Source organism: Rhea pennata, chromosome 15 (assembly GCF_028389875.1).
Source record: "Rhea pennata isolate bPtePen1 chromosome 15, bPtePen1.pri, whole genome shotgun sequence".
NCBI lineage: Eukaryota > Metazoa > Chordata > Aves > Rheiformes > Rheidae > Rhea > Rhea pennata.
In genome coordinates this window covers 2,988,948-3,114,403 of record NC_084677.1, presented here as the reverse complement: position 1 = coordinate 3,114,403, position 125,456 = coordinate 2,988,948, and the positions used below count along the sequence as shown (strand labels likewise).

The window sequence follows — 125,456 nt, the reverse complement described above, 5'->3', positions numbered from 1 at the left end:
CCTTCCCAAGGGCTTATCTGGCTAGATAAAGAATTACAGCTGATGTTGGTTGGGGAGGCATCTTGTAGAAGGTGCTGCACCAATTGAAAGGTTTTTCCAGGACAATATCCTGGATGCTGATTATTTAATCACATATTTTTAAAGATGTATTGTTAATGCCTGCTTGTGTAGTCTATAGTGGATATCTGAATCATTGGGCACTTACAAGCAGCCCTTAACTGCTCCAGGCACCACAGGCTCCATCTGCCAGAGGTGAGTGTCCCAGGGAAGCCTGCCAGGATACGTGAGTGCGGGAATCAACAGAGAGGAGACAGAACATGATGCTCAATATTTTCCTGGATCTTCTGCTCAAGCAAACTAGCACTTCCAGTTCAAGGCAATGAAGACTGGTGCCTCAGGATGCAGGGAGCGCTGGTTCAACCCTTGCTGCCCACCGCCTGCCTGGGATATTAATTCACAGTCATCATGTGGTGATGTGGCCAGCAGGTGACTTCCTTTGGCTGTGTCTTCCATCACACCTTAATAACTGGTGCTTTTGTGATGGCCTGCTTGGCTGGAACAGGAGAACATAGGGCTCGAAAGGTAAGATGTAAGGGCTGGATGGGTCACCTCTGCTCTCTTGTATGGCCAAGCTCTCTTTAAGGGGTGGGGAATGTCTTTTTTTTTTCTCTTAAAAGACTTGCATACAAAGCAGGATTCTGCAGTGGCACCTGTGGGTGCCCCTTCATATGGCAAAGTCATTAGAGGTGGCTGAAAAGCAATGTTTCCAGGTCACAGAAAAGGGTTTGGTGTTTTTTGATTTTGGTCCAGTTTGGGTTGAAACCAATTTTAATTTAAAAAAAGATTTCCTATGAGTGGGAAATTCTAAAATAATTGAATACTGGCAACAATGAAGCAGCTTTTTTCCTAACTGCGAATAGCAGTGACAGTGACATGAACAAGAATATCTGCTCCATGGACCTGGAAGCAGAAAGTTGCCTACTTTGAGCCAGTCCTTCAGGAACCCAAGTGTCTTCTAAGCTCTGTCTCAGAGAACAGAAACGAGTGCCAAAGCCAGAATGTTTAGAACAAAATTTGGGGCTCAGAAAGTTGCCATCTCCAGGTGGCAAGGTCTGCTTGGAAACCGTGTGAGAAGCTCTATAGCTAATACTCATGGGGCCAGAGAAAATTCCTCTGTGATTTTTGGGTAGCCGAGTCTGCTATGGCTGCCACATCAACACCCTCGCCTCTGAGTTTCATACACCTTGCACATATCCTTGCTTTGGACTAAAATAAGCGTGTTTGTGTGTGCTCCAGCTGTGTGAGGTCTTTGCCCTGCACAGGTGCTTCCTGCCCATCAGCTGAATCCAGGAGCCACTTCACATCCAGCAGCACTTGGGAAGGCTGGGGCAACCAATTTTCCCAGCTGTCCTGTTCCACCAGCTAGATCAGCATGTCCTCTGCTGCTCTCTGGTTATAACAGTGTGTCCTCCAGCACGTAGAAACGGGGGGAGCACAACAACAGGACTGGTGCTGTCTGCGATGTTGGAAAGAGCCGTGCTGGCGAGTGGCTGATCTGGGAGGGTTTGAGGTGCGCTGTCTGCGAGCAAAGCCGCATGGGTCCGTTTATCCGCAGCTGCTGATCCCCTAAGGGCAGGGACAAAAGAGGGGGGACTGGGTGGGAAGCCAGTTGGCCTTGCCTTGAGCACCCTGGCGAAATCCCCCCTCGTGCATCCCTGCCAGAAACCATCGCCTGTGCACCAAGGGGAGAAGACAACATGAGGATGAAGATTGTCACGGGGGGTTGTAAGTCACACTGTACAGCTACCAGCAAAGCTGCTCTGTGTGACACTGGGAAATGGGATGCTTGTAGAAGTGTGAATCCCACATTCCAAGGAAGTGAGTTTTGTATCTGTGATCACACATAGGTAACTTGCCGAGAGATGTGTGAGACAGGTCCGGGGTGCCAGCCCCCGGAGGAGGTGACGTTCTTAGCCACTTGCAGTGAATTGTTTGTTCAGTTCTATCCAGGATTTTCTCCTCAGCCTTTCCAGGAGGTTGGAAATGTTCTTGGAGAGCCAAACTAATCTGTTCTATCCGCACTTTGTCTTCATCCCGCAAACAGTAGTGCGCATAATGATCTGTGGGGAATGGTAGCCGACATGACCGGAGAGGCGTACGAAGAAGCCCGCAGTCCCCATCTGGCTGGGGAAGCGGTCAGTCCCACAACCGCCTCGTGTGGTGTGGGAGCACGCCTTGTACTGGCTAGGGCCCCAAATTCTCCTACCTGCCACCCTAACAAATCTGCATGCCTGAAAAATGGCCCATGCTGCAAATGCAATATCCCTGAAGACGTGGCATGTTTATGAAGCTGCTCACTTCCATCATGAGTGGACCTTAAAATCTGCTGCTCTGATTCCTTGGGACACTTGGAGCACTCAGCCCTTGCCTGGCTCCCTCCAGATTGCTCTCAGCCAAAGCCAAAGGCTCAGACTGAGCTGAAAGAGGCTGAAAATCCTCTGCATTTTCTCCTGTCCAGCTCTCCTCCTTCCTGCCTTGGCAACCAGCTCTGTGCTCACACCTGCTGGACAACACCTAGGATTTCACCATTTCCCCCTTGATTTTGGCTGATGCGGTGTTCAACCCCTTGGCAAAAGCAGCAGCAACTATGGTCTCCTCTAGCTTTTCTCCAAAGCATCCTGGGACCCAAGGACTGCCAAGGACCTGGGGTTCGGGTTCAGCTGCTTGACAAGAGGAAAACGGGCCCTGCTGCCCTCCCATTGCATGGTCTCCAAACACGTGTGGAACTGCACTGCATGGTCCCAGAGCTGAATTTCATTCAGTGCAATGTTGCTTCTCCAATGGTCCTGGATACAAAGAAAAATCTCTACGCCGTGAGGTGAGTCAAGTGTTGCGCGGGCTGCCTGGTGAGGTTATGTAGTCTTTGTCCTTCGAGATTTTCAAATTCCTGCTGGCTAAAGCCCTGAGCAGCCTGGTCTGATCTTGCAGCTGACCCTGCTTTGAGCAGGAGGTTGGATTAGAGACATCCCAGGGTCCATTCCAGCCTGAACTGTCTTATGAACCATCTGCTGTACCAAAGTTAATAATCACAGCTATGTAGCAGAAAAGCAGCTAGTCCCATCTGGTTGTCCACAGCTTGCCTGACCTGCTCAAGCAGCCTGCTTACAGACACCAGAGCAAACAAAACAGCCCTTGAGTGCAAGCCCCTCCTTTGGGGCACTCCAGACTTCTGCAGCTCAGAGGACTGCTGGCAGCCTGGCTAAGAGGCTGTCCTCGATCTCCGGACTGTTGTTTTTTAAGGGTCTCCTGGTAGGGACTGGACTTTTTTTTTTTTTTGGTCACAACTCATTTTCCTAGTCGTGGCTGGAGGAGCTCCAGGGTTAATTTTCTGACATTCGTATTCAGTGCTGTAGACGCAAATCACCCAGGCTGAACATCATACATCTCACGCCAGAACATTGCAGCCAGTTTACTTCTGCAAAGAGCCCGATAATCAATATGTTTTGCCCAAAACATACATGCATGATACTGAACCATTAAGGGAAGCAAAGATGTAAGCCTTGCCCTGAAGATCATTCATACACTTCAAACAGATCAAAACACAACCACCATGGGAGGGAATAATGTGCAAAAGGGACAGGAGGCGGCTTGCCAGGGGGGTGGTTTTGAAAGTGGGCACGGGAGATGTCCGTTTGGGTCCTGGACTGCATGGATCTGCTGTGGAGATATTTAAACATGAGAGTCAGAGGCTGGTGGCCAGCAATGTCACACAGGATCGATTGCTTGGGAAGGATGTGGCTGGAAAAAGCCTGTGGTGTTGGCCCCAAACAGGTCACTGCCTTACGCGGCACAGCATGCAGATGCGTGAGCGATCTCAAGAGCCAGAGGCAGAGCAGTCACGGGAGCACAGAGCTCGGGAAGATGATTTTAACCTCTTTGGGTGCCGCCTTAGGGTGCACACTGCCTGGTAAAGGGAGAACGGAGGCCTGGCGGTGAGCAGTCAACCCAGGAAGCTCCCTCAGGTCTTGGAAATGAAGAAGAGGTGTGGGGGGGAGGTGAGTGGTGGAAGGCAGGACTCTGGAGGGTTTTCTTAAGATAGAAGAGATTGGTCTGATCTTCCCTCCCCCCCAATAGAATAAGACTCCATGGATCCTCGGATCAGATGCCTGTGCTTCCATTGGACTTCATCATGGGCAAAATCACTGCACTGCACTTCAGAGGAGGATTTGCAGAAAAGGAGATCTGCATAAAAAGGAGATCAATAGCAGAAACGAAGGGCCCAGCCGTTAGCTGGTGTGAGCTGTAAAGTGCTTTTGAACTCAAGGTTACAGCGGATCAGCCCACCTGTAGGTAAATTTGGAGGTTGTTGGTACAGGGGTCTCTTCGCAGAGACTATTCTCTCGTCACCTTGAGGGAATTTGCTCTTCGTCTCCAAAGAGAAGGAACAAGTCCAGAGCAGCATGCTGCAACACGAGCCGGTTCCTACGGCTGCATCATCCTCGCAAGAGCGCAGCACCGCTGTCTCTTGGCCAGGCAGATGAAGAGCTCGTGCAGGAGGGGAGGCAGGCTAGTATTAAGTTCAGGTGAAGTCCCATCCAACTGTCATTATGTGAAAAAACTCTCTCCTATATGTTTAGCTCTTTTCCTTCTTCCAGTACATTTTAATTTTAAATTAAATTTAAATTCTAAAATTAAAAAGGAGATGAGATAGCTGTGCACCTGGGAATGTCATGCAGAAATCTTTTGCACTTAAACCCAACAACCAAAACCTGCCATGTAGTTCACATTAGTAATCACACAATATTGTAGCGCACTCAGGTTATTTCATTCGGTTGTTGCTTTTATAAGGCACTCGTTAGCGGGCATTTAATTACAGAATGCAAAAACTAGCTGTTCCAAAATACTAACATACGTATGCAAAAATACGCAATGAGCAATTAATACTACTAATAATAGAGGGAGTAACAGTAGTAATGGAAAAATAAAGCAACTTCACAGCAAACCTGTGAAGGTTTAACTTCCAGCTAAAACGGTATAATCTTTATCACAGACAGTTCAGGACATGGAGAAGAGCAATGGTTGAGATAGATCATCTAGCTTCAACTGAAAACGAAACATGCCTAACGGTGCAGCAGAGCAGCTTAAGCAAGTCTGTGCTCCTAACAGAGGCCGTCAGAAGGGACGCTAACAGGGTGCTGCCGCTGGTTTGATTTGGATTCTGCGTCTAGAAATGTCGGTATATAAGCGGCGTGGTTCGGCTCCTGCCTTGGGACCGTTTCTTTGCTCGCGGCCGGTCGTCGCAGCGCTGAACGTGCCGCCGCTCGGCCGGGCTGCGGGGCGGCCTCGCGGTGTCGCAGCGGGGCTCCTCACCCCCGCGTGGATGGAGGGCGGCCGCGGCAGCCCCGGCGCAGGGCCGGCTGGCGTGCCGTCCCGTGCCGAGCCGAGCCGAGCCGTGCCGGGGCAGGCTTGTCGGGGCGGCCGTCACGGCACGGGCGCGATCCCCGAGCGCGCTTTCTGCTGGTGGCGCTTCCACATTTAGTGACTCGGGGTGACTTCGCCACTTTTTCTTGGGAGCTTAAGCACCATTTATAAAGCGCCTTAGATACTTAAGTGACTAAATCGCTCTGCGTGCGGGAGCCGGAGCACCGCTCTGTTTTCCAGGGCGTCCTGCCCCACGCAGCTAGCGGCAGGAGCGTTTTCGCTCGTGTATTCCTAGTCGCCACGGGGATTTGTAAACTCAGCCCGACGGGGGAGCCCCTTGTCGCCTTGCTGCTTTCCTGGGTCTACTATTAAATTCGGTGCCTTTACGCAGGGCAGAAGTCTTCAGCTGGAAGCGCAGCTCTTCTACTACCCGCCGTTAAAAAACGGCGCAATTGTGCAGTGGTGGAAGGAAATAAGGATAAATGCATCCTCTAAGTGGCTTTAGCTTTCCAAGTACATCTGTCCTGTACCACTTCCTTTTGGGGGGGCTGGTGTGTTTTCTGTTTTCCCTCTTCCCGTGACCCCTGCATCGCTTTTCTCCTTAACCCTGTTCGCTGCTCCTGACGGCGCTGGTTGGGAGCAGGCCGAGCGCCGCGCTGCTCCGTATAGAAGAGAGGAAAGGCCGGCAGGAGCCACAGCTGCTTCTGACCAATTGCAACCTGTGGAAATTTTGTGTAAGCTGCAGCTGCAGGCTGAGCCCATGCCAAAATAAGGGCAGTGTTACGGCGCCAGCGCACTCCAGGTACGCGGTCACCTATTTAATCTGATGCTCTCTTCAGGCCTTTGCTTTCTCGTGTTAAAATTTTCTAACACTGGAGATGGGGAAACTGTCAACACAGAGAAAACAGGGAAGTAATCAAAAAAAAACCCCACTTTTTCAGTATATTTTGTCCGTGCTGTGGGCTGCAAGCTTGGTGGAGCAGGGACTTTTCTGTATTTGACTCCCACGCTCTGCCAGACCCACTGCCAGCGCTCCAGAAGTAATACGTCGTAAATAAGGCTGTGCCCCGCGGGCAGCAGGGCGCGTAAGGAGCCTCTCTAATTTCCTGCAAGAAAGACAAACTGTGCTTCAGCCGGTTTTGGGTGCCGAGGAGGCTCCCCGAGGCATGGTTGCCGGCTGTGAAGATGGACCGACTGCGCGTAAGCTATATATAAAGCTTTTGCCCGGGATGCTCTCTGCAGGATGGAGCACACGTTACCTTCCTGCTGTTCAGTGCTAGGTGAGTGCCCCGTCGTCGCTTCTCTGTGAAGCGAGCCGTGTCTTTCGAAGGCCAGGCTGTGGCTGCGGCCCGCTCCCGGCCTGCGCGCAACCCGCTTGCGGCGGGACCCTCCTCTGCCTCTGTCCCGTGACACCTGGGGCTGCAATGAGCTGGGAGGACACAGGCCCCGGTTAAAATCGCGGGAAGGCAAGGAGAGGCAGGTCGGGGTAACGGCAAGCTAACGTCCGTGTGCGGAGCGGAGGCAGGCGAGCAACAACACGAGCAACTGCCTCGCTGCTCCTTGTTCGCAGGCGACCTCGGGAGGGGTTTTCGTCGCGGCTGCGCGCGTCCGCGTGAGCGCTGCCGCCGCAGCGACGCCGAGCTGCGAAGCGGCCGATCGCCATCGATCTGCTCCAGCCGCGCCGTCCCCAGCGCAGCCGCGAGGGCTTTTTCCCTGCGGCGTTGTAACGGCCATCGACTCCAGAGACTAACGTCACACGGGAGGTTCGGGCCGTGCTCGCCCCAGCAAGGGCGCGGGCCAGGGCGAAGTCGCTGCGTGCAGAGCGACCCAGGCCTCCACGGCGAGTCGCGCGGGCTCCAGACCTGTCACCCGGCGAGTGTGAGACCGTTCACCTTGTTCCTCCAAAATCCCGGCTGAGGCTTTGTGGCTTCTGCTGGTGTCCCAGTAACCAAGTTACAGGTGCAGCGTGATGGAAAACGATCCCCTCTCTAATCTGCTAACATTGCCTCGTTGCCTTAGGAAAAGCAAAAAAAAAGATGAGAGAAGATTAAGAATGAAGAAGTTGGAGATAAAGAGGCTGAGCGTGTAAAAACAAACGCTGGAGCAAATAAGCCATCGGAGCCAGGAATAGTACCTTTAAAGTAAACAGTACATCAAGACATAGTTTAAGCGCATAAAGAGCTGATTTGGACCTTGTGTTACAAAGACGGTGTAAAACATGTCCTGAGAGCAGCAGGGAGCCAAAGCTGATGTTTTGGCCTCCCGAAGGAGGCTGGCAGCACCACGCGGATCCAGTTGTGGGAGCAGGACAGACGGGATGGGCTATGCGGGCGACCGGGTATGCCAAAATTGGGGCCGATCTGGGGCCGGGGCATCGTAGGCCCCGGTCGGGCGGGGAAAAGGTAGATGGTGAAGGCTCAGGGCCAGCAGCAGCTATGTGAGGCCGAATGCTGAATTGCTGGGACTGCTGTAGTTTCATTTAGAGCTGCATGACAAAGTCGGCAGTGCTTTCTTCCTGCACCACGCTCGGGTTTTGTGCAACACCGCTGAGCTTTGCTATTGCAGTAGAGGAACTTCACCAGAGTCGCCGGAGGGGAAAAAAGAAAGAAAAACCAATGGAGAAAGGAAAGATTTTTGCACTGCTCTCAATACCGTGGAACTACTTTTTTTTTTTTTTTTTCCATTGCTTGCAAACATTGTCATTTTGTATATAAACACAAAATGCCAAAATGTGAGTCAGCTTAATGGCAGTTTGGCTTGCGCATGGAAACAAGCTGATAAATGCTAGAACTACAGTCGCAGAGGTGATTTATTACGGTTTCAGAGCTTTTTGACATGTTGCTTCACAGCAGGTAGAATACACTCCTATCATCTAAGAAAAATTGTGAGTAATTACTTTCTGTCAGCAAAGGGGAACCTTTTAGTTTCAGCTGATGGCTAAACAAACTTTTTTTTAAGCTTTTAGCCTTGACATACTTAGGAAAGTGGAAAGAAATGCAGACAATATCCTCTTATGAACAAGAGAGTCAAACTATTTGAAGGTGGGTTTTTTAATAGCTGCTAAATAAGTCTGCTTCATTGCACAATGCTCTGACCTGATACAAAAGATCCCATTCACACAAGAGAGCATATTTCAGACTGTTTTACGAATCTTAACTCCTGAATTTCTCAGCTTGCTTTTTCTCAAGATAAAGAATCATGATGAGTCAAATTTAGAGATCTTGATGTAATGTCATTTTTTGTAACAAATGCTATGGTTAAAATGCCATTCTGTAAACACTTACGCATGCACTTAACTTTACACATGTAAATAATCCCGTTCAGGTCAGCAAAACTAACCACATGCATAAAGTTAAGCATGTGTGAAAGTGTCTGCAGGATTGAGGCCAAAGATTGCAAAACAGTTATAATCCTCCATTTTCATTAGTTCTAACTTTCTTGAAAATCTTCTACTGTGGGTTTGAAATACTTCATATTCTGTTAAGCCAAAGGTGATCTTTCTCCCCGGGAAGTCTAAGCAAAAACCTTCCAGTTGTTTTTAATTTGGTAGGCTTCAAAATTACATTTTCCCCTAAGAACATTCTGCCTTTTTAATACACAGCTAGCTTAACGCAGAAATCTGTAGTGTAAATAAAGTTAATGATTCATTTGCTATTCACAATAGCCCTTAAACACTACGGTCAGGCAGATTGGGCTGCATTTGCTAATAAATTGATGCACTTTCCAATCTATTTTGAAAACTTCTTAAACCTTTACTACTTTGCAAAGATACTTAGTATAACTTCTACAGCTTACTAAGAAGTTTCTTGAGCCCTGCTTGTATCCACTTATTTTCTGTAAAATTTAAGAGTTTTAAAAAATGACCTATTTTTGGACTGTAGTGTTTGACAGTGTAATTTTGCTCTCTGTTTAGAGGACCCAAAGCAGAAGCACACTCAGCCCAGGATGCCTCTGCGGTAATTGCATGCGCTTCAGCCTGACATTGATGCAGTATCTGTAGGGATTGCAAACGTCCTTTATTCGTATAAATAGGATGTTTGCTTTTAAGCCTAATATTTAATTTAAATGCTAGCCTTAGAGCAGATGAAGTTGCATTTCAGGTGCAGCGGGGATGCTGCATCCCAGCCTGCGGTGTTTCGGGAGATGCTCAGTTTGCATGCTTGCTTCCTGCAGCTGAAGAGCCCAGGAGTCTGGCTTTCAGGCTGTGAATGTACAGCTTGCAATCTCCCTTCCTGCCTTTCTGAAGGACTAGTGAGAGCAGAGCCCAGAAGGATTCCTGGCTTCCAGGTTAGTGGCAAGTTATTTTTTTCAACAAATTACTATTTTATGAAATCAGCTCATAGTGGTTGTTGCCAGTCCCTCACATCCTCTGTCACACGAGTCGATCCTGCTGGAGCATAGCTCTGCATGGCATGAGGATTAAGACGATTAAAACACAAGGGCAAATCTTTCAGCAAGCGTGCTAAAGCCCCACACTGCTACACTGAAAGAATTCCCTGGCTGCAAGGAAAGAGGTGCAGAAACAGGTCAGATCTTGGAGGTTTCCTGCCACAGCAGAGATCTGGACAAACATTCAGATCTCCAGATTCCAGGACTGGCTTGTCTTCAAGCCTATTCTATATGACCGGCTATGTACTGAAGCCGGATGATGAGCACCCTGAGCAAGGACTCATAGCTTTTTCTCGAGTGCCTGCCACGACTTGGCATATGTCTTGTGCTTGTTCATATATGGGACATGCGGGTTTTCTAGCTCACAGACAGGCTATCCAATGCCAAAAAGCCTCCTGAGCTCTATCATGTGGCCACTTCCATGGGTGGCTTTACAAGGGAGCAGCAAGTTGCTGAACCCCCGCTCTACCCTTGTGTTGTGGTGGGTACAGGCTACACCGCTGCAGAGGGAAGCGCAAGGCCACGTCGCTTCCTAGTGGGATCTGTTCTTATCAATTTAATGTTATGTCCCTTGCATGAGAACTCCTTTAGAAGACTTCTTGGCATTGGGAACTGTCAAGAACTCTGCATGTCAGCCTGTTAGAGCTCTCTAGGATTGGCTCTAGCAAAGGAGCAGAGCAGTGCTGGTGGGCTCCAGGTAGGGATCACCTTAAGTTCTCCTCTGTTGAAGAAAAAAGTGCTCATCTATCAGTGATGGTAAATTACTGATGCCATATGTTGTTGGGAAAGTCATGGCAGCAACAAGCTTTGGTTGCTGCCTGGTGTTGAGTTGTTTGGTTAATGAAACCCTCCTCTTTCAGAAGAAGGTTGGCTACAAGTTACTTTTCAGACTGGCTGTGGCTAGAAAGATGATTATGTTTTTGAGGGCACCGCCCACATTTCCTGCAAGGTTGATGTTATACGAAAGTGTTGAACTCTGCCTCCCAGTCTAACCAGTCTTGTGGTGCAGACAAGGCAGGAGAGCATGAAAAATCTGGTAAAAATAAACACATGTTAATCCAAAACAAACCAGCTGTAAAGTGATATGGCACTCGTACGCCTCATGCTGCAACAAAAGGAGGCAAAAGATGCAGATTAAGGACAAATCCCTAATTGGTAGCCTAAATGGTTCAGGCTATGAAATTGAAATTAGGTGGCGTGTGGCCTTCCTGTTTATGTTACTCTGCTGGCATTTTTCTCGCATGTATGATCCAGTTGTAGCCGTCATCTGCCTGCTTTTTCTTGGAAACAGTGCTTCAGTATGAGAGGATAAGAAACAGAATAGCGGGGGGAGAGGGAGCACACTTGCAGGCAGCTGTAGATGTCTTTGCCGTGTTGTCTGAGCTCCCTACTGGACACCTACGTAGAAGGGGCAAAGACAGAAGTGATGAAATGCATAGCATAATCTACATAAAAGTAAATATTTTTTGTTCTATTAACTGGGAAGTTCATGGAAACACCATTTCCTCCTTGTCCTTCTCTCCTAATGACATAACAGAAGAGAAACTCTTAACCCTAAAAATAAAACATAGAAATTGTTATGCTTTGCGCAGCTGGGATTTAATAAAATGGGATGTAATAAATGTGTGTTACCTGAAAGTGAAAAACTGCAGAAAAGGAACAAAGTTTTCACTGTTCTTCTGCAGAGCCAAAGCTGAGGAAGGAACTGAAATAAGGATAATAAAGGAGAAATCAGGAGATGGGAGAAAGCCCCTTAGCATAATAAATCTGCTTTTCTACAGGATTAGGTAACCCCCCACTCTTCTGCTTTATTGCCAGAGCCTTTTCTCTCCCAATGGATGTGTGGCTGTGTCTCCTGAAACCACTAGAGTTTTTTTATTGTAGAATGTAACACACTTTGGTACTCATATAGGACCCCCTATACTGGGAGAGCTGCCTCGGAAGAGACTGAGGTCATTACTGCTGCGGGTTGAAATATCACGTGGAAGAAGATGCAATAACTTTAGAACATTTTCAGCCAATGCTTTAACTTTGTACCTTTTTCAGGAATGTGTTCTCCAGGCCGCTGGGAATTTAATTTTAATAACTGAGCTGTTTTGCTGCACAATCTGTTTGTTTGTTTGCATTGGAGAAATACTGGGAAGCACCTTCAGCCTCTGCATGCACTTGTTCCTCGTCTGGTCTTCAGAGTGGCTTTAGGAAACAGTTTACCAAACCACTAGACAATACCTGGGACTGGTTCAGGCGTGTGGTGACAAGACAGGTCACACCTAGTAACACAGCAGGCAACGTGATCTGTACCAATTTCCTCCAGCGAATAACTCGCCTAGTTCGTGGTACCAGTTCGTGGTTAGTTCATGCATATGTTCTAGCAGCAGGGCTCCTGTTTCAGGCTTATTTTGTTCTAGCTTACCAGGTGTGGCTATCGGTGCTCCTGTTGCCCAGTTCAAGAAGATTCTCCTGTCCTAAAAAGGATGAAGGCCCCATTCCCCAGTCCTCGTAGGCTGCTGCACTGTATAATTTGTCATTCCATTTCGTTATTCCATATACTTATTTTTTGCCCTCAATTCACCTTTTTTATCAAACATTTGCTGTTTTTTCAGTACAACAGGCTTGATATTTGTCCAAGGCTGTAAAAGTACATATTTTCTCTTACCTCCATCAAGAGGTATTTAATGTATTTGTCTAGTCCAGAAATAGCTGAGCCCAGACGTGGGTGACTTCACATTTTATTTCCATAATATACTGCAGTTGTCAGGCAGCAACATAAGTAAAAATGACTAGGAGATGAGATAGCAATCTCTGTCAAAGTCCTATGCATTTGTGTTTTGAGCAACACTTTCTTCCTGTCTTGTTCCCTGGAAACAGAGCGGGGTGAGTAACAATCCTGCATTCGCACGCGGGTTTGAACAGAATTGTCTGGAAAGTATTTACTGCTCTTTGCTTTCAAGGTCCATCGATATCCCAGCAAAAATTACAAAGCTGCACAGATTACCAAGCACTCCAAGGATATTATTTGGAAAGCGAATCCTAGAATATGTTACAGGCAACTACTTGCCCCAGAAAGTGCTAGAGGCTGTTTGCAGAAAGAGAGGAAAGGGATGGAGCTCCCAGTTTTTTGCAGCCGTGATGCAAAGCCCAATTTATAACTGGGTTGTTGGTCATATTCTTTCCACATATCAGCATTTAAAAGGAGAAGAACACGGGGTTGTATTTAAGGAGAACATAGAAGCAGTTATTTACTGGTGTATTCATATATTGGCTTTTTTTTTTCTTCCTGAGGCAAGCTAAGTGTTTTCATATGTCTGAGAACATGGTATGCCTCATTTTAATTCTGTGGCTTTTTGCAATTGTTAGTAAGTGAAGGATACTAAGCTAATATTGTCAAAATGCTAAAATAATATCTTCTTTTTGTATTTTTAAGTACTTGGCTCTGAATCCCCAACAATGATCTCTCAACATAGGGTTTTATTTGTAAATAAAAACTTTAAGCCAGAATGTATAAAGTACAGCAGGGACCAGTTTAGAATGAAATAAATTAATAAATACAAATGCAAAATCTATCACACAGCAGTAGAATCAAAGTGGATTGTGTTGGGCCACTACAATTTCGATCACAATACTAACATAATAGAAGTCAGATTGCCCTGTATAACATTTTGTTCCATCAAAGTCTTAACCCTACTGTTATATCAATGCATTGAAATAAGAATTGTTCCTGTGTTTGAAGGCATCCTCTGTAGCCCTTTCTGAGCCTGTAGAACACAAGTGTGTAGAAATCCAGTTAAAGACAAACTGAAGATTGAGACAAGACTTTCTCAACCCCTTCCAGTTTACTTTTTAAAATCAGACATCATTGCTAAATTTCTCAGATCATATCTACTCAGGTTGGAGTAGAGAGCATCAGGTCATCTGTATTCCTAGGCAGCAGAGCAGTTACAGCCACTCAGGTGAAATCTCAGCTATAGCTCAGAAGAATGCTCTCTTTACCATTTATGGACAAAAATCACCAAAAATCTGATATTATAAAAGTTTTTTTTTTTTTAATGATTCTGGCATTCATGCTACAGAATAACAGATTTGTGGTTAACATTCTGTGTGATATTCTGAGGCAAGGAAAGAGAGAGTGACGCTATTAAGAGATGCACTGCAGTTAGGAACGCTCTGCTCCTCTTCAAATCTAACACTTATCTCATAGACAATAACGGCTGTTGCCATACTCGCTTCCAGCCCAGCAGTACGCAGCGTCGTCTTCCTATCACAGCTCAAACGAGACCAGGGACCAAGTCTCCAAAAAGCCACGGCAATCCTCTTGTCCTCAAAACCCAAAATTTAGAAAGGGCGTGGTACATGCATAGCAAATGTTTTACGAAGTTTTAAGTTGTGTAATTCCCTGAAGCACTTGCTGCTGTATATTACATGGCTCTACAATCCCGAAGCCAGAATTTTCTATGGATTTGCAGCAGGGCTTGCTTCAAAGCCTGTGTAGCGTACAAAAGATGATTGCATAAATCTGTGCGTAAACTCTCATTCCTCACCTCTTCTCATTTGAATAGTCTAAAAAACTAAACAGAAAATGTGTTGTAATCTGCCACTGGTCTGTTGCACAAATCACAAGATGATAAATTACGCACTGCAATGTTCACACACATTGCACAAATGTCAATTCCTTTAAATCTCTATTGATTCCTCAGTAGTTACGCTGGAAAATCCTGTACCATGCATCACCATAAGCACAAACTTGCCTGTAAGATTATATGAATAGTTCAGACAAATGTTCTGAGGGTTCCTGTAGAAGAAACTTCGCTTGTCCTTTCGGCTCTTCCCACCAAAACTGTGATATGAAGACAGGTTGTCTAAAAAAGTCAGCTACAATAACAGAAAATCGTTCTGTTTCTGTTGGCTTCATATTCCTTATTTTGCAGGATCATGCAACCTTTGATGTAACACAGGTAAAAGAGAATATGTGCAAGATCTTTAAGAGCAGAGGGGAGCAGACAGCACTGCAGCACAGGACAGTCTGTGGCATCTAACCCTTCTTTTAGGGGAGCTGGAAGTAAAAAATCCAGAGAAAGTAAAATGCATCAAGATTTTCCCCAAGTCAAAGATTTTTTTTTTTCTCTCTTAGCCCAGTATTGGTCGGACATCTCATTTGCTCAGCTTTCAAAAAGCGTTGCTGGTATTTTTGTTTGCCAGAACTGCCTGTTCTTTATGGAAGGAAAAGCCAGCTCAGAAGACTTTACCAAAGCATCTGCACCAGACATTCACTAGGACCAGAAGACTGAGATTAGCCTACAATATGTATAAAGGGAAAAACTAAGATTATTCATGGTATGTAACAGATGTTTGCTTTACAGTCTTATGACATTTTATTTTTAAGGATTGTCTGTTTGCAGTACGCTAAAATTACTGATGATATATCTGCACGGTAACTTTTGAGCCAAGCAACCTGTAAAGGTGAAAACACGTCAATTAATGCTGTCATTATTTTTCTACTTATTAGCCTGACTTCTAGCCATAGAAACTCTTACCACAATTTACATCGCATACAGACTATTTTCATATGCCTTTTCACTGTCTTCCACGTATTCATGGAAGTCCTGCTGATAACTTTACAACATGACTTCCCACTATTTGACTGCAACACTTGGTCATTTTCACCATTTTCAGCTGTTTGTGTTGTAATAGAAAGTGGAGTCATGGTATGGCAGTGAGAGCAACTTAATTCTACTTTGGGGTTCTTGGATTAACATCTTCGCAGCTGTGCAAAATATTGTTATATCTTTTCCTGTGTCACAATTCTCTTTTAGAAAGGCCCATTTCAGAATTATGGAAAGGGGAACCCTAGCTGCATTGCCAAATCAGAGTTGAGTGCTGATGTTAACTGCAAAACTTTCCAGGTAGAGTGTCATTTTTTAAATCAGTGATCATTTTACAGGAATCTTTTGCCATCCTTATAGGAAATAATGTTGCAACATTGCAGCACCGATGCGGCAACCCTCAATGCAAGACCTTACAGGAGGTGAAGACGATTTATCCTTAAACACACTTGAGACAAAAGCCACCTCATTCACACTCACAAGTGCGAAGAGATATGTATCCTAGTAGTCTGTCCAACCAGCAGGTACCGAAATGCTTGTACCAGGTGTCTGCTCAGGATCCTTGTCATGACACAGGGGACAAGGGGCACCCGTTGTGGAGTCTTCCTCACAAACATCACTGGGCTCATCTTAGATAGATGACCATATACTGATTTTGGGTTTGCCTTTTCATACCTATTTCATACCTGATTGTGATCTTTTGTCTCTCCACCATATTCCACTTACTAGGCTTTGCTCACTATTCTCGGTCTTCTTATCTGGCTGTTTCATGGCTCCTACCCTGCCCTCTGTCTTCCTGCCATCATATCTTAATGGCCGAGGTGTTTTTTTTTTTTAGTCCAATCGCAGGTTGTCCCTTCGTTAAGGCTGTCCTTTGTTTCCCTGATCTGGATGTCCTAAGATGATGCAAGGAGATGTACTGGGATCTTGATGCTTAGTGCACCCAGTGCCTGCCATTTGTGCAGTCCTTCTCCTGCTGTTCGTTCCTTGGTGCTTCCACATCAGGAAATTTCCAGCTACGCTCCATTCCGACCAATCTTAACATTTCCATTTCAAATAAGAAAATGACATTAAAAAATAAAAATAAAACAAGAGAACTGGCATCAAAGTTTCTCCACCGAGGAGTCGTAGTTATAAAAGCATATTAGATGTGGCTGTATTTGTAGGCAACGGTGATACTTCCCTTGCTCAGAAATGGAACAAGTTTCTATTTCAGTCTTTGCTGACTCAAGGGTGATGTGCCCAAGCTGATTCAGCTGCTTGGCAAGTCAAGGGAACTTCTTGTTATGAATGGAATAAGCAATACATTTTAAAGTTTGTCTTCCTCTTCCAGAAATGCATATTTGAGTGAAGCCACCTCCTGGTGGCAGACATTTTGCCAAAAAAAAGTGGCATTATCTGTATTGCTTACAGCTTAGGAGGTCACTTAAATGAGGCAACCATAAAGCCAGCAAGTAAAATACTGGTCCTGTAGGAGCCAGTGATTCCCTTTCAGGTGCACAAGGTTTCATCCTCCCTCTCGAGGCACAAATCAAATGAAAAGATCTTCTGTTGCTTTACTTGCTTATTTCCTCTGTGCATCTCACTTGGGATGTGAAATTGTGTCAGTATTATGAATTAAATCTGAAAATTCTAAATTGAACCACAATTTCAGAAGGATGGAACTGCAGAATGCAATAATAATAAAAAAAACTGCCTTGAGAAAATAAGAATACACCACTCAGTTTCCTTCACTTCACATGGAAAAGATGCCAGAGGTAATCCTTGGGCTCTTCTTGTACAGAAAAGTGAAATAAATACCACAAAATACCTATCATCATTTCTCTGAATTCAAAATGCATGGAGGAGTAACGGTCTTCCAAAATATTTTCTAATGTTTACATGTCAGTTTGAGAACGGAAGTCAGAAAAGTTGTTTTCTTAATGAAAACATGAGTTCTTTTACTTGGAGATTATCCGGATTCAGACCAAAGCTCAGGATGAATGCCAGGCCAGCCAGCAAGCATGCAGAAGTTTGTCAGAAAGGGAGATCCTGCTGCATATCAAAGTAAGGAAGAAGGGAATCAGGCATCTGCAGCATCTCTCTTAAGTCTTACTGCCTCTGGATGTATAAATAGGGTTTTTAACATATTTTCCTCCAATATTTATGCTGTATCCAGAGACAGACAGGATGAACACTCTCCGTCTGCAACATATATGCCACATTTTTCTTTCAGGTTGTAAGTTTTGCTTTGTCAACATGCAATAAAAGCCATAAACTTCTAAATAGCATTCCTCCTCCCCAGCTACACCAGATAACCAAGCATTAAAGTATTTCTCTGCTGTTCTAGGCAGCAGTTCCTGTCTTATATTCTTTAAATGGACCAAGTTCTGCCTCACGAAGGCAGCCTGCGACGTCTAAAAAAGGATCATGTGGGTTGCCGCACTTTAAGAAATCCCCCGCTAAATGGTTTCATGCAGCTCCATCAGAAAACTGAAGGGCAATGTTATGAATGTCAAACAAAAGCTAACCAGAAGAGCAGAGGAAGCTGTGCCTCCGAAAAGGCAAGCAAATGCAATTCTGTACACTAAATATTTAGCAGCATAATTTTAAATAAATGTGCAAGTAGAATATGCGTTTGCCTTAGCTATTGCGCTGTAGAGTACTTCCTGCAAGGCAGGCTCTGAGAAAGGAAACCCTTTGCAGTGTGTTTTGGAAGGGCAGCCAGGATTTGTTACGGGAGAACTACCAGATACTGAAATTCATACTGAACTCAAAATCAATACTGAGCTTCTAGCTGTATCAAATGTGCTAACTTCAGTTGCCAGGAAGAGGCTTCTTCCGTAAAGGATGCTGCAAACTTTATCCACTCAGACACTGGTTTAGAGGGACGCACTAACTATGTTGTATTCCACGGCATTAAAGTCCTCCGGGAAACAAAACAGAAAACAGATGGGAAAATAACAGATACGACTTTGAACCACTATTTGTCCTTTAAGGCAAATTTTACCCAAATACTTGAAATAAGTACAAGCATCACTGGCATTTCTTGATTCCTGCTTACATGTATTTAAGCTACTTCTGAAATCCAATAAGGAAAAATTTTCATGATAAAGTGAAGTGAAAAATGACGAAAGAACCGATTGTGAAACGCAGGTTTTTGGAATGCAGCACCAGCTTTTCCCCAGGCAGTACAGAGTTAATAAACACAGGTTCTCAGGTCTCCCCCCTGCATACGGAGCGTGCATGGCCATTATAAATAGAATTTGATAACAACAAAAGAAGCTGGGGAATGGCTGGGCTGGTGAGCAGCCACAGTGCGGCACTTTGCAGTAATGCAGTTCTTAGCGGCTCTGCTTTCACGTTTTGAACCCCAGACAGGTTTGGTTTGGGGACGTGATAGCACTAACGTACTGCCCAGAAGATCGAAAGGAGGAGCACAGTGGGAGGCGATGAGCCTGCCAGCAGCTCCCTCAGAGGAGAAAGGATCCTGAAAGGGCTAAAAGCTGGGATCTGAAGCTTGCCAAATTAAGATTTTGGCAAGTCAGATGCCTTCTTCAGCTTCATTTCAGTGTCCATTGAAGCAGTAGGCTAAGCTGGGAAAGAGGAGCCCACTTCATTCTCGGAGATCAAAAGCAGTCTCTGACTTGTAGCTAGACGATATTTGGAGTCATGCGGCTTACTCTAGTGAAAACTTGTGATGCACTTGGTAGCTTTGATGTGATCCTGTTTCGTTTGCTACACAAAGTCCTGCTTTATTGAGCATGGGGCAAACAAGACACGTTTCTCTTGCTTCCCAGCTGGTCCCACCGCTGCCTTTGCTCGTCCTCCCTTTCCTGCAACCACGTGCTGACAGCAACTGCAGGCCTGACCTGCTTCTCCTGCGATGGCGTGAACACGCAACCACGGGGGAGCTCTGCACACGCACGCGTGGGCCCGAGCCACCTCCTCCTGCTCGGTCATCCACTGCTAAACACGCACAACCGAAAGCTTGGCGGCGCCCCTTCAGCTTCATTCTGAACGAAGGCATGCCCCTGCAGCTTCGTTTTTGATATTCTGCAAAATCAACTTGAAGCCTACCCAAGTAGGTTTCAGTAATAAAGTTAAGGGGCATCTCTTTTTGCTATGTACTAGATAATCCAAGTTTTATTTATTTCCTACCTATGCATTCTGCTTGAATTTTAGTACCGCTTACACCTCAAAGTTCAACTTACTCAGTCTCTGCAATAGCATATACCTTGCAGTCTTATATAATACTAAAAAAAAATAGGTATTCCTATCCCATTTATCTTTTTCACAAAGCCAGGGAAGAAATTAAGTAGTTGCACCTTAATTCTATGCCTCTGAGCTACAAAGTGTTCTTCCCTCTTCCGCCAAATTTCTGCAACATCTTTGAAGGTGCTAGCCTCTAGCTTAAATAAATTCATCTTCTTCTCTGAAGTTAAAAATGCCTCTTGAAGCCCATATAGATGAATCAATAAAAAGGCTGCAAAGAAGTCTAAGTAAATTTGTCAATTAATAGGCCAGCCCCGGAGGCTCTCCTGCCTTCCTGTGCGGTCAGCTAAGGGAGCGTTTTCTTCCTGAGCAGCACTCCTGATAAAATATTGATCAGCCGAGCTATCAGCTGATATCAGAGGGACGGTTGTGTTACAGCAAAAACAAAGCAATTATTATTATTGATTGGGATTCTTTTATTATAGGTTATTTTGGCCACTAAGGACTTCAGAAAATGTGATTTATATTTTACTAAAACTCCCCCCACCTGTATCTTTGCAGCCCATTATCACACGGCGACTAATAACATTACAAAGGAAATGGAGAAAAAAATACAAGCTTCAGTTTCAATATCTGTGTGGCAATATATTGTTTATTAGCATTTAAAAAATGACGGCATTTTCCTCAATGACATTTTCTCTTAAGAAGACAAGAGACTCGGCGTTGGGCTAAGCAGGTTCTCCGAACCGATCGGACGTGGCGGAGGCAGACAGCGCCGGATTCGGGCAGCCAGACGCATCAGTGGGGCCTCGGCGAGGAAGGGGAGCAGGAAGGGGGGAAAAAAACAGGGGAAGAAGCTGCAGAAAGTACTGCGAGGGAGCAGGAAACCTTGTGAAGGAGGGAAAGATAGGAGCCACCTGGGAGGAAGAGATAATAAAATTCAGGGAACAAATGGCACGTGAGTGAGCATTGGCTATAAACAAGCGAAGACAGGGAAAGGGGGGGGGAAGTGTCCGCCCTCCCAGCAGACGCGGCGAGGATGTGGAAAGGCTAAATTGTTTGTCGGGCCGCATTTTGTTTGCACACGGCAAATATAAGCGTTGCCAGCCGTGGCATTTCTTTTTTTCGGGCAAACAGGGCTCTAAAAGCCGCCGAGGCGCGGCGGGCAGCGGGTGGCGGCGGCAGCCACGCCGCGACCCACGCGCGGAAGGCAGCGGGAGCGCCGCGGGGACCGCGGAGGGCCGGGGGCAGGCCCGCCGCCTCGCGCGCGGCCCCAACGGCCGCAACGGCCGCCGGCTCGCGCCGCGCGCGCTCGGCCCCAACGGCCGCCGCCCCGCGCAGCCTCGCGCCGCGCCTGAGGGAAGGGCGCCCGCCCGCCCGCCCGGGGGCCGCCGGCTCCCCCGGCCGGGGGCGGGCTCGCTCCGCGCTCCCTGCTCCCCGCTCCTGCTCCCGCCCCTCAGCCGCCGCGCTGCCGCCGCGCGGCATTGGCCGGCGCGGGCGCGGGCGGGGGCGGAGGCGCGCTCCCGCCCGGCGCGCTCCCGCCCGGCGCGCGAGCCCGCGCCTTCCAGTGACAGCCGGCGGCGGAAGATGGTGGCGGCGGCCCGCCGCGCCTGAGCGAGCGCCCCCGCCCGCCCTCCGCTGCCCTCCCGCTCGCTCACCCGCCGCGGCGCGCAGGCGGGCGGCAGCGGGCGCCGGCCGCCGCCAGGGCACGGAGCTTCCCGCCGGCGGGGGTGACTGAGGCAGCGCCGGGCCCCGCGGCGGGCGAGGAGCGGGCACCTGGCCGCAGCGGAGGGGAGCGGAGCGGAGCGGAGCGGGGGCGGCTGGGGCTGAGGGGGCGCTCGCCGGCTCCGGGGCCCGCCCGCCGCCGCCGCCTCCCCCGGCCGCTGCCCGCGGCGCCGGACGGGGCTCCGGGAAAGCGCGGCGCGGCTGCGGGGCCCAAGGCCCCGTCGGCGGGGAGCGGCCGCCGCTGCCGGGGCGCTCGGCGCGGGCCGGGGCCGGGGCCGGGAGGGGAGCGCTGCCCGTCGGGCGCCCGCGAGGCGCGGCGCTTCCTCCCCGCAGTGAGCCGCCGCCGCCATGGAGGAGCGGAGCCCCCCCGGCGGGGGCCGCCGTTCCCCCCCTCGGCGCTGAGCGGCCGCCGCCTCGGCGGGGCTGCGCGGAGCCCGGCCGCCGGCTAGCAGCGGGCGGCGGCGCCCGGCCCTGCGCGCCCCGCGGCCGACGGGACTATGCGGGGCTGCCCGCGCCCCGGCGCCGCCTCTGCCCTGCCCGGCTCGGAAGGTGCGCGGCGGAGCGCGCCAGGCCTGCCCCGCCGGGCCCCCGCGCTCTCGGCCGCTGCGGGAGCCAACTGAGAGCGACTCCGCCGCGAGGGTCGCCCCGAGAGCCAACTCCTCCAAAGCTCTTAAGGAGGACTTGACAACATGGCTTCCCCACCGCACCAGCAGCTGCTGCATCACCACAGCACCGAGGTGAGCTGCGACTCCAGCGGAGACAGCAACAGCGTGACGGTGAAAATCAACCCCAGGCAGCACCAGGGCTGCTCCTCGGCCAAGCACTGCAAGTACAGCATCTCATCCAGCTGCAGCTCGGGGGAGTCGGGTGGCACCCGCCGGGCAGCTGGAGGAGGCGGCGGCGGTGGCCTCCGCCGGCAGAAGAAGCTGCCACAGCTCTTCGAGAGGGCTTCCTCCAAATGGTGGAACCCCAAATTCGACTCCAACAACCTGGAAGAGGCTTGTATGGAGCGGTGCTTCCCACAGACCCGGCGCAGGTTTCGCTATGCCCTCTTCTATATTGGCGTGGCCTGTCTGCTCTGGGGAATCTACTTTGGCATACACATGAAAGAGAAACTGATTGTTTTCATGGTGCCAGCTCTGTGCTTCCTCTTGGTATGTGTAGTGTTTTTTATGTTCACTTTCACCAAGACTTATGCCCGCCATTATGTGTGGACTTCGCTGACGCTCACCCTCCTGGTTTTTGCATTGACTCTTGCTCCACAGTTCCAGGTTCTGACACCTATCTCAGGAAGCGGTGACATGTCCAACCAGACTCCCCCAGCAAATCCCTCAGACACTTGCCTTTCTCAAGTAGGCAGTTTTTCTATGTGTATTGAAGTGCTCTTGTTGCTTTACACAGTGATGCACTTACCCTTGTATTTAAGCTTGTTTCTGGGACTCTCTTACTCAGTCCTCTTCGAGACCTTTGGGTATCACTTCCGTGATGAAAACTGTTTTACGCCTCTTGGAGCCAGCGCAGTTTACTGGGAACTGTTGAGCAAAGCCTTCCTTCACATCTGCATCCATGCAATCGGTATTCATCTATTTATCATGTCCGAAGTCAGATCAAGAAGCACATTCCTGAAAGTGGGGCAATCAATCATGCATGGAAAAGACTTGGAAGTAGAAAAAGCCCTGAAAGAGAGGATGATTCATTCTGTTATGCCAAGAATAATAGCTGATGACTTAATGAAACAAGGGGATGATGAAAGTGAAAACTCTGTCAAACGTCACTCCACCTCAAGCCCCAAAAACAGGAAGAAGAAGCCCTCCATACAGAAAACCCCCATAATATTCCGTCCTTTTAAAATGCAGCAGATAGAACAAGTGAGCATTTTGTTTGCAGATATTGTTGGCTTCACTAAAATGAGCGCAAATAAATCTGCCCATGCTCTGGTGGGACTTCTGAATGATCTGTTTGGCCGTTTTGACCGGCTGTGTGAGGACACTAAATGCGAGAAGATAAGCACTTTGGGAGACTGTTACTACTGTGTAGCTGGTTGCCCAGAGCCTCGGGCAGATCACGCTTACTGCTGCATTGAAATGGGCTTAGGTATGATTAAAGCTATTGAGCAATTTTGCCAAGAGAAGAAAGAAATGGTGAACATGAGAGTTGGTGTTCATACTGGGACAGTTCTGTGTGGCATTTTAGGAATGAGGAGATTCAAGTTTGATGTGTGGTCCAATGATGTCAATTTGGCCAATCTAATGGAACAGCTGGGGGTGGCTGGAAAAGTCCATATTTCAGAAGCTACTGCAAAATATTTGGATGACCGTTATGAAATGGAGGATGGAAAGGTGATTGAGCGAGTTGGTCAGAGTGTGGTAGCTGATCAGTTAAAAGGTATGTGATTTTAGTTTGTACTGGTTTCTTTCTTTTTTTATTTAATGTATTTTCCCTAGTGCGTGTCTTCTGCCTGTTGGCTTCTGCAGCCTGAACATGTCTTACGTTAATCGCTATGTGCTAGCGATCAGAAACTTCATGGGGATTATAGCCTGAAAGCTGTCATGGAGAGATAAGTGTGAAAGATCTTCTGGGGTATTCGGAATATACACTGACTTCAGAACTCCTTAAAATTCCTTGTGAGAGTATCACATAGTAGGGAGGAGAAAGTTGATGTGTTTGCTGTCTCCAGAAGAGTTTTGTTTTACTGTAGTGTGTCATCTTTTAATTCAGTAAGTAAACTTGTTAATTGACTTCATGTGCCATACATAGAGCATATGTGTTTTGCAAAATTATGTGTATCTGTGAAAAGTTTTTGGCACTGAAAGAGTTGGTACTGAGAAAGCTTTGGGGGAAAAATGACAGCTGGATTCACAGAAAGAAATGAGCGCTGTGTATTTGGCAGTTTGATAGCAAGTTGTTATAGTTAGAAGTTAGGCTGGAAAAAGTTACTCAGGTGGTTCACTAAGCTAGCTGATGTTCTTATTCCTGCAGATTTAACGGTTTGGGGGTGAAACTGCAAATTTGCAATTTGGAAAAGAAAATAAAGAATTATTTGATTCCCTTTATGGCTTGGATAGAGGTCCAATTTTCATTCTTTTGTGGAGTATTCATTTTAAAATGAAACCCTTGATTGCTTTCCAGTAGAGATAGTAGTACTTCAGAAGTATATTCAGGAGGATTGTATGTGTTGAGGGTTTAATTGTCTGTCCCTGTAGACATATAAAACTATGAATGCAGACATCAGAAAAACTGTCTGTTTCTTTAGTGCTGTGCATTTGTCTCACAGAGGTTTATTTGTTCTACAGTGGCTGTAGTCCAAAGTGGGGAACAGACAAATGAAAATCAGAGTGGAATATGTTACAACCCCTTTATATTGTACATGAGTTCGTTTATTCATTTGGTTTATATATGTACGCATTTTTGTGTAGGATTTGTGGGAAACTGAGTGGAAGAAATTGAAGGAGCCATAGGACAGCGCTGTGATGGGGGAAGAGGGATTTATTTGTTGCAATAAATGTAAGAAACGAGGACAGAGTGGTTGTAGAGAGGTCAGTGAGTAAGGACAGGAGGGGAGTGTGTTGCAAAACAGTGGAAGGGTAGAAGTGGTAACGGCAGTCTGCTTGCCTGTGGCAGGAGCTTGTTTTGATATGTCACTAATACTTATTTTTGGTAAACTGTCTATCCATATGCACAAGGCAACAGGGATGAAATGAGAGGCTTATGGGGAGGAAAATACCAGTAATTACATAGATAGCTGGAAGCAATGTAGCTGAAGCAGATGTGTCCCTAGACTTCAGCTTTCTGTTTAACTTTTAAAAAATACAGATTGAATTGATTTATTTGAAAATTATTAATATTGATGTCTTTTAGATGAAACATACTTTCAAGAAAAAAGATCAGATGTGAAAACTCCCATTATTCTGAATGGAATCTTGCCTTTTTGGTAAAAATAATTTGAATACATTGCAGAGAGACAGCCCTGTGATGTTTAAGCTCTCATTGTTCATCTTCCATCCAACTTTATTGCTAGACACAGTGTGAAGGCCGTGTTGTAGTAACGGATTAAAATTAAGTATTTTCGTTAGGTTTATAGCTCCCCTCAATGTCATTAATCACAAAGTGACGTTAACCTACTTGTGGAGACTGGTGGTACTGCTCTTAACATTTATTTATTTATTTGTTTGTTTATTTATTTACTTAGATTTTTCAGAAGACCGCAAGAGCATTGTATAGAACAGCTATTCCCCAACCCAGGAGTGTTTCTTGTTTTTTCTCAGAATTCTGTTCTGTCTTATGTTTTCTGCCAGAAGACGTAGGTTGCCATTTCTTGAATAGGTTGGTGACACTTACGTTCAGATTTGCAGCTTTGAGTGCCTTTCACAGGTCTTGCTGTAGCCAGGATATTACAGGTGAACAAACTAAAATGCAATCTAGATAAGACCAGAGTGTGCTTTGTTTGCGGGTTGATGTTATAATGGTTTCTTTTTGCTCTGAAATATAGCTATGAAGGAAATTGGAAAAACTGGTAAGAATTACTTTAACAAGGAATATGGGTTCATTGTTATTTTTTTTTCCCCATCCGTATTTTGTGGTGGAACTGTAATTAGTTTGCATTCTCTTACCAGTACGGTATATAATTGTAGAAATGAAAATCTGTGTGTGTGTGTGTGCTGTCAAACCAAGCAGAGCTGTGCCACACCTTTGTATGCAGGGATGTCGAATATGTAGTCCCTTTCCCTCATGATGGCTCTGCCCGGATGGCTCATGATGCACACTGTGTGCAGCACAGTTACCCGTTTCTTCCTTTTTCCTCAATACGTTCCTTTCACAGACAAGTTACAGGGCTGATAGGTATATGAAATCAGGAACAAAACAGTGAGAAGTCAACAATACAGGCAATATAACAGCAGTACCACAGGATAGCAGAGGCTGGATTTTAAAACATGCTGCAGGGCAGGTTTTGTTACAGAGCAGCTCTGAGATTTCTGTAGTGAACTGAGATTTTACCTCCTAACTGCCCTCTGCCTAGCAGCCACTCGGTTTTGTCAACGGAGGTACTGTGTTAGGAAGCCCTCCTCACCAAGCGGGTTGTGCCTCCCTGAGAATTAGTTGTTAGTAGCGATAGAGAAGAGGAAGTTTATTGTGGTTATTTAATTATGTGATGCTAGTACTCTTTTCAAGTGTTGAAGTGCTGTCGAGATAACAGCCGTGAGCTTTATTTCCCCACTGGTACTTTACTTCTCAGCTTCCTTTCAACCTTTGGTATCTTAATGATATCCTATTTTTTGTGTTGTATGTCTAACATATTTATCTCTTAATTGTCTGAGCTGCTACAGTAGTCATAATTATCTTTCTAAGGCAAAGTCAACATTAGCGAGTGATCTGTCCTTGTTTTCTGGAAGGCAGAAGGCATAACTGTAAAAATTCTTTCCCTGTGCTGTTTTGTAGTTCTGTAGTCTGAAATTTTTAGAATGGAAAAATCCTTTCTTCCTCCTTTGATTGGCAAATGATATGATGCTTCCTTTGGCTCCTTAGGGCAAGAATAAGGGCCCAGTATTTTCCCACATGTGGTTCTGACTTAAATAGAAGATACTTAAAACGAATCGAAAAGCAAAGAGAGACATTGATGACGTTATAATATTTTTGCCTATTTCAGACCGCTGTTTGTTTAGGATCATGTTATGCTTTCTGTTTTCCCAGCAACTGTGATCCACTTGGTTGTGGGGGGAGCACAGGGGAGCAATGTCCTAAGGATTTTTGAGGCCAACACATGAAGCGTAGAGAGCTCAGTTCAAGTTTATCTCCCATAATAGGTTTTTCATAGAATTTTAGACAACTCGATTTTTCTGTTTTCTTGCTTGTTGAGTTTCCTAGGAAATAAATGTATTAAAGACTGTGAGGTGCTAACAGTCACATGGCACCTGAGATTAGGGCAGAAATGTCTCTCTTCTGGACCCTGCCGGGTCGGAGAGTTCTCTCCTTTTCAGGATATAGAAAAAATTCTGCTTGAGGAAATCTTTTTGTTTTGCTCTGCCTTTCTTGGATGTTTGCATTTCTCTTTCTTGTTACTTATGATGTCACGATATTGCTATTTACCCATCAGCCAGAAAATCTTCCAGAAATATCAGGGTCACTGACATCTTTTTTGAATGCTCAAAATATATAAGCTTGTTGGGGCAAGAATGCGTTCTCTGTGTTTATGGAGCCCAGCACAATGGAACTATAATTTCATTTGGGGCATCTGTATATATGCTGTTACTCTAATAATAGTATTTATTATTTGAGTTCTCATTAAAAAAAAAAATCTCAACCACTCTGCAGCAAGGTATCTTTTTGTTCAGTTTGTCGCAAGCAAGTTCTTTTAGAAGCCCTTGAAGATACAGAAACATTGTGTGTGTGATTGCTCTTTGCTTCATCATGGAAAAATCATAAATAGATTTTGTGTCACTCTGTCACCTGGCTAGCAAAATTGAATTATTCAAGGTTTCATGATTAAGGTCAACTTTCACAGTACTCAGTGCATGAAAACGCGCCAGTTCACATATGGCAAGAAGTGGCAGTTATTGATAAAGTATAGCAAAGATCAGTAGCTTAATTAATTACCTCTCACTCTTCTCCATGTTTCTTTTAAGGATTTTTCATAAGCCTGGTTTATCTGCTTTACTTTAAAGCCATTTTAAATAAAGTAAGTTAGTTCTGCAGATCACAGTCTCACCTAATATTGAAACATTTTCTTCCAATTCAGTAACGCTATTATTTCTCCATAAATAGCCTAGCTTTTTACATGGTGACAACCTCTGACTGACGGGGTGATTTTTCTCTTGGCAAACCATGGACTACAGCTCTGCCTGGTGACTCAATAGTCTACTTCTTTCTCAGGTTTAAGTTACAGGGAACATATTGCTGGTGCTCCTGAAAGAAAAGTTTCCGACAGAGTTATGAAAAGAGAAGTCTTTGAATTTTTCTTCCCTTCCTCCCCTCTGCTGCGGAAACAGGGGCGGGGGGACCGTGTTTACATCCTGACGGCAGGGAAGTTTTCCTGGTCTGCCCCATCTTTCTGTCTTTTACCGTGCCTGCACGTAGAGAACCTGTAGCTGTCATATGCTTCTCAAAGTTCATAGATAGATGAAAATAAGATGAAAATTTTCCTTAGCTTTTTGAGCTCTGCATGCTGGGCCCAGTGTAAATCTAGAAGGCTTGTGCTTATGCCAACAGGCCGACTCTGCAGAGAGGTCTGCGCAGATTCATCGTTAACCTGCAACGTGGCTAATAGCAGCTTTAGCCTCTAGCTAGTGAGGATTTTGGGGACTGGGGAGCAGGAGATTAGTGCGCTTGTTTGTTTTGTTCCTTCCATCCGCCGTGCAGTTCTTCCTGTTCAGCATCTAGTTTCGTCATAGTCCATAAATGCAAATCTTCCGATAGAGCCTTTTTGTATGTATTAACCTAATCTGTGACAGTAATGGTAATTTTCGATTTCATGTTTTCTGATACTAATTTGAAAGTCAGGCAGTAGCTGATATATCCAAGAAACGTCAATTATTTTTTTAAGTAATAACAGAGCAAGCATTCGTGTGTGTTTCCATTTTCCCACTAACCAAAATTCTAAGTGTTGAGTAACTGAGGAAGAAGAGTTTTAGTGAATAATCAGTTTATACATTTTACTGACTCTTATCTGTTAACTGTTATTTTTGAGATGATAGTTCACGATGATACTTTGAAGTGTGAGACTGAAAATAAAATATCATACACAGATTGACTTCTGTCCTGTATTTTAAGATAGAAAGTATTCAATGTTATCTTAAGAATGAGAAAAGCATGAATGTAAAAATAGATAAAGAATTATAATTAGAGGTAATTTGCATAAAGACATATTTCCAGGAAGAACTAGATTTACATAGATTTAACATTTTGACTTCATCTGTAGTTTCACAGTGTAATAGCAAAAAGAGAGGGAGGTAAATAGTGAATGTAGTTGCTCAACTTGTTTCTTGTCCAAGTCTTCTTTTGGTGTAGATATATTTATTTCCTAGGTAGAAATGAAAGAAATAACTGTGTGAAAACCTAGTGATTACTGAGCATTCTAAATATTTCACAAGGCATAATGACATAATGTTTTCTGAAAGTAAACCTACATATTTGCACATTTGTGTATTAATACTGATGACTGCCAAGAAAATTTTGTGCCTCTGCAGAAAGGTAAATTTCTCAGAATTTTGAGAAAGATTCACAGAGTTCCTCTTGATTTTATGGAAGGCCAAGTGGAAAAATATCTCTGTTTAAAAACATTTGCACTTGAGCTGCTTTTGTTACTTACAGGAAACTTGGAAGTTAACTTCTGAGTTTGTGAGTTTTGATAACATACTTCAGGGACAGTTTGCTTATAAACAACAACATGTTACTTGTAAGTATAGTCAGTATCTGTATAAGATTCTCCCCTCTGTAGGTTTTAGGGACAGAGACTGGCTCTAACCATTTATTTTGTTTAACAAAGTGGAATCCAGTTTCAATTTGTGCGTTACGACGTTAGCAAACAGGTAAGAACAAAGTCAACGTACCTACTTGCAGTGCGATCGTAGTATGCTGCAGCCCTGCCTGTTTCATCCTTATGTAAGCCGTACAGAGCGGAGTAACGGTTTTGATAGTTTGCAAGAACATGGGAAAGATCAGCTTTAAAATCAGAGGTCCTGTAATACTAGAATGATGCCGCGGCTTCTGCTGCATTCTCTAGTCATCATCTGCAGAGTCTATATATTTGTTTTAGATTTCTGTCTTTGGCTACCCAGAAAATAGTTATTGCAATGTAAACAGATATCCTTCCAAATGAGAAGCATGAGCTCCATTCTTCCTTCTTTCTGTCTACTTCAGTACAGTAAATCTTCAGATATCTGTGAGAGACTACTTAAATACAGGAGTGCTTCTTATGCTTTAAATAAAAGCCTTGATATTGTAGCTTTTGTGGGAAAAAGATTGATGGAAAAGACAAAACACAGTCAAAGACATATTATTTATGTTCATCTTTTGTCATGACAATGCATGATTTGAATGGGTTGTTTAAAATTTTCTGCAGTTATTTCATAATATGTACTTTTCCTTCTAACGTGCAAAGAGTATGAGAACTTAGGTTCACCACTCTAAAATACAGTACCATTTCAGTGCATGTAAAGTTGCTGTAGGTTGTCCTGAAATACTAGTAAAATTAGTAAATTTGAATTATTTTCCACATGTACAGTTTGCGATTAAGCCACATCTCTGGTCCTGAATCGCAAGCTCACTCCATTCATCCTCGTTCTGTAAGGAGAGACAGCTATTCATATTACCGTTACAGCTGACACTTGAAAATTCTGTGCTATTTTTAGACTATTTTCAATCTCATTTCTGTCCTTTGAAAAGGGGGAAAAAATCCTAACCCTTAAATTTTTACCTTCCAATAGGAGTTGCTATTGCAAAGATGCCAAGCAGTCAATATAATTACATTAACACATTTTAGCGGATTTTTATCGCAGGAGTTTGTATCGTTCACATGCCCGTTTCATTGGATTGCTAGGAAATTGATGGAATTTGATTTAAATCAGAGCCATGTGGTTTATGAAAGTGCAGTTGCTTACTTCCAAGTAATATTTTGTGAAAATGCAAAGTGACAGTTGCAAAAGAACTGCAGACTGGAGATTGTACGTTAGGGTTACCAACTTTTTCTTCTCCCAGATATCATGTTCGGTACTGGTACAAGCTTAGGCAATGGGAAAGATTTGGCTGGAGGTGAACTTCTCTTGCAAGGCATTTATCAGCGTTGGACTGTATTAAAGTCTGTGCTGCCTTTCCAAGCTGAATTGTCTGATGAGTATTCTCTTTCATTGTATTCAAAAATGTTTTAATTTAAGCATTAGACCTACTAAATATATGGCTTTAGGGATAGGATAGCTTTCATGGCTCCGAATATTTTGTGAAGGAGCAAAATATTCTAGACAGCCTTGAGCTAGCATCCCTCAGTTTTTGAAATACCCCTTACAATTGCCTGGAAACGTTTTGGAATTGTATTTATTACAGTAACTTAATGTGGAAATTGTTAGCACACCTTATAATTGACAACGATTATATATTTAAGACATTTTTTCACTGAGAGCATTTGCTGTTCCTTCTGTTGCATTTCTAATGCTGTTGTCTTCAGCTTGACTTGATAAATTTAGAAATCATGCATCTGTCATGAAGTAGCTTTGCTCATGATAAAATCCCCAAAATGGGAACACAGAAGAGGAATTAGCAGAAAAATAAAGTGCCCTAGCTTGTGGATGGGCCCTTTCTTGCTGTTTACTTCTTACTATATGCAGCAATGTGAAAAAAAAAGGAAAATGTATTTTTCTACTCCAGTAACATGTTTATTGTCTGCTAATGCAAGAGTCCTTTTTTCTTTTGCTTTTTTTCTTCAGCCATCTTCTGAAATTAACTCAAATTAACCTGTGTAAACATTACCATGGGCTGGACGGCCAGGTACTCCTCCTGGCACTGTGTTTTTCCTTAAACTGTAGGTCCTCCTGTCGCATAGGAGGAGAGGGGACACTTGGAAAGAGAGCTGAAGAGCACCTGCAGCCAGCTGTGTATGAAATAAAAGAACGAAGATTCACTTTCCTTCTATCTTGTTAATTTATGGGTTGGTTAATTTCCTTGGTGGAAAAATTTCTGTTTTTCTTCTCTTTTCCCCCCCTTCCCCCCCCCCCCCCCCCCCCGAATAGAGAGAGAGAAAGAGGGACTGGAAAGCAAAACTAATTGATAATCAAACACCAGCAATATTAACAACTGTTCATATGTGTTTTATTGGCCAAAATGGTAATAGTTTGGTTGACTGTGCTTAAGTAAAAAGAAAAAAAAAAAAAGTCTTTAACTGAAACAAAAGCCCCGTATTTGAAATACTGATTCATCTTGCAGGAAATATAAGAGAACTTTTTCTTTTGGATGCTTAGTTTTTTGCCTTCATTAGGTTAACATGGATGTTAAAAGCAGAAGTGGAATCTTGTTATTTTTCAAAGTAACTTTGAACTTGAATGCTTATACCTAATATACTAAATAAAAGTTACTTTCTCTTTACAGTATATTAACACTGCTGACATTTCTACTCATATTTACCAGTCAAAGCCAGGATGCTTCACTGATTGTGTAGCTGTTGCTGATAGTTTTTTGAAATCAAAATCCTCCATTTAGTTTTTGTTAACCTCCGCGTAAAGGATATGTGAAGACTCTTCTGTAAGTGTCTTTAGCTTCTGACTGACTTGGATGAAAGGTAAGCAGCTGCAGAGTTAGTTGGAAATCCTCAGGCCCTGACAGGACCAGTGCTGAAGTTGGAAATCAGGAGGAAACGTTTCCTCTGTTTGGACAGTTTGATGCTTAAGAAGTATTGTCTGTGTTTCTAGGAAGTCCGCTTGGCAGTGCAGCATCGACTACAAGTGGGACACTGCTTAAAAATATCACATGAGAATAAGAAAATTCAGTATTAAGTGCTTTATAATCGCAATAAACCATTTAAGATAACCCTTCACTTCCAGTTTCTGGACTTCACACTGATCAGGAATTGAATTTCTTCTGCTGAAGGTGTTAAAACTAATGTATGTCTCAGTTTATGAAATACTGCTGTCGCTGGAATTTTCTGTGGGTACAGAGCGGTAAACAAAGGGACAACAGGGGTGCTGGGCTTTCCTGAAGCTGCATTTTCTTACCCATGGTGGAAACTTTATTTTTAAATTGGTAGTTTATGATAGTTTTTCACAAGTAGGTTTAAAAATCTTTTTTACATAAAAGTGTTGTGAGCTATTTGCTTTTATATATTTGCTTTGAATATATACATATTCATTTCATATGTTCATATATCCATTCAGTAAATACGTGCATCTTTAGGATGCTTGTTATGAGAAAATATTCCATCTGAGTTGTATTTGCCGTTCATTATTTACAAAAAACAGTCTTATATGAGTATGGCTGTTACAGTGTAGACCTTCGGGCTCACAGCAGCAGAGCTTGGATGTCCCTTCTCATTGCTCTGAGCAATCCGATCTCTGCTTTATCCGATTGGGTCATGGCAAAACTAAAGACTTGATTAAAAAATAACTTTTACCAACAGTAATACTTATGACTCTGCAATCTAATTTTCGGTGCTGTTGTAAAAAAAATTAAAACGGGGTTTTTAGGCAGCTATTTCCCAGTACTTTTTTATGAGATACAAATATATCCATAATCTTAATCATGTGACTAAGGCTTGCTGCTGTCAGAGCATAGCTGACATGTCTCGTGTGCAGCACAGGTATATTTGAGAGATGAGGCATAATGCTATAAATGTAACCTTTCAAAATTGGATTTTTCTGAAGGCACTAGCGAACCCTAGATACCCATAGCCAGTGCAAATTGCCAGAGACCATAGTGGAAATCCCAGTCTTAAGAATCCTAATAATTTATTTTACAGGGATGGTTTGTCTTTTGCGATTTATTGTCTTTAAAGCTTTAAGTTTAATTCAGATGTCTGCATATCACTGTATATGACTTTGTCCACTGAAGCAAAAAGGAATGTTTCGTTTTGACATCCTGTCCATTGAAATGACTATGAAAAATGCGTATGTCTTTTTATTAGCTTTCATCAAAGAGTAAAATGACCTATCCGTAACCTTCAGCTTAGGCCCTCAAATAAATAAAAGGCGTATTATTGGATGTATATTAGTGTTCCAGTAATCTTGCCAGTGCTGGTTTTGGTTTCTCTGATGACTTGGAACCTGATCACTTCCTTTATCTTAAGGTTTTGTGTTGTTGTGTATCATTGTAGGCATAAAAACCTTCCACGTAATTAATGCCAATAATTATATGATTAGTGTGTTTCCTGGGGGAGTCCGTGTCTTGCTTTTGAGAACAAAAAACAAACAGTGGTTTCTTTTGGGGTTTTTGACTGTATATTGCCCATTTTATGTTGTGTGTATTAGTTTGTTTTGTTTTGTTTTTTATTGAGGACATAGGAATATTTGTATAAATGTCATCTTACGTAGTAAATAATTTTTGAAGAGGATTTTTTTGGGGGGGTCTTTCCTTTAGAAAAACTTCTTTAAATCTTCATTTTATGGCTGGATCTCTTCAAGCAAGAGTATTTTCTCTCCAATTCGTAGCTAGAAATTCAGCCCTGAGTGTAGGTTGGGTTTGAAGACTGAGACCAAAACCTTAAAGTTTGTGAGCTAATTGGAGCTGATGGGTGCGATAGATCTTAAACTTGAGCAATAGATCTCACGTGGTCAGAGCATCTAGGCCACGGTAGGCTGCCACGTATTGTACCAGCTAGGGCTAGTATCTGTTTTGCAAATTCACAGATACGTGAATCATGGTTAATCAGCCTGAGGGGTGTGCTAAGTTTGTGTATGACTAATGGCCTATTCCTCATCAAATGGGTGGCATTTTAAGAAAATAGTTTTGCTTAGGCATCCACATTTAATAAGGAGCTTGAGGAAATGTGCATGTGGTTAATAGAAGGTGGGAGCAGCATCTGAGATAGTTTTTCCAAGGGTGTTTGACCTCAGCCATCATTGGACCGGTCTGATTCAGCCGGGCGTCTTTCAGGAGCGGATCTCTTGTAAAGCAGCACGGCAGCCTCGAAAGTGGACGTGTGGTCAAGTGGTACGCACGGTCGCGGTAACCGAGCCCGCGGCCTCCTGCTTTGTGAGCTGCCGTAGGTGCTGGGAGAAGGGAGCTAAGGAATGGCATTTTGTGGGTCCTGCAGGCAAAGGCTATAGGGAGGAAGGTGCTGCTGCGAGCCTCTGAGCTCCGCGCCCCGGGGACTGCTGTTGTGCCTTGACACTTAGTCTTGCTCTGCGATAGAGACGGGTTGGCCATGCCTTTTACTGTTCAACAGCCGTGGTGATTTTGTATCTGTAACCAGGTAATGCAGCTGTAGCAGACCATACAGAAAATAGTTTTGATTGACACGGTGTTTTCTAAATGTTATAAAAATGCATGCATGGTGTGACTATATTTAAAATGCAGCATGTTTGTCAAGCATTTAGCTCTTTCAGGATTTCAGGGGAAATGTTTTTGTATTCAATCGTGTCATTTGGAGAGAAGATTGGAAGTCATCTTAAAACTTAAAAATAAGTGTTCTGAATATTTGCTAGGTTTCCACATTTCACAGTGCATCTTTAAATTAGCATATCTTATAAACAGTTAGATATGCTGTGTGTGTATTTTGGGACTTAGTTTAAATGATTATTTGACTTGTATGCCACCCAATATCAGCTGTAGGCAACTACACAGGAAAGAGAGTTGTAAATCTGTGTGAGTTATTCTGCTGCTGCTGCAGCAGAGAAAGCTTTGCTGCGTTATATTATGCTGAAAGTGCATTATTTGTCTAACCCGTTCAGAGCAAAGGCTTTTGTTAATTCTCGCACTGCTTAGTCTGGGAGGTGAACCGTGCCCCACTGATGTTTTGTGCAACTTTTTAAACAGTAAATCTTCCTGATTCAAATGATACTCTTTGTTAAAATTTTCAGTTACAATTTCTTTCATTTCAAGAAGAGCCTGTTACTTTTTAATAAGAGAATGATTGATTTGTGGATGCTGTGTGATTGTGTGTGCATGCATGTGGATGACGTGACTGTCTTCAAGACACTGTGGTAATATAATAACCTGTGTAGAAAAATATGTAAAACTCAATTTAGAAACTGCATTTTATATACATTGAGTATATCCACAGTTCTAAATGCCACAAATGACTTTCACAAATATAAGTAAATCAAATAGTGTTCTAAAAGTCATTGCGGTTGTATTTAGGTGATTTGGTGTAAAATGGATGTGAAGTACGAGAGTAAAAGCTATAAACACAGACTCTGAGACTGAAAAAAGGATGGATGAGAGTATTTGTAAGACGTTTTACTGCCCCCTTGTTTTAGAAATGCACATTTTAAATTTTAACACTGCTGTCTCTTCAGAGGGTATTTCATTTTGCGATGACTAATAGAAGGTGATCTTATGGAAAATTTGCTGGTGAACTGTAGCTGATATTAAAGCTTATTAACAGGGTTAATCCTGTGATCATTATTTATCTAATGAAACCTTTCTCATATAAGAAGCAATGTTGAATTAATTAAGAAGTCTTTGCTGCTCCCGGGGCCTGGGAGGTGATGAGGAGCGGGTGGCACCGAGCCCCAGCGAGGCACGCGCTCCTGCACAGCAGCAGGCAGGGAACAGCTAGATAGTAACTTAATCCAGATGTGCTGCCGCACTGCATGCAGTGCATGGTGTATGCGCTGTGGAAACAAGGAAGGAAGGTGATGGCGACTTGAATTCAATGTTGGGCCATAATCTAGGAAAACCGACAATAATCCCATTCCTATATTTGAGCTGATGATGACTCTTTTAGAAACTTGTAGGGAATAGGAATAGTTGTCATTTTGTGAGCATAGTTGACTTTTTTTCCTGGTGTGGCTTTACCACACCTTGTAAACTGAAGAAAAGCCTCTTCAAAATCCCTTACTTCCAAGAAAGCCTAAAACAAGTCTATTGATATATATTAATTTAGATTTTTTTTTAATGCTAATATGTAGTTGGACTGTAACAGCCTGAGGATAAAATGTTGCTCTCATATATTTGCTCTTGCCCTTTGCTTGTCAAGAGGGGGAAATTCTATCTCGTAGACACAGCTCACAAAGTGTAAAGATCAGTATGGACTAGAATAACTAGTATGGATTAGAATAAGTAGTATGGACCAACTTTTTGTTCCTTCTGCATAGATACTGTGGTCTGTGGTAAGACAGAGGCAAATGCTTGGTTGAAAAGTCTGTCTAGCATCCCTATCTTTAGCTTCTTGATGAACAAACTCCTCATCTATACTTATGTAGCTCATTCCTGAAAAACAGTTGTCTAGACATTTGACTGTCTGAAGGTATTATTCTTCTGAAATACCCATTCAATCATCTTCTGGAGGAGGTAACTCTTACTCAAACGTCAGCCACATCTGTGGTCAGATGTGTTAGTGTTTGGAGTGTTCCTGTGTGCTCTAATAAAGCTGCTGGAATAGCTTCCTCCAGTTTCCTGTTCTGTGAAGTACAAGCTGTTGCTACCTCCTTTTTCTATGTGAGATTTACCAGTCTTATCCCTAAAATATGATGGTGAAGTGTTGGCTTGCTGTAAGTGAAAGTACTATGATGCTTTCTACTACCTAACTACCAAAAAAACAGGTTAAAATCCCTACCAGTGTTATGTTATGTTCACTTCTAACATGTATTCGTGATAGAACAACACAAAAAGTTTATATGTGCTGAGGTAGGGTACTGAGCTAATTTTTTTATAAAAAGCTGTACTAAAGTTTTGTTGTCAGCGATTTTCCCAACACTCTGGGTTTGAGGCTGGTCAGAAATCCAGACGTTTGCTACTGAGAATGAGCTAAATAGACTAAATATTGTGTATTTAAAATTAGTATCATTGTTCCATGGGATGTGGGGAGTGTATTAGATAATTCCATCTTGGGCACTGTTTGCTTGTAAATGCCCTTTTTGTTCTGAGATGGGAACATTTTCTCCTATGCAGTCATGTTCCCATCTTTTCTTTCTATTGCTTTTTTTCCACTCATGTCAAGGTAAGGGAGAATATAGGGAAGAACTCTACTTTCCCTTTTTAGCATGGCAATATAAATTGTTTACAAGTAATTTAAGACCTGTGTGACATTTTTATCTTCTTTCTTTTTATTATGTAATTTTTATTTGATAAAATAAATCAGTTTAACCTCCTCTAACTGTTATTCTTTGAAATGTAAATTTGTGTTCAGATGTTGGTATGTGGAGAGATCAGGGAGACTCTGGAGATAAACATCTTTGTTTCAATAACAGGATTAAGAATTGAGGGTTTGATGTGGAAGCATATAAAATCTCTTCACCAGTATAGGTAGATACAGTATTTGCAGTGAACAATGTTGACTTTCTCTCCTACTCAGATTCTCATAATTCAATCCAATATTCTTTTTGTTTTCCTGTGCTTTGGTGGCAGAGTCGCTTAGTGGCATTTCCCAAGTTACTCATCTGCCTCTTTTAATTTAGTTTTGAGCTCCCACACTCGTGTTAAGAACCTACTGTTCTGCCTCTAGACTTAGAAAGGGAAATTGTTCATGAGCTCTATTTTTTTTTCAAGGTTTTAAAGACTTCTTTTTTTTTTTTTTTTTTTTTTTTAAGAGGATTTTCAAGTGGCATTATTTGGGAGGAAGGGAGACATTTTTTAATGGTCCAGAACACTCTGGAGTCCAGCAGGAGCTTAAAGGTATGTGTCCTGAAAGAAAAGGGACCACTGTCCTGTAGCACCACTACCTACGCCTGCCTCCTTCCAGTTAGTGAAGGCTACTTGTCATGTATTTGGGGCAATTCATAATATTCATAATATTTTCTGAAACAGAATGTAGCTTTTTGAACACTGGGGATGGAAAACGCACACTGCAGCAGCAAGGGTATGGTCAAGATGCTTTTTGCTTTTTTAAATAGACTGTCCCTTAATTAAATCCCAAGACCCTTAAAAGGTTGGAGGGGGACCCTCCACTTGTCCCGTGTAAAGAAAAAATAAATGACTGCTTCATTACATTTATCTCACTAATGTTTAGCTAGTTTGATTACAGATACAGACATGTGACTGTTCGCATGAATTCTACTTCAGATGTGAACGTATTTCCATGGTGGAGGAACAGGGAGTTTTTGATTTATCTCTAATCTGAATGTTTATTGCATGAGTTGTAGGTTGCTGAGTTCCTTCATATTTACCTTTAAAAAATTCAGTACTATGAGGTTTGGAATTTAATTACTTGGTTTTAGAATACATTGCAGGGTTTCTCTTCTTTGTCAAACCCACTTAGTAACTAAGAATTTGTTGGGAAAATATATTTTAAAGGAGTCTGAAGTGAAAAGAAGACTCATTGCTGATTTTTGGTCCAATGCGAGACGGTCGGTTCCCATGGTCAGCACTACCCTCAACATGGCAATGATGGTGCTTCTCTGTTTCCAAGTTCAGATGCTGGGGTCTCTCCATGGAGACAACCTTCCCTTTTGGCTGCTCCTTTACATTCCTGGCTGTAGATATTATGGGCCACAAATGAATGGAATTTTCTCAGTGAAGCACAAGATACTAGCCATGATAACTTGGGCGCTTCTAAAGAAAGATCATGTTTGCTGGTAAAATACCCTCCCTCCCCACAAAAACCTGACAGCTGTTTTAAGAAGTTATTTTCAGGCTGGAACGCGAAACTTGGAAGAGGACCAGACTCTTGTATAAACAAACTTTGCAGTTTTCCCCCCTATTTAAAATGACTCTGTACTTTTATTTATAATTTAATACAGTTGATCATGTATGAATATTGTAGTTTATTTCCCTTTTTTATTTAGTTTAATGATCTTTAGTGTTTGCTTGCTAATGATTCAAAAGCATAAATGACTGGCGGTAGTGGTGGCAATTGTAGTGTGTTATAATTGTGTTTTCAATGTAATTTGCTAATGTGAAATACGTTATGAATTAGGAAAATCAGGATTCACAGGTATTATTATTATTATTATGGTCTCTAGCCATAGAGTTGAAGAACAAAAAGTTACTTTTTGAGCAAGATCTCACCTGCTTTGCTGCAAGTTTCCAAGATTCGGTAGAACCATTGTAGCTTTTTGCAAAATACTGTGGCTTGGGTAGATACAGTTTCAAAGTGTCTGTTTTCTTTGTCCTCTTGCAACAGAGGACAAGCCCTGTAGGCATTAGAGCAGCAAAATATTCCAGTAGGAGGGAAGCCGCTCAGGGAAAATAGTTACTCCTAAATTTTCTTTTGTGTTTCTAATTACCCATTAGATTGTATCTTCTCGGAAGTAAATTGGAGAGGAGTGTTGTGATGGTATTCAGAAAAATTGAGTGGGTAGTAGGGAAGTGGAAATCGAAGGGACATCGTAAAACAGAGCAAGGGAAGAGATGATAGGAAGTTGAAATCTTTAGAAAAACCTACCTGATAAGTTTTCTTTGGGTTTCTTGTTTAGTCAAGTTAGAGTTGATATGCCATTAATATGTCAGTTTTTCCTATGATCCTCTGAAGTCTTAAAAAAAAAAAAAAAGAAAGAAAGAAAAAAAGAAAAGAAAGAAAAAAGGAGTGTAGAAGGAGAATACAATTTTAATATTTAATCCTGCACACTAAAATCTTATTTTTTAAATACGAGTTTAACAAATAGTAGGTACGTTATTCCTCATTTACCCAAATAGTTTCAGTAACTTTTAAAAGTTACAGGAGATAACACTTGATCTTTTAGAAATCTAGCTGAGAATGTCAGATGCCCCAATTCCTAAAATATGTATTACAGGTTGTTTTTTTTTTCCACAGATGGGATGAAAAGGTTTTATTACTTGGAGTTTCTTTTCACCGCAGTGGGCACGCTTCTTAATCCTAGAGCAGTTTCAGCTGACATGCCCCCCTGATTTGGGCATGGAGAGGCATCTAGAAAAGTGCAAAGGAATTGCAATTGTTTCTGTTTGGGGGAAAAAAAAAAGTGGATGATAGGGAGAGTCTTGTCTTCAGAGGCATTGAAGGTTTTCCATGAGGAGAAAAGGAGGAAATTGTAGGCAATATATGCTGGAGATAGACTAAGAGGTCTTGTACTTAATTTGCTGCAAAAGAGATAGGCATGTGGGGGGACACCAACAACAGCTTCGCAGTGTTGAGGATGCTAAAGCACTGTAATAAATTAATCTAATAGCTTGCCCTGGGCAAGTTTCCACTACTGACAGGTTTTAAGAATAAGTCAGGGAAATATCCGTTGGGAACGTTTTGGATGTCCTGCCTTGGGGCAAGCAGAGGAGTGGACTAGATGACCCCTCAGCACTCTTCCTAGCTCTGTCCTTTCTCTCTTCTGCAGAGGTAACTTAGAACATCCTAGGAAGCATTAGAAAGATGTGAATCCTGATGGATTACTGCTAAACAGCCTAACCACGCCACTGTCAATAAAGATGCAGTAGCTCAACAAGATGGCATTAAAGGAATTTTCAGCCTCTTCTGAAAAATTTGGCATAGAACTGTTGCTGGTTTATTTGGGGATGGGGTGATTAAAAAAAAAAAAAAAGTCTTGACAACATCTGACTTGTACAGGATACAGAAGAAAATTGCTTCACTTGAAGTAGATAGAGCTGATCTTTGTTGCCATCAGAAGCAAAACAGTAGACAAGATGGAGTAATAATGTAGTAATATATTGAAGTTATACCTTTAATTTTTAAGGTGGTTTAGTACCTAACGCTCCTGGCAGCCTGATCCATTTGAACCTGGATGCAAGTTTTGCCTGCATGTGTTGCAAGATTATGACCCAGGTGCACATAGGAAGTATGTTATGTTTATATACTTACACGTCTATGCGTAGATATATATATGCATGTGTGTGTGTAAGTGCATTGTTTTTGTTAGTTCTGAAAGAATATTGTAAACTAATGTTTTGGGCTTTTTTTATTTTTTGATGAGAAAGCCTTTGGATGTTACAGCCATATAAAAAGCCTAGCTAGAAGTTAGGATATCCATGTGCATTCTAGCCATCAGGAAAGTTTTGTTTTCCATGCAGAAGCAACCTCTGTCATTGGCAGCTAGATCTGACAGTCTCAAGTTAGTTTTGCATGTACACGAGGGGAAAAACTGGTTATTATGTCTCCTGTTTCTGTACTTATCTATGTTTGCCTTGGCCAGCCTACTCAGAGTCCACAGTTAGCCAGACCTAGGTTTAAAACACCTATGATCCCTGGTCTAAAGGTGTTTTTTTTTAGTTTTGTTTTGTTTTGTTTGTTTTTTGTTTTTGTTTTTTTTTTTTGTTTTTGGTTTTTTGGTTTTAAGGGGGGAAGAGGAAAGGGGTTAAGTGGTGAGGCTTTTGGGTGCATGGAAGAAGGATTGAATAAACGTCCTCGTAGGAGAGTTGAGATTACTTATGCAATGAAGATGTGTCCTGAAACAGAAATGGCATGTTGATGTTCTGCCAGGGGCAGAGCTCAATTAGGAAAAGTTGTCCCTATATATCCTTCTCCTTTCAGTGCATTCTTTTGGATACATGATGTGATTTGAGATTACAAACTTATTTGTTAGAATTTATTCTGCTCTAAACCGCAAGATTTATCATAGTGTTTCCAGGTTCATTTAATGGGAAATTTCAGGCACACTGAAAAAACAGAGGTAATTTAGGTGAAAGTTTGAGCCAGGAATAGTAAAAAAATCCATTTCCTCTTTGGCTTTCTGTAAACAAAAGCAAATGCATATCACAAAACATTTCTCAAATATTTTCTCTTTTCATTTCTATTTTTCCTTATCTATTAGTGCAATTGCATAGGCTCTTGATAAGCAGCTAAGTATCAGAATACTCATGTCAAAGATTAGGAAAATAAACTTGATTTTTGAAGCAATATGGGTATACGGGTGTAATGGTTGCAGTGATACTATTTCAGACTTGATAATGCCTCTTTCAACTATAAGGGCAAACATCAAATAACTACTATAGTATCAAGTTAGCTGTTCTTTCCTTGTAGTTACCTGGAGGCAGACTAAATAAAAACAGCTTAGAAAAACCATGCTGCTAAAATGGAAATAACATTAGGGAGAATTACTTCAATGGGTGTTTTTTTGCTAAAACTCAAGATTGACTGTTTTTTTCCTCCATTACTACATTTACCATCATAATCAGGGAAATTGTTGCCTCAAAATACTAAATTTTTAATGCTCTCAGGAAGTTTCAGGGGTTTATATTGTTTATGCTTCATCTCTTCATACTAGGACTCTTTCCTGAGGATTTGTGTTTGCTCTTTTTTTTTCCTAATTTAACAATGCCAAATATAATTATTTAAATTTCCTGTTGTAACATTTTGTACTGCGTTGAACTTTCACAAGTCCAGAGCTTATCCAGGCTGTACCTTGCATAAAGTCTGCAATCTGAAATCATGGTGGGAGCTATGTTCCTAAGTCATTTGTATCTGTATTTCTACAGGTTGTGGAAACTAAGCTCGGTGGGGAGGGGGAAGAACTGAAGTACAAATATATTTTGCTCCCCTCTCTGAAGCTATTTTATTAGAAAGCAAAGCAGTGTCTTGTTCTTTGAAGCCCTTACTTATTTAAAAGACGACTTGACTGACTTCTAGAAGTACTGTAGCTGAAACACTTGAAAATCTCCTTGGTTGTGCTGTTGTAAAACCCTGATACTGCTGCTGTCTGTCATGTCCCTGGCAGGGAGGCTGTGCAAACCGGGCAGTCGCGTTAGCTACTTTTCTTGCTGTGATACAACGCATTCCCAAGAAATGCCAAAGAGAGCGAGCGGGCTCTTTCTCCAGCCTCCTGATAGTTCAGGATTGATGCAATTGGGATAGTCCTCAGATGCAGTCCAATAAACTAAATCACGTCTTTTGGCAGAAAGGAAACAGACCCTTTGATTTCTCCATCCTGTTGCCAAAACCAGTTAAGTTTTTACTTTTCAGGATTCCTCGAGCTGGCCGTTGTTTGCTAGAGGACAGCAGCGTGCCTCTCGGGCCGTTCCCTACTGACGAAGGCCACGCTGCCTTTCTCTCTCCAAGATTTTCCATTACATGGGATTACGTTTTTCCCTTCAGCTTTCCGCAGTTTTCCCATGTCTGCGAGCTCGTGCATATGACTAGCCAGCAAAGCCTCATCCCTAAACCGGCCTGGGGTTTTGACGCGAAGGCTCCTCAGCCTGTATTGCTCTGTTCTCCTCGGCTGCTGCAGCTCGCTCGCTGGCACTCTTTTTCCCCCACTTCCCCCTCTGCCAGCTCTCAGCTCTCCTCTCATTAGTGTAACTTTTAATTTGATTAAAAGACAGCATCCTTATAGCTGCCTGGCGTTGGCCAGCCCCCCGCTCTGCGTAGATCAGAACGTTTGAATGGTGTTGGCTTTCCAGTTGCAGTTTGAACATTTGTTTCACCTTCTTCAATAAAGTCCGAAGTTTTTCCCTCACTGCCTCCAGCTTCTTAAATTTTCCCCGTGCCCCTTCCCTTCTTTCTCGTCTTTCCTTCCAGGTTTCCACTCCCTTTGGAGTCCTTAGATTGAAGCCATAAAAAAGGGTTGATTCAGCGTTTGATACGACTGAAGAAGTGAAAAGCTAAAGCAATGGGAATAAATGAAGTAATGGGAGTGAGTAGCTCGGGCAGGGTAGCTGGAAGCTCCTGTAGCATATCTGCTGATGGGCAGCGTTGCTCTTCCGTCGGTAGCGGATACGCTGCAGGAGTTTCCCTCTTCCGCCAACCTCTTTTCTTCCTCACGTTGTCCGGTTAACATCCCACCAGGACAGCATTCCTGAAGAAATAGCCAGAAGCTTGATTTGGAAAAGTCATCATCTTCCTTTTAACTTCGTATAGGACGTGGTCTGGAAAGTGGCACAATCTGAATTTTGATGAACTGGCGGTGCGTCTAAAGGCCTTTTACTCTTCAAAATCCATTTTAGCCATTTTTAGTAACCTGAAGATTTAAAGAGGCAAGTATTTACAAGAGACAGAATAAGCGGCAGGTAACTGAGTCAGTTGGTGGTTCCTTTTAAGAAAAGGAGCCCGTCGCTGATGGGCGAAGAGGCACCCATTACCTTTTTTCATACTAGTTTGTTCTAGTTGTGATTCATGGAATTTACAATAAGCAAAACTGAAAGAGAGTAGTATAATCTATTTAGAGCATCTCTTTCACATTTGAAAATAATTGAGGTCAGTTCTTTAAATCCTCTAGGTTCCCCCCCCCCCCTTTGCAATAGTAAAGAAAGAATCTGGATAATTACACGAAGAAAGTTTTCGCAGGGGATAAGGGTGCCTTAATACGAAGCATCGGCCACCCCCCCGCCCCGCGTTGCCCAGCCGCTGACTTTGTGGTCCATAAAAGGAAACAAAACTTCTTGTCAAAATACAGCCATTTGCTTTCTGGGAAAACTGTCCAATAACTCTGCTGATACAGCTCTGTGATGTTGGACAGATTAAAAGTGCAAACATTTACTTACACTAACTAGAATTGTTAGCTCTTTAGATCCCATAGGGCAGGAGAATAATGTATTGCTGCCAACTCATGAGTGGTCACTATGTAGCGATTTAAAACCTAGATACAGGTTTAAAGTTCACAACAGGGTTTTTCTAATGTCTTTATTTTACCTTGAAGAATACAGGAAATACCAAACAAACTCAGAATATTCAAAAATCATTCATCTTTACAGCAAAGATCAGTTTGGAGTAAAAAAGCAAAAAAGTTTGTTTTTCTTTTCCTCCTTGTCATTTAATTGGATTTTTTTCTGTATTAACAGTTTTTCCTTATTGCTGACAGAATTTTAAATTTCTATAGGCTTCTCTTTAAATGCTGCAAGAAAGCGATCTGTTGGCATATAATGTAAACTAACCAAGTGGAAAAGTAAATATTTAAGCCTGACATATTGAAGTTTAAATAGTGGTTACTGTGCGTAATGCTTTAATTGTAAAAATATTTCTAGAGTCCCGTTAGTCAGCAACGTTGGTTGTCAAATGACAGTGTCTTTTACAAAGCTATATCCGTATTTTAGAAAGTATATCTAAAATTGGTCGCAAAGAAGTGCTTGACCTTCGTTGTACCTCAGGTCCCTTACGTGTTTGTCACTCATCTGGGTGACAAATTCCAATCTGCCGGTCAGCAAGCACAAATCAATGGGCAGGGAAGCTTAGCCCTGGGCTGCTTATCCACGCTGCTTTTAGGGTTGTATGTCTAATCCAAAAATTAAGAAACCGGTCAGACAGTGGGAACTGGCTTCATCAAATGCTAATACTTGAATCGACCTTAAATTCCAAGATCTGGACTTCTGCCTGGATGTTAACGGTGTTATGCTCAAATTCGGAAAGCTGCTGGTTGCATAGAAGATGTTTCTTTCGGTGGGGGATGTTTGCATTGCATCTTGCTGATACAGTTAGTTAACGTTTTTCATCTTAGGCGCCTCACCAAGGAAGTGGAGTTTGGTTTTTCTCACTCTCTTTGGAAGTTGATCTTTAGCACTCGTGTTTTGCAAGAATCAGATTTTTGTCGTACTTTGTTTCTTGAAGCACCTTGTCACCTGGTGTGAGGTGCAGGCGTAATGAGAAACTCTCCCGTTCTTGTGGATTTAAGAAAGATCCTGAATATTGTCTTAACACAGTTCTTGTGTTTAGCAGTAATTACACAAGCTTTACTGTATCATATCTGTGTCATCAAGACTGGCTGGCTTCCATACGGGCACGAAACCAGGGAGATGGAAGCTTTTAGCATGCTCTGACATTGCACAACAGCTGTACGCTACTTAAAGCTAAAGTTTAGCTCAGACTGAACCAACCTGACATTTGAACTTAATGTTTAACATTTTTTACTTTAGAAATGATGTTATAGGGAGATATACCTCTGTTGAAAAGAGTTACAATAACTGAACACTAGCATAGTCTAGAATTCCACCAACAGCTGTAGATATCTATCTGCCTTGGAAAGTTTGTTTTGCATGTGAAACCTGTATTGACTAAAAGTTTTGTAAAACAAAATAGTGTGACAGATCATCTTTCTAAATTTCAGCTTTTGTAGGTCTTAAAATACTGTTTTTGAAACACAGAAATTCTTGGATTGCATGGCAGAATGAATACACTGGAGCTTTTCAGGGTATTTTTCTAACCTTTTTGAAATGTAGCTTGCTCCGAACAGATTAATAAATATATAATTGATATGCACAACTATAATTATTATAGTCTCCATAGATGCTGCTGCTGTCTTTGTCAGCTCAAAATTTCTCATGTTTACTCTTTCTTTAATAATGCCTATTAACACTGAATCAGATTTTAAGTTGTGGTTTGGAGTCTCCCTTTCAGGACCAGGAGCTTTCTGCTGGTAAAGCACTGTACTGCATTATTTCTTTTAGTAGCAACTTCTTTTGGTGGTAGCCAAAATATATATTACATTCTGTTGGTTTCTTTCTGAAACACTTAGAAGGGTGTTTTTTAAAAACAAAACAAAACAAAAACAAGAACAGGTAGATCCGTCAAGAGTGCATGGATGATAAAGGGCAACTTCAAGGGCTTCTCTTGAAACTTTAGTCATCTGGTTATCACAGCATTGGAAAAGGTAGCTGAGAACAACATGAACATGTAACCAAGTAAGGCCTGCAGTCATACTGTTGTCTGACAAAATGATATCAGTAATTTTTATACATTGAAAAATAAATGATTATTAAAAATTTCTGTGGCCAAGAAAAGAAAAAAATCTCCAGTTTTTCTGGTAGTTATCTGTAAGTGTACGGTAAAACATAAGTTACATATTTAGAAATGAATACTTGCTCTACCAATCCTATACCCCCAATGAGGATGAGATAGCAGTACTTTTATTATTACCCTCATATCAGTAATTTATGTAGTAAATTATTGTATTTACATTTATATCATGGTAATGCCTAATAGTCTCAATAAAGATCAAAAATATTAAATGCTCTACAAAGACTAAAAAAAAGTGTCTGTTGCCAAGAGTCTTTCACTTAAGTAAATGAGATAGATGCAACAGAGATATAAGTCAGTGCAGAAATAAATCTGTAGGCAAGAAAAGATATCACAATGTTTTCTTTTATGATTAATTTTTAAAAGGACTATCTAACATACCATCTTACATATTCAAAAGTCTGAAACCTTTGTTCATAGTTATCAAATGTGCTATGCTAATAGTTCAATTCTAAGGCTGTTTAACACATACCAAAAATATGTTCTTTCAAACTTTCCTGTTACAGATTTGTCTTCTCCTGCTTTTAAGCTTCTGTTTTTCTTGCAGCCTAGTGCTACTTTCCCATCATCGATTCCGTAATTTGTTGTTTATTTGCTGTCTCTGAGAACCTCGGACCAGCATTTGCAAAGTATGTAAGAGTAAGGCTGCCCTGCAGACTACTATAAAACATGAATATTTATTACAGACTGCTCATTTGCTATGTTTTAAACATATTCATGTACTTTGTTTAATGTGACTGTTTGGAAATGAGTTATTCAAATTCATTTAGAAAGCTGTTGTAAGCTTATATCACATTTATATCACGTTTTACATTTCATTGCAATGTGTGAATACTATCAGTAACTGATTAGACATGATCTTTGTGGAGTCTAGATACAGTATGGTCAGGTCTTTTGCAGGTGCTTGCTTTATGCTCATTTCCTTTCTCTCTGTTGCCAAAAAATTAGATTTTTCTGACAAAGCTAATTTCTTCCAGATGTTTAAATGCTAGAGTGATACACATAGTAAGAATGTAACTTGCTCATGATGATCTTTATTTTGTGGCTATAATTCTCTCTTTTTTTCTGATTTTTTTTGAACAACGGTCCTGAAAGAGCATTTTTATGCGTGAAAAGTCCAAATAGTCATTGCTGTTTATAAAAGCTGCCAGTAAAACAACACCAGCACACACTCAGACTGTGTTTTCTTTGACAGCTTTTCCTCTGCTCAACATGGTCAAAAATTAAAATCAAAGAAATAATAAAGGTAATTATTGGTTAACATCTGGTACAGTTTTTGTGATGATTTTATCATAATTATATATATATATATATTTTAAATAGTAGGGCAGTATATTTTTAAAGCAACAGCTAATAAGGTTGAATAATGCATAAGCAAAGCAGTATGTATATTACTGTTCTGGCAAGAATGTCTGATAAATACTCCTGTAATTCCAGAACTCATTAAGAGCCTGTGTGCTTCATAATGTAGGAAACATTGATTTGACTTTCATGAATAATACATATTTCTGGCTATAATAGTGGTCGTAACAGTGCTTTTGTATATATTTTTAAAGCTTTAATACCAACAGGTTTTACAGGTTATGTAGTTCATTCTTATCCCCTAAATGATATCTTGAGCAAATACTTTATTTCCTGAGAAGTGTTACCTGATAATTTATGATGCAATTGCATTCAGTTTGACTCTTAATTTTCTGTGTGTGTCATTTAACAACAGATGCTTTGTGGAGTAAAGACTCCTATAATTAGATTTGGCATATGTTTTAATGGTAGGTGAAATAGTTTGCATGCTTCCAAAAATAAATATTTTCTGCGGTCTGTATTTATAATAATGACAAACAATTGACCATGTTAGCGCTCAAGTCTTGCGTGTTTAATGTAAGCCATGGCTTTTGGAATGGGTACCCTTGCGATCCAGAAATATTGAGTCCTTTCTAATGACATTTTTGTTGTTGTTGTTTTAGAACACCACAAAAGGGAAAGATCAAAGTGCAGCCTGTTCTTTCCTGCCCTTCTAGATACACAAAACAGCTGCAAAGCACAATCAGCTATTGTAGTGATATGTGCAGAGCGCTATAAATAGGCGTAAGGCTGCAAACTTGAACCGGTCTGCTAAAGAGGCCAGGGGATTTTTGCTTCTGATTACTAAAGATTCAGTCACACGCTTGTCATTTAGAACCGTAATTTCTTAGGTTGCTGTATTCCATTCGATTTGAATTTTAACTGATTTTACCACAAAAGCAAGGCTTTACAGGATTTCCTTGTTTTGTCATTACCTGGCATTTTCCAACTTTTTTTTGGTATCATGCAGAAGACTTTTGCAAGCTTCTAAAGGAAATCAAATTAAATACATGAACTAATGTTTTACCAAAAGTGTATAGATGTGATATGTGCTCTTAGTGGGAAGTCTGTGGTGGTATGTATGAAGAGTCAGAATCTAAATCACGTTTCATTAAATAGTGTTCTGGACTTTCTGTCAACCTGTAAATGTACAGATTAGTACTTAGTAAAAGAGTTTCATCTTCTTTCAAACCAGAAAATATGCAGCTGCTTCATGTACATTCAAAATGGGAAGTTTCTGCTTAACTGTGAAAAAGTGATAAAATCTGCCTGGCAAATTTTGAGCTGTGAGGTCTGTTCCCAGATTTTAAGTGCTGTGGGCTTTTTAGTCCTTATGTTAACTAGCGCTGGAAGGGTTGCTGAGAATATGAGAGCTAGGGACTTGGTAGCTGATTAGAGAAAAAATAATGTGGATTTGGTGTAAGAAAGGAGTTGGAGATGATTTAAATTTTGAGTATCCGAGTTATGGTCGAAAATGCATTTGGGAGAGGTGAAGGAGAGTCAACGTTACCTGCTTCCTTGCCTCTTTTCTCCCGAAATACTGATTCCCATTGCATTTTCAACAATATTAGTGCTGAACAGTATTAGTAGTACAGCCGTGCTTTAAAATAAAAGGGGAGGGAGCGATTAAAATGGTTACTGTAGCGTTTAAAATTGCTACTTTTAAAACTGAACCTTAATCCTTGAGTCGGGTGAACTAGTTCATCTCCTGACCGGGGAGAAGTCGGCCTCCTGCCCCTGCTTTGCCTAGCATCTGTAGTGCGTCAGGCAGGAGTTGGCTTAGCCTTACTTCAATATCCAATGTTTTTATTTATTTGCTTTTGGGACCAATAGCTATTCTGTGTCTTCCTGAAACACTAATTCCTTTTTTTTTTTTTCCATGAGATCTTGTTTGGTTTCTGGTGTTATAAGAGCCCCTCACTTGAACTCCTCAACCACCTCGTTACTCCGACCAAAGCACAGCAGCTGCCGTCGGCCTCACAGCAGTTCACCGAGTTGGCTAATCTTTGCCTGAACTTGCTGCACCCTCCAGGAGATAAAACAGTGATCTAAAAGCAACGCAGTCTTCACACCAAAGATCAAATTCAGGCTTCACTGAGCACGACTGCGTTTTTTTGTTTGTTTGTTTTTTTCACAGGCTTCTGTGCATGTGCTCTTGCCTCGCAGAGAAAGAGCAGCTACTCTGGATGTGTGCACAAGACTCAAAAGTCTATATATGCCCCATGCAACTCCAGCTAAAGAGACAAATGCTTTGCTTGTGCTTTGGTGCTAATGGGAGAGGAGGCTTAAAATAATCCATTTTCCTCCAGGAGGTAAACAACTCCTAGGCTTCTGACATAAAAGATGAAAAGTGCAACTCCTTTCAAAACCAGAGCTGACTTCTTCAGATCGTGGATGCTTCATAAATAAAAAGATTGTATATCCCTGATATGAAGAATTCTTTTTTTTGGGGGAAAAAAAAAAAAAAAAAAAAAAAGCTAGTTGAATGATCTCCATATTCTGCATATTCACTTTCTCTATGCTCTACAAACAGGACACCCACTTGTGCAAGAGCTTTGGTAGATAGATATGATTCAGTGGCTCCCTCCAGTAGCTATTAGAAAAGTATTTCCTTTCTCGGTCAAAGTTTATACACCCCTATTTGAACTTCCCAAATGGACTCTTGCAGGAAATTGTAATGGCCCAGTCAAATGAGAAATCGGGCACGGCATTTAAAAATGTCCTTTCTTGGACTGGGCAACTAACTTGGAAAAAAAAGCTTTGAATTACTGGCTAACACTAAAAGTTTGGTTTAGGTTGGATTCTGTGCTCTGCAGGAGGATAATGTTACTCATTTTAGTTTCATTTTCCTAAGACTCATCAATGGATGTTTCCTAGCTCACTGAAGTTTTGTCTCAAGTGGCACAAAAACCGCCACTCTTGCACATAAACTGTTGGGCCTTTTCTGTTCAACAGAGATCTGCAGCTCTGAACTGGAAGAGTAGTGGAACCTTTTTCATTCATGAAGATAAGTATTAACTGCATCATGCAATTCATTTTGTCCTGACCATTTTGATATGACATTTGATTTTTCTGCAGATAAAAGCAGTCATTATATATAAACTCCAGTGGAAGATTGCTGTATTAGCAATGCATATGTTTATGCTTCTACCTTAATGCACTGTTTTTCTGTTATTTGTTGTATTTTTAAGAGATCCTATGATTTATTTCTGGGGGAGAAAAATTGCTTTCCTTGACATGGTGCTCACAGCATTCTAATTCTGTATTTTTAAACTGCTTTATTTTCACAAAGTATTTGTTTAATCTTTACTAGTTTTAATGATGAAACTTCTATTAAAAGAACACTTCTGTTAGATCCCTTTTTAGCTCTAATCTTTTGGAGAGAGGGATCTTTAATTGCAGATGCAATTCTTCCATAATTTTCATATGGCTGGTTAAGAAAGAACAGTATGCAAAAGGAATAGGTGGAACGAAATGCATTAAGAAGCCCATCTAGAAGGAGCAAAAAATGCCAATAAAGTGTAGATCAGAATACTATCTACCTTGTAGATAAGAATGAGATGGAAATTGTGAGAAGTGGACTTGTGTGATTTGAGATTTTGATGTTAGTGACAGGTAAATATATATACTGAATATCTATACACTAACTTCTGTGTCCTGCATTGAGTTTAAAATCATTTTGTGGTGTCAGTAGCAGTTTTTTAATTTCAGTTGCCTTGAAGGAAGATATGCAAAATTCTATGATTTTAGAATTGTCAATTTTTCTTTTTTAAAGCTTTCTGTGCAGCTGCATGAATTTTGCAGCTGCCTTGCTATATTGTAGATAGTTATGCAAGTACTTCTTAAACTACAAGAGATAATACTGTTTATCTCAGGGGGATACTAAAAAATCTCAGTAATTGATTACAAAATGCTCCCTTTTCATAAAATAATATATACAAATGCGGAGGAAGCAGAAAGTATGCTCTTTCACATTCAAATAGGCTCATAGTATTTCTTGGATTAGTTATTCTGCAAAAAGAATTACTTGTTATCAATTAAAAAGCCCTTTTTTCTTTTCTTTTTCTTTTTTTCTTTTTTTTTTTTTTTAAGATGAGTAAGCTAAACCCACTGTGATTCATCACGTTTCTCAGAAACACTGATCCCTAACCTCAGGGAAAGAGTAATCCCACAAAATGCTTCATTCTTCATTGAGGAATTTTGTTTCTAAATACTTGTATGCTCAAAAAAATCATAAAAAACTTAATTAAGAAAGTGATTCAGTAGAAGTACAAGGAAGGAGTATCAGGGAGATGTCACTTCCAATTCTAATACCATTCTAGCAGTAAATAGCAACAGCAGCACAGAAGCGAAAGCAGCAGTGGGGGAAGCTTTTAGACTTTCAGTTTTTGTTTCATTCTGCAAGGTTGGGCCAAGAGCCTTTTTTAGGTGCTAGTGGAGGAGGAATTGCTTCTGTTTGTTTTTTCTTTTGTTTGATTTTTAGGTTGTTTTGCAGTTTTTATCACAGGTATGGTTACATTAAATCACTAGGTTTTATGATAATCTTCTTCTAGAGACTGGAAATGCGATCTTTTGTCTTCTGCATGTCCTTTACACCTTGCTCCAAAGAGGCTGAATGATGGAGAGGCTCCTAAAAGCTCCACGTGGAAATGAGAAGGGATTTAAGCTCTGCAGGTACAGCACCACCCCAACCAAAAGCTGTCCTAACGCTGCCTGGGAGCTCATACCATAACTTCCCTAGCTACCTGGGCCTATTTATATAGTGAACTCACAGGGCTACTTTTGTTGCTGTTTCTTGACATGTGCTGTAATTTCGATTGCAGAGAGGCTGGAGAAAGAGAACAGACTTTGTATATGTGTATATATTCTATGTATATTCATTTCAGTTTAATACTCTTCTTGAAGATGCCCAGGCATTACAAGGTGGAGGGTGATGCAGGATTTTACATGCACAACAATAAACTTGTGCAATAAAAACTTTCTGTGAATAAACCTGTTGCGCAGTAGTGTTCAACCATCAAGAAAGCTTCTCAAGAGTTATTCCGCATGAGCACTTTCCTGTTTAAAGACTGGTTTTTGTTGAACCAATTTTTTAAATCAAGACTTACTTGTGTGGAACACTTGTCTCTTACAAAATCATATCAAAACTTTTAAATACAGTAAAAAGCAATCATTTAAATCTTGAAACTAGCTGACCTTGCAAAATGACAACATGTTTAAATGTTAGGAGTGCAGGTTAAGATTAAAGAATATACTGCTGAGTTTTTTGTGTATTTATTGAAAGTACCCAGCTTTACAGATAAAAGGTTCCTAGATTTGAGTATGGTGAAGAAAGTCAGGTTAAGTTTGCTTTAACTATAATGAATCACTCTGAATAAGTGTATGTCTTTCCAAAATACAAAGTATTCAGTGTGTCCTGATGCTTCCATCTCTTGCATCAATTTATCAACAGTTACTCAGGGTAGTTGGCTATCTAGCATGTTAGTATAGTATAAACATTGTTTAGGATATGTTTTTGTAGAATAGAGAAGCTTCTTCTAAAGAGTTGATCAGGACTAGATTGGTTCACCAGTGTGTTAAATAGGGGAGGTAGTGGGCAACTTCTTTGTGGTTTTGAGAGGAGATGAGCTTCAGTAGTCCACTATCTTTCTTACGCCAGCTCGGAGCCCACGGATTTTCGCTCAAGTTGTTTTTGCTTTCCAGACACATTCCTGTACTCTCCAATAATAACTTTTAGCCCAGGGGAAGTTTGAAGTGTAATCATCTGGTTATTAGCACAAACTCTGAATGTTTTTTCAAAAGATGAAGAAATCCAATATGAGACGTGAGCTGTCTGAGGAGCTGGTCGTTGGGGGCTTGACTCGGTACGCAGCAGGCTGACAGCCAGGCTTGGCTGGTTTGTGAAACCCTCAAGCCTTGGCCCAGCAGAAGAGCTTATTTCACCCAAGTCCATTTTATGCCCCTCGAAGTTTTCTGTTTGCTTGGCTGAGCAGTGGTGGTATCTCCTTCAGTCTAAAGACTGGGTTTGAGTATCGGCACCGGGCAAAGGCTTGTAGCTCTTAGTATGAGGATGAACTCATTTCAAACACAGTAACAAGCCAAAGTAACTTGTCAACAAACTTATATTTGGGGAATGCTTACTTAACTGTATTTTATGTAACCGCTCGCCCTAGGTGGATTTAGCGACTTACGTAATGTTAGAGAATTCATTTGAGCAACGAGTGACAAGTCTTGAATGAGATCGGTTTTATCAGGCAGTTTGCTATTTGGATACATGAATGAATTTATTATGTATGTACTATTATTTTATGGGCATGTTTAGCCTAAATAATAATCATGAGTAATCTAGCATGCGTATCGTTCGGTGTAGTATAGGTTACTAAACAGAGTAGCAATAAAACATTTGAAATGAATGTGCCAGACCAGGTTTAACAGACTTTTAAATCTTTGTGCAAGGTGCCTGTATTTGCTCTGATCTCCCCTGACTCAGCTATTTGGCTCTTGTGCATTTGAAGCTTTCGCTAAGGGGCTTAAAACCCTCGACGGCCACACGTGTGACAGTAAGTTCGTTCTCTGCCCCCAGAGCTGGGGGGAGTGCGAGGTATCGTCGTCCCTCTTGCCTGTGGTGTCGTCTTCTAGGAATAAGAAATGTAGTTGATGCCACAGGACACTGGTGTAGCTGGAGAGGGTGGTAGAAAATGTCCTAGATTTTTTTTTTTTTTTTTTTTTTTTTTTTTTTTTTTGTGCGTGTGTGTTACATTGCCAGGTGGTTTTCAACCTCTTCTGGCTTGCAGACTCCTGTCAGTGTAGGTGTTTTGCCGTGCTTGAGGAATAGAAGTCTGTTCTCGCAGGCTTGTTTTTCTTAGTTACCTTGCATACATCCTAACAAATCCTTTGCCAGTTCCTTGAGTCTGAGGATCACAGGCTGAAAACATCTGGTCTATAGAAGTCAAATCAGGAGCTGGATGAGACTCTAGTTCTGTGTTCTAATTGCTGCTGCTATTATTTCTGCACTCGTGATAGTCTTTATTTTAGAGGAGGTAACGAATACCTTCATATAATATTGGGACAGGGAAGAACAAACAACTGATGTTTACACATTTTATAGAGAAGATGATTGAGGAGCTGCAGTTTAGGGAGAATAAGGAATAGATCTGAGGCTGCGGGTAGTGTGAAGTTATTTCTTTTCCGGTGTCGCCAGTTATGGTCTCCCAAGCAGATGCGTATCCAGTGATCGCAGAATCAGTTGCATCCTTGAGGGTCTGTCCGATGTGTAGCAGAAGCATGTCTTCGCTCTTGGTTTAGCTGTGCAAGAGGAGGGGATCTGCGCTGTGGATCGGACATGAAATTGTAGATAGTGCAAAGAGCTGGGGAGACTCTGAACGTGCGGTGGTACGATTAGAGAATGCCTAAACCTGCAAGCGCCAGGGAAATGGGAGGGATTTTGGAAAGGCTTTGACTGTGCAAATAAACATAATTCTGGAAATTTTTCTTTTTAGCTCTGTTTTGCAACTTTTGAATTCTTTTATTTTGGGAGGGGTTGCTTAGTTATATGTTTTTATTAAGGAGATGAAACACACAGGCTGAAAAGGTAGAGGGGTAATTAATACTTTTTAATTAAAGATACAACTGTATAGTAATGCGTACTCACATGCTGGATGCATTCAGGGATTTGCTCCTTACCATCTCACCAGCGTTTGTGCTACTACCATATAATGTTATTCTGAAGTGCCACTTGCAGCAGTTTTATTTTCATTAGTTTTATTTTTTCAGTACTGAATTAGTAACCATTTAAAACTGTCAACTATGTGTAAACAAGCATTACATACGTTATTAATAACTTAACAACTTACCTTGAATTACAAATATCTGTTTGTATTTCACAATACACAAGGCATAACATTGGGGGAGTTGTGAAACTACTGAAATTCGGTAGTGCAACATCATTTCTATTTGTCTAGTCCCTTGTAGCCCTTTTGAATAAATATGTTGATGCTAGCAGAATTTCCACAGCAGGCAATATTGATAGTTATATTGCTGTATTGTTGTTTTGTCGAAATACGCTGGCTCTTCTCCAATCCATCTGTCACGTGGTAGAGCAACCTCTTTACAGTCTTGCTAGAAACTCACTCACTTGCTAAGTAGCTTTTGAGTTTGGACTGGAGAGCAGCAGAGTTTGATTTTTTTTTTCCTTTGGGGGGAGAAAAATAATAAATAATCCTTATTAACCAGTTTCATGAGACGCACTCAAACGTATTTAACAAACGCTTGATCCGAATATTAATTCTTCAGATGGTAAACTATGATGACAGGTGAGAAAGTGATGATCTTTTTCTTTGCTTTGAAAACTGTGCAGAGATGTAGTTCAAAAACATTTGGTAGCCTCTTGTTTTTAATGTGGGAATTATCTGTAATATACACTTTTATTTATTCTGATTTGATTCTTTAAGAATAAAACTTTTTTTTGAGTTGTGATTTTTTTTTTCAGGCTAATCAAGTTAATGAAGTTTTGCATGAGCGAACTTGAATGAATACACTTCAGTAAAATCTCACAAAGATTCTCTTTTTCTGGAGAGTATTTTTGTCTTTACCCTTTTTGAATCAACTTTTTTAAAAGTTACTTGCGGAGTGCAGGTCTCATCTTTCCATAGATACCCCAGTGCCAATAAACAAGCATGGAGAAAAGCTGGTAGGTTTGTAACAGACTTTAAGTAACTAGCAGAATCAATAGCGTACATTTCTTAAAACACTACTTTATCTTCTCAAATAATTAGTTTATATTTTGTTATTGTTTTCTGTAATATGAAGACGTGACAGATTATACAAGTAGATACCCAATACTGAGGAAAGTTAAATGAGAAAGGTTGTTCTTACCAGTATGTGATTGATGTTTAGAAATTCGTGAGTTAGAGATCTCTTATATGTTGTCACAAAGATGCCTGGGATATTCCCATTCTGACCTAGGTGAAAATGTTGATGTTTGCTGGGTGTTTTCAATATTACTTTATCCATTATTTTTAAAAAAAAATGTATTCAAAAATGATGATGACAGAATGGCATCTTTTTACTTGAACTTTGGAAAGTCAAATTGCAAATTTTTAACAATTAGCAACCAAAAAAAGTTACACATGCAGAGCCAACCATCTCTCCCAGTATGTTTGCACCCACTTCTTATGATTTAGGTTTAATTCTCTACAAGTCCATAGAGAGCAATGAAGTTACAAGGCTTTTAGAGAGGGCACAGTTAGCCTGTAGGATTGCCTTGGTTTAAATAAAACGCTGATTTAGCATGTAGGATCCTGACTACCTGCATTATGCAAGAGGGAAAGAATTTGCCCAATTGTAGTTCTGTCAACACAAGGAGATTGCACCAGTAGAGCAACACAGACTTCTAAAATCTTGTTTAAATTGGTGCGTGCTCTTGTCTGGATTCCATTAAAAAAATATTAGTACCAAGAGCCACAATAGCTCACTTTGTTACCAGATGCCTAAGTAGGCTCAAGTTGCAGCAGACTATTGTTTTTTATTGGAATCCTTTCATGCATCGTGCATGCTTGCTATTTGTCATTTCTAAAATACCAGTCCGAAAGATAGGTGAAATCTCCCAGTGCCATGTGAAATACTGCAGGTTGGAATTTCTAGTGCACTTCTAATTGCATTCGGTCTGGCCCTGTCTTTTTAGTTTAAGATAAAAAGTTCCCATCCCTGACAGCCTTGAGCTGACCAAACTTGCACGTGGAGTCTATCTCCGTTCCCCATATTAAATTGCATCTGTGTTTTGCGGCGGCTGGTACTGGTCCTCTGCAGTTCCTAGGGCATGACATCCGTTAGGTGGGCAGGAGAAAATTTAATACCTAAGCTCTAGCTGTTTCTGGAGTGTTTGTGGCTTTATGTAATTGTCCCATCTAGAAGGGTGAAATTTTCTTGAAAAATCCTTGTCTGTTGGTACAGCTTTGGTTTATAAAACAGATTGTTTGAAGTCCTTGCCTTAGATATATCCTCTATATAATTTTCTGATTGCTTACTTCTCTCCCAGAATAAAATACAGTTCTAAGTTAGAAGCAACTTTTTGTGTGATCATACCCAAAGGAAGGTTTGGAAGTATACACAATTTACACCACCACCCCCCCCAGCAACTCCTACGCTCTTAGAGCAATCTGGAAAGTCAGAAGTTTCTGTGTGTGCAATGATTTTGGCATGGAAATATTTGTGTCCCAGAGGCCAAACTGAACTGTCCAAAAGCCTCTAAGGGAACCTGCCCCCGGTGACTTCCTCCATCATCTTTAATAGTTAATCCTGGATAACCTTGGACTGGATTTAAGCCCTCTTCGTGCCTTAAATACTGGAGCATCATGCTCCAGTTTTGTGAGGAGTCCTTAGAAGAGAGATGACTTTTTCCATGGCAAGACTGAGAAATCATGGGGATCATCTCACTCAGCTTCGGATTTTTCTTTTTGCTTAAATATATATACACATACCTACAGACATTCCTGAGCCAGCAGTAGCTGCGCAAACACAGTCTTCCAGCTACATCTCCCTCGTGGGTTCCTCTAGGCCTTTTTCTTTTCTCTGCTTTTTTTCTCCTCCCTCCCCTCCCAGGTGAAGAAGGTAAAAGCAATTGAAGGAGGAATAGGACACCAGGCTACAACTTTGTGCGGGCAGTTTAACTACAAATGTATATTGTAGGTTTGGATACAGGGTTCCCCCCTTATAACTGGCAGATGTTGAACACCAAAATTAGGCATATGTTGTTGATCAGCGTTTTCCAAGCCTGCTGTTGTCTGCTAGCTGATTAAAAGTAGGCCTTTTGCTAAACAAAGGAGACATAAGAAAAACAGCGGTTTTCTGTGGGACAGAAGATGTCTCCGGTTTCTCTGGCTCCTTGCAATCCTTCTTTTGAGATTATGAAGATAGGTTTGGGGTTTGGGCTTTTTTGGAGTTTCTTTTGGCTTTCCAGTCTATAAAATTCTGTTTCTTATTATCGTTTCTGCTTCCAGAGACCTAAGATAACAACTTGGCTCATAAATTACCCGTTCTAATTTTAGTCACAGGAAATACGGTCTATACATTCAAAGTGCTTTTCCAGGTAGGGTTGTTTATTACAATCCAGGCATTTTGTAATCACACGCTTTTGTTTACCCTGAGCTGAAAACGGTTTCTATCATTTCAATGGTAGGTCTTTTTCTTTTTTCTTTTTTTTTTTGTCTGAAATGCAACTTCTCAGGTTGCAGAAAATTACTTTTATTTTCTATAAAATCATCAAATGTTTTCTTGCATGATCCTGCAGTGTGCATGAGGGAAAAATGTTGATAAAAGTTGTGTGCATTTGATTCAGCTGTATTGATGAAATATCTGAACATAAGAAGCTGAAATTCAGTACTAGAGCAGGACATATCTGAAGAATATTTTTAGGGCTTAAAAACTGAAATTTTTAAATGTCATTTTATTTGTAGACATGGTAGCTGCTTATGTGAATTGAGATATGCAATAAAATTGAGTGGCTTTTCTGTCACTCGGCCATCGTTTCTCGAGAGGTGTGGATCTCAAGGTGGAGATCCTTTGGTTTCTACTTAGTAATATTGAAGTGCTCAGTAACTGCTCTTGCATGTAAAGTTGCTCACGAAACATACAGAAGTAGTAGAAACGTGTTAGCGTTTTGTATATAGGTTATTTGAATAAAATAAGTGTCTTTCTTAGTTGCACGGGAAGAAGCCCACTGTTTGGGGCTCTGCAAGGAGCACGCGGATGTGAAGCGGCCAGGCGAAGGGACGGGGTAATGTGCGGAGACTTCGTGAGTGAGTCTGTGACCTTCAGGCCTGACAGCATTAACCTCTCCGGTTTAATTTGAGAGACCAGGTCCATGTGCTAAGGGGGAGATTCAGCCTTTCAAGCCTGTCCTTGTAGTAAGAGGAAGGATAGCAAGAGCGCACTGGTCCTGCACCCTAAAGAAGTGCAATACACAGCAGTCCTGCAGAAGTTGTCCCACAGCATAAAGAAAATGATACTGTTCATTTGCGGTGTGTTTATGGAAACAGATGTTTTGCTCCCCCCAAAAATTTCTGTCTAGTTTATCGCTGCAGGCAGTGAAAAAGATCTAAAAAAAAAAAAAAAAAAAAAGTGAGTTTGTAGTCAGTACCAAGCAGACATGCCCATAGGTATGTGTGGAGTGAGAGTTATTGCAGCCTCAGAGCTGGAGTAGAGGTTCACTAGAAAGACAAAATACCCAGTTAAACACTCCTAGCTTTCCTTCTGCTGTTTCCCAAAGAGTGGGAGAGGACAGCACTTTGTTAGATGCTCTATCTGCTATCGTGCAAACGTGACTACCGGTGGTTCCTTCAGGAAAGCAGATAAACCCTGTTTGGCATGGCTCGGGGCCGGCTGGCGCGCCGCTTGGGTAAGCGTTTCCACTGTTCGAGCGCCTGGTAAACTCGCTGGAAAAGCCGCTCCGCTTGCAGTTAAAGATCAGCCCAGTAACTCCGCGTCCTGGGCTTCGCCGTTCGCCAGCAGCTGCAGGAGCATCCGCCTGTGCCTCTTTGGGGAGGGAGGTCTCGGGTTCGGAGGCGGTGATGTCAGTGAGTTGTGATGTAGAATTATTACTTGCATGTAGCATTTCAACTTTCACAGCTGTGAGAATTCAGTTAACTGAAAGGTGTTTTGCAGGTTTGTCAGAACCTGTTTGATCATCTGGTTTGTATTTACCAGATGCTGGTACCCGAGTGAGGGTGTTTATCTTCTTCTACTTCGCCTCCTCTTTGCTCATTTCAGCAGAGATGAATATTTTAATCATGAAATTATTAGAATCTTCAAGGAGGAATAAAAAGCTCTCTGAAGTTAGTTTTTAATTTAATAATTTGTTAGCAAGTTAAGATTGCAAAATAGGAAAAGCAACTATTATTATTTCAGTAACAATCCTCATTTTTATTTGAAGTTGCACACATTTTGGCACTACATTCAGCCTGGTTACTGGGTACCTCTTTAAAGGTGCCTCAGTTAGTTTGTATTATGTTAGCTACATAGCCAGGTTTTGTCTAGGAAAAGGATTTTAAATTTCATTCATATTTGTCTATTTTCAGATTTGCTCTCTAATAATTCCTAATGTTTATGGGTTTTGACCAGGATCTCGTGTTGTGGTTGTATATAGCTGCCGTTGATGCGTTAAGTAGCCCTGTGTATTATCTGTAACTGTCAACATTCCGGTATAGTAACGTCTGATTATTTCAGTGGAGCATCATTTTTGCAACCCAGTTATGCTATTTGCACTTAGGGTAGTCACTGTGTGCTCAACTTTTGCTAGTTTTTAAGTTGCTCTTTGCGATTTAAACTACCTGTTGTCCAGTTCACTCGATCTGAATATTTTGCTATGGGGAAAGAAGAGGCCTGCAGTGCGATACTGGCTATAATAAAATGATAATGTGAGAAAACATTCCCCATAAATACAAACAGATAAGGCAATGGTGGTGTTTTAAGGATGAGATGAAGTATTTACTATTGAAAATCATCTTGGGCTCAGCTATGTGTTCTAAGGTAGATCTGTGGATGAGGACCTAAAGAATACTAAAGCTCATGGACTGATGGCAGGCACTGTATTACTTTTTGCATAAACATTAAATTAGATTAGTACTAGAAAATTATTTCAAATTTTAAAGGGAGAACAAAAAACTGGAAAAGTTAGGAGAGAAGTACCCAAAAATACACTTTAGTTAGTAACAATAAATATATTTCTGGTCTTTTTTTATTTTTTTATTTTTTACCATTATTTGCCTGTTATATTATATTCTAGAAATTGCAGTTAATATTTTATTTTACAGAGCAAGTCAGAGTCTGGTGAAGTTGTATGGCCTCATGTTTTATTATATGAGGAAACCTAAATGTAGGTCTCAGTTTCCTTTCCAATGAATGGCAGTAGCTGAATACCAGTTTCTTTGCTCTCAGATCTTTGGCAAAGTAACAAGTTAATATGTCTTTAAAGGAAATGGAGAAAATTTTGTTTTATAAGAAAAAGAGAAGAGAAAGAAAGAGATGATTATGGAGAAGCATTAACCCAAAAGTAATTTACCACCAATCAGTTTAAGTAAAAAAAGGAACCAACGCCAAGCCTGAACTGCAAAGCTTTTTTTATGAGCTTGCTATACTGCTAGTAGATACTTGCGTGAGTCTATAAATTTTTTTTCTCGTTTTACAAGCACTATTTTCTTAATATTGGAACTCTTTAAAAGGTATCAGAGGTTTATAAAATGAGATAGTAAATTACTGAGAAAGAATAGCTAACGCTGGGTTCATCGTGACAGACAGGGAAAGGATATGAGTTAGCTTTGCTTTCTAGCTGAAGAAGTGCGGCCGTATATTCTTGTCCTCGTGTACAGGTGACGGTCGCTTTTGCACTCGCACACAATGCAAATGGATTTCATACAAGCTCTTATTTGGGGATGTAAGGTATAGAAAAGGTTTGGAGTTGAAAAATAGGGCTCAATGATTTTTCTGACTTCTTACCTATTTACTAATTATTTGGGAAGAGGTAAGCTATTAAAATAAGTAGACATTAGCAGAAGTGATGGAAAGATAAATAAGGAGAATGATTAATATAAAGCTATTTGGTAAATGAGAGCAAATTAATACAATTTAGATTTTAATACATCACTATAAGGCATGCCACTAATCTTACAGAAGAGAGAGCTGTATACTGAGACGCAGTTATCCTTAAAAGGAAGGTAACGTGTTAATCTGTTAAATGCCGTTTCCTGGTACTGCAGCTAAAAAGATGAAGCAATTCATGGAGGTAGGAACAGGAATACATAGCAAGTGTGGGATTATGTTTTCATTAAATGAATCACAGAGACCATGACTGAAATAGTCATCGGTTTTTGGTGTCTATTCCTTAGAATCAGTACTGAGAAGGGTTTCAAAAGCGTTTGAAGTTCATCAGATGATACACGTGAGCATTTGGTTTGCCAGAGAGAAGGTAATTTCCATTTTTGCTTTTAACAGAGGGCTAAAAAGTTTCCGCTGCGTACAGTCAAAGCATCAAAATGTGACTCTTATTTTAACAAGGAATTGCTTAGCAACACTTCTATTAATTCCCCGTCTCTCGAGGGCCAGCTGTAGACCTCCAGGCTCTGACAGATGCACTGACTGATGCCCCGTGCAAACGGGCAGACGAGATCGGCACGGCGGCGTCTTGCGTCCTGAAGCCGTAAAAGTGCAAATACACCGATGGCTTAATGAAAGACCCGAAGGACCAGAGCTTCTCTCCCTTTCCCGGTTCCTCCCGGCAGTTACCTGGGAGGCTTTGTCTCTGGAGCCGCCACTGCAGACCGGGATGGCAGAAACCCTCTGGTCTGGAGCGTTTTGGCTTAAGCAGGCGGCTGGCGGGGAGCTCCTGGGAGCCGTGCTTGGCTTCGGAGCCCGCTCCCTGCCCCTGCCAGAGCCTCCATTAGTTAACTTTCCACTCGCTCTGCAAAGATCATTTTTTCTCACGCTACTGCAACCAGGTTGAGGATTGGGATGTTTATACACAACATTATTTATAATTATGTTTGTTTATGTGCATGCAGAAAACTGTGTGTGTATGAGTGCATGCGTGCATGTGATTTTTGTTAGGAGGAGGATTTTTTTATAATTTTTTTTTAGTATTTGGGATGGATTTCTGTCTTTAGAAAAAGTTTAGAAAAACGCCACTGTAAGAAGAAAAGCTAACTGAAGAAGAGGACAAAGTACAGGAATTTCGTAGCACTTCTACAATTCAGTGTTCAGTGGGACAGATAGAAACCAACAGAGTAAAACGAAGACCTTACCCGTTAACCATTTTGTCAAAAATGCACTTTGCAAACACTGCCATGTCAGTATGCAAAATGGTTGAAGTCGAGAAATAAATCTGTTGCATCTGGAGGCAGGCGCTGTTGCTCTTTGTTACCCTTTCAGATTTTCAGAACCTAAAGGCAAGCGAAGGAAGCAGCTGGGCTTTTGCGAAGATAAATATGTAACTTGTTTTTCCAAGGGGAGAAAATAACATGTAAATTAGATTAGTATGTTGAAGCAGGGTGGTGTTGGGGGGGTTGTTGAAGTTCCCTCCCGCCCCAATCCAGTACAATATTTCTTCTTGAAGGAATTTACCAGCTTCCCGATACTGGTTGCTGGAAGGCATCTTTGGAAAAAGCAAAAATGGGCTGTTGGGTAAAGCCTGACAGAGTACATATTTGCTATCAGACCGTTTATTTTTAAGTATTGACTTTGAATAAATTTGGAGGAGGGGAAATAAACGATATAAAACTGAGAGTGGCAGGAGGGGAAGAAAGGCAGAGCTTTACCTTTAAAAATGACAGTATTAGCTTTTCATATGACTTTATTGTACTGTCTTGAGTCAAACTGTTGGGCAGCCAAAAGTTGCGGTTTGTTGTGTTTCCCATAAAATAGCATCTCCTCCATTGTTAGCATATTAGCTGAATATTTTTGTATTACCTGATTTAAACCTGCTGTGTGGTGATGTGAATGTTTTTTCTTCCATGCGCTTTTTTTTTTCTTCTTCTTCTTCTTTTTTTTTTTTTTTATGGAACATGACAAAGTGTTGCTTGTAGTAACTCGCTGGATATTTAAGAGAAGGAAAAATACTACTCATGTATAATACATTTAGTTAAATCAATACCGTTCTACTGGATTAATGATGCATTTTCTAAACCAAAATATTTCAGACTGAACATAGGGGTTGCTTTGTGAATTGTCACAGAATTACAAGGAATGCTAAAGCAAATACAATTTTCCTATCATAAGAAAAGTTCAATAACAGACAAAGTATTAGACAGGCAATACTAGCAAAACTAGTCAGTTCTGTAGTGATTAAAGATTTTTAAACTGTCTAATTTTCAAAGACTTTTTTAAAATAACCTTTTTTCCTAATGGACTTTCCTGAGCCCTTCATCTTGCAAACGTTTAGCGTTCGTAGGCCCTTCGCGGTAGGGATGGCCCTGCCGACCTCTTATTAAATGTCTGCTGTGATTCTGCAGCATGTTGGCTTGTGTTTGCCCGCTTTCAGATGAAACATTCGGAGCTGTGCCGCTCCTTTAGCCTGCGTGGTAGGGCTTGGGAGCACGAGGAGGTAATAAAGACAGGGTTTTTTATGGCGAAACATTCTCAGTGCCAACAATCAGCCATTTTAGCCGACTTTAAACCCTGCAACTAAAACATGTGGGACAAAGCTACGTGTGTGAGAATAGTTCTTAATGCAAAATGTTGCAATAACTGCTTTTGGTTAGCCGGGTTGGCCACACATAGGAAGTATGAAGGGTGGAGTGGGGTAGAGGAGCCACAACCCACTGTGGTTTAAGGTTGGGGAGAGTGTGGATATTGCTTTTCCAAACAAGTTTTCAATTACTGTCGTGCCGTAGCCTTTTCACTTTTCCTCAGCGCGGAGCTCAAACTGGAGATAATTTTGCTTTATGTAACACAGCTACAGAATAATTACGCTGCACAACGTGGTAAGAGGGTAAGAGCATTTAAAGAATGCCTCCTTAAAAATGCAGAAAGCAAACAAAAATATTTCCCCTTAAAAAAAAAATGTAGTAGCAGCAGTGGGGAAAATAATCCAGTTGCTTTAAGGTAACTTTTAAAAATAGGGAGTGTAGTAAGCTCAGTGCTCTAGATCTCACCAGAGCAGACATATAATTGTAAGCTGATTGCGGTGAATTCCTTAAATTACAGCCCCCATGAATATAAGCTTTAAAGAGACAGTCCTGCATCTGGAAGCCAACGGCAGCTCAGGATTTTATGAAACAGCAGTGCCAGAGTAAAGTCCAAGTGCTACTACAACTGGTATAAAAATGAAGATTGGCTATGGTGTAACATCTCAGATCGGTGAGCTCATGCCCCAGAACTGGAACAAGCTGAAGAGCGCAGCAGCTTTCCCAGCAGCTGGTGAGCCTGAAGTCATATGGATGAACCTCTCTGTACGGGCTGCAGGAGAGCGAAGGAATCTGAATTACTAGTGGAACAGAGAAACTGAAAAAACATTTGCTATTACTAGATCTATTATTTCTATTGGAAGGGTGACAGACAAAGCGTTGTCTGTGTTACGTGTTACAGAGCGGAAGGGTTTATAGAATATTATTTTTTATCTCTGAGGAAAGTTATAAGGGAATGACCTTATCGTAGTGACAGCTGTTGCTGGAACAGAAGACCACTGTCTCCTGCGGACTGGAGCGGAGCAGGCCTTGGCAGATTTAATTCCACCCTACGGTGGAGCTAAAGGAGGCAAGTGAGCGCAGTTGATCATCATGATAGTCATGTGTCTGAATACAACGGGGTGACAAATATCTTGACAAAAAAAAAAAAAAAACAGCCGCGATGGTTTGCCAACCCAAGTACAAAGTCAGCAAGAGATCACATGGGATTCGGTCGTTCAAAACCAGGTCAGGAGAATTCGGTTCCAGAATCACATGGGGCGACAATCTCCAATACTGCAAAATCACAAGCAGAGTCCACATCTAAGAGGTGATGCCCTCCAGGCTTTTAGGGGCAGGATTAGTGCCCTTCGCTGCTGGGTGAGAGGTTTCTCATTTAATGGCAATAAAATTAACTCATTTAAGTTCAGGAGTAGGTGGGATAAGTAGCTCCTTCTTAGTCTTTGTGCCTAGACCATGACCCCGAATATCATAACACACATCTATGAAAGGAAAGCAATGCTCAAAACAGAATTCAGAGCCTTATTTTTTTTTTTTTTTTTTTTGAACAGGTTTTTCATACTGGAGGGTTTGATACAATATTCACCAGCTTGGCCTTTAATATTGGATCTGGTTTGCAATTATGCTTCAATTCATACAACAGTTGCAGAGAGCGCGTGTGGGTGTATGTGTGAGAGAGAGATTGATTTCGTTCTTTAAAAATGTGAAGTCTCCTCTAACGATGAAAACCCGTCAGAATTTCAAGAACTTATACTCCATTTCCTGCTCCAATGTGCTACCAGCGTTAATCAGTCTTCACCATATCTCCATGAGAAGTGGAGGTTATAACTGAAGGAATATATGCAGATTTTCAGAACTGGAGCATCAATACAGAGATCGCTGAAAAACAGGCTGTGAAAAACAGGCTGTAAATACTTTGCCAAAAGTAAAGAGTTAATGTCAGAGCTCAGACTACAGCTTTGAAGTGAATATGTTAGGTCCTGGCTTCTTCTTCTTTTTTTTTTTTTTTTCAAAAGTATATGAATAAAAATGGAATAAAGAAAGTACATGCCAATCATGGCTGATGCTATATGCTAGAAACGTCTCTTGTATCTGGGGCAACACATGTTGGGCAATTCTGATTCCCACCACTTTATGCACGATATCTTTATATTCCTGATGGTTGTTCCCAACTAGCATCAGGGATTTTTGTGCAGTATTCCTGAGCCATAATAGTAAAATAATATGAAATTATGCATTCTTTGATAGAATATTTCATAACTGAGAAGTCAGAAGAATTGTTATTTTTATCATTCTGCCATTCTGACTGTTCTTTTCTTTTCTGTAGGTTTAAAGACTTACCTGATATCTGGTCAGAAAGTGAAGGACTCTCACTGCAGCTGCTCACAAGCATTGCTGCCTGGCTTGGAGTCAGGAGATGCAACTAAGATCCAGGGAACGTCGTCAGCTGAGAACACTGGTGACTTGACAAAGACTCTCAAACATGCAGAAAAACCTAAGGTTAGTTCTTGTTTCAAAGTTGAGCAGTGTGAATCTAAAACTGTACCAATAAATGAGATGTGTGTGGATGGGAGAACCTTATGGTTTACTTATTCATTGCTTTTTTTTAATTTTTTTTTTTTTTTGACAAAAACTAGTTTAGAGAGGAAAAGAATTGCAAAGCAAAATGTTTGACAAGGAATCTGAAGTAAGATCAGCACTTTTAAAAAGTGATTTTAGATAAAGAATTTTCTTAATATTTCTATTTCATGACTGAGAGGTCCAACCTTATTTATTAATTGTCTCAATTTTACGAGGTGTGGGGAAAAAATAGTTAGTGCCTTATGCTGCCGTAACTTCTGTGATTTTCTGCGTTTGCTGAATTCTGCTTCTGCTTTTCCCTATCATGCATGTCATAGACATATGAACCTTCTTATATGAAAATGTAGCAGACATCAGCCCTACCCCCTGCCAATAAAAAATAACAGAATTGTTTGTGTGGTAGGAAAAAATGCTCTGGTAGGCTATGAGATTGTGTTTTATCTGCTTGCTCTAGAAATGTATGTCTAGACCTGAGCACAGTGATTTGTATGGGTTCAGCTTAGAGAAGCGCTGACATTTTGTTATGTTCACACCTCTCACAAGAACTCTTGACAAGTAAATCTGTGAAACAATGTGTATTGCTTTGCTGTTACTCTCAATCTTCCAGGTCAGAATAGATTTCCTGAACAACGGACGATTACTCTCTTTTCTTTTGGGAAAAGAGTTCCTCTCACTGGGTTGGCTGAGCTGGGCGCTAATGGTCAGAACCGTGGAGGTGAAATGGCCATCTGAACCCCACCGTCATTAGACCACAGTGGTACGAAGCCCAGTGTATTTAGTCATGAGAGGATCTCTTCAACACAGATTTGGTATTTAGCGGACAGAGTTGATGCGTGGATGTCTCTGCTGCTTGTATGTGTGTTGTCTGGATTAGGAGAGGTGGCTGAGGCACCTCTAGCCTGTGTCTGTTCTTGGTTTTAGTTTTGGACTGAAAACGCTTGATCACTAGTGAGGTCAGCGAAAAGGCTGATCCGGAGTTAGGGCCAAGACTACGTAACTGCAGAAGGAAGCTTTAGCTGTTTGCTCCTTCCCCTAAATATGCACTACGTACAGTCTGACTGGTTCCAGGTTGTTGCTGGTACTTATCTATTCCTATTCTTTTCCCACACATAAAGAGAGTGTGTTTGGCATCCCTGACGTGTCAGCTCTCCAGCTCTTGCTTGTCTTTCAGTGAAGGTGATAGGAAAATCTGTGGCAGAGCAGTGAATGGATCTCTGTACCACCGAGTCAGTCTGTGCTGCTCACTGCGTAGCCAAGGAGATGTGCTGAAGCTGACTTTGAGCAAGCAGCTGAGAAGCATGTCGTACTCACACAGGCGTCTTGCTCTGCTTGTGGCTCGTTCAGCGTGACCGTAGGTATCCTTGGTGGCACTGCTCTGAGTGGCGCAAACGTACCGTTAGCGTAGCGTAATCCCTGTGTCACGTAAGGAAAACAGGGGAGCCTGAGTACCACTGAGCTCCACAGCCTTGTGCTGTTGCTTTCAAGTGATGCTGTGACAGCAGTGAGTAATGAACCCATCTGCTTCGCGTAGTGAAGGAAGAAGAAAGCACCAAGCGGAGCAGTGTTGCTGAGCTGCCAGCGTGTGAAGGAGAGGGCAAAGAGGAGGGATTAAACAAAGCAGTGAAACTCAAGTTGCTGCGGTGAGAGGAAGTAAGTGTGCCCTGTTAATGCCAGACAGCAAAGCGAAGCTTTGACTGGAGGGGCAGTGAAACCACAGTGAAGTACGGTACTGACCTGGCTGCTCTTAACGTTTGTTAAAATTTATTGTGTATTAACTTGGGGTGCTCATTGTTAAAATAACCTGAGTCTAAAATATAATCTGCTGTTGCAAATCATCTGGCCCCTCAGTATGTGTTTTTTTAAAACACAAGGTGACTTGCTCAAGAAAGGTGACACAGTTGTGTCACTACTCCAAAACAAATAGCATGCAACTTTGAGACACACTGCTGGCCCACACTGTTTTTGTGGACTGCCTGGCCCCTTCCTATGTTTTTTTGCTCTGGAACTATCCTGACATCTTGATTACTCTTTTAAACACTGAACACTGACCTGCACAGTGCAAATGTGCAAACATGGCTATCCAGATCAATGAAGGAGAAGCTAAAATTGGCACTTCAAGAAGGAAGCTTCTTCAGAAAAAAACATGTAGGACAAGTGCCTGCTCAGTTTCAGCCTTCTTGGATACCCTTTCTAGCTTTGTCCAGAATTTATGCGTATAGGTAGCTGTTTTTATTCATCACCGTGTACACTGCAGGTCTTGGCAGTGATTTTCCAAGCAGTCTGGTAACACTTTGCAGATAGTGCTGCCTGACTTGGCCAAAATATCTGAATGCTGAAGTGAATCTTGAATGACTCCCAAACTTAGCTTTCCATACTGTCTGATAAGCATCCATACAATGCATGACCAAAATGTGTCAGAATGGGTATAGCATAATGCTGATGCAATTCGTGTAAGCGCTGAGCACGTATTTAGAAACACGTTCTCTGACTGCAGTTGGAGCATGTTTGCAATTGCAGGCGGTACTTGCTTCTCAAAGCATTGCTGGTTGCAGATACTGCAAACTCCACAGCAGTTTTTTGAGTATAGATTCGCACCAGCCTTCTCTCTGCCTGGGTAGTCTGTCACTGAAGAAACTGTAGACCAAGAAGGCTGGGTCAGACTTTCAAGGATTGTTTAATTTGCCAGCCATGCTACAGTAGGTCTTACAGCATTAAAAAAAAATGGGAACTTTAATTAAATTTAATTGCAGTTTGCGGTGCTCAATTTGATATGATTTTTTTTAAAGGAGTGGGCTTCCTTTTTACTTTTTTTTTTTAAGCCTTCAGTTTGCTGGTAGGGTCTGGAGATAAAATTTGCAAAAGAATCATAACTTACATGCCAACTCTTTTAAATACAAAGCTGTAAACAGTATCAGTGTGGGAGGAGATGACTACAGCTCTGCAAAGAAGACTAGAAAACTAGGAGGTGCAAAACTGTAGGCAAGTTGAAATATCCTTCTTTTAAAGGGAATAAGTGACCATATTGGGGGAAAAACATTACTTTAGCATTTTGATCTTGAACGGATGTTTAGGAAGGTCAGGAAGGAGAATGCGACAGTAATTGATCCATGAAAAACGTTACATCTCATCCTCTCCTCGATGATATCAGTAGTTAATGGCAAAATATCACTGAAGTATGAATATCAGTCAAATGCCTGTTTCAAGTCATAAAGTTTGTACGTAATAAAATGGCAAAGAAAGTTGCTAAAAATAGAAGTAAACCTATAGTAGTAGCTGATTATTGAATGAAAGCACTGTAACCTACTTACCTGGTTTTGGTATCCATTTACTTTGCCTATCATATTTTATAAAATCCCTTACTTGACTTGAAATCATAAGCTGTTGTAAAACTGTTCTAATCGTGTGTTAGAATGAAAACAGAAAGTAGTTTTGCTTGACTTGGTGTTTGCTGAAAGTGCATTAATGTATTATTCATTGTGACTTGGCCACTACGCACTGGGCTTATGTAAGTGTCTACAGTAAAGAATGAAGTTAATGATGTTGACTTGCACACACAGGAATAAGTCAGATAAACTCCTGTCTCTTTTGAAAAGGTCAAGCTTCTTTTCTGAGATTTTTGTCAATTGATTTAACCCCAGGAGCTAAGTATTTGAGGTGGTCTTGCTGATTTATTAGCAAGATCAAACAGGGAGTACTGGTTTTATTTTTGATAATGGGGGGGGGGGTTATTATCAGCATTAACTGACTTCTGCCATAATTAGAGCTACTTACAAGTGCTCTAGGAACATAGAAGGCTTGTTAGTCCATTGTCAGGCTCATTTTAAAAAGCCATTTAATCCTGCCTTATATTAAGTGATCAAGGCGTTCATGATATTTAGACCTAGACATTTTTTTTTAATAAAATCTTTTAAGAAGCAATCACATGCTTTCTTCATATGTGCTCTTCGTGTATTTCCACATTAGGAAACTCATAGATAATTTCAGTACCCCTAACCAAGACTGTGTCCCTGAGGAGCATTCTGCATGATGGTCTGCTGGCTAAGAAGGTCCAGAATCTTCGCGAAAGAGTTTTAGGGACGTTATTGCATGATTACTTGGATCAACAGTCATTAGGAGAGTGGGCCATAAGAAATGCCATACCATATTGACCTTAAAATTTAAGATGCTACATTTTTGAATTTCAGATATGACACCAGTGAAGGGAGGATGCTTTGGATGAAAAGTCAGTCCTCAAAAAGAGTTATACACTGGTCTTTGAAATGGGGAGTGGATCTGAAGGGAGAAATTGCCATGTTTTGGGACTAGAAGAGGGACACGAGGTGTTGGGCTTGGGACAAAAAGTGCATGCAAGACTTGAGTTGCTTGTTGAAAACTTTATGAAACCATTTAGTGAGATAACTAAACCATCATTTAGTCTGATGTGCCCAATTTAGCATGCTGTTCCTGGTGACTGGTGTGTCTGTACCCATTAATAATCTTTTGACAAGCCTGGTAACAGTAAACCATCTTATAAGCATAGGAATTGCCAATAGGGATCAGATATAGGACCCATTTAATGCAGTATCCAGTCTCTAAACAACCAATGCTAGAGAAAAGTGTGAAGAACTTTGCAAGATACAGATTCAGAATTAATTTCCCTTAAAAAGATTGCATTTTAACTCAGAGGGATTAAGTTGTTTTAAAAAAATGAAGCATGACGTTTGAGATAGCTTCCAAAATGTGCTATCTGCAACTATTACAACTCCTGATGTTTTTGTTCCTATGTTTTCTATGACATTTGTTCAGTGTTTGGCCTCAAGAACATTCTGTAGCTTGAGGACTGCTCCACTGTCTTACAAAGCGGCATGAAAAAAATATTTGCCTTTATTAGTTTGGGAATTGTTGCTTTCTGTTTCTCTATGCCATTAACAGCGCATTATGGTGTCTTGTGTTTTTTTGAATTTTGCTGTATTTTGTACTAAGTTTTCGTGCCGCTGATCATAATGTCATTGAGATCCTTTTGCAGAAAATTGCACTTCTCTCACTAAAGCTTATTTTATTCTTCTTTAGGTGCCAGAATGTAGTGATTATGGTATATCTGTGATCTTATACTTGTAAAGATTTCCTGGGTTAGATTTAGCCTTAGGAATCAGAAAACCTGTGATTTGTTTCTGAAGTGGCAGATTTTGTTCCTTTCAACTTTGGTCCATGTTTCCCATGCTGTAGCCTTGTTTCTGGTTTAACCATGCAGAAAGTATACCAGTGAACCGAATTATGAGTTGTGTAATATTAAGATGACATCAGAATGTTCTTGGCTAAATGTTTTCTGTCTCATTGCAGCCTTGTCCTTCTTGTAGTACCACCCTTGCTCCCCACTGCGATATCAGCATAGAAGAAGGAGCTATCCAAAATGGTTGTCAGGATGAGCATAAAAACATTACTAAGGTAATTTAGAATTCACTACTTTCCTATTTTTCCCTCATTCCTTTACTTCAGTTAGCTTTGTCGTTTTTGCACTGCATTGTTATTCCTTTATTTAACCTCTTAAGCAGCAGAGCCAATTCAGATTTGAATTTTTCTGTTCTCAACTTTAATTGAGGCAACCCCTATTTTCAAAATGACTAGTAATTTGGTCAACAGAGTTTGAAGTCAAGAGGGACCTAAATTTTGGATTCTTTAAATTAGGCTGAGGCTACCCAAAGAAAGAGGCAGAAACAGCACTAGCCTTCTCTCCATGACTTACACCAGTAGATTGTGTGTCACCTTGCCACAAGTTATGCCTGTCTTGCCAGTGTCTTCTGTACAGTAGCTCTAAAACACAACCATTCCTGTTCATCCATGTGACTGAAATTCTCGGCATCTACGTTTTTTCACATCCTTTTCTCTCTGACAAATGCAGTCTTACATGTTCAGCATGCTGCTGCAAAGATTGTTTTCCTTGCCAGTTGCTTAGATATTTTTAGGGAAGCCACCTACTTCCCCTGCAGTACCAGACATTACCTATTTGTCATCTTGTTCATGGCCCTTCATAGCCTCTCTGCTCTGCCTTTTATCTCTTGCTCTTTCCTGAAAATTAGGCTCACACCAAAATGTAGACTGGATGCCAGTTTTCAGCACCTAATTGCTGTATTTTTAAATAAATTTAATGCCTTCCCTCATCAGGGAGGACTGCTTTATAAACATGCTCAGAGCTAGCCATCTCATTCCTTCAGATCTGTCTTTAAAACTCTCCTTGCATGTGGTGCTGTCCAGACACTTGCCCGATGAATGGTTTCATTAATCTGTGTTTGTCTCTCTGCATCCTGCCTGTATCTGACCTGCCATCTCTTATGCTCAAGTTGTAAACTCAGAGGTAGAGGCAGCCTTATGGTACTGTATTAAAATGGTATGTGATACAGTAGGCTGTATTTCCTTCTTCTGCAGCTGTATCGACTTCATGTGTTTTAATCATCAAGACATTTAATCTTGCCGAGAAGGGGTCTGTACAGTGCTGAATAAAACATCAGTAATTTCACTGGAAGAAACATGCTACTGAAGATCAAGTCAGATATCCCTCATTTATTCTGTTTATTTGTAACTGGTCAAAAATTGGACCAGTTATGTGCCTCTCCAGTAAATCCGAAATGCCTGTTTAAATGCCAGCTTAAATGAGACCCACATGCACAGAATCTGCTGTGCCACTTTATTTCCAACTTTTCTTTACAGTCTCAGATTTCTTAGGAAAAAGGGTCATAAGCTTGCTTTACACATCTCTGGAGTTGTTTTTTTCCCCCGATGCCACAGCCTTGCAGCATTCAGGTTCTCTGTCTGTCTCTCTGTCTGTCTGTCTCTCTCAGCTCCCTTAACTATGTCAACCACTTCCTCAGTCCTTCCTTGCATCCTGTCTTCCTGTCTCTTTATGGGAGGAAATTGTCGCGTGGTGTGTTGAATCCAAGAGCTCAGAAGAACTGTACGGCCTGTTGCCATCAGAAACCACAGTAACATTGGGGCTAACGACATTTAATAAATAGGGATTTTCTCCTGACACACGAGCAGTTTCAAATTCTAATCCTCTCCTGTTAAGATTAACAGAGTAGAGACAGCACAGGAAAACCTTGAGCTGACTGAAGGGAAGAATTTTCTTAGGGATTTGAGCCTTTGCCAAAGAGCTAAAGAGAAAAGGCCAAGAGAAGTCCATGCTGACCTTCTCTGAAAGAGCAGAAAATTTCACCTCGTTCTTCAGATGAATTCAAAGATCAGACAGGGAAAGCAAACAGCACGTGAAAGTGCCTATCTTATATTTGAGCTGTTCATGCAAAACAAAAGGTTTGTATTCTATCGTTTACTTCTTTTCAAGTTACAACATCTGCTGTAGGGGTGAGAAAAAGAGGAAGATTATTTCAAAAGAAAAAAAGAATAAAAAAGAGTAACGGTGACCCTCATTTTCCTAGGCCTCAAGTGGTTCTGGAAAACACCCAAAGCAAATATAATCTTTAACATAAAGTAGAGAAAAATAAAAGAAAAACAAAAAAGAAGAACCTTGAATACTCTCAGCTGGTTTGACAGTTCTCTTTGATTTGTCTTATTACTCCTCATCTCAGAAAGAGAGAAGTTACTCAGGTGCTGCAGTACATCATGTGCTCCTTAGAAATGCTCTCCTTGGATTATCTGTTAGGGTTACAGAAGGACCTGTTCTCAAGCTGCTGAGTCTTTTCCCTTAGAAAAGATTCTGGTGACCTTTCATTTGCAAAGTTCTCGTGCCTCTAGCTTACAAGGAGAACCCCCCCTTCATCGTACAGAAGAATCCTGGTCTGCTTTTGCTGAGATATGCCTTGCTAGATCAGCTCTGTCTTCTACTGCTTATGTTCCTTGGTAAAATACTGTCCATGCCCAAAGGTAACTACTGAACTTGACTGTTACACTTTGTGAGCTGCTTGTCACTGTACTGTGAACACCTGCAAGCTGCCAAAACAGCCGTCATGAGTGGTGGTAGGGGCTAGACTTGGAATCCTTTCTCCTCCTTGTTCCCCACACGTGGCCCTGCAGGTTCTGCCTTTCAACTGGGCAGCCCCCAGGGTGGCAATCCTGCATTTCTCCCATGCTGGAGGAAGGGGAAACATGGCTCAGCAACCTCCTCCTCTTCCTGCAGCTTTGGCAGTCCACTCCAACACACCTTGTTGTGACATGTGATACTGAGCAGGGCTTCCTTCACCTCTTGAGGTCATTACAGATAGAGGGAACCAAGCCCAAGTACTTTCTGACTCTTCCCCACTCAAGGTAACAGTCTCTTGCTGCTCCATTAGTCTTACATCTTCAGTATCGTTTATGAGACAAGTCATACCTGCAGGTTTTTAGCACACACACAAAATACTTGTTTTTTGTTCTACTAGAAAAATAGATATCAAGAATTCTTACGTTAAAACCATTGTTGGGGGCTTGATTTGTTTTCTTGCAGCATCTTCCTGTCAGAAAATAGGGAATAATGTATAAGTAGTTGCCAGTTCACCTTTAATTACAGCAGGCTATATTTGTGTGCCTCATTTGTTTTATAGGAGTTTGAATTAATTTTGCATGGGCAGCCAGAGATCAGATATTTCTTAACTTTAGGCTGATACTGCAATCTGAATAACATATTTCAGTGCATGATTTGGGTGGCGATGGTATTTATGGTATCAATCACTGATATAGCATCCAATAATAGTTTTATGAAGGAGCTCGTCGCTGCTATGCTGGCTGCTATAGAGGCAGAAATGAAGAAATTTCTTCCATGAGTGGGTTTCAGGATGAGGATAAATGATGTATGATAAATTACAAGACTTGGAGGGAGGAGGTGATCAGTCAAATATGCTAGGCTTGATATATGCCTGCCTTTGAAAAATATAGTGTGATCCTGACTACTTGCAGCTCACTTTCAGTCTAACTGCATTTAGTTGTCTTAAATGCATATTAGTCCTGATCAAACAAAATGAAGGAGCTTCAGGTTCTATGAAAATAGAAGAGTTTTTGGTTGAAACTAATTTTTATTCTCAAATCAATCAAGGCAGATTTGATAATACTATACACTTAAACTGTATTGCAAGCTGGTGTCATAATTTAATAATACAATATTAATACAATGGTAGAAGGACCAGAAAAAAAAGATATTTCTTAGTCAGGGAAGAAAAGATATATTTTCAACTACATGATACTTTTTTGTAGGAATAAGATATATAAAGGGGCAGTTTCAATGGAGCCTGTAAAGGAGAGCCTGGGAGAGCAGCAAGACTCTAAAACAGTCTGGAGAAGGACCAGCAAGGCTAGCAGAATAAATTGTCTTGTGACTTGTGGAAAGATAGCACAGTGTAAGCAGGGATTTTAAAAGCTTTTGAAATGAATTGTGACTTGAAGAGGAATGAATGAAATTTGATTGGTCTTAGTTTCATGTGTGGAAAAATTATTTTGTATTCTGGTGCCTTGAAACTTGGGACACAGGCAAAATGACGACAGCTAGATAAACATGCATTTTATAGGAGACACTGTGAATGATTTTAAAGCAGGTAGAGTTACGTTTGTGACATAGGTAGAAGTTTAGTGTGATGGTATGTGGTGTGATGGTCGAACTTATTCTAACTTTTGTTCCATTAAATCTCTTCTGTCTGCTTTGCCAACCATGTAATGTTTCCTATGTATGTTTTGCTTTCTGTCAAGCAGGTTCCAGGAGGACATAATTCAAAGACTCAAAATGGACTTTTGAGTCCTCCACAGGAAGAAAAACTGAGCAATAGTCAGACCTCACTTTATGAAATGTTGCAAGAGAAAGGAAGATGGGTGGGAGTGAGTCTGGATCAATCAGCTCTCCTTCCTTTGAGATTCAAAAATATCAGAGAAAAGACAGATGCTCACTTTGTGGATGTGATTAAAGAAGACAGGTAAGAAAGAACAGGTTGCAAAACGTAAAAATCCTACAAAGGAGAGACGATAATAACAGTGGTCGTGTATCTTTAATCTGTATTTCTGTGCTTTTTCTCTATTATTGTTGCGATGTTATAACATGGATGTTTTCTAAACTTGGTTTGTATTGAGTTTGGAAACTATGGTAGGAACTTGACATCAAAACATTCTTCTCAGGAATATGTAAAGCCATTTTTTTCATCATTTTTTCCCTTGGTGAACAGTCATTCTTCATTTGACTCCTATAAAAGGAAAAACCCCCCTTAAATGACTCGTCATGAAGTTTTATCTTTACCTTTTATCTTTACATTCAGAATTGTTCCTAATGCGCATATGTGTGTGTGTGTGTGTGTGTAGTGAGTATATACGTATGTATGTGTGTGTAATGCGCATATGTACAACTGCAGTTAACAATGTAACGTAGAATTTGAACCTCAAAAATTCATGTTTTTGTATACCAGAAGAACAACATCTCATGACATCGTGTGATTTACTAATGCCTAGAAATTGTATTTGATGTGAAAGCAGAATTAGTAGGAGTGAATCTTTGAGAACCTATAAGCTACCTACAGCATTTTGTAAAGTTAGCCTCTCTCTTCATTTCAGACAAACAAACAAACAAAAACCTTTTTTGGGGCAGAGGAAAGTACGTTCTCTGCAGTTCAGTAGCATGTGGTTTTATTTATTTATTTATTTATTGTAAGCATGCAACCCTGTCACCTTTATTATGGCAGCAATTTAACTGGATCAGCTAAACAGATAACTTGAGTTTTGTTATTTTTTGTGGCTAATCCTATTTTTAGTTCAATAACGGAAGTGCTTATACTCAGACTAGGTGCCTTTAATTTAAATGTACTTGACAGTGTACGATCATATGTACTGCAGGCTGTTTGGAGCAGGGACAGCATTCTCTTAGTTGAAAATATGACCATAGAAGGAAAAAGTAAAAGAAAGGATTTTGTGGTTTTTGTTACATATTACTTAGTTTGTTCTTTTTCATCATTTTTACCCATCTAACTTTTGCTAATTTTCTGTTTTTTCAAACTTCTGTTCATTTTGTTTTCATGGTATGTATGTGCATCTTAGGCATTATCAAATAACAGTAGATACAATTGTTTCCAAATATTCAGGTTCTGCTCCTCTGTTTATTTTCAGATTACATTTCGCCTGCGGCCACATTCAGTAAAAATTCTAGGTTCCTTTTTTTAATTTGTGATTTTTGTCAATGACATCTGAGAATAGGTGTTCAGCTGATATTTTCAAGTATTATTATAAAAATCAAAATGTTTGCAGGAATCAGAACAAAATTTTGTTTTTTGTTTTTTTTTTTAATATAACTAGCATACTGCAAATTGTAAGTTACCAAAAGTATTTATGCCAATTCATGCCATTAGTCTGCTGAAGATGCTTAGTTGAAGGTCTTGTAGCTTCAGAGTTGGAGTTTTCCTCCTCCATTTACAAAATGGATAATTATTTCTGATTTGGAAAAAGTAGGACTCTGATTTGACATAAGTCAAAGGCTATTTTTTTCCCTCAATTAAATATCATCATTACCATATTAAGTGGGCCATTTCTTGTTGCCAGGGAAACCTCTCTGCTGAGTTCAGTTCATGTAAACATAACTTTCCAAAAATAATCTCCTGATTAATTAGGTCTATGCAAAATGGATTAAGCCCATCATTTTACATTAATCCTTTGTAACATTTGTTAATGTTAAGTTGTATGTAATAAGTTATTTTAAAAACATTCTCGATCCCCTACTATAAAACATATATACTGTTGGTCTTAATAAATCTACCAACTGTGAGGATGCTCAGATATGGAATATGAGCTTTCTTGGGCTGGGAGATGGAACCCAAACTTCTTTATCATCTTACATGAAGCCCGTTATAAGTAGTAATATTGGAAATTTGCTGCTTTGATTTCATGTTAGTGCAGCCTCGGTGGTGGTGAGCTGGGAGTTTCACCTCGCTCCGGGCAGTGATTCGCAGTGTCCTGCGCAACGCTGGCGTTCTGATCCATCGTGTGAAGCAGGCGTTGCGTTAGCAACAAAAAAAAAAAAAAAAAAATTCTAACCCAGATACGGTGATTAGATATAGGAACTAGTCACACAGACTTCCCGTACAGCTGGGGAAGAGCTAAATGTGCCACGGGGCAATTCGGAAGCCTCTGCGCTGAATCAGGGCCGGCTGGTAGGAAACGCTGGGCACTGGGGAGGCTTTGCGTTTCCCACCCGCTTTGTAGAGTTTAGATGTGCGACTGAGGACTCAGCAGGTGGCCTTTGGGCTCTTTGCTTGCTGAGATTGCCTAAGAGTTGATACCTAGCGTAGTTCCAGCTTTCTTTTAAAAAAATATTTTTTTTAAAAAAGTGCTAGTGGGCCATTTTTGTATTATTACATTCTATTACATTATGCAAGAATCCTTTTCATAGACGTTATAGGTTTGCTTTTTCTTAGAACTTGGTTACATTTATTTGAGAAACACTGTCCGGTGTGAGCGTTGAAGCTGGCTTTACTGCAGCCACTATAAAAATACCGTGCTTTGTTCATTGTAGTGTGCATGTTGTTGTGTATTTTAAAAGAAAACTAGCAGTACGAAAGGTGGTAAGGCTACAAAATGTTTAAACTTGATCTCAGTGAAGATGCCCTCACAGAATTCTCTCTTTCTAGATTTTTGTTTCCCAGAAGGTTTGTTTATCCCTGAGATTATAAACCTTTTGAAGTCTAAGAAACAAGTACTCATGGGCTAATCATGACTGTACTTACGAAAGGTCTCTTTAGAAGTATGGAGTAGAGTCTTGGGGAAATATGAACCTTTCCCTAGAAGTTACTTTTTTTTTTTTTTTTTTTTTTTTTGCTTCCCTCTTGGGTCAGTTTCCTGTACAACTGACTACGGAATAGGAGGTGACACAGTGTGACTGGCTGGCATCAGAAATTCTGCCTTCTCCCTAATTTGATAGCTCTTATTTCTTCAGTTTCTTGTTGCACTGACAATCTGAGTTCTTCTTCGTACACCCTTAGACCATCACACCTCCGGCACAATATCAGCATACTCTGATGAGCTTCCATGGAGGAAGAAAGTCAGTTCAACCATATTAAAAAAAAGCTTACAAAATTCCTATAATAAGATGTTATTAGAGATTTTCTTACAGTCTTCTCTGCCGGTTGTCACTCTATATATCATTGTTGGATGAGGGAGAGAGGACACTGAAGAATGAAGGAAAGAAAGAGGAGGCAAGTTGTCTTCTAGATTGTCTTCTAGAGCTTCAATCTAAGAATGTGGTCAGTGTTTGGTCTCACATCTCAAGGGAAAATACCTTCCTTCTTTCCTTCTGCTATATTGTTCCAGGGAGTTTGGACTTCTAACAAACCTCTTTGCCAGGAGTAGGAAAAAAAAAAAAAAAAAAAAAAAAGAGTGAGAGAAAGAAAGAAAAAAGAAAGAGAGAGAGAGAGAGTAACATGAAGAAACAAGGCAGGAAGGCAGGCACAGGCCAGTTCTGTAGGAACTTTGAGCTTCTTCATCTACTTGGGTTTGCTCTCTTGTGCATTTCTATGTCTTTTGTGTAGCGTTAATAACAGCAGAGTAATTGGATCAAATCGTTGCTTGAGTACTACAATTCTCGAGATGGGAATAGCACTTGGAAAGAAGCTACCATGTCTCAGATTCTACATCAGTTTTAAAAATAGCAAAAGTTAGTTGACTGTAAATAACAAGTGGAATCAGTTGTTTGAAAGTGAAAGGCCTGTAACATCAGAGATTCTCAAGTCTCCAATTAGGACTATGTAGGAGAGAGGGTGACAGACTTTCTGAGAAACGAGTTACATAAGCAAGCATGACCTTATTCTGGGACCATTGTGCCCAAAGCATTTAGTGCAGTATAAGTTCAGTTCTTTCAGCTCTTTGATGCCTACTGGGGAAGGAAAATGTTTGCAGAACAGGAGCACCATAGATGAGCAGAGCCAATATGAGAAAAGTACTCTTTCATAAAGCTCTTACAACTAATGTAAATTCAAAAAATGTTCTAGTTTTATGCAGGTGGGTGGGAGTAGAAACAATGTTTTAATGATTGAGTGATCTTTTCTGTTTTTTCCTGCACCTGGCACTAGAAGATAAGGTGAAGGAGCACATAAACACCCTCTGGTAGATGCTGAACCGGGAGGTTCATTAGTTCTAATAAGCTAGTTTCATTACTTGCCAGTGCCTTTGGTGATGATTCTGGTGATTTCAGATTTTCTGTTGCAGAAATGAATTTAAGCTATCCATTTCCTCAGGAACTCTCTTTTTTGTTTGTTTTTTCTGTTTGTTTGTTTGTTTGTTTGTTTGTTTGTTTTTTTTTTCTTTTCCCTGCAGCCTGGATCGTTAAAAGTGCTGTTTTCTAAAATGGAAAATGTTTTTTCCAGCACATCGTCACTTTTATCATCCTGGGCTTTGTTTTGAATGATAGAGTTCTGTCTAATACATAAATATCCCATAGCTACATGTCCCGTAAGTTCATGCTTCTGTAGCAGCAGTTAACCTTTACTGTTCACTGGCTTATACTACAATTATCTGTAGTTGTCTGTGATTATAGTTGTTAAATTCCTGAAGGGATTTGTTAGTGTCTTCCTAAAAAATATAAAAGTTTGCTCCATCACGTTTTTGTAGAATATTTCCTCTGACTGAGCAAGTGATGTAGTGTGTGTGGGGAGGGGGGGGTCAGTACTACAATAAGTTAGAGCAAAGAAATGCTGCAGGAACTTCGAAGCCAAGGTAGCCAAGCCTTGGTGTCACGGGAGATGGAAACCACGGAACGGTGGAGTCTGAAAGAATTACAGCAAGTAAACTGATGCTGGTATGTCTTTTCTCTCTAGCCTCATGAAAGACTACTTCTTTAAACCTCCTATTAACAAGCTGAGCCTGAACTTCTTAGATCAGGATTTGGAGATGACCTACAGGACAAGCTATCAGGAAGAGGTACGTTTCTCCTGGATTTAATTTCCTTCTATAATCTGTCTAAGCAACTATCTGTACTTGTACTCATGCTGTTTTTAACACATTTCATTGCAGTTGATGACAAGGATCAAGAAATATCAAATGGGTTTTATGGCTTGGTACTGTTGCCTCTGAAAACAGTTGCCTCCTTTCAACTGACCTGTCATGTGCCAGTGCCCTGAGTCTAGCCCAATATTTGGGCTAGGAATGCATTTTCACAATCCACCAGGATACACAAGAACAAATTTTACTCATTTCACCTACATTATCTCAGTTTTCAGGTTTATGTTTTAATACTCTAAGCAGGCCAGAGAACCAAACTAAGATAAAAGTAAAGGATTGCCTCCTCATCAAATATCCTAACTTTGAATGTCACAAATTTCATACATGTACTGCATTCAGATCAGATGGTTCACAATACTACATGCAGTAAGGAACTAGATGCCTTCCCGATTCTGCATTATTTAAGCATAAAAAATCCTGAAGGATTTCCTGAGGAGAGGGGACTTTTGAGAACCATTATGAACTTTTCCATGTCAGTTGATATTTCTGCCTGCTTGACATGAACTAGCAAGATGCAAGTTTGCGTAGAGCAATGTTAGGTGTCAGTGTGAGCTGAGGCTGCACTTCCACGAGGAGCTGAAAAGCAGCTACCAAAAGAGGGCAATCGCTCTCCTCTGCCTGCTCCTTCCAATGACTCTGATGCTTATCAAACCCTTCCCTGCTGTGAGCCAGTTCATTTTACTAACTTACATAAAAGTCATCTGTTTTTTTATTTGAGGCTATTTTTTCCTTCTGTTTTTTTTTTTCTTTTTTCCTCTTCTCTCTCAGTGTTGAACTAGTGGCTCTCAGAGAGCCTGGCAAGTACAGAGCTAGTGCAAGATAAGTAGCTGGGAGCAGGGAGGGAAAAGAAACTTTCCCTTCCAGTGGTGGTGAACTATCGTTTCGGGTCGTCCATCTTGCAGAATCGCATCCTGATAAACCTAGGTGTTGATTCCCTCTTTTCCCCGTGTGCCCTGCATCTGAGGGCAGGGAGGATGTCTGCCATGGTTCCAGGCAGCATTTTTGTGGTGTCCTTAGCAAAGGCCCCTTTTTGCTTGTTTTCCAGTTTTCTTTTTTTAAAACAAAGGTAAGGATAGCTGCGCTGCAGTTTAATTCATGCAGTGTGTTCTGGAACCCCCTGCTCATCGTGCAGCACTTTGTATCAGTGGTATCTCTCTGAATAAACCTTGTGTAGCAACAGCAGGAGAAACTTCCCGTGAGATACATTCACTTTTATTAAATTATACCCACAGCAGTATATTGTATCTGTTCATGTCCTATATTGAGTGCAATAAGAGAACAAAAGAAGCACTGTTTTAGCACTTTTGGATCATTTTATAAATCATTATTTAGAGTGTGCTGGAAATTAATACCATAATATATGTGTGGGTCTGCGTATATATGTGTGTGCATGCACACACATGATTGCCTGCACAATTTGCACACAATATACAGAAAACAGAAAATCAAGTTCTTTCTAACTGAAAGATCAGAAAGAAAAGTAGTAGTATTCAAGCGTATGCAGATTGACCTATTAATGTGGGTGTGTAGGAAATTCATGGAAGAAAGGAGCAGGAATGAGGTCTGTCTATTTTGGTCGTGGTAAACTGTTAATTTGGCTTGGCTGCAGTATGAAAACCTGCCTGGAAGTGGCCATCTTCACTTCATAATAGTAACTCTGCTGTATTTGGGCAAAACCTGGTAAAGCTTTATTATTAGCACTGGCTGATCTAGAACCAAAAAAAGTGAAATGGTCTTCAACAGTGCTGGAGATACACTTGTTAATTATCTTGCAGTAAATCGTTGCTAAAAGTATCTTCCAGCACTGGTGAATTCAGTGTAATTATGTTGTGTCAGCTGCGTACTTGGGTTGCCATCACTGTCTTTCAGCAGCTGCCTTCCTTAGGGCTGGCTTAGCCTGTTCTTGTTTGGAATTTAAGGTGTAATTTAACACTCGGTGTTTAGGCATCCTTCACACTATCACTGTTGGATACAGTGCTGCTGTCCGTAATTCACATAGAATCACAGGACAGATGAGGTTGGAAGGGACCTCTGCAGATCGTCTAGTCCAACGCCCCTGCTCAAGCAGGGTCACCTAGAGCGTATCAGACAGGACGTTCAATTTTATGTAACTGTCTGTGTGGACTAAAGGGATTTTGTTACAGCTCAGACTAAAAGGCAATTTTGCATTGAAGTGGTGCTTGTTGACTGTCTTAGGTTGCAAAGAGGTGGAAATGAGAAACAAGTTCATTTTCCAGTGCTCCTGAGTGCAGATAGTGTTCTGAGGAGCAAAAGAAATTTCCAAATGAAACCATAATACAAGACCATAGGATTAAAACTGGCTACCTCTTGGCAATATTGATAACATACTTCTCATTTTTCTTTGGAACTTGCTTTTTGCCATCTCCTGTCCGAGATGACTACTTTTAAAACTGGAAGTGTTAAGACTGGAAAGGAGAAGAGCTGCAAGCTCCGTTTAGATCATCTGAAATAGGAATTTAAGATTCTTTTAAGCCCAGACTGTCATAGACTCTCGCTCTGTTCCCCTCTGCCTCCATACACACGCAGGAACACATAAACACTGCAAGTTGCACATTCCTGCCTCCTCCCTTGGGCAGACATAAACACTCCTAAGACTGGGCTCATTGGAGCAAGCCAGGATGTGGAGCTCGTGATCTAGTTTTCAGCTGGATTGGCCCTCAAAGCAGCTCACTCCACAGCTGCACGAACACTAGGGCCAGCACAGAATGCAAGGGGAATGCGTGCTAAGGGGTTAGGGAAGAGCAGAACTTGATGTCCTGGGTCTACATCAATTTAAATTGCATACTGTCCTGTTTCTTTTAATCTTGTCTGAAAGAGAGATGTGAAACTCTGCCATGGGCAAGTCATTGTCCCTGCAGACTGGTGTTTGGAGGGTCTTCTGAATGAGCCATTGGAACCAGACTTTTTTTAATTGTCAGTAGAAAATCTATTGCTGTTTTAAATAAAAATCTATGGAAAAAAACTTATTTTAGCTTTCTCTGCTAGTGGTTATGTTTTTTTTTTTCTTTGCACAATACAGGTAATTTTTGTATGGTTTATTTCTGTATTATCCTGTAAAAAATGTTAGTGAACTTTAAAAGTAATAATATTTAAAAATCACCTCAGACCTGGAACAGTGGTGCTAGTGCTTTTTCGCAAAAGAAACTATTCTCAGGAAACTGATAGTTATGGAACTACTTCTTTGGTTTGGGGACTTTTTTTGTCTGTTTTTAGCACAGTGTTTACATTGAATTAATGAAGTAGCAAGATGTTGTGCATTGCTTTACTAGTTTTTGTGATCTGCTTTTTATGGCGTGGTTGAATTTGGCATAGGAGCATTTATTCTTGTTCATCATTCCCTCAATACTTGTATTTTCCATAGGTTATAAAGAATGCGCCAGTGAAGACGTTTGCCAGTGCTACCTTCAGCTCACTCCTGGACGTGTTCCTTTCCACCACAGTCTTCCTAATACTCTCTATCACATGTTTCTTGAAACATGGGATGGTCTCATCCCCTCCACCGCCAGCAGCAGTCGTGGTGTTCGTCATCGCCATCCTGCTAGAAGTGCTGTCCCTCGTCATCTCAGTTAGGTAAATAAAGTGAAAGAAAATCTTGAAATAGCAATGTGAATTAAAACGGTGGTTGGCTTGAGAAACTTTTCTTTCACAGCATCCCAGGAACACTCTCTGACAATCTGTAATATTTGGAGAATAACGTTAGTGAAGCTAAGAAGGCTTTCAGCAGATCTGGTGCAAGGAGAGAGTATAGCTAACTGAGGGGAAGAGATGTGACTCTTACAAAGGCTATCTATGGAGGCAAAATCTGCATGTTGTGTCTGCCCCAGCTTGTTGTTCCTCTTGATGCCACACAGAGCTCACTTCTTCACCCTACACAGAGCCATCAGAATGAGGGAACTCAAGCAGAAAATTTCTTTTTGTCCTTCAGAAAAAATCAAAAAGAAAAAAATCTCCCCATTCAAATTGCTAGAGAAGTACATCATTCTAGTGTTAAAAATGAATTCTTTTTAATCCAAAATGCAGAGAGCAGTCCTTTTTCTGGATAGAATAATAAAAAGGAAAAGAAAAAAAAAGTAAAAGTTGCATTGCATCTGTCCAGGATTAGTTTTCTTAATGATTTTTATTTAAACTTTCATGGACTTAATATTCAAAATGTTTTGTGTTTTTCTGTTTGACACACAACTGATGTTAAATTTTTCCCCTGAGCCCTCAGCTTTGTGACCGTCACCTGCTGCTTGAGATGGGTCACTAGTCAGCCTCTGCGGAAAGGACCGCTTCTCAGGACAGCGCTTGGCGGAGCCGGTCCCCGCACTGCCTCTTTGCAGTTGGCGGCAAAGGATTTTAGGCCCTGAGTTCCTAAATGCCTCCCTGCAACCCCTGTGGCTGTACCTCTCCTCTGCCCTTGGAGGCAGGGCTTGGCTACAGATGCAGAGATTTGATAATTAATGGCAATTTTTCATTCCTAATTTATATCCAGTCACCTACAGCATATGTGTCCTGGACCTCTAAGACCCTTACGGCCTCACCCCATCATTTTCAGTCTGAAGACTGGTGACTGTACAGTACTACCTAATGTGAATGTTTCTCTCGGACCTCACTGGAGATATTAATACACTCAAATTTAGTAGAAGACTGCAGTTGTACGCGCTTTCATTGAGACTTGTGGTCCTGTGGGTGTGTTGCCTGATGTACATAGATACCACATGTAACTTGTTATTAACTCAGATGATAGATTCAGTAATAAGTTGTCTGTCTGTCTATGCTTGTGAGAGCAAGTTTCTTCTACCCTCCAACCCCCATTTTATTGCAGTTCCTTCTGTCAAAAGAGCAGGTAATAAAGATGGTGTTTGGAAATGTATGTCCTCGCTTGTAGTTCTGCAAACCTTATAAGGTATGTGTAAATTAAAATGCTTTTCTAATTACAAGTCAGAACAATTCTGCTGATGATTCAGAAGAAAGAATAGATGGCAATTTGCACTGTTATTCTGAATTTTGAGAGTCATCTAAAAAGTACTAAATTACTACTTCAGTCACTAAAGTAAGCTTTTAACTTACATTAACATACATACATTATGCAAGCATATTTGCACAAATACAAAGCCACCACTTTTAACTGAAGAGATAACATTTTTGAAGAGTGGAAGTGCTTTTAAAGGTAGTATTTCTTAGCAGATGTATTGATTATTACAATATGAATAGTATGGTGGTTTTGGATTTTTTAGAAAAATGAGAATGCTTAAACGTCCAGTATATCCTGTATATCCTAAGCTAGGTTAACTGTTGCTCTGTACTTTCTCTTGCACCAGCTCAGTGAGGCGTTAGCACCTTTACAGAGCAGTATCAGTGCTCTGTCTCAGCAAAAAAGGTGAAAGTTTTATGTCAGCTGAATGTGTTGAGGCAGCTCTTTGGTTCTATCAGGTGGGGGAGCAGGAGAGCAGCACTGAGCAGTTAGGCTGGGAGAGGCAGTCATGCTGCTGCATCCTTGAGCTCCGCAACACAGCCAGCACTTTGCAGAACAGCTCATTTCTGCTGTGCAGATATGTTTAGAGAAAATTAATATTCTTCCACCTTCCAGGTTCCTTATCAAAATACTTAGTTTTAGTATTTTTCTTACTTATTTTTCCAATGCTGCATGCTACTGTCTTTGCATTTACTATTTCTTTTTCCATATAATTTTCAAAAACTAATGCTATAATGTGAGAAATGTCTATTAGTAGGTACATAAGCTGTTACTTCAGTTCTGTTTTGTAATTGGTAGTTCAGGGGTTCCTTAAGGAGGAGAAGAGAAAATACTGTTTTCACATGCTATCTGTATAATCAGGAGTTTGCAAAGCAATTTTGTCTTTCTGAATTGTGTGTGGCTGTAGAGAGGTTTGGAGTCATTGCACCACTTCATTGTTGAGAGCCATGGTCTCTGGTCATGAGCCTTGGAGTATTGCCAAGGTGAATTTAGTGGCTTGATGATGTTTTCTTAACAGTATTTGGCTTTACCACTAATATTTCTAGTGTTTGTATGAGACTATATATGGCTTAAAGCCTGAGAATTTTACTTTCTAAAGTGTCCTAGATGCCTCATTTAAAGTCGGTAAGATGTATGAACTAAGGTGACTCCTAAGTCTCAGAAGTGTTTTTGAAATTTTTGATCATTCTTTTGTGCTTTATTCTGATTTGAAAATGGCTTGAGAAGCCTCTTATTTTGGAGAACACCTGTCAAAACTTAGGTAGTCCCATCAAGTATAATAATAATAGATTTTCAATAAACAACGTGTTGACAGCAAGAAGGATTGGCTTTATCCTAAAGGACACTCGAAGGAAGTTTTGGCAGGTAGGAAACATCGCAATTCCTGCACAGCTACTACCACTGCAAGTGATCTATGGTTACTAGCAGTGACTGCATTCATCGGAGTCCAAGGTGACTGTGAATCTCAAGACTCCACACATTCTCATGGTTAATCTGGGAAAACGTGTTTCTGGATGGCGTAAATGATCGCTGCCCTTCTCTGCCCCCCATCAAGCTTGCGGTTGAGGAGTATGAATGTAGGAATCGAGCTCCTCCTGGAGCCCCTGTCCTGCTCTCAGCCGGAGGCGAGCGTGGATGTGGGCTTCCTTTCTTTTGGTTGGGGGCAAGTATCTCCCGATCACTCTGTGTTTACTGCAAAGTTACAAGAAGTTGATTCTCAGGAACTTACTACTGCACACTTACATTTGTGATCTTTCCCTAGTAAATGAGGTGTAATTTGGATTTGGTTTACCTCTGATCGTTGCATCTAACATTGACCTGAATTGCTAAAGTGCAAAATGGATCATCTCAGATATGAGTAGATCTTACCCAGGATACTTTCCTAAAAAGAGCCTTGTACCACACATGGTAAAAGATGCTCTTTGTAGATGAAAGTCTCAGCAGCTCTTTAGTAGACTCCCAGTTTTAAATGAGATGGGACTTTTTTGCGTGACTTCTGTTAGTACGAACTGATATCTGTGTTAAGTTTTGGTTTGTTTTTTTTTTCTTTTTGAATTAATGCTGTGTATTTATTTTACGGTGAATAAATATGCTTTCAGCCACTCCAGTCTCGGCAACGCATGGCACGCATTTATGTACGTGTGTAACAGCCTTCCACTTCCTCATTCTCTGCTCGTGAAGAAAGGTCTTGCCATAAGTGTGCTTAGTTGAATACATTAAATTCAAAATGTTGAAGTTGTACACTATTTTGTATATCCCCGGGCAATGGTTTTACAGACTGTTCTGTTTCTCCCCTATTAAGTATGGCAAACGTTGGCGTTAGGAGGACAGACATACCGTTATGCCTTATTCCATCTCACTTCCACTGAGCAAAGCAAAAAGCTTCTTTTAAGGACTGTTTTGGCTTACCAGCATATACCAGCTCATTTTGACCACTAGTTATACACAGGCACAGCACAGAACTTCCCGTACAGAAATGTCATCCCAAATGACAATCACAGAATACCGCAGAGATATCTGAAGGGAGGAGATTGGACTACAATGCTGGGCACAATCCCAGAATTTCAGGAAAGGGATTATTTTGGGACCAGAAAATTCTTGCCTAAGTTGCTCATTGTATTTTCATTATCATGATGTGAAACCCTCTCTTTATATCAGTCTAACTTTTAATTGAATCCAGTAGTCGAATGAGGACGTGTTTACTCCAGCTCTTGGGGCTGAAATAATGGGAGAAGTGAACACTGTAACTGTCTATAAAATAAGAAATGTTAGAACTTCTAAGTGTAATGTAATTGGAGTCCTAATGGGGCAAAGCTTAGAAAGGAGAAGGATGTTTTGTTTCCTCCCTGAAGTGTATGATAATAAATTACTGGAGTATCTATAAATGAAGCTCCCACTATTATTACAAGTGCCACTCTAAAATTAGTTGTATAAAGTTGCATGCAAAAAATGGTGCTTAGTTTGTAAGCATGTGGAATGTGTCCTCCCAGACCTGTAACTAAAATGCAAAGAATGTCCATCTGCCCACTTGAAATAGGACTGCTTGGACTTTCACGAGTTTAGCTGAAGTGTAAGAGGTCTTAAAGTTCAAGTATTTTATAAAAATGTCTTGGGAAATGTCATTGACCATATGACAAAGTGTGAGATTTCACTTGGGATCCTTAGGAATGCTTCTTCAAGAGTACAGGTAAAATGTATCTGCCCAGGATGTCTGTTACCTAGATAGTTCTGCCATTTAGTTCCTGCTCTGGAGTAAAACCTGTTGGAAGAAAGAGTATTAAAAAAAAAAAAAAAAAAAAAGTGTTTTTGATTGCATCCTTCAGAAGAGACTGACCGAGAACAAAAATTGCTTGCTGAAGCTAGAGCTAAATGAAGCATCTCTGTTAATGACATAACTTATATAGTGTATTGATGCAAGGGAAAACAAAGTTTGCCTTTATTTCTAACATCTGTGGCTTTGGTCTTTAATATCTCACCAAACTGTTGCTCTGCCAAAAGCTTTTGATTTGGAATATGGGAATTGATTTTAAACTGCCAGTAAATACAGAAGTGACGGTAACATTCTCCATTACCCATTAATCATTTATGTCAAAGTTACTAATTTGAACTACAGCTTGTGTAAACATCTTAGATGCTTTAGCATTTAAGCCCTGTTGAGCTACCCACTGACACTGCATTATTTACTGATACTGCCCTGTAGCCATTAAATCTGTCTGCAGCTCTCACTGCTGTCTGGATTTAATGCAGTTCTTGCTTCCTGTGATGGGAGAGCTGTGCCGTATTCGCAGCCTTTTTGCTGTTTTGTGAAGGATGGAATTTCAGTTGTTTCTGTTCTGGAGTGCAGAGTATTGCAATAAATTCTGGACTGAACAGAAGTCAATTCAAGAAAGTAAACATTATCACTGAGAAATGTGGAGTTGTTCTGGAATTTGTGCTAGCTTTTTCAAACACTCAACTGCCTAAATAAAGAAGTGTCCTCATCACAGGATTAACTGATCAGGTTTGCTGATGGATTTGTTGCTATAGTCCCCGCAAGAATTTGACCTGGCATGGAAGCTTGGCAAAGAAAAGCTTTCTGCACCGTCTAGTCCCTGTGTAGGTTGGGGTGAGAGACATGAGTTGCGCTGGGTATCTGTCACGCTTTGCATGCCACAGAGCCGCTTTCTGTGCCAGCCTACATGAGAATGACATGAAAGATCACACCGAGCGTGGGCAGAGAGGTGTCACTGATTTGCATTTGCAGGGATTTGAGCTGTCCTGTCTTTTCATGCAGCTGGCGTGGAAGAGCTGTGGTATGTAGCGTAGCCCAGGGCGTTCTGTACTGGAGCCTGACTTCTGTCTCATTTCTCACGGTTTAGCCATGTAAATGCTAATCCTAATTCATGTGCTTTAGGAGAATTGAATTTTATTTTTAGCAGCATGAACTTGGGTGGCATTTTCAGAAGTATTCGATACTGGACTAGCTTGGCTGCTACTGAAGACACGGATGGTTCTGTCATTGATGTTAGAGGCTGCTAAGTTAGGACAGTATATAATGCTTCAAAAAATCCTGTTCTTGCCCTATATAACTTTTGAATTTATTTTATTTTGCTTTATGTACAGGTTTTCTGTTTCTATGCTTTGTTAGAAATTCCTTTTTATGATATATAGTGTAGCTTTTTTTTTTTTTTTTTTTTTTTTTTTTGACTTAAATGCAAATCTATTAAGCTAGGAGCAAAGAAATCTGTTAGTTCCCTCTTGTGGAGGACTGTTGTATTACAGTGTCTTCCAAGCTGTTACCCAAATTTCTTTTCCTATGCCTTTAAATGTAATTCCCAGATTTGAAAAAGAGGGGGAAAGGAGATAAGTATTATTAAATCAGAGCTGAAAAACAGGAAGAGTTCTTGATTCCTCCAAAGAAAGCTGGAGATCACAATATTCGCAGAAGTCTAGACCTGAGAATTAAAAAAACATTCACAAACTATGCATTTTTGGAAGGGGTGGAAACAGACTCAGTTTCACTTAAACAACTTTAAATTTGCCCTGTTTTATGTAATGCTTTTATCTGGCGTTATACCTTGTATTTTAGACAAAGGAATTAAAGAAAATCTTTAAAATGAGTGGTAGATTTGGGGTAATAGGGAATGAGTTGTGCAGCTCTGGAGTACGGGAGTTTCCTAGCCTGCGTGTGTTCCATACCGAAAACACATTCTCGACGTTTGAGAGCATCTCTGTCCCCAAAGCAGCGACTCTTTACCGTTTGAGCTCTGTTGTAGCTCACTGCTGCAGTGCCTGGGCTTTGAAACGGTGCGCGTGAACTTCACCGATCACTCCTGCCCTGGAAGTGTTGCGGTCGCGCTCTCTTTTCCGAGTAAGTTAGGGAAGCCGTAGAAAGACAGGAATCTCTTGATAAAGCAGTGAAAAGCCTGGGCACATTCTGGTAATTACATTCACCCACGATGAAGTGGCTTTGTAGAAGGTTCGCTGCACTACATTGCCTTATTATGTCTTAATAAAAATAATAAGAAAGTTGAACAGCATCTGCAATATTTCTAGTGTGAGTAATGCTTCAGAGGTTTAGGAAGCAAGTTTCCTGAGGATTAGTTTCCATACATAAATAACAACTTATATGCGGCATCCTCAAGCATTAGGCATGTTTTTGCCTTTGCTTATTCATTTTAACGGTCAGAAATGCTCCCATTTAAGAAATATGTCAGTTAAACTGCTCTCGAGAACTCTTCTTGTTTCTCTGTCTGGCTCCTTCAGCACTTTGCAGATTTGGGCCTCGGTCTTACCAGCAGCTTGAGGCAGGAATCATTTCTTCCCAGCTGTCTCGTGCCGAGCCAACTGGGATGCTGTGCTAGATACCTCCAGGCGAGTGGAGGAGCGTGTGAGTTGCCAGCTGGCCTCCCCGAGCGCTCCTCACAACTGCATCTTATGCGCCGACGGCTGCGGACGGTGCCAGCTCGCGACCCACGCTCTCTTCCAGTGTCCTGATGAGAGGGAACGGAGTCTGATTTCAGCCGGAAACTTCTGTCAAGTTGGTTGTGACTAGGAGAACTGGTTTTGATTATAACGTTAAGAACGCGTGCGCTTGGCTTGCCTCTGGATGGATGATCTGTTAGTAGGATGTACGGCCCTTCTTTTCAAACATTTGTGACGTTGCTTTAACTAACCCTTTAACTCTCACCCCTTTTAAGGCTAAATATTTACGAATGGGGAGATGTCTTTCACACACTTGCCTTCCAAGTGATTAAAATTGGTTTTTCAGTTCATTCCCTCAAAGCCCACCGCACTGTGCTGCACCTTTTGTCACACCCCCTTGCTGTAGCAAGCAAATGGTCCTCCTTCAGCAGGTGTGGATTGTTCCCCCAAATCGTCAACAGGTCGTGCGTTGTACAGTACGCTGTGGTTGTTCATACAACCTGAATGAAGGGTTCAAAGTTCCATTATTACAGGTAAATGTAGACGTATGAAGTGATGCGCTAAAATTAATGCACAGGTCTGTCCTGTGATTTGTTGCAGGATGGCATTCTTTCTGGAGGAGGTGATGGCTTGCACAAAGCGTCTCCTGGAGGTGATATCTGGCTGGCTGCCTCGACATTTTTTCGGTGCAATCCTAGTTTCTCTCCCAGCTCTTGCAGTTTTTTCGCACTTCACCTCTGATTTTGAAACAAATATACATGTAAGTTGTAGAACTCTGTTTCATAATTTAACATTTTTGGATCTAACCAAGATTGTTGCTGGCCTGCCTTCTTCCTTTAAGTTCCTCGTGTTCTCAGCTAGAGATGTACTATTGCTCCTAGAGACACTGCGTTCTCAGAACAGTGTCCTGTTCATGTCTTTGTCATATTTGGAGTCAGATGGCATTTTCCAGCAAGACTAGACTGACAGAAATGGGTGTTCTGGGGAAGGTGAGCTGCTATCTTTTGTTTTCTCTTCTCTCTAACATAGCACGGTGTATGACCATTCCTTTCCAGGATCTTCTGGGAATGCTGTTTCACAAATCTCTTGCTATTTCAGGGTCCTACTTATAGATAATGACCAGATCTTCTTCATTCTTTCTATCACACGTTATAGGTGCACAGTTTATTTTTTGGGTGTAGGGAAGTGTTCAGTCTGTGGGAATGTGCAGACCAGATGTTTTGTGATCCTTCCTGATTTAAACATATATTCCACGATTTTCACATTCACACAGGACTGGATTTGAGGTTGACTGGCATGCCCTGTTAAGATCATTCTACAGCTTTTACCCTTTGTGAACTTAAGTGAAGTTAAATATTTTAAAGCTATATAAATTTCTTTGAATTAATAATGTCTTTTCTCCCTCATGACCACCAGTTAACTAATTGTAGGAGTGTTTTCCTCACACTGCAGGGAGCTGGAAACCTTCAGATCTCACAATTTCTTTGTCCATTTTATAGAATTCTATTCACCACCATCATGGATTATGTCTCCAAGCATTTAAAAATAAAATGGGAAGCACCACTATATAAGTGTATTCTCAGTATCTCTTCAGATTAGGTTATTAGTCCAGGTGCTTCAGTAAGATAGTGGTATTCACCACAAAACTTAGAATGAACTTTGCTTTCTTTCCTCTTGCAGGTCCTCCAGAGTCGTGGGGTTGTTGGCTCACTCTCCAAGAGATGTCCCAACACGTCTTGTGCTCAGTGATGCTTCAACAATCATGGAGCTCTAGGAAATGGAACCAGTCTATAGAGGGTCAGGTAAGTGTCATATTTTACTATGACATGGTTTTGCAAAGTTTTTTTTTAATTCATGGCATTTTATACCTCCCTGGATATAAATAATTAAAAATAAAAATAACAACAACAGCAATGAAAAAAAACTTTCCAAAGCCATGCATACATAGTAAAACACAGCACTTACTGACCCTCTATAGGCTGGCTTCATGCTGGGGCATCACTTGGAGTGAGAACCAGTGCTCTGCCACTTTAGGAGACCTGAAATGGGGGAAAAAAGTAAGTTTAAATTATGTTTTTTTATGGACACTTCTGAAATTCATGTTATCCATTTTCGAATCATTAAATTAAAACTACTTGTGGTTTAAAATGGAAAATGTTGTAAGAGGGTTTTTTTTTCCCATAGATAAACTGTTTCTACCTCTGAATCACATGCTTATTTATTGTGCTAGAGGATTTCTAATTTTCAGTTTCTGTACTCCAGCTGTAAAAGAAATACAGAATGGAAGAGAGGCAGAATGATCATTTTGATACTGTAAAATCCAGTATCTAGCTAAAACAGAACAGAACTCTCTAACACAGTTGTGGAGTCTCTGTTTTAGCTTGGCTTGTCATTGACATTCTTGATAAAATCAGAATTTGCACATCATTTGTCTACTGCACCATTGTATCTAAGGGGGGATTAAGACATTCTGGAGAATATATATCTGTTCTGCACTTCCTTTTATTTATCCAGTAAAGATTTGGAAAGGGAAGGTTTTCTGAGATAGGAAGTTTGGGACAAAAAAATCTAAAATTGTCCTTTCAAATTGACACAGATGATGATACTGCAGAGCATCAGTTCACAATGACAGATACCTGCTTTTGTTATCAAAACAGCTTTTTCTCATTTTGAGATCATCCATTGCTGGTAATGTGGTAACTTCCTCTAAGAGGAGGTTTTTAGGTTAAGAGGTTTCACAAAGTTTCTGAGGGTGAATGTGTTCCATATTTTCAATCACATGGAGTTTGGATGTCCAATTTAAAAGAGCTGGGTCCAATGCCAGTAGCTGGAAAGGAGGTTAGAGTGAATGTTTACCCTCTTTTTTTAAAAGGAAGAGCTACTGAGCTTTTTGGAAAGGTAAGATGTAAGTATTGAAAGTACAATGGTTGCACAATGCAGTAACAGAAAACTGCAGCTAATGAAAAGTGTGACAGACTATCTATGCTGTAAGTTTTCTTGTTTTTTGAAAGGAAGACCTTCAGCTTGAAGTGGTGTCTACTGAAACTCGCAGAGAGTATATGAGGTTATTTATTGTGCATTTTATACAGAGGAAATTAGATCCTTCTCTTTCATGTGACGTGTTCCTTTATTTAAGGTGGCATTTATGTACAGAAGGACTCCAGTCACCGAGAAGACGCTAACTTGCACTCTCTCTCTTTGTTGCAGTATACCATGTTTATGTGTTGTGCGATTCTGATCACCATTGTCCAGTACTGTAACTTCTGCCAGCTTAGCTCCTGGATGAGATCTCTGTTGGCAACTGTAGTAGGAGCAGTGCTTCTCATTCTGCTCTACGTCTCCTTGTGTCCAGACAGGTGAGCATCATACCTTAGTGCTCATAGACCGTGTTTCAATTTTATTTGTTTTCTGCACCTGCCAAGTGAGAGTCCAACACATGTGATTTTTGTGTCTACCATGAATTTCTCCACTACCTCAAATGTCAAAATTTGATTTTGGAAGAGATCTGCTTTATTTCAAGGATGTTCAGGTGATATCTGAGGGGCCTTTCCTGTAATCTGTTCTGAAATGATGCTCTGTCTTCAAGCAGTGTGTGTCTAAGGCATGCTTACACATACCAGTCAAACCCTCAGAATTTCCTTTTCATCTTCTGTTTTGAAACCTCTGTTTTCTTATCTTAAGAAATTTCTGAGATACTTGGTAATGCTCTTTTGGCACCAGCCCTTCTTCAGTTGTTCCCCCATGCTCCTCCAGATTTAATTTTCGCCCTAGGATCCATCTATCTTTCTTCCAGCTTGCTCCTCAAGGAATTTTTCACTATAGAAAGCAGACACTCAGATCCAGTAGGGGTCTAATAGCCCGTTTCCTCTCCCTCTTTTCTGCCTCTTCAGAGGATTCTGGAAGACAGTAACCAGAGGAATCAAGTTAATGCAATTGCTGTGTAATAACCTTAAGGGTTTTCAGTTTTTTCTCTGATAAGCAGTTTTCACCATAGGAGAACTTGTTTGCAGTATCTTTCTGCTATTTTCTTGCCAAGACAGTCGAGGGACTCCTTCCAGCCATCTGTCCAGTCTTATTGTTAAAATTTTATAATCGAGTTACTCTTCTCAGGGGCTTAAGATGCATAAACTTTGGCACTCTTACCACAGTATAGACTTTGCAAGGACTTTGTATGCTAGATTATTGTAGTTCCTATCAAAAGCCATTCTTTTTACCTGTCTTCAGAGTCCTGCTGAGCCATATGGTGAAAAGCATGAAAGAAGCAAAGTGTTTGTAGATACATGGTTTGTGCAAGTATTTAACTTTTAAACTCCTCTTCAAATATATGCAGTGGTCTCTTTTAATCTTGATCTATTTTTAAAGAAAAGAGAGAAAGAGAATAAAAGATGCTCCCTAACATCTGTTCAATCCATAAGTAAGTCAGAAGTGCTCTAAGGATCTGCAAATTTTTTGTCAAGATCCATAGAATGATAAGGTTGGAAGGGACCTCGGGAGGTCATCTAGTCCAATCCTCAGCATAGCCCTGTACGGGGATTGAACCCATGACCTTGGCATTAGCAGCACCACACTCTCACCAACTGAGCTAAACATGCCCCCAAGGATTGTAGGAGCAAGTCTTCCCCTCCTTGAAAAAATCTAGCTTGGAAGTAGAGTTAGTCAGAATAAGGTTTGTAGATCACATTAGACTAAAAAAAAATGTCTTTATTAGCAGAGCACTCAGGCAGTGAGTACAGGACAGCCCGTTGTAGCTTCAATTGGGGGGAAGTAGTGTTCTGTTTCTGGATGTCTCTCTTAGCTCATCTTTGATTTGTCTGTTTGGTTCTAGTTGTCCAGCTTAACTAACATTGTGTCTCCTCCAATATGCTAAATTTGTTGCTACTCGGACATCTCTGGCTCTCTCAGTGACACTCTCACAGCTGGGGATTACTTTATACCTGTTGACTTTTTCTTTGCAACACTGTCATAGTTTCACTGTCTTTAACTCTGTCCAACCATCGGCTTCACTGAGGAGTCGGCTGCAGGTTTGTCTTTTCAGGGAAGTTAGTGAACAGTAAACTCTTGGTGGTCTTTCATGATTCACTATCTACTCTTCTGTAATTCCCCCAAGCAGACATTCTTACTGCTGCTTAAGCTATGTGCAAACCACCATTTCGGCAGTAGAGTTACTGTGGCATAAGTAGATGCTGGTTCACTGCAAACCTTTTAAAATAGGCTAATCCAATGTAATTATATTACCAGAAGCCTATGCAAAGGCATTTGTCAAGCTAATGCATGAAAAATGTATCATTGTGGCTGACATTCTCTTCGGTGATCGCTTGAACAGACTTCTGTGCATCCATATCAAAGGCATTTTGTTGCAAAAGAAAATCGGAAGATTTTAAGTGTCGTAACTTTAAGTCTAATTACTTATTCGAAGTCAAAATTTTAGAAGAAATTACAAGTGTAATTATCATATCATCTTGTGCATAAGCTCTGCATCCTAACTTTGTGAATAAGGAAGGACACAAAACTTCAGATAAGCTATGCTTTTTCCTTCGTATCATCTTTATTAAGGAACTGAGAAAGGCTGTTCCCAAGCAAAGAGGTAACGACCTTGCCTATGTATCAATTCATGGCATCAACTTTTACTGACTCCTAAAGGAGCAGTGTGAACATTTAAGAAAGTGTCTTGGCAAACTGATTTGTAGAACAGTGATCACGGACAAAAATAATACACATTGAATAGCGTGTCCTGAAACTTTTATTTGACTAGCTTAATAGTAATTTTTTTTTTCTTCCTGTCTTATCAGTAGTGTGGATAATGTTTTTTGTCACTATAGTAATTTTCTGTGCATCACAGGCAAGTGTATTCTGCACATTTCTTCACTTTCTTTTTCCAGAAGTAACTGATCCTAAGAGATTTAATACTTAATTGCTGTAGAGAAATTGTAATGCAAATAAACGCAAAACTTTTCTCAACTATTTATTTTCGTCATGACACTTTTAGAAAGAGGCTCTGTATTTGTCCTCTTCTATCATCTTTGTATTGCGTTGGTCAGACAGGTTGGAGGCATAACTGCTTTTTAGAGTTCTTGCATTGTTTTCTCATGTATCCAAGGGAAGATTGAATTATTTAAAAATTATTTGTTCCAGACATTATCTTGACTGCATTATCATCAGTTACTCTTCAGAGGTGTTTGCATCTCTGTGTCTGACAGTGTCTTCCAAGGCAAAAAAAAATGCAGATAAATCATGTTGAAACAACGTTTAGCTGAAGCTGATCAAAAGTGAATTGCAGTTATTGGTTCTGCAGTCTGCATAACAGAGAAGTTTAAAATGCTGACTGAAATTCCAGCAGAATGTTTTGTTCATTGCTTTAACTTTCCCTCTGACATCAATGCATTTTTATTTCAGCTCTGTGGAAACTTCTCATCTAGATTTGGCACAGAACTTCAGGTAAGCTTTATGTAAAATGGCCGTCTTTATATTTAGGGAAAATTCTTATTTTCTTTTTCTGCATTATGTTTTATCTAAGTGGATAAACTAGATCTAACAAAGTTGGAAAGTCATTTATCTAGAGATATGTTTTCAATCAATTATAATCAGCAAAATTTTGTATACACAGCATCACACTTCTGAATTCAACAGATTGGTTCAGCAAATTGTGTTTAAGCTGTTTGTGTACGTAGCTTCCTTTCCAGAGGTCTTGGGCATGACTGAAAATCATCAGAGACTTATGTTGCGCTCATTGAATTGTGTAATGCTGTTTTCTTTTCCAATTAGATTTCTGGGAAGGAGAGAGCAATGGAGAGACTATGTAAAATGGCACTTGGTTTTGTAGTAGTAGATATTTATAAGTATTATCCCCACATTATGGGCTATTATCATAGTTTTATTGAAAGTTTCACTTTTGCCATTTGTAAAGTGTTTTTACTGGTCTTCAGGTTTAGACAATTATGTCCTCTAATTGCAAATTTAGGGATGATTTTAGGATGATGTTGTCTTTGATTGATGACCCTGTGAATTAATGACCCTGTGAATATATGACTAAGTAATTCATCTAAACAAATACATATTCAGGAGGATGTTGCTTTTCCTGGGAGCATGGGTCACAACAAAATTACTTTTTACTTTTTAGAAAATTAGAAACTACACAAATGCAATGACAGTTTAGAAGAAATGAGCATTTCCTAAGTACCAAGAGATGGTGACTGTGCTTTTTTGGACATTTACTTACCAGGAAGTTATCATTTACGGTGGTGATTTTTTAAAAGGATTTTCCTTCTTGTATAGCTTTGGTTCATGAAAGAAACCTTCATTTTTTGTAATGAAATTCCAGTTCACCGCAGTCAGGAGACCTGGAAAGTTAAAGCCAAAAGAAAAGAGGTGACTTGATTTTTATAAGCCTAAACAGTGGATTTGCTAAAAAAGCAGTATATGAACTATTAAAGCATAGGAGTCCCTGCAAGTAAGGTCTCAGTACTGACCTGAATTTGGATCTTCAGTGGTTTATTTTGTGAAATCACCTAAGCTGTATTGCTCAGAATTATAAGTTTCACCCTCTATTGACAACAGCTTAGCAGGCTCCTGACAGCTGCTAATCCCTAATAAATAAGTCATTTTGCCTTCAATAATTGACAGCAGTGTTCAGTTCAGTGACTGTTTCTGGGTCATCGTGTATTAGGAATCTGTCAAAAGAAATAGCTATCGAGCTTTGTTTATGTGCGAATATTTTTCTTCCAAAAATGTATCAAGTAACTTTTAACTCATGACAAATAAAGATAAAAGTGGATAAGAAACCAAACCATTCAGAGGTTCTTATTGCAAGCGGTCGTGGAGCACTCTCTGCCTGCTTTGCAAATCCTAGCTTGTGATTTAAATACCAAATAAGGCAGTTTATGAAACTATCTGGCTTGTTAAACATTTTTAAACTTCATTTTAAACTTTTTATTGAGAGATGTTCTATATTTGTATTTTGCCTGTCATTCCTTCAGCTGGGGGAAAAAAATGCATGTGTACCATGTATGTGTTTTTATGCTACTCTTCTGCATGCCAGTAGCAGTTTTGTCAGGCGTTGGTTAGTTGGTTGTTGTTTTCATTTTAATGTGAGAACAGTATCAGTGCAACGTGACGCTTTCTAACAGTCCAGATTCCACTGTTACCGAGCAGCAAGAACTTACAAATTGATATGGTTCTTCTATATGTCGGCGGTTAAGAGAGAGAATTAGGAGTTAATCCTGTTTTATTTCTACCACTAATTTGCAACAAAATTCAACTTCTCTTTTTAGTTTTTTTTTTTTTTTTTTTTTTTTTTTAATATATGTATGTTACAGGTCTAAATTTCTGTATGAACAGAATTTCCCCTTTACCGAGGTGATGGACCAAGAACGTGCTGAAACTCCCTTATCCTAGTAAACTTTTTTTGATGTTCATTTCTCACAAAAAGTAGGTTCCATGCTCACTCACATAAGCTTTTCCTTTGCTCTGGGGAAAATTTCTTATTGCAGAAATAGTTTGAGGGCCAAACAAACTTTTTAACTTGCATTTCTTGAATGAGGCCATTCCCTTTGCTTTTCTTGATCAAGAATTGAGATAGTTATTAAAATTACATGGGAAGAAAGATACTAATAGTGAAGTCTTAGCACAGAGTTTGCCTCTGGACTGTCTACATCAAGCTGGATAAATCAAAATAAGGAATTTGGCTCCCTTTCCAGACAGACCATTTTTTCAACCCAAAAAAGATACTATATGGATACTGTGTCTTCTAAGTTAGAATTACATCTTGCTTTCATTCATTTCTTATCTCAGAGCAGGTAGAGTGTATCTCTTTCCTGTTTTTTGTGGTTCCAAGAGGAATACTGATAGGCCACTTGAGACAGAAGGCTAAAACTGCTTGATAATAGTTTTCTTTAAATGCCTTCCCTATATGTTCTTCATCAAAAGCAGCTGTTCGATTTCCCTTCTTTTCCTCACTGTTTTGCCATTGCATTCTTTTTAAAGATTTAGTAGGCATGCATCCACTTTAAATATGTATATAGCAAGCCATCCAAATCCAAACATAGGTTACTGGCTTAGAAGCAAAATAGCTCTCCAAAAATCTTTATAAGTAGAAAAGTCATTATCTTTATGGTTAGTGATCAAGCCAAAGGAGATTCTATCTCCAGAGCTCTCCCTTGTTCCGCATTCAACACTCGGACTGGATGAAGATGCCAAGTTAATAGTTAGGCACCTGTGCCAGGAAGTACCTCAACTGTTTGAGTTAAAGGAACATTGTCAGCTTATGAGTCTCAATTTGAATGATTTTTAAAATTAACTTTTTACTGCAACACTTCATAAAAAGTCGAACTTTAAAAGATTTGATTTGTGAGATTTGTTTTTAATAAAGTTGTTGGGTTTTTTCGTGTTGTGTTCTAAAAGGTAGCTTCAGATACAGGGTTTCCTCTTCTAGCATGACTATGCACAAAGTGAGTTATAGTGACTGTAGGTCCTGAAACCTAGTATCTGCAATGTTCAGGAAGAAAATTGATTTTCAGATGAGTCGCGTGCAATTGTTTCCTCCATCAGGGTTAGTAACGTGACTTTTTGTACTAGTACTTGCAGCAGTCAGCAATCAAAAATGCTTAATCTGGAAAAGATATAGCACCTTCTCTTTTGAGCTACTAACCCGTTACCTTATTAATGAATTCAGGTGAGCTTGCAAGTGTGTCGCTGTCATTTCAAATGCAGATCTCTGGCTGCACAGCCGCGTGGGAAACAAGGTCAGCCCAGTGCTTGAGGAAATGAGTGAGAGCTCGCGGATGCTTTAGGAAGCTGTGAATGGGAGGCAGGAGCTTTCCCTCAAAAGACGGATCTTGGGTTCAGCACAGGCCACGTCTTATACCTTAAGATGCTGTGGTTTTGACCTGATTTGTTGAGGAATGTTTTGTACAATGTATAGTAAAAAAGTCTTTTGTGACTTAAATGAATCTCTGGCAGGGATGTTTGATGTTGCATCAGATTATCTGAATCGAACTCGTGTACTCTCAAATGAGTAACATGCGGTTGCTCAGGGCTCCTAGCAGATCTCTTCCCAATAGATACTGAAAATAATCAACTGTTTGGAAACCGGAGTTGTGTGTCCTGACCCTGAAAGTGTGTCCAGTTCAAACACAACTGCAATGTGCAATGAGCTCGTCTGGCTAATACAACTCCGCAAGAGTGGATGCAGGTCTGTGTGAAGCTAAAAAAAAATATAAAAATGTATAAAAATCTCTCTTGGAGCAAACACATCAGCCCTAACTAATATTTAGAGGAAAAGCAGAATTTGATACCGTGCGGCCTCAATTCTGAATCAAATTTTTGGCCATAGACTACAATCCTAAATTTAAAAAAATCAAAATTAACCCCAGCGTGATGGTTACAATCACTTGCTACACTTTTGTGTTGCATTTCATCAGAACATTTTGCTTCTGTTCCTTCTAAAACCATCATTATCACTTAAAAAAAATTCTGGCAGCTGGGATGAAGTGGCACAGGAGATTCTCATGCAGATTTTGATTTACTGAATTTCAGCAAGAGAATGCTTTGTTTGCAGCTATTGCCTGTGTACCACTAAGCCCCTTATTTTCATCTAAGCCATATCCTTGCCTACCTTTTTTGCTGTGGGGTATCTTTCCTTGACTCCTTGGAGAAAGTTAAATACCTTCAGCTGTCACACTTTTTAGATCCTCTGTCATCTCAGTTTTGTTTGAGAGCATCTTACAAAGGACTTTAATTTTGATGATTTGGTGAAAACATTTATCTGTTTTGTAAATCTGTAGCCATCTATTTCCAAAATGATGTTATGCATTGCCAAGGCATCAAGACCTGCTCCCTTCAGCCTAAGTGTACATGTTGCTGCCATTCAATTCCTTTAAAAAAGAACAAAATAAGAACATCTTATGGTACTACTTTTCAATATTTATCTATCTTCCTCTTGTTTTATTTTGTTTCTAAGAGCATCAAATTGGGGCAATTTTTGACGTCTTCAAAATCAGTTGCAAGTATTGAATTTCAGGAATTGTTACCATTCTAGTCGCGAATAACTTAGCCTTTCTTTTATTCTCAGATTCATTGTATGTCTAGGAAGAAAATGAGTAAGTTCATAACAGAGGTTCCATTAAGAAAAGTCGTCCTAAGGGAGAGAGGAAGAAGTCTTCATAACAACAACATATTAATAAATGCTGGACTGTAGAGACCTCTTCTGTGGCTAAGAAATAGTATCTTCCATTCATTCTCCTTTCTTGTCTTTTTAATATCAAACCAATAAAATGGATTGTTTAGGCTTCACCTCACTTGGGAGAAGGATATTTTTGGTTGATAACAAAAGAAGTAAGTTTCAAGATAATGTCAGAAATGTTAATAACCACATGCTGTCTTATCTTGAATCTGAAGTTCAACCTGCAAATTCTCTACTGTAAATATTTAACTTGCAGGAAACTTTTTCTCTGGTAGGTTTACTATGATAAAAACCAATAGGTACAAGTGCAAAGAAAAGACCGTAATGCATACAGATGTTTTTAGGGGATTGCATGCATTCAGTTGTCATCACAACTGTACCTTGTGTTTGCTGCAGCATACCTTTCTGGCTATGCTCTCAATCAGATATTTGAGAATGAATATGCAGAAAAAGAAATCATATCTGCAGTGTGTCTCAGTTGCCAAAATGTCTGCTTTGACTTCAGAAATGGAAGCATGTCCCTCATGGGTATAAAGAAAGAAATTGAACCTGGAAATGTTTTCACCTGTTACAGCAGCAAATTGAAAGTCTCCCCTTCTTGAGCTGTAGCTGCTGTTGTGCTTTGAGTTTTAATCTCTTTTGCTAACATACTCTCGTAAGAGAAATACAGAGAAACACTGAGATACAGATAGGTTTTCTACTTTTCAAGAGTGTAGTTAAAGCTGGATGTATTCTGAGCAGAAAGCTTTTGCTTGACGCACGAGTCACCTCTTCACTGCAATGATCTCAGCATGTGTCTGCCCGTATCAGCTCTTATGCTTTGGTATAAGTTTGGTGGTTTTTTTTTTTTTGTTTTTTTTTTTTTGTTTTTTTGAAAAACAATTGCAGCTAAGTGACTCTGGAAATCCTTAGATTTCCTACCTATCAGACTGTCTGGGTTTGGATTTGGTTTCTTGGGCTGCAGAGGTGGTGTCAGTTCTCAGACTGAATTTGTATCTTCGCAGCTCTCCAGAAAGTTAAGGTTGTACAGGCTGCAGATATGTGCCTGTTAGGGGCGGTTTGGCACTGGAAGCATCCTCCATCCGTGCTGCTTAATCTGCACGGGCAGTCAACACACTGTCAAAAGGATTCAAAATATGGTTCTCAACCTGTATGAGCACTGAATGTTTTTTGCCTTGGCACTCTGAGAAACTTTATCTCCCCCTTAAAAAGGTTTAATGGTTATAATGTACAGAAGATGTTTAAGCCAGAGCTCCGTATTTTCAGCTTTCACACAGGTGACAGTGTCCATGAAGTATCTTGTGACACAAGTTCTTCTTCCAGGGCCTAGATATGTTAACATGAAAGGCACATAGTAAAGGCTATTGGTCTTTGATAAAGAGACAAGGGGAAAATTTTGAGAGTATGAAGTAGGAGTTTTGAATATGGGAGGTAATACAAAGAAATAATAAATTCCACATAATTTAGTTACACACACACACACACACACACACACACACACATTATAAATATATATACATATAAAAGTTGTATATATACACATATGTAGTGTATTTTAGTTTTGTGTATATAAATATATTACATATATAAAAATATAGAATATAATATTTTTTTCATTTATTTATAAATAACAATAATTCTTTCATTGTTGAAGTTCTTAAAATAGGACTAATGTAAAGGCTCAGAAATTCCTGTGTCACCACACCCACAATATGCCTGTAAGGAAGTACTCAGTAAGTTTAAGATGAAAATTAATTCTACAGCATGTTTAACAGCACAGAAAATTATCAGAGCACATTTCATAATTTGGTACAGAACGTTACACTTCTTACACTTGCTTTTAGCAAAGGACTTCCAACTACAGAGTAGAAATTACAGTGCCCGAACTCTGTATTTTATTCTTTCTTGTTCTTTTGCTTTCTTCTGCTTCCAGCTCCAGAAAGAATCCGTGCAACAGCTCGGGGCCAAGTGACACCAGGAGGCCAGCAGACCTCATTGGTCAGGAAGTGCTGTTGGTTGTCTTCCTTCTGCTCCTCCTAGTTTGGTTTCTGAATCGAGAGTTTGAAGTCAGTTATCGTCTCCACTACCATGGAGATGTGGAGGCCGATCTTCATCGCACCAAAATACAGAGCATGAGGGATCAAGCTGACTGGTTGCTGAGGAATATTATTCCCTATCACGTGGCTGAACAGTTGAAGGTTTCCCAGAGCTATTCCAAAAACCATGACAGTGGCGGGGTGATCTTTGCTAGCATTGTGAACTTCAGTGAGTTCTATGAAGAAAACTACGAAGGAGGCAAAGAATGCTACAGAGTCCTGAACGAACTGATTGGGGATTTCGATGAGCTGCTAAGCAAACCTCATTATAGCAGCATTGAGAAAATCAAAACAATTGGGGCTACCTACATGGCTGCTTCAGGACTAAACACCTCACAGTGTCAAGACAACAACCATCCACATGGACATTTGCAGACCCTTTTTGAATTTGCCAAAGAAATGATGCAAGTGGTAGATGACTTCAACAACAACATGCTGTGGTTTAATTTTAAACTTAGGATTGGCTTTAACCATGGTCCCCTCACTGCTGGGGTCATCGGCACCACCAAGTTGCTATATGACATCTGGGGTGACACTGTGAACATTGCTAGCAGAATGGACACCACTGGCGTAGAGTGCCGTATACAGGTGAGTGAGGAAAGCTACCGCATCCTAAACAAGATGGGGTATGACTTTGATTACAGGGGGACAGTCAATGTGAAGGGGAAAGGTCAGATGAAGACCTACCTTTACCCAAAATGCATGGACAACGGGATTGTGCCACATCACCAGTTGTCTATATCTCCAGACATTCGGGTTCAAGTGGATGGCAGCATTGGGCGATCTCCGACTGATGAGATTGCCAACCTGGTGCCTTCTGTACAGAATTCTGATAAGATAGCCCATGGCACAGATAACTCAGAAACCAAGGACATGCTTCCTTCCTCCAAGAAACTCCAGAAAGATTCGCTGAAAGCGGAAGAGAGGTGCAGGTTTGGCAAAGCTGTAGGGAAGACTGACTGTGAGGAAGCAGGAACTGAGGAGGTCAATGAACTGACAAAGCTAAATATCTCTAAGAGTGTATGATGCACTGTCAGAGTTGCATGAAGTGCTCTGTCAATAGAAACACAAAGACGTTTGCAATCGGCGGTTTTCTTTTTGAAGAGAGACCTTCTCAACACCTGGGTTGTACGTTTGTTTTCATTTCAGTGCCTGATGCTGTGTGGATCACAGTTCTTCAGGGCTTGTTTTCATCCATCTCTTTCCTCCATGCCCCAAATCCCATCCCAAGCTCCCCAGCTCCCTGTGCAACCATCTTTCAGCTGAGTAGAGGATATTAAGTGCCTTCAGATATACTCCATTGGACTCCCTGTCCAGGTACAGAGGCCCCAAGTGAAATCATAGCTTTGGGTATTTATCTAATTTTAAAGAAAAGAAAAGCTGTGGTTATATCATTTTTATTGTTGTTTCTCACAAAACACTTTTTTTGGCTAATGCAACTCCTTGGGTTTTTTATATCTATCTGAACAATATTTTACTGTTATCAGACCTTTTGTATGTAATGTAAACACACAGACAAATGTGCATGTATCTACCATACAGATCTGACATAAAGTGCCAGTAATGTACCACAAAAGAATGTCTTGGCAAGGGGGTGACACAATTTTCCTTTGTGTTAGGCTGGAGGAGGAGTTCTGCAGTGGCTTAACATTTAGTTAGAGTTGGCTGAACAACTGCTGTAGTTTTATTCTCCTGTATTGATGCTTTCCTCAAACTTAATGTGCCATGGTGTGCTTTGGATACACTTGTTTTCCGTATAGCCAATGAGTTACTGACACGTGGGAATGGAATCGGGGTTCAGACCTCACCAACTCTCAGGACATGGTTCCAGAAGCAGACAAGTGACCGTACGAGTGTTACAATTCAGGTCTTAAGCATCTAAAACAGTTTCATTTTGCTCCGCCACCTAGCTGAATTTGCAAAGGTAGGTGAAGTTGGTGTCTTGAAAGCTGGTCTGATTTGAGAGCGAGAAAAGCTAAATACATGTTTTGGGGATGCCTTTATTTATTTATTTATTTTATGTCTATTTTTATTCGGGTTTTGTGGAAGGGATTAGGAGAGGTGAGCAGCTGTTAATTGGTTTAATAAGAGTAATAAGTCGTCCAGTAGTGTTTCAGCCTCTTTGAACTACCAACCACTGTGAGGATGTTACCTAGGCAATATTTGTTTCCAAGCTGGAGAAACTTCTGAAGCCACCAAACGCAATTGAGGATCCCAGCTTCCCTCTGTACTGAATTAATGGTGCTGCACAATATTTTTCAGGATCTGTCCCCTACACTGTGCTTTTGCAGCAGGGAATAGAACAGCGTGTTCCCCGTGTGCCGCTGAAAGCAGGGATAGGCAGAGAGTCCTTTAGTGTGAGCTGAGAAGCACAATAACTGCCCAGCCCTGCAGACGACTTTGTGCAGATCCCTGTGACCAAGGATCTGCCTGAGCACGGGAATCCGTTTGCACAGAGGCAGCTGCAGGACTGGAGCCTTAGACTGTACCAGTCCTCCCTTCGCATGCTTCCGTCTCCTCTTTCACTTACGTTTGATGGCCCGCTTTGGATAAGGCTGATTATTCAGTTACTCCAGTTTAGCCAACTCCTTGTGACACCAAATGAAAAGAAAGAATTTTCGTGCCCAAAATAAGTTCATTAGCCAGGGAAAAGCTGGTGAAATGCAATGCTGTATTGTCTGCGTATTGATATGTTTTCCTAATTATTTCTTTCCTTCTGAACTGAAAGCAGAATATATTGATACTACTTTTTCTTCCCAGTGTGATTTTGTGGAGTTTGAGTAATAATAAATATACACGTTGTGACGTTCCTATTCAGCTATGTGAGATCCATCTACACTCCACGGTGAGCACAGAGCTATTGAAGCCTTTGTCAAATGTCAGTCCATGAGATGTTTGGATCTCAGTTACATTAAACAAGGTTCTGTACACTGTTCTCAGAAAAGCTGCTGTTTATGCACCTTTTAATTAGGTTTGACATGAAAGCTATTTAAAGTGAACCTTACTTGTTCAGTCTCCCAGCACCGAAAAAATACTGGGTACTCAACCTCGTACCGTTTTGTCCTAGATGCTGTAAGCCTGTTTTGGGGCTGCTCCTGACAAGCAACAATATAATGTTTCTCTTACTGCACAGTTCTACAACAGCCTTCCTTGTCAGTAGATTTAAAATATTCCTTCCTCTCCCCCCCCCCCACCTTCTTATTGGGTTGCACTTCCAACTTTCAGGTAGTAAAACTCTGCAAATACCTCTTGCATCCAAAGAATGTATTCTTGAAACCCTTTCTAGGATTCTAGTTTTGGTTATGTCAGTGTGTGTCAGTATTTCTTTTCTTACAGTAGAGGAGTTAACGTCATCTAGAATTGTTTACATGCCTGCTAGTGTTACATTGGGTGTCTCGGAGCTGTTAGACCCTTTTTGCCTTTCACTTATTTTTCCTGATTTTTATAGAGACAACTATATCCGGTGGTAGAATAGCGTTTCTCGCTCGTTGATCAGCTGCGTATCCTGGCAAAGGCCTATCAAGACGTGCCCGCTTCTCTCCCGTGTTAAATACCGCACAGCAATGAGACCTCCAGGCAGCAGCGCTGCGTCCGGTGAGAGGTTGGCACGTTGCGACTAGACCTAGGAGGAACAGCGGAGTCCAGGTGCGGGAGGAGGGCCTGGGGCTGAGAGCGCCTTGCTCGAGATGTTGAATTAACGCACTGCGTAACACCCAGGCCTCCTCCTTACGCCTACACAACGAACAAATCTCCCATGCTGATCGTGGTATGGTACTGGGGGAGTCTTGATAGTTTTCTGGTAACGCCAGAATACCAAAAAGTCCCAGGGCCTCTTTCCTGTTGGCACTAAGCAAATAAAATGACCAAGGATGGAAATATTACTGGATGCTGAAATCAAGGGCTGTTGTCTGCTCTTGGAACGGATTTGTTATACGCAGAGAGCTGACTGCAGGCAGCGTCACGCTGCCTGAGAACTGGAAAACAGTTATGAAAAGCTGAGTAACAGGTTGAACCTCTGTTTGCTTATTGCTACCGGAAAATAGCAGCTAACATTGAACAACTTCAGCTGTAGAGATTGCCATTCTTCTTTCAGAAGTTTTGAATGCTTTTTTTAATGCAGCGTAGATATGAAATCAAGAAGCTGAGCTCTCCATGGTGAGGTTAAATAGTGAGATTTTTCAAAGGCACAAGGAGCAAGTAGATACCTGTTTTCTGGTGAAAAACAGGGGGAGCTGAACCCTCACATCTGCCTTTTACACCTTTCGAAAGCTGTCCCAATACCTGCAAAAATTACTCTGTAGGTGTTTTTAATGGCATCTCTGTGTGCCTCAGAGCCACAGGCAGCCGTGTTACACGTTCACTTGCAGGAGGCCGTGATGGAAGTTAATTGAATTAAAATACCTTTTTAGGTGGTTGTGTTAGTGCCAGCCCAGCTGTTGAAGCACGGTGTAGAGGTTGAAGAGTCGGGCAGATGACTGGCAGGGCGTCCTGCGAGAGCAGTCAGTGCGCTGTCGCGTTGCACTTGTGTTTTCAGGATGGGTTAACAGCGATCATTTCACGGTCATCCGGGCGGGGGGAAGACTGCTGAATGTTTGCTAGCCCGGTTACTGCCTGTCGGCACAATTTGCTTGCAGAAGTTGTTCTGGAGCTTGGATTAATGAGGAATACGCTGAATATTTTCTGCAGTGTTGTCTTAACCTGCTGCTAGCACATGAAAATATTTTTTTTCTTACAGCTACTTCAGTGAAAATGAGTTGATTTTTCATTTAAAGCAAAGTAAATGACATTTCCGTTTACTTATTTTGGGTGTTTCTGATTTTGAAGTAAGCGCAGGCTTGCTTTTTGCTGCCCAGAATTTAGCATTATTCCCTTTTTGCTTAACCTAAGAGCCACAACATCCTAAGTGCTTTGAGCAGAGCAGAGACCAGTAAAGGCACGTGCTGCCTATCCGCTTTCTCACTGCTCTTCTCTAATGCGAAGTGGACCGGGGTTTGGAGGTGGCCACGTGGGGGTGGAGAGGATGGACTCTCCAGCAAAGCTCTCCAGTAAAACTTCGCCCAGAGGTAGTTTAGCACTGGTTGGCAACAGGGAAGGGCTTTATAGGAAAAAATAAATAAATAAAATAGTTTGAGACTCTTATTTTAGATCCAAAAACATAGAAAATGGGGTTTTCAGGAGAAAAGTGAAGGGCATTGTTAACAAAAAATTGAATGCATCCGAGCTTTAAGGTAAAGAAGAGCTGATTCTTGATTTTAAAAGAACAAGCTTTTAGGGTGTCTAGCACGTTGAAGTTGCCAAACTCTAGCTTCTTTCTAAAACTTTGATTCTGAATTTTAGAAGTTTTAAAATTTAGGGTTTCTAGTGAGTGCCACATCCAACTCCTGCATTAAAAAAATAACATCGAAGGTGAGCAGTTACTGACTTCTGATCTTTGTTTCCCAGTGTCGCAGAGCACTGAGAACCTACGAATGCCTGAAGCTGGCTATAATCTGATCAGCTTCCTGTGTGGCTTGGGGATTTTTGCCAAGTCTAAAGATTGTATCTGTTTTCTCACTTCTCTTGTGCTGCAGTCTGGTGTTTTCTGAGTGGACGGGATGTGGGGAGAGGTTCTCGCCTGTACTAGACTAGAGCTCCCGCTCTTCACAGCAGCATTTGAATTCTGTTATTGCCAGGTCGTGGTTTCATATGTTTTCTTTGCCGTTTCAGCTGCTCTGACTGCCGCTTGCCTCTGCCCGTGTTTCCTAATATAAAGAGGAATAGTATATTTGTTCTGCTGTCTCGGTTCTGGTACGTTTGCCCAGTCGCAGCTGCAGCGCTCTCCTTGCGCTATTGCTACGCTGCTTAACAGAAGATAGAGAAGAGTAGCAGGCACATCCAAATAGCCCAACTGAAGAATTCTGCGAAAAATAACATTTCCATCTCACCGCAAAAATATATATATATTATCCCAAGTGATTAGTGATTACCAGAATAGTGATTCTACTTACTTTCCACAGTAGAAAACTTCAGAAATCCAGGTCCGCTGTCCACGCCAGCGATTCTTTAACAAGCAGGATTTCTAGTGGTAGAGACCTAACTGGTAATACGTAGATGTTTCCTTTTGTGAAAGTGTAAAAAAAAAATAAAAAAACCCAAACATCTACTATTAATTGATACAACTTTCTCAGTGGCTGAAGATGTCACACAGGTGGTATGACTGTGAAAAGACTATTATTTTCGAGCACCAAGAAAAACAGTTGATGCTAAAGGTGCAAGGATCCCATGGTACTAAATAGCAGCGAGCTGTGGTACTCGCTGGTACTGCTGGGGCCTTGATGCCCCAGCAGACGGGGAGACCCAGTACTTCTGTGACTTAGCTAATTATATGTGGAACTTCCAATTTGTTCAGACTTTGTGCAGGAAAGTCATTTATCCCTCCCCTCCCCCCCCCCCAAAAAAAAAAAATTTCTTCTTTAAGATCTCTATGTAGGCTGTAGCAGTTGGTTTTTGGCGTTCCAGGGAGACAACGTTTAAGGGAAAAAAACTGAATTATGGTTTGTTGTTACTAAGGATATTCTCAACAGCCAGTGGCTATAGAATTTTGCAAAGTCCTATAAAAAATAAGTTGGAAACTAGAACGATTGATCACTAATTCCTGCAGACAAACTGAAGTCCTCTAGGTGTTTGGTTTGAGTGGTCCAACGGTCTGAAGATTTTGTGTCAAGCTGTGAAATCATGGATCGTTTTCTGCTAAAATGTACGGTAACGGAAACTTGAGAGGCAGAACACCAAGGCCTGCTTGTAAAAATAAGGGGTGACCAGCATGGGATATAGTGTAATGATACATGTATTTTTTCTCCTACCCAACCCAAGAAATATGCTCTTCAGTAACATACATGCTTCCAGGTCAGGAGATCGGGCGTAAAGAAATTGTACTGCACTAATACGTTGATATAGTTAAAAATCAATCCAGTCGCTTTTTAACTATCAATCTAAAAATTTAGACATCTCCATGTCCAAAGCTACTGCTGTGTTATCCCCCAAAACTTAATATCCTTCTTGAAAGTAGTATGAGGCCTGCTGAGCTGGTGGCAAAACATGGGATAAGCGTATACCCTGCAAGATGCTGAATTCTGTGAAATCACTGAGTGAAGGAGAAGGCAGCTATGAAAGGAGATGGCAGGTTGGTTTGAAGGTTGGTCTTTAATTCCCAGGTTTGGTGTCTTTGCTTGGCTGAAGACCTGGGAAGTTTATCAGGTGTGAAACAGAGCCTCTATTTCCCTGTAGGCTTAAGAATTCCCTATTTTCAGTGGTAGTACGAGGGAGCCTTAAAATGGACTTTTTAAGTCTACTTTAACCCCACTGTCCGAGCTCTGTGCTCAGGGTGGTAAGGAGGAGGTATTTTGTCTGTGAGAGTCGGACACCAGGAGCTTATCAGCTTTGTCTTCTTCGAGTTGGTTTAAAATCGAATGTCAGGCTCTGGGGAGGCTCAGGCAGAAACTGAAATAGGTGTGAAATACGTCTTGTTTTAGCAGCCGCTGGGGCTGGGGGAAGGAGTTTGGAGGTGCGTTATATACACAGAGAGAAGCAAGTATAAAACTGGCAGAAAAAATGATGGAAATTTTCCGTATAAAGCCTTTTTTAAGTCTTTACAAGAGGACTTAAATTTTGTCTTTGGCGGAGTTAACTGGCTGCAGGACGTGGATATGGACAGTTGCTGCTTCAACTGGAGAGCCAACAGTAGGCTTTGAGGAAGGGGATTCTTCTGGAAGAAATCAGTTTTCAGAAGAGATTTAAAGCTTTTTGCCTAGTTCCTTACTGTAGCTGCCAACCATGTGTTTGCCTCACCGAGGTGCGGCCGGCCGGCGCCGCACGTTTCGGCACAGGCAGGGCTGGGTTTTTGCATTTCAGCCTTCAGTCGTCTTCTCTGTGTTTTATTCTGTTCTTCCGTTGTTTTTTTGACTCGCTATAGCAACATGTATTTTAATCTCCAGAAGTTGCAATGTTCGGTGAATCTTGAGAACTGCAAAGAGAGTCATAGCATGGGAACAGTTACTAAAATTATGATTTTCAGCTCTTAATCAGTGCTGCTCTAATTGCTTTGTCATTTATAGCTCACATTAGCAATTACATGCAGTGAAAGTCAACGCTGAGCATCCAGCAGGTGGTCGTGGTCAGAGCTGGGGTGTCCATTGTTTGAGCATTTTGAGAATCATTATTCAGAAGATGCCAAAGCAAACTCTCTAAAGTACTTCTGTTTTTTCCTTAGGTGTTAATATGTTCACTTTTTTCTAAATTAATATTTTGGCTAAATATCAGTTTGCAATTCAGAGAGTTTTCATCAGTTCTTTGAGAACGAGATAAGCTATGGAGAGGAAAAGAAATGGCTGTGTGTGGTACAGTAAGAGCAAGCACGTGTGTGTTTGTGCACGCGTGCCTGTTCCCGGGTGCGCGCGTGCAGAAGGTGGTTGCCCCTTTGAATCTTTTGATCATCCTTGCCTTGATTTCGCTTGTAATTTATTTATAACGTTAGCTATATCGTTCCATCTCGCTGTTGCCTGCTAGCGGTTTGTCCAAAGGAGGAGTTCTTGCAAGATTGCAGTGATCTGTACCATTGTCCGAAACAGGGTTCAGCCACCACACAGGTGCTGGGACACTCAGACCACCGTCGCCGTGCTTCTTTTGTATGTTTTGTGTGCCCAGCCGCTAGAGTAACCTTCTGCGTGATTTAACCTCCTAAATCATTGCTTCTGGCTTTCTGAGGCTGTGTCGATGCACCTGTGCTGAGACGGGGACTTGCGCCCTGTTGCAAGTACAGCTTTAAACTTCCAGAGTAATGAACTCTTCAAAACCGAGAGCCTTAACTAGTGCTGACATCTGTTCAGAGGCAAAGCGCAGTTGCAAGTTTGTGCTGAATGTCTGAGAATTTATATGCTCCCTCGTGGCTGCCTCCCTTTTCCGAGGAGGTCGTAACAGTTTCCACACGCGGCACGGACCTTGGCCACGCTCACTGAGTTAACAAGTGCAGAAATGTGCCCCCACGCTCGTGCTCTCCGGAAAGTCATCCAACTCCTACAGGGTTGGTATGATTTTCTTTTTCATTGGATTTACCTTAAAAGCTCTTTCTTCCCTTGAACCAGTATGGTTAAGTTAGCGTAAAGAGTTGTATGTATGGTGGCTGAGGGCTGGCTGCTTCCTTCTGCACCCCGTCTCTGTTCAGGACTGCTGCATTAAGAGGAGGAGAAGGCGATGACGTAAATGTATCGCTGTACGGAAAGGCCAGCGAAGCGGGAAGGCGTTGAGCTCCCCTCCGGGCGCGGGAGGGCGGCTTGCGGCCGGGCGAGGAGCCGCCTGGCCGCGGCGGCGGGGCTGCGCGCGGGGAGGTCTCGCGGCGCCCGGGCGGAAGCAGGCTTCGCTCCCCATCGCGTTGCAAATCGGATTCCCTCCCCTCTCGGCCACGAGATTGTGGATACTTACGGAGAGAATGACTGGCCGTGGTTCACGCGCCGGGCAGCGTCCCTCTGTCCCAATGGCTTGAGACGATTCCCGTTCCTGGATTGCTAATTAATCGCGACTTCCGTTCCCCAACTTCGTAAGTACGTCTTCCCTCTTGGCCTATTGGTTTTGTTTCATGTTTTCCTATGAGGAAATTGCAGCTGGATATTAAAAACGTGCACTAGAAATTCAGACACTGCTGTCGAAGCCGTGTGGCGGGGTTGGGTTTAGTTTTGAGTTTTTCATACGTTAGTTTATACAGTATTACACAAATATAGGACACTATATAAGCAATTGCTGTGTGCAAAGAGCTGTGGTGCCTGGCTGGAGTGTTACCTGATTGCAAGCAGCCTGCGAGCGATTCTTTTTGGAAGTGAGAATCTCAAATCAGAGTTTGCTTTTGTTTAATAAATAGTTGCAAGTTTGACAAAGATGTGACTTGTGCTCTACCTGGCAGCGTTGCAGACCTGGAAGTTGATAGAGACATCAGGCCGTTACCTGCTTTCCTTATAAGCTGCCTCTCCAGTATTACCCGAGTCTCTAGCACCGCCTGTCCGTGCATAAGCATACATAGAAATTGTACAGAAAGTGTTAAACATTAATTAAGAACAGAAAAAAAAAAAAAAAAAAAGGAGAATGAACACATTTAAAAGTATCCAGGTTAGCTGGAAATTGTTTCTTCACGATGTCTTTGGTTTCCTTTTCCTTTCCGGCCCCAGCAAACCCCATGGTCGCACTACGTTCTCCCTTCCCTTTTTTGCAAAACGACAGAAATGGCCTGTTTACAAACACTTACACGGGGAAGTTTGGAACTTCTGCCAGGTTACTTTTGCTAGGGGGGACGGGGCTTCCTTTCGGCAACTTAACTGTAAATATTCTGCATATGCTTTGTTGACAAAACAGAAATGGAAGAAAGTTGTATCTGTGAAATATTAAGCTATATATGTATATAGATAAAATGCATATTATCTTTGACTCGTTACTACGGATCTGTAATCAATTGTATATTAAACTGTTTTACTGTATCGCAGATCATTTCACGCTATCTTAGATGTAGAAAAGCTGAGAAAGTAATTCACAATACAGTATGTCAACTTAAAATTTGTTTGCTTTTTTATTTTTGCTTCAGCACTACTTCAGGCAGAGTCTTGTGCCATTTGCACGTTGTTTCGAAGAATAGCAGTTTGGAACCTAAGTTTCTGAATCCTTTATTTTGGATCCAGCTTTTTACAATGTTTCTTTGACAAATCGTGAAGACACTAAGTTCGTTTTCGATTAGGCATGTGTCTGAAGGGCTAAAGGAATTGTAGCCCAAAACGTAGAGCTGCTGGCCCCTGATTGCTGGTTGGTGCTAAACGACTTTTGTGTTCTCAATAGCGGTTTAAAAAGAAAAAAGAAACCTTCCTGCTTTTTCGCTCATCTTAACACTGCTGTAGAGGACTTTGTGAACGTGCCCTACAGCAGCCCAAGCGGCAGCAGTACTGAACCATCTCGCTGTCCCTGCTGACTGCAGCGAGAGATTCAGCTGCGGGGGAGAGCTGAGGGTGAGACTTTTCCACACCGGGAATTGCTTTGGCTGAAGTTGGATGTGAATTTAAAAAGGGGGGTTGGAGGTTTTGTTTTGTTTTGTTTTTAAGCAGACAGTGTGGGTGATTTATTCTGGAATACCAGTGCCTTACTCAAATTATCTTAATCCACTTTGAAAGTGGATTGAATTAATTCAGAGTGTGACATTCTTATTCTGGAGTAAGAGTCCACAGAAAAAGAAATACCTTAGCAGGAGCCGCTGGCTGGTGAGGGAGGCCTTGTCAGCGGTCTCAGGGTCTAACTTTGCCCGGCAGGAAGAGCTCAGCGTGCTGGGCAGCCGTCTGCAGGGTCTGCAGCAGAGTCTCTCCCTCTGTCCGTCTCTCTTGCTCACACCCCACCACAGTGTATTTTCATTGGGTTTCCTTGGGAGAAAAATACGTTAGATTTACCAAACGAGGGACTGCTCCGTGCCCTTGCAAAACAACGTTTTGACCTGCAAGATCGGAAGGTTTCTTCTGGATTCACTGCTCAGCTCCTCGACGCCAGGCGCTGTGTCCCGTCCTTCTGCCGGCCCATGACCGTAGATACCTAGTGTCACGTCCTTAACCTGAGAAACCCTTTTCTTAATTTTACCTGCTAGCGAGGGGGCTCTGCTGTCGAAAGCGACGGTGCCGGTTCAGCGGGACGGCCGTGTCCCGGGGGCTTGGGTTCGCTCCCCTCACCGTGCTGGTGGGTTGCAGCAGACGTCCCACTAAGAACCGGTCCCGCTGCAACCACTGCGAGGCGAAGCCAGGTAGTTATGAGGGTGTTTGTGTGGGGTTTATGTTCCTGCTCCCCCCCCACACACACATTTTTAAACTTTTCCAAAGATAAGGTAAGTACCAGAGCACGTGTATAACGCGCCCGTGGTGCCATTCGCCTTACAGCCAACCGATAGCCAGCGGATACTACCACATTATTGACGGCAACCCAGGACTTTATACCAATTCGTGTATTTAGGCAACGCTCGAGTGTTCCTGGCTGTTATCCTTCTGCTCTAGGTGAAAACTGTTCAGATGTTTTACGACCGCCTTTCTATTGTAGATCATGGTGATTGTGAACTGCCGAGGGATATTTTTAAATAAATCCTACAAAGGCATTTCAAAAAAATCCGGTCTTCCCGTTTTCCTTTTCAATTCCGTTGTGTCTTTTCCCAAAGTAGCCCCATTTTCAAAGTTTCCTATCCTTCCATGCTTAAGCTCATGGTGAAAAAAGGAGTCTGCACAGAGGCTGGACATATTTTGAAAGCGTTGGCTGCCTGCGTTTGCTTCATGTGTTGGGGTGGCTGTGGACGGGAAAAGCCCAAAGGTTTTCAGCCCCGTAATCTCGGATGTATTTTGGAGCCGCTCCTGAGGGGCCGCCCTGTGCTTGCTGCCCGCAGCCGCCGGTGCGACCTGGGCCACGGGGAGCTCCAGCGAGGACCTGCCGCCTCGTCGCCTTTTCTGCCTGCCTCCAGGCAGCGCGGGGACAGCTCTGCGTTGCGCTCCGGGAAAGCACCACAGTAGCCGTTGCTCTTGCTTCTTTTTGTTTCACCATGACAGCAAATGCCGAGTTTTCCCGGGGTGCCTGGGACGGAAGCATTAACTCCTCCTTCGGCTTTCGCAGCTTGGCACGGAGGTCGTGGGCTTCACGTGCTGCCGGCCGTCCTGCCCGGGGTCGACCGCTTCTGATCAACCAGCGTTGACTCGGGGCTAACGGAGATGCAAGTTCGTGCTGCTGGGACCTCCTGCCGCAGCACCCGGAGCCGTCTCACCAGCAGGAGTCACAGGTCAACCCGGGTGCCCAGCTGGCCGTTGCACGGAGGGCGATGGGGCAAAGCTGCGTGAGAGCTGTGATGCGGCTCTAAAGGGACAAAGTCCACTAGGCTGGAAAGCCGGAGGGTTTTGGTAGCCAGGGAGCTCCTCTTTGGCCCTGCAGGCTGCTCCAGCTCCTGCGGGGTCTCAGCCACCGCGCCAGCAAAGCCGGCAGCGCCCATGTGTGGGCACCCCAGTCCCTCCGCAGAGCTGGACCCGAGCGGCCCGCGGGAAAAGCGAGGAACGAGAGGTTTAGGAGCCCTGTTCCCTCAGCGCTGCGGCCTGTCGCTCGCAGCGTTGGGCTGCTCCTGAAGATCTTACGGTCTGTCTGCCCGGGGGACGTCCAGCGGCTCTCCAGGAGCGGCAGCGACCAGCCCTTGGTCCCGCGGGGGAATTCAGAGGCGATCAGCATGCGGCTTCCTCGAGGTCTCAGCCCCAGCCATGGCCCGTGGCGGGGCTCCTTGCGCCGAGGATTGGGTTTCATTTTTGCTGGACTTTAAAAGGTTTTTCTCCTTTCCTAGGGTGAAATCTCCCTTCTTTGAAGAAGAATCCCCCTCTCGGCTCTCCCTGCTTCCATAACATTTCAGTCCGGCCCAAGGCCCTTAAGCAATTTGTATTCAATTAAGATTGCCGCTTAATCACCAGCTAATTGCGTAATTTGGTGCAGCTCGGCCACATCGTTTAGGAGAGCCGGGGCCCGCCGAAGGATTCGCTCGGACGCGGCACGCCGGGGCCGCAAGGCTCAGGGGATTTCGACGGGCTTTGGTTCTCGCTCGTTAATCGTCGTTCTGCTCTCGGTAACTCGATTTTGTTGCTTTGCGGCATCGAGCGGCAATCCTCGTTTCACAGCTATGCCAAGTTTATGGGAATTTAAGAACTGGATGCAAATGAACTTCATTAACATGCTTAATTATCTTGTAAACCTCAAATCCATCTGTCCTGCATATGCTTTGTAGTCGAAGCTTTAAGACAAGCAGCCACGTTAAACTTGGCACGGCGCGTCGGGGAGCAGGAGTCTTTGGTGAGAGCCAGGTTTTGCCGACGGAGTTCCCTCTCTGCCGTGCGGTGGTTTCTCCCGGAAAGCCGGGCTCGCCGGGACGTCGAGGCCGCGTCCAAACGGGCAGGCGTTCTCCCCTCGCCGCGAGACGCCCGCGTGCTCCGTCTGGCCCACGGCGGCCTCGGCGAGCGGGCGGCGAGGGGCCGTGTGTGGTGGGGGCTCCAGCCGGGTGCTGCCGGGAGGCGCAGGGTGCTGCTGACCGCCTGGAGGCCGCGGCGAGGGTGGAGGGCCTGGGTGCTTCGCTCCTGCTCCTCGGCACAGGTTGCGGGAACCGGTCATTATCCTGACTGTGGGAATAATACAGGATAATTCAAATAAACCCCTATATCTGCCTCTTTGCAGCCCAAGATCTTAAATTTGCATCTGTTGCTAGTGTGCAGTGCGTTTCGCCGGGGGAAGGACGCGCTAAGCGCTGGTGCTGCAGGCCATGAGAGCATCGCCGGAGATGCTCTTAGCCCTGCTTAATTTTAATTCACCATAAATAACAGTTGTTCAAAAATACTATTAAAAAGACAAACCTTTACATCCAGGTTGTCTTGCAAATCTGCAGAAGCAGCAATTTAGCCATTGCATAAGAGACGGTGCAAGTCCCGCTTTTGCACCGCGGCCCCCGGAAGGTTTTAGGGGCCGGAGCAGGAGGCCGGCGCCTAAGAAGTAGCCGGGGCAGCTTGCGGAGGGGGAGCTGGAGACGCCGCAGTCGGCACTGGCGGAGGCAGTGCGGGCGCCGCGTGCGGGGAGCCTCGCCGGGCGGGGAAAATCGCCACTTGCCGAGGAGAGCGATTGAACCGAAAGGGTTTTCCTGGCCTGGAAGCGGCCGAGGATTCGGCTCATGGGGAGCCGCAAAGCCGTCGGGGACGGACGTCGTGCAGTTGCCGCGCCGCTCCCCGAGCTGCTGGGGTTTGTCTTCCTGCCTTTAACGTGCTTGCGACGTCTCCATCGTTTTTAGGGAGCCGCCTCTGCTCGGCTCCCGCGGCCTCGGCGGCGCCAGGGACTCGGAGCGTAAGTCCCCAAGCGCTGGGGATGGGGCGCAGAAAACCACGCCGGCGCAGAGGGGTCGGCGCTCCCGGACACGCGGGGAGAGCCGAGGCACCGCCCCGTGCTAACTTAACCCATTTCTCTTTGCTTTTAGGGGGTTTTAGCTGCTCAGCTCCCAGCTTCGCTCCTCCGCTCCCGGGGGCCGAGCGGCGGCCCGCGCCCCGGGGAGGTTCTCAGCAGGGAACCGGCCCAAAGAAGGCCTTTGCTGCGCTCTTCTGGCTTCAGAAACGTTCTTCAAGCAGATGATTCCTCACTTGCAAACCGTAGTTAGCGGAGTCGCGCGCCCGAAGGGTTAATGAATAAAACCCCGTGCCAGTTCAGCAGCCGGCGAGCGCTCCCCCCGGGCCCCAGCGGACGCTGGCAGTCCCTGCGCCGGGGTATTTATAGCACGGTGAACTTTGAGCACGTCCAGCGAGCAGGCACACTGGGCGTTACGGACGTGGAGCGGGCCCCCGCCGAGCTCGGCGCTGCTTGGGTCTCGGGGACCCGGCGCCCGCCCCTGCGCGCCCTGCTCCGGAGCTGGGTGCCCCACGGCCGTGGGACTTCAGGGCACCCCGAGGCCCACGGCCGTGGGAACCCCCCGGTGCACGCTGCTGGCCGAGGACCCACCGCCGGCACGCGGTCTCGGCCGCCCCGCGGGTCGGAGCGCAGGGGTAACGCCAAGGCAGAAATCGCCGCTGAGCTCCCAAAGGGGCGTCCCGCACTTCCAAAGGCCGCTGTGCCTGTCGGGATGCCCGGCTTCCCGCGGCACTGCGCCATGCCCGTCGGGACGCCAGCACCCGCGGCACTCGGGCAGCATCCTTGCGAGCCAGCGTTGCCCGTTACGGTAGGAGTTTGTGCTGTCAGCAGGACAGAGAGATTTTTTTTTTCCTTTTTCCATTACAAAGTACAAGCAACAGATCCCACCTTTTCACGCTGCTCCCAGCCAAATCCCTTCCTGCCAGACCACTTGCCAGCCAGTCCACCACGTCCTGGAGCAAAACGGAGAAACATCACATCTGGTTTCCAAACTCTGAAACTTGGCAGAGCAAGGCAGGAAGCACAGGGGGGGCAGAGAATGGGAAGCCCTTGTATGTGCAAAGCCTTGGGAGAAAAAACTCAAAAAAGCAAAGAATCCCTGAGGCTTTGCAAATCTTTTAAATTGTGGCAGACGTGCTTGTTGAGTGACAGGCCCCCGCGCTCAGCACAGCAGTCCTGGCAGTCAGTTTGTCTGCGCCTATACGGTTTGTGACAGGCTGGTGGAAGGCTGGAGTGACCGCAGGTGGCCACGGCCATGGGGTGCTCTTTGGACACGGGCAGCCTCGCGCCACGCGTGGCCACTGCGTGGTGCCACTGAGCCCAGCTCCCCACCAAAGCGTCCTCCCTCGGCCAGAGGTCATCCTGCCGCTGGAGTCTGCAGCACAGTCCACAGCCATCAGGTGATCTGTGGGCATCCTGGTCTACGTGGACGTTCGTGGGCTACATGGGACACTGGGCTTGTTAAGAGCAGGGGGAGGAAGAGAAGTGTTTCAAAGAGAAGCTGTCAAAGATGTCGTCAGGAACATGCTTGGACGGATGTTTCAGAGCAGGTATTAATCTGAGCAAGAGGGCTGCTCAGGGAGTGCAAGCCAGGAAGGCCAGATCCAGCAATGTCCCTTGCTAGACCTGAGATAACAGAGACAGCGCATGGGCCAGGAGCCACCTGTAGGCACAAACCAGCTGAGCAGGAGCACTGTGAGTCCAAAACAGCCTTCATTCAAGGCAGGAGCAGCTTAAAGCAAGTGGTGTTGCTTCTGAGGGTGGGCTGAGCTGTGCAGAGTGCCTGGGGACCACTAGATGCCTCCAGAAAACCTCAGCCATGGTGGGCAGTGTTTCTCAAGCACTTCTGAGGCCAGGATTTGGATTGAGGCATTTCTTTTAGGAATTATATAGAGAGCAAAATAGAAAGTACTTATCTTCCATGCCTCCATCCATGGTGCACTTGTGCTCTGAGCACTCCTGTGTAGTTCAGGTCCCCTGACAAAAAAAAAAAAAAAAAAAAAACAGATGTTTCTTTGTGTAGTAGAGCTGGAAGAGGTAGAAATGGGCAGCAAGGATGATCCAAGACATTGAGTATCTTCTACATAAAGAACAACTAAACGGGCTGGGATTCTTCATCCATGGCAGGAGATAACTGAAGGGAAGTAGACAGAAGACTGGAAAAGTTAAGTGGGGAAATGTGTCTTGTTTCTCCTGACAAAGACCACAGGGTACCAAATGGCCCTTCTTACAACCTTGTTTTTTTGCTGCCTAGTGGCTGCTGAGCATCAGCTCTCCTCACCCCCTGTGCTGCAGCGTGGCCCCACGCCTGTGGTCCCAACGAACGCAGGCAATGCACAAATTTACCTGCACAGAGTGTGGGTGGGGGATGCTGGTGGGTATTTCCCCCAGTTCAGGCAAATTTGGGTGGGTTTTCATGAGGACAACGGGCACCATTGACACAAAGATTATCTCCAACCCCATCTTCTGAGGCTTGGAGTAGAATTTACAGATGCGGTTACTGAAAATCTACCAAGGGCATATGTTTTGTTTTTTTTTTTCCTCCAAGCAATTGAAATGTTTTGGCTGATTTTTTTTCCTTGTGAGATTTCACTGTGATGCTGGCCCCAGGAGATAACATTTCATCTGAAGTAGTTAATGTTTGACAGTGTTATAAGCAAATAAAAACTGGGTCTTCCAAAGGGAAGTGTCTGAAAATCTTCGTAATGGAGTATTAGGCTCATTTATAATTACAGATATATACAGTCTTGTACAATTGCACATCTTGGCTAACTCTCAAGTGCCCAAGATTGTATCTTTTTCCTGAAAATGAAGGC

At 41.8% G+C, this 125,456-nt stretch overlaps 1 protein-coding gene and 1 non-coding gene across 3 annotated transcripts; one reads left to right on the top strand and one right to left on the bottom strand.

The window, feature by feature from the left end:
• The first annotated feature begins 21,878 nt into the window (after window positions 1-21,878).
• ADCY9 (adenylate cyclase 9) lies at window positions 21,879-118,272 on the top strand. Of its 2 annotated transcripts, XM_062588361.1 has the most exons (11): window positions 22,335-22,365; window positions 22,601-23,714; window positions 68,368-68,540; window positions 73,941-74,045; window positions 78,270-78,487; window positions 83,360-83,462; window positions 86,926-87,134; window positions 95,026-95,185; window positions 97,633-97,781; window positions 100,819-100,860; window positions 107,535-118,272. In XM_062588361.1, exons 2-11 carry the CDS (start codon window positions 22,631-22,633, stop codon window positions 108,721-108,723), a joined length of 3,432 nt encoding a protein of 1,143 aa, XP_062444345.1. In that variant the 5' UTR covers window positions 22,335-22,365; window positions 22,601-22,630; the 3' UTR covers window positions 108,724-118,272. The 2 variants fall into 2 exon arrangements, with proteins under 2 accessions (XP_062444344.1, XP_062444345.1); XM_062588360.1 differs by having other exon boundaries at window positions 21,879-23,714.
• Window positions 98,943-99,018, bottom strand: TRNAS-GCU (transfer RNA serine (anticodon GCU)). The gene has a single exon. It is a non-coding gene; the product is annotated as a tRNA-Ser (tRNA).
• Window positions 118,273-125,456: the final 7,184 nt, after the last annotated feature.

Bases quoted from the DNA above. Each gene is read 5' to 3' on its own strand.
- ADCY9 (XM_062588360.1), top strand. From the start codon at position 22,019: ATGGCTTCCCCACCGCACCAGCAGCTGCTGCATCACCACAGCACCGAG. The intron at 83,463-86,925 runs GTACGTTTCTCC...TATTTTCCATAG, and splicing joins GGACAAGCTATCAGGAAGAG to GTTATAAAGAATGCGCCAGT. The intron at 87,135-95,025 runs GTAAATAAAGTG...GATTTGTTGCAG, and splicing joins TCCCTCGTCATCTCAGTTAG to GATGGCATTCTTTCTGGAGG.